At 34.7% G+C, this 144,179-nt stretch overlaps 6 protein-coding genes and 1 long non-coding RNA gene across 8 annotated transcripts; 3 read left to right on the forward strand and 4 right to left on the reverse strand.

Annotated features, from left to right (window-relative positions):
• Window positions 1-2,579: 2,579 nt before the first annotated feature.
• LOC130624133 (uncharacterized) lies at window positions 2,580-4,545 on the reverse strand. The gene is made up of 2 exons (XR_008981182.1): window positions 4,457-4,545; window positions 2,580-3,292 (listed from the first exon to the last, which is right to left on the reverse strand). It is a non-coding gene; the product is annotated as an uncharacterized LOC130624133 (long non-coding RNA).
• Window positions 4,546-8,117: 3,572 nt separating this feature from the next.
• LOC130624136 (uncharacterized) lies at window positions 8,118-10,539 on the reverse strand. The gene is made up of 2 exons (XM_057439703.1): window positions 9,850-10,539; window positions 8,118-8,819 (listed from the first exon to the last, which is right to left on the reverse strand). The coding sequence occupies exons 1-2, from the start codon at window positions 10,063-10,065 to the stop codon at window positions 8,658-8,660; spliced, it is 378 nt and encodes a 125-aa protein (XP_057295686.1). The 5' UTR covers window positions 10,066-10,539; the 3' UTR covers window positions 8,118-8,657.
• Window positions 10,540-10,669: 130 nt separating this feature from the next.
• LOC130624153 (MAM and LDL-receptor class A domain-containing protein 1-like) lies at window positions 10,670-21,393 on the forward strand. Its single transcript, XM_057439719.1, has 17 exons — window positions 10,670-11,210; window positions 11,943-12,042; window positions 12,414-12,533; window positions 12,617-12,894; window positions 13,139-13,232; window positions 13,893-13,955; window positions 16,569-16,622; window positions 18,060-18,179; window positions 18,331-18,617; window positions 18,881-18,942; window positions 19,031-19,037; window positions 19,281-19,526; window positions 19,955-20,001; window positions 20,445-20,487; window positions 20,607-20,610; window positions 20,731-20,783; window positions 21,370-21,393. Exons 1-17 carry the CDS (start codon window positions 10,776-10,778, stop codon window positions 21,391-21,393), a joined length of 2,037 nt encoding a protein of 678 aa, XP_057295702.1. The 5' UTR covers window positions 10,670-10,775.
• An 8,538-nt stretch (window positions 21,394-29,931) lies between these two features.
• LOC130623919 (adhesion G protein-coupled receptor B1-like) lies at window positions 29,932-30,824 on the forward strand. Its single transcript, XM_057439465.1, has 2 exons — window positions 29,932-30,261; window positions 30,348-30,824. Exons 1-2 carry the CDS (start codon window positions 30,225-30,227, stop codon window positions 30,557-30,559), a joined length of 249 nt encoding a protein of 82 aa, XP_057295448.1. The 5' UTR covers window positions 29,932-30,224; the 3' UTR covers window positions 30,560-30,824.
• A 23,618-nt stretch (window positions 30,825-54,442) lies between these two features.
• LOC130623679 (adhesion G protein-coupled receptor B1-like) lies at window positions 54,443-90,580 on the forward strand. 2 transcript variants are annotated; one of them, XM_057439187.1, is made up of 10 exons: window positions 54,443-54,492; window positions 56,262-56,394; window positions 73,442-73,615; window positions 73,695-73,868; window positions 75,242-75,415; window positions 78,469-78,636; window positions 82,660-82,833; window positions 82,909-83,085; window positions 88,371-88,475; window positions 89,653-90,577. In XM_057439187.1, exons 1-10 carry the CDS (start codon window positions 54,448-54,450, stop codon window positions 89,856-89,858), a joined length of 1,530 nt encoding a protein of 509 aa, XP_057295170.1. In that variant the 5' UTR covers window positions 54,443-54,447; the 3' UTR covers window positions 89,859-90,577. The 2 variants fall into 2 exon arrangements, with proteins under 2 accessions (XP_057295170.1, XP_057295171.1); XM_057439188.1 differs by lacking the exon at window positions 75,242-75,415 and having other exon boundaries at window positions 89,653-90,580.
• Window positions 90,581-96,727: 6,147 nt separating this feature from the next.
• Window positions 96,728-104,406, reverse strand: LOC130624010 (calpain-A-like). Its single transcript, XM_057439567.1, has 8 exons — window positions 104,163-104,406; window positions 103,669-104,000; window positions 103,030-103,279; window positions 102,350-102,426; window positions 101,913-101,990; window positions 101,148-101,336; window positions 97,526-97,646; window positions 96,728-97,056 (listed from the first exon to the last, which is right to left on the reverse strand). The coding sequence occupies exons 1-8, from the start codon at window positions 104,349-104,351 to the stop codon at window positions 96,841-96,843; spliced, it is 1,452 nt and encodes a 483-aa protein (XP_057295550.1). The 5' UTR covers window positions 104,352-104,406; the 3' UTR covers window positions 96,728-96,840.
• A 30,961-nt stretch (window positions 104,407-135,367) lies between these two features.
• LOC130624157 (uncharacterized) lies at window positions 135,368-138,637 on the reverse strand. The gene is made up of 2 exons (XM_057439722.1): window positions 135,822-138,637; window positions 135,368-135,740 (listed from the first exon to the last, which is right to left on the reverse strand). The coding sequence occupies exons 1-2, from the start codon at window positions 138,635-138,637 to the stop codon at window positions 135,368-135,370; spliced, it is 3,189 nt and encodes a 1,062-aa protein (XP_057295705.1).
• Window positions 138,638-144,179: the final 5,542 nt, after the last annotated feature.

A 144,179-nucleotide genomic window follows, 5' to 3' on the forward strand; every position in this document is an offset into this window, starting at 1 on the left:
AATGTATCAATTCAAATGAATATTATTGCTTGTGGTGCAAAAGTTTCTATGAATGGATTACAAGTTTCTGAAAGTATACATTAGCATTACTTTGGTTTTGCAAAAGGTATTTTTACCTAATTGTAAAAAAATATACCTTAACAACATGGATTTATTTTTGGGTTGGTTAATAATCGCGGTGTCTGACGGCAACGGACAATTCTTTCGCATTTAGATTAAGGCTTCGCGAGCGCAAAGTGTCAATTTTTTTTTCAAAACACTGAACGCAACGTCCAGGTCATTGACCGGGTGCAATAAAGTCTTAAATTTCCGAGCTTCCCTTCTTTATGCCAGCCAACGTAAGGCAAAGACGAAGTTAATCAACTCGCCGCAAATATTTAATTTGAAATCTATTACATGTTTTATGTACAAGAATATCAAAATTCTAACCAGGCTTGTTATTATTATTATTTCTCTGTTGTTTAAACAATAGACCTATTGTGCTTAATCAAAATCTCCAGCCTGGTATTCTTATAAAGCATGTTCTTATAACAGATAAAGCATGTAGGTGTACACTATTCTCACTTTATTTAAAACTTTTCTATCCAACCGTTTTCCGCGTTTTGCTAGTATTGTGTCCAAATGTTTTATAGTAACTGACCTGGGTCATTTAAGAAGATTCAAAACCTAGCATGGTTGTGGTCACAGGCCAAGTAGCATACACAACTTTGGTTTTCCCAAATGTAAATTAAACAACGTGTGAATCGTGAATGTATTGTAGTTGCACCCTTTTAATAGCGAGATAGTTTATGCAGCTTCTGCATCTTGTTTTTATTTCAAATTTAATAGAATTTATTTCAACAAACAGGTCGTAAATTTTACTGATCTATAACCCGTCGGCCTTGGCGGGTATGATGCTTAAATGAGTATTACCAACCTTGTTCCCAGGGGTTGTTACAAATAAAAAGGCCTTTTGGTTCTCAACTGCTCGGCTTTTTCACGAAAAGAGCTTTCAAAAGCATGCATGATACATAAATATCCAACAGAACCCTCATAATTCAGCAGTTTTAGCGTCGACAAATAACAGCCGTCGCAATTTTCGCACTATTAGAATACTGTGGCAGCAGAACTTTTTTAACGAAGATGAAGGTCGAATAAAAAGAAAAATAACAAGAAGCCCTGCGGCGTGAAGATTTCCGCCATTAGCAATAATCTGAAAAAGTACGGAACTTTAAAGAGGACTGAGAAGTATGGGGGAACAAAATCATTGAATATTCTAAAATTTTAAATTTAAATTTTTGATTATTATTGTAACTGTAAATCATAGCTAACTTAACTTACATAAACTTCATTTCTTTATAAAAACAATTTAAAAAAAAATAATAAACCTGAAAATTGATGAACAATAAAAACAAAATAAGAACAATGGCAAGGCTGAAAATTTATCTATTTTCTCTTTCTCTCTCAAAAACAACTTGGAAAATATCTTTAAAGGTGGCAGGAATTTTTTTTTTACATAATCAGTTACGAAAGGTTATTTTCATAAGACTACATATTCTTTTTTCTTTTGCAACACACTTGTCACGATTTTATAGCTATAATACATTATCTTTCACCAAAAATATTCAGTCTCAACAATTCCTCTTTAAATTAAAAATCGTGAATAATTAATTAGTTCTGCTGAATATAGCTTTAGTCCACGTGCTTGCAAAATTGTACAGGAAATGTCGTAATTATTAAAGGGAAACGTTAATAACATCAAAGATGGCGCGTTATAAGACGATCTTCATTATGCTACACTGCACAAGCGTTATCTTTCGATAGCATATAAAATTTAAAATAAAGTATTGTTCATTGGATAATAAAACAAGTTGTTGCACTGTTAGCATTCTTATTGGCTTAAAAGTCATTTTAGCCTCGCTAAACGTCCAGCCTAGCCGCGCTGTCTCTATCTATCTCTCTATCTCCTCAGCCGATTTTAAAGATTTCGCCTTCGCTGGCGGATATCAAAAGTCGACCGGCTTTAACAATTTCCGCCACACTCATAAGCTCTTGTGAGGTTTCCGTTTTTCCTAGGTCCGTCTGTTGGAGATACAGAAGTGGGTACGCAGGTTCCTCGTGCTTGCTTTTGTTGCTTTTAATACGGTCGTTCAAACCGCGATTTTAAGGAAAAAAAGTGTGCGCATGTGCCAAAAATTTTTTTTTAAAAAAAGCGCCTGCGGCATAACATTATGACGTCATCGATATTGACCTCACTCCCTATTATCTTGTTTTAGTGTCCCAATGAAAGACAATTTAACATTTTTTTATTTTAAAACTAAAGAAGGATGACCATAGACTACTATCTCGCCTTTGGTTTCTACCCGGGGCAGCCTAAACAGACGGCAAGGTGCACAAAACCCCGGATGGCTAGCTCACAATTTACCAGTACAGGAACATTCTGACGCAAAGTTTTGCCTAAAGCGTTCTATCGTATAAGTTAGTAGCTGCCACTTTTTTTACTACTAAAATTTTGAGCTTTTCTACACCATACATTTCACTTTCGTTTTCACAAAAAAAAAATGGTTGACAACTATTAGAAATGTAAAATGGACGTTAATAAACAAAGAACAACGATATTATACTTCAAAATTAAATTTTAAAAGGAAAATAATAATTCATCTGATCTGTAACCTTAGCTACCTCTAACGTTGGTCTTGATTAGTTTTCTAGAAGCCTGCTAAAACTAAACGTAAATGTGAGAAAGCTAGCTTCACTCAGACTCAGTGGACCCCAATGGAAATAATCCACTAACAATAGGTTTTTGTGATTTTCTGGGCTAGAAACACTTTAAATATTTATCATTATTGTTGTTGTTGTTGTTAGACTAGCAACTGATTGCAAATGAAAAAAAAATTGTACAGTTATATATATGTTAAACGAAAAAGATAACAATTTACACATTTTTAGACATTGCAGCCTAGACCAATCCCTAATCATGAGATTTTTTACCACGAAAGTCAATCTGAATTATATAAAAAAACACTTTAAAAATTAGGCTATTACAAGTATTTTTTATTTCAATTCATAATCTGTATTTAACGAATATATTCTTATTTCAAACGCATCCAACAAAAAGTGGTAATCGAGCAAATCAGCAAGCTCTTCTGTTTCATCATTGTTCCATCTTTTTTTTTAACCGCTTCTGTCAACAAATCTTCACATGCAAATCACGTTTGAAAGACGCTTGCAATTGTGAATTGTTGGGTCAAAATTAGTTCAATGAAATCGTGCCAACATGTTTTGTATCATAGAACAATTTGGGACTGGTTTCCTAAAATGTGAAAAAACAGAAAGTACAATAAAAGCTACCAGAATCACCCAGAACCACGAAGACGCATGTGTGTCCAATGTGTGGCAATCGATTTCAATCTTTTATAATTCAAAAATTTAACGGACCAGCCATCAACGTTCAATGGACCCAGGGTACAAACCTCGTACAGCCGACTTCCCGAAAAACGAAAAGTTTCTTTTTCAAGTCTCAATTATAAAATGTAATTTTTTGTACGAAAAAGTTTCATAATTCCCAACTTCTTACTAAATATAAAGTCTTCTACCTAACAGGAGTCTTTCCCCTTAAAGTCTATGGAATACACGTCCGATATCGGTTTAAGAGACAACAAATTTAAAGAACGCCTACTCTGCGAAAACGACATCACATTTGAAAAAGTACTATCCAACTGCAGAGCTAGTGCGGTATCAAAGTTGCAAACTAAGTCGATTCTCACAACAAGCCTGACTCAACTCAATCGTCATCAACTGCTAATTCTGATATCAATCAGATGATCCATCGTCAAAAAAGCAAAGAAGTCATGAAATGCAAATTCTGTGCCCAGCGAACGGCAAAATATGCAATACAATGATTACGTATAAAATAGACACTGGTGCTTGTGTAAACGTTCTATTGATCTCTGTCTTTCAACGTCTCAGCAAAAAAGCAATGAGTATGACATCCTACTCGTATATTTTATATACCACACAAAAACCTGCTTGAAAAGTTTCACTCTGAAATTATTCTTGAATTAATGTTGCATAGCCCTATTTTTATCTTTAATATATTATAAAAAAACATTTACACCTGTGAAAAACATGTCAATTTCCTATGTGCTCATGCAAGTTTTTGAAATTTGATATCTTAAGAACTGCCCTAGATTTTTAAATGCTTTTCGTTAAAGTTATGTGCAGGACTTTTGGGGTATGAGAGGCTTTATGTCGTACAGTTTTCCACTATGATGAAAGGCTCGTTGATAGACAAAGTAAAGTTGACATAAATTCTGTGTGCAAACAGTGGTGTTACCTGCACTTTTTACGGTATATGCAGCTTATTAGCACTCACATCACATTATTCTCTGGTTTCTGAAAGCTATGGCATGTCCACTTCTTAAGCTTGCTAAATTTAGTAATGTTTCAGAATTTGGGTATCAAAATATAATCTTACTGAAGCAGTCGACGACAATTTCTGCACACCAACAACAGAAGTACGATGGGTGTCTTATATATATATATATATATATATATATATATATATATATATATATATATATATATATATATATATATATATATATATATATATATATATATATATATATATATATATATATATATATATATATATATATATATATATATATATATATATATATATATATATATATATATATATATATATATATATATATATATATATATATATATATATATATATATATATATATATATATATATATATATATATATATATATATATATATATATATATATATATATATATATATATATATATATATATATATATATATATATATTTATGTATTTATATCGTATTCACAATATCAAATATATAGCTAGTTAGCAATAAATCAATTCAATCAGCAAACTGCTTTTCACCAACATGAAACTTTCTGGCTACCTAAATAAATTCCCTGGGTGGGAGGGAATTACCCTTTGTATATATATTTCTATTGATTTAAAACGCAATATAGCCTCGTTCTCAGAACTAAATGTGTCAAAACGAGAATTTAAGCTTTAGCCTGGATAAGTTTTATCTATCTATCTCTCTATCTCCCCAGGCGATTTTAAAGATTCCGCCCTCGCCGGCGGAAATCAATTATTTGAAAACTATATCTGGAGTCACATGAAGTTTTGACTGAAAGTGAATATATCATTAAATTTTTTTATGATAATCGTTCAGGCTAGTGTAACTTGTAAAAGGACCTCGGGATCCCTTTAAGATAAAAAAAACATCACATTTGTGTCTTTCAATCTCTTTCAACTTTGTTATAAATATCGTCGCCTCGGTTCTTTAAATTTCAATAAAGTTGTTATAATGTAAAAAATTCCATATTTTTATCTACTTTTCGCGATTCGCCACAAATATTATCATTCCGTCAAAAATTTTTCATTAACTTTATTTTTAACTAAAACTGCTATTTTTAACACATATTCACTGAGAAAATTCTAAGAAATTAGTTCTTTTTTTCAATCCATCAAATGAACTACCTGAGAAGTATTCAACAAAAATAGGTTCCAACTTTCTAAATATGTTTTCAATTTTGTGTTTACATATCTTAACTAGATGAAGCAACTCAAATTTACTTCTTCAAAGCAGTATTTCTGATTTTTTGTAGGGGAAATCACCCTTTGCGATTTTGAAGAAAATACCTGCGACTTTGTAGTAGGCGATCGTTGGTCCCGACACTATGGAAGAACACCTTCTTTAGGTACTGGACCAAATGTTGACGCAAGTGGTAGGTTGCCTATTTTATTGATATCAAGCTTTGTTTTCACTTACTAGATATATTTAAGTAAACGTAAATATAACTTACCAGAAAAACAAAACAAAAAAACTACCCGGGAAAACAGAATTAACCTTAACCTTAACTTTAAACTTAACAAAACTTGAAATTGTAGTTGCAATTGCGGCTTTTTAGGAAGTTCATCGAAGTACTACATTTATTATGAAGCATCCGGCGGAATTGCAAATTCCAGTGACTCAGTTTATATCTTCGTATCCAATTGTAACCTTCGTCGTGCTGGTTGCTTACAATTTTCATACCACATGTATGGTTCCCATATGGGCTCGCTTTTAGTAGCACTTTCAAATAGTTATCTAACACAAACTATATGGTTTCGTCATGGAGACGAAGGAAACCAATGGAACACAGCGTCAGTATCATTGGATCAATTTTTAAGTCGTTCTTTTTCATCGGTCTTTAGTGTAAGTATTTTAGAACACCTTCTTTTAATACAACGCCATCATATTATTTACATCATATTAATTATAATATTATAATATTGTCGTATGTTTTTGATGCTCCTATGTTTAAACCTATTCGGTCCGGGCGGCGGATTCCGCCCCACCCTAACGGTTTTTTTTAATAACTCCTTAACGCTATGCTTCATGGCTATGATACTTACTGAGCTTCAATATTTATCTATTAGACACCAGCGTGCCAAGTTTTTAGGTCCCATGCCTTGTAAAGGCTTTGATATTGGCTATTACTCAAAACTACCCCTAAAAATCTCTACGAAACCCTTATAATGGGGAAAATGTAATAACTCTTGTTAGGATTATCCTTAGAACTTGAAACTTACAACACAACTTTGTTTAATCAAGAAGGATAATAAAAAAACTCTTATGTACCTTTCAGAAACTTCAAATAGAATGTAAAAATTTGCTCTAGAACTAAAGTAATTGAATTTTAGGCAGATGGTGGCATTTTGAACAAATTTCAAGCGGATTCAGGCCCCCCGGTCATAATATGTTCGAAAAACCCCGGACCAAATTAATCACAGCTTTCATGATACTCCAGACATCGTGTGTGTATTTGCGTCACAGCAATTTGATACTTACGCACAAGTCAATTCTATAGAATACCGAAGATGACTCCACTCACTTAATTTTATTTCTCGAATAGCGTCCTAAGTCTTGAAGAGATTACGTAGACAATAAGGCTCTTACTTTCGGTTGAACAAAGTGAATAAGAAAATGTTATTTTTTTTTAATTCATTGCCTGAGAAATTTATTTTCATTTATTTTCTAGTAATATAAGTATTAATTTACATAGTTAAAATTTGTTGCTGTCAGAGGAAATGGTTATCAGAGTGACATTGCCTTGGATGATATTTCTATTACCTTTGGAAGCAGTTGCAGCTCTGGTAAGAACAAAATAGACAAAAAAGAATTATATTTTTTGTTTTACCCTCTTTCCGTGTACTATTTGTTAACCATTGTAAGAAATAAACTACAAATTGTCTAGCGATGAAGCGACATTTATTTTTTCCCTAGATAAGTGAGACGTGTATTTATGTTATTTTTGCAAAGGGCAATGATGGAATTATTGTATTGACATTGTGTGGGGATAGTTGCATTGTCATTTTATATTTACCTTTTAATATTGCGAAATCTCACTGGATAATAAAAGATGCATTTTTTTATTTTTGAAAAATAGTGCACTAAAAGAAACAAAAACAGTGCAAATAAAAGAATCGAATTAAAAAGGGTAGAATAGCAATCGAGCACTTTTTCAAGTTTTAGTAAAACAAACCAAAATATAAACATATTACAGAAACAACCAAAAAATGCAAACAAATGAAAAGCAGGTGTGATCAAAATTAAACGTTATGGCACGATTTTTAATGAAAAAAATATGATCGATCACTTTATCCGGTTCAGACAAAAGATTCATCAACCTTCAACATCAGCACGCAAATCTTTGTTAAAAAAATTTGAAGCAACACCAAGTTCAAAAATGCGATAACAGTAGCATTATTTTGTCATTTGTATTAAAAATGTTCCAAAAAAAACAATACACAACCAGCATGGATCCTTTCACTCGATCACCATTTGTTAAAAAATGCGACTTTTAAATTCTTTCCAAAGCCAAATGAAATTTCTAAAGCTCCCATTTTGCAATTTCAACAACTGCACCGGTTGTTTTAACTACACTAGAACAACTCAACATAATGCAGTTCTTTCTCCTGCTTCACCAAAACGAAAACGCGTACGCATTACCTTATCCAGTGAATCATCACAAGACCAACAAAAAACATTTTCATTATTATTTTAATAGTTGCAAATTTTGTAGTTACTCTTCACACTCATTTCATAACTGTTTGAAATGTTATTTTTCTCTTGTTAAAACCTTATCTCAAGAAGAAACTTCGAATTTTTTTCAAATATAAGACTTTTTTCCTATCCATTCATGGACTCTAACTATTCATGCACTCTTTCGTTGAACTAGACCCCACCAAGATGCCAAATTTCAAAGATTAAAGGTGACGATAAACTGGTTATAACATGGTTTCTTCGTGCAAAATGGCTAGTTTTTCTCATTCTTTTAAAGTGCAAAATAAATGCCTTATCGGCATCAACTACTACGTATTAACATTGTCGTGTTGCTATTGTATTATAACTACTGCTATTGTATTATTATATTGCCATATTTACTGCAGTTATGCCATAATTGGAAGTTTTGTGACAATTAACTCTTAGATTGTATTTTTTCTAAAAACAACTCGGATCAGTTGGTTTCTTTAGGACGCATCTGCGGTCTGTTTCCTACGGCATTTACGGCCATCTCCAAATAACTTCGTCAATGCAATTCAATCAATTAGAATGAAAGAGTATTTTAAAATTATATTTCAGGAAGTTTTTCTTGCGACTTTGAAATGGATAGTTGTGGAATTACTGGATTTAACTGGTACAGGCATTCTGGAAAGACTCCAAGCACAGATACTGGTCCAAGTGTTGATGCAAGTGGTAGGTTACCGTTTTTACCACTACATTCTTTGGTCTCCTGGTAAGACGAGAGAAGTAACGTTATAATTGAATTTAACGGAGAACTAACAATTGATAACGTGTTGTGCTTACAATGTTTATTTTATTGTAAATATTAACTGTGTGATTTTGTTAATTTTGTTTGGATATTTTTAAGGTCAAATGTTTGTCGCCATAGCCGTGTCGATAAGGTATTTTTGTTTTGGCGACTTACTAATTTGTGGGACGTAATTGTGCGAGGATGTAAACAGCTTCATTCCTAATTGTTTATTCAGAGGAAATGCTAAACGGATAAACTGTATGTCTCCTATGGTTGTCTGACATTCATCACAACGTGTTTTTATTTGATTTGCCTGTTTCGAAAACAAAATTTTAAATGATTATGCACAATAAAGTGTGTCGACTTCTAAAAAAAAGACAAACAATGGAAGTAATTCTGTGAAAAAAAAAAACAAAAAAAAAATAGCCTCAAAATTTTTAAAAGCTTTTTTTTTTTTTCCTACTATTTTGGCATTGTTATTGTTATTGTTCTACTTGAATCTAACTCTTACTCTTCATCGCTCGAATCTTCCAATAAACTGACTGTGTTAGTACTTTTTTAATGCCTTTTTCTCTATTCTGTTTTGTACGAAGCCGTGAACTCTTTACGCAAAAGTAAAAAATCACTCTAAGAATACGACGACGTACAGAGACGGATGCAAGCCTTATATAAGTCCAAATGTTCTTGTAGTAAGCATTGTTGAGGGTATTAAAATTATCCAGGGCATAAAATATATTTTGCACTAAATGAAGCTGTTATCTGTTTCCTCTTTTTAAGAATGCAAAATAAAAGAAAATACTCGTGTCTAGTTTATGTGGCAATATATTTCTTCGTATGTTTCAGTTAATGGCCAAATTTGGTGTAAACAAAACAGTCGAAGGGTAGCTTCATCTTAGGAAAATTAAAACTCTTGCTCACTGAGAGGTCTGGAAAAAACATAACCGGTATCGGCACACTTGTGTTAGCATAACTTTAAATTGCGCCTACAATATGTTTGCTCTCGACTAACCTTGAAATTAGAAATGTTAGTCATAACCCATCGACCAATCAGAATTGCTGTATCTGTCGTTTTGACCAACATAATGAGTAAAAAATAGCAGAATGCCATTCGCTTTTTGATGTACATCGGCAGAATCAGCAAGGTGAGGAGATATGTACCGGTTCTGACATACACTAGATCCGCACCCGATGTGAATGAAACTTCGTCTATCATCTTGCAAATCATGTTGATGTTCCGGCTGCAAAGACTCGTACGTCGGTAATACTAAACAAAAGTTATTCAAGCGAACACAAGAACATGCTTCCCGCCATGATTCGGCTATTAAAACACAAGATAATTGTCCCCTGTGTGAACATTAACAATATATTTTCTAACGATTTTGAGGTAGTAAAATTGAAATTGAACTTAGTGCTAGAGAATACACAAGTTATTGACACCTCGGATATTTGGAACATTCTTTTGTCCAAAGAGGCGTTTCATATAAAAGAAAAGAAACCCATTCTTAATGACGGCATTATGGCATCGAAGGAATTACAATTGTTTTAATTGTTTGTACAACTTCTTTTAATACTGCTCTTTTATTTCTTTCATCCTTTGTGTAACAAACAATTATCTTATATGTTTCAAATTGTATGTAACCTTTACTTTTAGACTTGTCATTTTACTGTCTTGATAATGATTTAGTAACAAATTGAAATATCGACTTTTATAAATTACATGTTATTATCTCTTGAGTTTGATTTTAAGTTTAAGAAGACATTTTCGGAATTGCTTTCATTTTACATATTTTGAATATATCGGCAGGAAAAGCATTTTGTATTAGCTTTTGTTCAATAATTACGGCACCCAATGTGTTTATCTCCTTTTGGGGACGAAATTTGGAAAAAATTAATAAAATTAAAAAATTTTATGTTCTTTTTTTTAAATATTTAAGAATGTTTTTACTGCAACGAAACATATATGTATTTTTTTTCATTTCATTCTTCTTCAAGCAAATAAAAAAATACCAACAAAAAACAATAGCAAAAACAGTTGATCAATCGGATGATAAAAGAAAACTTGATTGCAGTTGTGTTCTTATTATTTTAGGAAATTCATTGAATTATTACGCTTATTATGAAGCCACTGGCGGAACTTCAAATTCAGAAAACTCAATTTTTATTTATTTATCTCCTACCAGTAGCAGCATCGGTTGCTTGCAATTTTCATACCACATGCATGGAGCCGATATGGGCTCGCTTTTAGTAAATGTTTCAAGTGGATCTTACAGCGAACTCTTATGGTCTCGCTCTGGAAATGTAGGAAACAAATGGAAAATGGCGTCGGTATCTTTCAACAAGTTTTTAAGCCGTTATGAACCAAATTATGGTGTAAGTATTTAATACACATTGTTTTAAGTAACATTGTATATTTCATCTTGCGTCTTACTATGCTTATAAGTAAAATATGAATCAAAGGCTATAATATGCGTATAACATAATTTTGTTTTTGCGTACTTCTCTGCGCTAAGTCTTAGAAATTGCTGCTTTTACGGATCATCCGTGATTCCAGCCACTATAAAAACGGGACAAGGGAGATAATTTACTCGATTTAGTGGCATCCATATACATATTTATCCTAAGTAGTGCACTCTTGCGAGTTTAAATTGCAACAAAAAAGACAGACTCTGCTTTGTAACTTCTTAAGGCTTTGTTGACTTGTTAAAAACACCCAAAAGTGTTGTGGATAGATTGAAAGACCATAAATGACGTTTGAAAACAGCTGCTGATCGAAATACAGCTTTACAAACTCACAATAACCAAAAAAATATTTACTACTGCCGTATTATTGAAATATGGTGCCTTTTTAGAGCATTTTCAAGCTGGGCCCGATCGCTCTGGAAATTTGTGCAGACCTAATAATACTGCAAATGTGCCAATATTTCTAACTTCTTAATTACTTAATCACTCACTTACTTTTTCATTAAATCATAGTCAATACAAATACCATGCAATATATTTGATATGTACTTGTTTAACAAGATGTTCTATTTTTGCGACATTTATATTTATTATAAAACTCTCCGTGGGTACTTTATCATCATTCAATATCGTTTTTATTAGAATATCCTGTTCAAATTTGTTGCTGTCAGAGGAAATGGTTATCGGAGTGACATTGCTTTGGATGACATTTCTATTAGCTTTGGAAGCAATTGCAGCTCTGGTATGGACACATTAGTTAATAGAGTTTTATATACGTTATTTTATTTCATTTTCCTTGTATTGTCTATTTCAACTTTAATATTTTTCTCCTATTGAAAAAAATTAGAAGTTAGCAGGCTATGATTCAAAATAATTATTTCTACTGGTTTTGTGACTGTTACCGGAAATAATTTAAACTATTATTAACGGATTATGTTATCAGTTTTGTCTTCATTACTAATAGAACAGAGATTAATATTGGTCTTTATGAAGGTGAGTATGAGATTTTTTTTAACCCTTCCACTCAAAGCACAATATTTTTTTCTGCAAGGTAGAATTATTTTTCTAAAAGCGATATGTTGATAGTATTAAATAATTTTCAAAATTCTGTAGGAGAAAGTTTTAGCTTTTGCAACTTTGAAGTCGATACCTGTGGTTTTACTGGATCTAACTGGAACAGAGCTTCAGGGAGTACAACAAGCATATTTACTGGTCCAAGTGTTGATGCGAGTGGTACGAATTTCTTTGAACCTTTAAATGATATAATTAAGGATGTAAATAAATATGTGGTTGAGTTGAAATGCTATTCTCTTTAGGCAGATCTGATGGTTATTTTTATCGTTTAAATGCTAGTGCACCATTTGCTATCCAGTTTGCCTCGGTTCTAGTATCAAATCCGTTTAAATACAGTACAGGGTGTCTAAAATTTGCATATCATATTGTTGGGACAAATTATGAGAAACTCGCAGTCGGACTAATTTCCAGATATAATCAAACTACGGTATGGGAGAAAATTAGTCAAGGTAATCTGTGGAAAAGAGCGACGATACCACTGCAAGAGATTTTGAATCCTATTATCCCATCATTTTTTTTTGTAAGTAATTAAGACTTCAGCTTATAGAGTATTTTTGGGAGGTTCGTCATGCTTCTGACATATTGACACTGTTCTTGAATTTTGTACGTAGCTACATGTTAGAACTTAAACCTGTAATTTTTTTTGCTGTTTCGGATGTACTGAATATCAGTCTTCCTAATATCTTACTGCAGAGTTTTGCATTTATATTTCTTGACATGTATCAGTGTAGAAAAAATCGAAATAGAGTTTTTTTGTTTCAAAGCTAACATTTATGGCAACGAAAGGACGTAACAATCTCACTAACATAGCCATTGATGAAGTAGAAATATCATATGGGTCATATTGCACAACAAGCTGTAAGTAAACCTACTGTCATGAGTGCTGCAAAGCTACTGCTATAATAAAATGTTAACCGATTATACCGGAATGCACCACAAAATATCACCCAAGATCTAAATGCAGACCAAGGTTACAATGTGGACCATTGTCAAGGGGTGGTGGGAGGAGGCTAACTACTTTCGTTACTCTTAAGCTTAAAACTCTAAACAATTATGCCTGAAAGCAAGAATGTTCTGGTACAGAATTCGAAAGTCCCTATAGAATTTACCTAGGTAGCTAATCAAAACATTTTGATGATTCGAAGTTCGATACGTTTAAACAAGAAAATGTTTGAAGTTGAATGTGCAGTTAAAGTTTTGTTACAGAGAATATTAAATGAACTTTAAACTAAATAAAATAAAAAATGACACGGGTGTTGACCATTTTTATTTAAACTTGGCAACCAAAAGGCTAAAGGATTTCGACTGAAATGAAGAGAAATGTGGTTGTTATTGTTAGAGGAACTGGATCTAAAATTATTTACAGTGTCTCATAAATTTTGTTTTCCCTTGTTTACATTCAAAGTTATCATTCTTTGGACGACGGACAGCATCCTTTATTTAGTCAACATGGATTCTCCACTTGCAGTATACAGACGGTTAAAAACTAAAAATAATGATACTACATAAATTTTTCAGCCACAACTACAACAACTACAACTTCAACCACAACTACACCATTCATCACACATCATGCGACAGGTAAATCTTTATTTCCACGAACAAGTAATATAAGTTATGGCGATGTTTTTAACTGCAAGAACATTTTCCGAACATGAGCTAATGAGTATGGGCAGTTAACTAGCTATACCAACGAAACTTCTAGACATAACATTGAAGTTGATTATGGGAACTTCAACATTAATATGGTATATTGTTGTTGGTTCTTTCGTGTACAAAATATTTTATATGTGTATTATAGGAATTTAATATAAACTTAATTGCAGTACTTCATAAAATTTATTTTCCCTGCTTGTTTGCATTCTAAGCCATCATATTTGGACAGTCCATATTTGCTAGCAGCCAACAGCGCCAATCAGAATGTCTAAACAATTGTAATCTGTGCTTGCCAAATTTTAGACGGTTACCAATTAATAATAATAATAATACTTTCGTATTAATTTCTTACCTTAAATATTGTAGACAACAGGTATATCTTTCTTCTACGGACAAAAAAAATAAGTTATGACAATGTTTTCGACAGCAAGAATGTTTTTCTCACAAGGAAACGGACAGAAATTTAACAGAGAGTAACTTTTTTTGGTCATTTACACTTGGTTTTAATGTAAAGTTTCGTTGCAGAAACTTATGCAATAGGATGCCATTTCGGCGTATTAAACAGGTTTGATTAGCTAACAAATTTTATACATGTTACATGCACACAAGACGAACAGAAAACGAAACTTAACTATGGCAGAAACGAATTGAAAAGCACATTTATTAATCTAGTGGTGTAAATAATTCAAGCACCCATACTCAGTAATACATATTCTTTTGTTTTCCCTCTGTTTCGTTCCTGAAAAGAAAAACAACATGTGAACTTAAAAACAACTCATATTTTCCTTACTTTGTTGTGATTATCGTACTAATTTCTGTTATATAACCTTGTAGTAACTTTGTTGTGATGTTCGTACTAATTTCTGTTATATAACCTTGTAGTAACTTTGTTGTGATGTTCGTACTAATTTCTGTTATATAACATTGTAGTTACTTTGTTGTGATGTTCGTACTAATTTCTGTCTTATTACATTGTAGTTACTTGGTTGTGATTATCGTACTAATTTCTGTTATATAACCTTGTAGTAACTTTGTTGTGATGTTCGTACTAATTTCTGTTATATAACCTTGTAGTAACTTTGTTGTGATGTTCGTACTAATTTCTGTTATATAACCTTGTAGTAACTTTGTTGTGATGTTCGTACTAATTTCTGTGTTATATCATTGTAGTTACTTTGTTGTGATGTTCGTACTAATTTCTGTGTTATAACATTGTAGTTACTTTGTTGTGATGTTCGTACTAATTTCTGTCTTATTACATTGTAGTTACTTGGTTGTGATTATCGTACTAATTTCTGTTATATAACATTGTAGTTACTTGGTTGTGATTATCGTACTAATTTCTGTTATATAACATTGTAGTTACTTTGTTCTGATGTTCGTACTAATTTCTGTGTTGTAATATTTTAGTTATTTGATCGTAAAGTTCACACTAATTTCTGTCTTATTACATTGTAGTTACTTGGTTGTATTTTCGTACTAATTTCTGTTTTATAACATGGTATCTAACACAAGAACCACACACATGCCAGCTGCATTTATTTTACGACAAGTAACCTGTTTAAAGGGTTGTATGTAGCTATTATATGTGTATATGTAAATATGTTGTGGCATTTTGTATACTTGTGCATAAACAAGTATTAAAACTAAGTAAATGACGGCCTTAACTCTATTCGGTCACATTATGACCAGGGGGCGGATGAATGTAGACAATCTATCAATGAATAAATACTTCTTATAGTAATTTCCAAAAATAAATATATTCTCTTTCAGTATTCTTCTTTGGTGGTAAGATGCAGTCTGAAAATACAATAAATACATGTGAAAGCGAAAGTTTTGTTTTAATGAGAAAACACGACAACACGAGGGACTGTATTTGTTAAAAATGCTGTGCGAAATGGAAAAAAGTAGTTAATACCTCTAAAAAAAATTTAAAATCGTTGTTGCTTCAAATGGCTTTATGTGCAATAATTTCGTTGGTTTCTGTGCAAAATTTAGAAGGAACTTTATTTTGTTTAATGATTTTAAAGAAAATAGATTTAGCACAAGTTCTTGCACAAGCCTATGTTCACTGATAATAGTAGCCTTTACACATATTATTGCATCGCACAAGTGCTTGTATGTCACTAGTTATTAGAATTTTTTTTACTTGCAGCGTCCTTGAGGAAAAGTAACAATAATTCACCAGGCCGTTTTTCACTCCTGCCACATTTATCGCGTAAAGCAAAGGTCAAAACTCCGACAGAAGATTTTATCTCAGTAGCTCTCTCTTTGTTACGCACTCCTTACTCGAGCAATTAGTACAATTTGATGCAACTTTTACAAAAAAAATAACTTAATTGTCAAATTAATTTTCTATTTGTTGCTTTCGTACAGAACGACGAGAAAGGTGAACTCGATTTAATCAATTGGTGTAAACATTTAAAATACGCATACTCAGAAACGTTTCGATTCCTATCTATTCCAAAATTTTCTTAAAGTGAAAAACAACCCATAGACCTAATGTACTTGATTTATTTCTTATTTCTATCTTTGTAGCCAGCACCACAAGGACAACTAGCACAACGACAACTAGCACCAATATGACGCCAGGTAAACAATGTAATTAAGATAATTTTCATTTGCATTAGTTATCATTTATCTATTGCTTATTAAAGCACAAATAACTTGGAAACAGATGGCAGTGACCATCGTGTTATTTAGCGTATTTAACTAGGGTTCAATTAGGACCAAAAATAGTCAAAATAGCCAGACCTTCCCGTTCCGGAATCAGCACCTTGTTGTCGTCATCCATAACCTTCAAACATCAATACCTTGGTAATTGTTTATTAGAAGCACATGATCCTATGCATTATGGTGAAGCCTTTATAAGACAGCCACTCTAGGCATTTAACAAAAGGAAACTTTGAAACTTATGCAATCGCTCTAACCTCTAAGTTTTCCAAACTATAACACAAATGTTTCTTCCTGCCTCTAATTTGCCTTGAACGACTGGTAGCCTTGACTGACTGGTAGCATTGTGGTAGAGCGTTCGCTTCCAGTACGAAATGTCTTTAGTTAAAATCACGGCCGAGTCATTCAAGAGATGTGCTTAAATAACTCCACGATAGAAACGATGGCAAACAAATTTCTAGAATTTTTGTTTTTTCATGTAAACAGGCTGGTGACATTGCAAAAAATCTGTTAAACAATAATATCTTCTTAACGGTTCAAAGAAAACACATGATCCTAATTCCTTATGTTGATTCACGTTTATATCCACAAATATAATATATCCACACAATTTTTTGCTTAATCAAGTAGATTCTTTCATGGGTCATGCATTCTCTTATTCTAATACACTAATTCTAACTATTGTTGTTATTTAAAATGTTTTTATTATTTTCTCCTTTCTTGGGCATTTTATAAAGTTTTTGAAATTTGAAATATACACTCTGGTTACAACTACAATCCTGTTCAATTTTCTTGGAAAATCAGTTTTTTAAAACAGCGAAACAGCATCACCTGACAATTGCTCCGTATCCAAGATAGTGCGAGACTTTGACAGATGAGTAACGCGGGTGAGAAAAGTCAAAATCCGTAATTGCATTTTTCTGCAACGTCTACATTATGGAACATTCAACATGTCGACCCGCAAGCGTACAGGAAATTGAGAAAATAGGTGCTATGCTATGCTGACGTCGGCAAGAATTTCGGATCTAACAAAATAACCTAAGATCCTAAGTCCGTTGTAAATATTGCCAAGTTCAAAGTGTGCACGTCTAATCCAAAAAGGCCATAAGTCATTGCTTGTATGATTCTTGAAATAAAGTATTCATTCCAATAACCTTTTAAACATTATTAAAGTCAAATTTAGTACACATATCACAAAAATGCGCGAATTCGTTTATTTATTTGGCTTTTCGTATTAATTCCGCGAAATCGGTTGAGGTTTGAAATATTTTTAAAGGGCATTTGATGCTTATAAATAGTTTTTTACATATGCACATATTTGTGATTGGAGTTTAAAAAGCAAATGACATTTTTTAGGAACAATAAGCCTCTGCAATTTTGAAGAAAACACATGCGGATTTGTATTAAGCGAAAATTGGTTTCGAAATCGTGGAAGCACACATTCTTCGACAACCGGTCCAAATGTTGATGCAAGTGGTAGGTTTATTTCACCCGTATCGTGTTTTTTCCTTCACCTAGGAATTAGACGAAAAAATTGATTGTTTAAAAAAATTGAGCAATAAAACAAACAAAAAATGCAACATTTACCAGGAACTGGTAATTGTAGTTGTAACTGTTTTTACTTTAGGAAGTCCATCAAAGTACTACATTTATTATGAAGCAACAAGCGGAATTGCAAATTCAAACAACGCAATTTTTATCCTTTTATCCAATTGTTATCTCAGTACCACCGGTTGCTTACAATTTTCATACCACATGTATGGTGCCAATATGGGATCACTTTTGGTATTACTTTCGAACAGATATTTAAGACAAACTATATGGTCTCGCCATGGAGACAAAGGAAACCAATGGCATACGGCATCAGTACCATTGAATCAATTTTTAAGCAATTCTTCTTTATCTATTTTGAATGTGAGTGTTTTCATACACGTGCTTAATAAGCATTGTAAATTTTCCACTATGGCCTCAATATGCATATGACTTAAATTGGAATCTGGCGATACAGTATCTAACATTATGTACTCACATGTCAATGTGCTTAACACTATTCCTACTGGACCATTTAGCGGTTCTGCAAGGTTGTGTGCGAGGAACTGTTAAACACATAAAACTGTTTTATCCTCAGAATAAATAAATAGGCTTGTAAAATTTTTAAAAAAGTTGCATAATTTAAGATTGTAACTATGAACACAAAAAAACAACAACATGGGAGTCGTATTAGCAACCCACATCATAAGTAGAATCAATCTACTAGATTTTTTAAAACTTTGATAATAACTTTTAAAAATTAGTTAGCACACACTTGGTTTTTGCCTTATTTTTAGCCTTCAAGTATAGTCAGATATTAGTCCTTTTATTTTATACGTTTTATTTTATATTCTAAATTGTTGGCAACATGGCAACCATTTTTTCAGTTCAGTATAATCTTGCGATATCGTGTTTCTAAAAAAATGATCCCATCCTCTTCAGCATGGTGGAACCCCCCTAATAACCTATAGCAAAAATAAGGTTAAAAAACTATCCAGCTTATCTTCATTCAAGAAACAGTAATATATTATTGTTTAATTAATTTAGTTGACTTTTGTTGCTGTCAGAGGATATGGTTTTGAGAGTGACATTGCTTTGGACGACATCTCTGTTTCTTTTGGAAGTGATTGCATCTCTGGTAAGAACACAAGAGAAAAAATGTATATATTGTTACAATTTTTGCGATATCGCCAAACTCTATATCTTAAATATTTTATGATGCCTATTTTAAGTCCTAGAATAGGTGCGTGCAACAAACGTAATAGTTTTATACTTTCAGTTATCAGTGAAGAGGCATGTGACAAAAAGTGATTGTTTTCAGGAAATCTGTGAAGTAGATTATTCGAGTTCGATAACAGTAATATTCTTCATAATAGCTTAAGACATGGTAGGCTTTTTTGAAAAAAACAAAATAAACTGGTTGCCAGTGAAACCATTTTCCAAATAAGAAGGCTTTGATATTGGCAATTACTCAAAACTAGCCCTACAAATCTGTACGAAATCCTTTTAATGAAGAAAGAGTTATAACTCTTGTTAGAATTATCCTTAGATCTTGAAACTTATAGCACATCTTTGTTTTAGCAAGTAAAATCCTTTAGTTCTTAATTATTTTTTTTAAGATTTTACACAAAAATCAAGGAAAATCGTTTCTTCAGACAATTTGCAACATTTTATTCGAACTATGTAAAAATATGTTAACTTTATTAGTTAACTTTACTTAGCTTTTGGAAACTGTAAACAGAATGTTAAAACTTGCACTAGAACTGAAGTAGTTTAATTTTTAGCATATAGTGCTGTTTTTTGTGGTTTAAACAAATACATGTTTTTCGCTATAATTTGGATTAATTGTTAGCAAAAACCGCTCTTTGTGATTGGTCTGTTACGTGTGAGCGGCCAAGGCAAAGCCAATGTCTGAAATAAAGTGATACTAACAAGACATGATTTGAACCCATAGAATTGCAATGTGACCACTTCAATATCTCTGTTTGCGCTTGATTCTATCGTCCTTGACTAAGGAAATTATAAAACGATATAAAATTCTGGATCCAGGCTAAATGAATTTATTTCTGACCTCCACTACGACTTAATAAATGTATTGACCCTTCTTGAAGAGATCTATTTGGTGGTTCATCGAGTAAAATCCCAGACGATTGAGTAAAAGCAATGATTTAATCGTCGCATTTGAATCTGTAAATTTATTAACACACATAGATGTCCCACTTTTAATAAGCTTATCGTTAATATGCGTACAAAGGTAATAGTAATGTCAGATATACAGAATAGTTAAATTAAAGCTATTGTTACAATGATATATTTTATCAACATTGTCAGTACTATTGGCCCATTTTATAAATCTATTATATTGCCCATCAGTTAAGTAAGCACTTTAACATGAAAATGTATTGATTGGTGCTGTTTATACAATTATAAGAACTTGAAGTTAAAGGATAATGTGGAAGTGTACAAATTCAAGTTGATTTGTGTACTATATGCATAGAGATTTATAGTATATTGAAGGATCGAAATCGCAAAAAAATTCAATATATTTGGGTAAAAGATCTATTTTTTCGATGTGACAAATTGATGAGGTTTTAGTCTGTCTTGAGTTTAAAAAAAGGAACACTTCTTAATTTATACTTCAGATCCCTACATATCTCTTTAATAATGGCCGTTTTCTGTCTGTCTGTTCGTGCGCCTGTTTGTCTGTTTGTTACGGAAACACGAAATTCGATATATAAAGGACAGGCGAATCCGTGGACTTTTTCACGGCTTAACGGCTACTCTATATTATAATACCCGTATATGTCTGTCTGCTTATGCTGAAAAATAAAATTGCTGAGTATATATTTTTTTAACTGAACTTGATAACGACAGGCGGTTTCCTGATTTTTTTTAAACTGGAGTCGCAATAAAGTTTTTTTAAAAATGGTGTTACGCCTATACTCATGTGCGACACAGTCTACCTAGTACTAAGCGCTTAGTCCGGTGTAAACAACGGGCTGTTTCCTGTGTTTACCTATACTAAGCGCTCAGCTTAACATTTTTTTGAACTTTTTCCCGGAAACATACCCTGAAAAATAAAGAAGGCTGGCCAGCTGCTTTTGCTATGACGGGGTAACAATGAATTGTAATCTAGGTTGTCGAACAGGAAACACCATAAAGTTGTGTGCACTTCACTTGATTTTCTACACACTATATGGCTGTACTAAAGCGCTTTACCTGAATGTGTGGCACAGTTGACGGTTCTTATTAATCACTCAATCTGGTGTTTAATGCTGGGTAACAACTACTTGTGCCTTAACCCGGTGTTTCAACAGAGTGTATCCTGTGTTTTGTAAACCAAAGCTGCAATAGTTTTTTTGAATAGGGTCTTAAACCTAAACGCATGTGCCGCAGTTTACCTGTACTAAGCGCTCAGTCCAGTGTCACAATTCATTTGTTAACCTTTACGGAAACTTATTTCGCAAATTAAATAAAATTGACCAATTGTTTTTCCTATGACGGGGTAACAAATAGTTGTAAATTGTGGTTTTTTTTTGGCTAAAGTTGCAGTAGAGTTATATTTTCAAAAATACACTACAACCGAAACACTCTAGTGTTGTGTGCGCTTTACTCGATTAACGACATACTGCATACCTGTACTAAAGCGCTTCACCTGACTGTGTGGCACAGTTTACGGCTCTTATTAGGCGCTCCACATAGTGTTTAAAGGCGGGTCGCACCTTGACTTATGACTTACACCGGCCTTTCGACGCCGGGTTTCCCAACTAGTCTATATAATAATACCCTAAGTGTGTTTGTGTGTGTGACTTTGAGGCCAATTAAGCCCTAATACCTCTGCAACCGTTTGTCAAAAGTGCACCATCCTATACATTTTCTTGATCAGCGTTTCAAGATTTATACAATGAAGGTAGCAGGTATATAAATTTCTAAAAATAATTTTTATTCTTTATTCGGTACTTTGCTGACGCCAGGAAAATTTTTAAACCTTTTTATCTCATTAACCATTTATCAAAAGCACGTTATTACATACATTTTCTTGATCAGCGCTTTAAGCTCTACGCAATAGAGGTGCAACGTAATCAATATAGAAAGTGTTGCGGCAAGGTTGCCAAGGCAAAGGCATTAAGCATGGCAAGGATAGGGCGCCGCAAAGACAGGCAAGAAAACAGGAAGACGAATCAGCAAGGCAGGGGTAGGAAAGGCATGGGAGTTACAGGCAAGGGCATAGTAGGCAGGCACCAGAAAAGACATAGGGAAAAAATTGCTGCAATACCATTAAGGTAATTCAGCAAATATGTAAAAACAATTTAAAAAAAAGGTTAATACCGTTTAATTAAATTAATCGTAGCTATATTCGCTTTGTATCGTCTAATTAATCAATCACCTTCATTTTTTGTAAACGATTATATACATGTTTGTTTTATAAGAAACCAGTTTATAAGAAGCCCTGGGCTCTGAAAGACCAAATTTTTAGAAATCTCCAACATTAAAAAACTTTTATACATATAGCTAATGTACAACTGAAAAAATACGTACAAACATAGCTGGCAAATGTTGTTCATATATATCAAAACCATACTCCAAACGGTTAAGCTCGAGATTTGCCGACTCGAGTTTTTATTACCACAAGTGAGTCAGTCTGTGGACGTTAACATAACATATTTTTATGGCGACCCTAAGAGGTGTCAATAATCCTTCGAAGGCTTTGCATTAGCTAGGTAGAGGCCAAAAAGGGGTTCATTGCATGTAAAAAATAGTGAAATACTAGCTACTACATAGATAGTTAGCTAGCTAGGCTGTTAGCTAGATATTTAATACAATGAAAAATTCCCTTCAGCTTTCTTTATATAGCTAGCTAGCTACGCTGGACAAAGTTTCCATATATAACGAAAAAAAGTTAATAACGTAAGATAAAGTATATCTAAGGAGAATTAAATAAGGATATTACTACCTGAGATTGATAGATATAAAAGGTAAACTTTACCAGTAAAATTCTCGTGATCTGTCTCCAGTAAAATTCTCGTTGTCGCTCTCACACTGTCGCCATATTTAAATAACAACAAAAAACTCCCCCATTGCCGTTTTAAACATGTTTTCTCGCTTAATCAAAAATTTACGAACACAAAACCAAAATGGACGAAATGAAGCCGTGGGGAAGAGTGCTTGATAATTTTGATGTATAGGAGCGAGACGCGGACTTTATTTGGCTGATTTAATGAGGAAATGGGCTCCGCTACTCTCCACACAAACAAGGTTCTAATTATTTTTGCGGATGCTTATTTTTCAACTTTATCCTGCCTCAGTGGATTTTTCCACGGGCCTTATCGACTAGTATAGGTTGTTGACGTTAAAGTAGCGTTTTTGACGTTACGCCGTAACGTCAGAGAATTTAACACATTTGACATGTATTTTTCGGCAACATGAAAGGAAAATGAACACATCTACTTTGCCTGTTACAGAGACACAGACACACTCTCCGTATTACTATAAGAGATGGCCATTTATTGCAATAAAGAATGGACTTGTTTAGAAGTTTTGAACCAAACCATCCTATTGACTTAAAATTGAGAAAGCTATTTCTATCTAAGTTATGCCTTAGTCTTAACTTATCAGTGTTTATTTGCCAATGTCCATAATGGACTTAGGGTTTAGGATAAGATTATTTATTTATCTAAAGTCGACATATTTCAACAATGCTGTGAAATGCTTCATAATGCCTACAATTTTCAACGTTATTACTTTTCCTGTATCTATGCTATAGAACAGCTGGATGCTGTTTGGCCAATACGACTTCAACGAATTGTTTTCTCAAATATTTATAAAAAAAATTTATAAGTTTGAAGTTTCGTAAATATATATGTTTTTAAAAGTATCTTTCTTGATTTCAATAAAAGTGCAAGAATCAAGAAAGTAATTCACTGTCACTTTTGCTATAATGTGTTTAGCCCATGTTTACTGTTCCTCTTGATAATAAATTTCTTTTTTTTCCTTTTTATATTAACGTATTTGTTAATTTCGCTCAAAGAAACAAAAAAAGTTAATTGGCCGTCCATGTTAAATAATAAAGTTAGTGCATCTATATAGTTTCTTTTAAATACAGTATTCAGGGGGTGGATGCAGGATTTTTTTCACCTTTTTGTGGAAAGCGAAACATGAGCGTATTTTTCGTAGACCTTTCCTTCTTTTTTCTTTCATTTTCAAGTAATTCTGGATAAAAACGTTGTTAAATCACTAGTAAAAAATTGTACTCAGGCATTGTTGATTTAATGGTAACGGCGGCTGCGCAATAAATTGAGACTTGTGAAGATATTAAACTGTGGCTAATAATCATTGCACGTAATGAGTATTAAAAGGCTATCAAAATAACCCTTGGTCAGCGATGTCATTTGCGTAAACCAAGTTATGCTTAATCTATAGTTGACGTGATTTTCAAAAATTTTCTTTAGGGATATTACAACTTTTTTTGACCTATCAATTGCTTTCGAAAACCTCATCTAGATTTGGTAACGCATAAAGTTTATAGAAATCATCCCTCACACCCAAGAAAGTGACAAAAAAAGGAAAATTCAGCTGTTTGATAATACTTGACTAAAAACCAACATATAATCTATATTTTGACTTGACGAAATTCTGACTTGGGCTTCATGTTTATACTTCGCAGGATTGAGTTGGCATAATCTTACTCCTGAACCTGCTATTATTAATCTGAGTATTATAACCACTAGGAAATTCTTACCAATACATTAATACAATATAAACTGTTTTATCTATCTATACTGATAAATCTTACCCAATCAAAGGTATAGATCGACCCTGCGAAGTCGATACGTTGATCGATGGTAATATTTTTTGGAAAGGATAGATAAAGCAATTTATATTGTATTCATTAACTGACTAGCTGTTTCCCGTGGAAGAATCCACTGTTAATTCACGTAACAGATATACGCCCATCAAAAAAAAGAACAATACAGCAGTGCGAATCTTACAATCTGCATTACTTTATATATGTCCGACAAATCAAAGGTGTCTAACAACCGTTACGTAAAAAGCGAAATACGCTAAAACTATATATTTGCTTTGTCATTCCAGAAGTACACCAGGGAAAAAAACGATACCAAACATTAAAAAAATATCCAACATTTTTCGTTAAGTCATACAAAATAAGCTATTTGGTCTATTGGATACAGCAACCCTTCCAAAGTTATACTTAAAATATAAGAAATTATTAGTTGACAAAACATAAAAGAGAAAAATAAAAACTTAAATAATTTGATATATTGTATATTGTATATCTACCGAAATATTTCAATCCAAAATATTGAAAGAACAGTTTGCTTTAACAGACCCAACTTTATAATAAAGAAAATCACGCATAAAATCAAAGAAGATAACAATGCAGCGTTTTCGAATTTAAGAATCGAATATATTTCAAACGATCGTAACAGATGTAAAATTGATTTAAGTTTAGGTTTTTCATAACGACATTAACACTGAATCACACAGTCTGTAGTGTTAAAAACAGTTACAACGGAAAAATTACTTTTTACAGTTTATGGAAATTCTTCTCCGGAATATACACGCTGTTTTTATAAGAATAGTGTGTTTTAGTTTCAGCCTTGATGTTCTTAACTTTTTGACAAATGCTATCCTCCTTATTCTCAATGTGTTCGCATGACTATGGCCTGTAAATATATAATGCCTTAATAAAATAAAGCATGCTATAAGTTACTATAGCTAATGGCAATTTCTACTACATGTAGCGGCCAATTGCTTGGACGGAAAAAAGTTCAGTTCGTTTGATATACAATAAAAAAAGTAAAATTCTAATCAATTTGTGCGTTATGCAAATGTTCATATTTAAAACAACCTATCAAGCTTAGACATATTCTTAGGATATTCTAAACTTCTGACCCATTTTTCAGAGTATATTCTTACAAAATATGTACTTAAAGAAAATATTTTGTGGCTCAAGACACAACAACAAACTTAATATTTAGGGAAAAATTTAGCTCTGAAAGAAACGGCTAAAAAATCGTTATAAACCCAAATTTATTTCTCTATCAAATAATTTAAACAACACACCTTCTTTTTCTTTTGCCTTCTCAGTAGGATAAAAGTTGAATTAGATTTTTACTTCGATTACTAAATTTCGCTTCATCCCAACGAGAACGAATTGAAAATATATAGCTGCAATTGTCTGATGCATTTCCAATCAATTCTTTTTGTGATGTTTTATCATTGTACGTTTTTTTTCGTTTTAAAAAATATTTCTGAAAGCAACATTAACTTTGTTCCACAACAACAGTTTGTCTTTACATTTTAGATTCAAATTACATTGATATTCGAATGCAATACAACCTCGGTCCCAGAACACAAAAATAGAAAACATAGAAAAACATATGCTTTAAGCTAACCTCATGATGAGTAAACATTGGCATGCTTTGTTTAAAATAACATTTTTTTAAGGATTAATTTGAAAAACAGACAACCTTCTTCGCTTTGGTTTTCTTTTATCGGTTGATAAACAACTTGTTTCCGTGAGATACGGCGCGCACATGGTAAACCGGGGGTAAAATTAAATTATTCTATTTATACCGACCCCGTGGGGCTTTAAAAAAATATTTATAGAAAATAAACACGTTTAAAAATAAAAATAAAAATTTAGTGTTAATAAAAAAAAGAATTTTACTTTTTAAAATAATAAAAAAATAATTAAATGTTTAAATATAAACCCCCTGATTTGCGTTTTTTTAACTGAGTAAATTTTAGCTTAAAGCCAAGCTTTGGGGACACAATGTATGAGAAATAAGAAAGTGACCCGTAATTTGTGTGCCATGGCCTCACCGTGCGCACACACACATAAGGCGTATTAATATATAGACTAGCTGTTTCCCGTGGAAGAATCCACTGTATTCTCATTTAATTTATGTAGCAGATATACGTCCATCAAAAAAACAAACAATTCAGCAGTGCGCATCTTACATCTGCATTATTATAAAAATGACCAAAAAAATTAAAGGTGTCCAACAACTGCAGTATATATGTGACATTTAAAATCTAAATCTACTAAAATTACTGCTCTGACCATCTGACAAAATGCGAAAATTATTCGGAAAGAAGTTTTCAAAAGCATTTCAACATACATCTCACCCATCAAATTTAAATCGAGAAGGATCAGGCATTTCGGTATATTGCACAGAGTCCTCCCCGGTAAGAATTTTTACAAAATATAGAAAAACACAGCTTGCAAGGTGTAAAATTGAATTCTTCTTCTGTGTATATATGGTCCTTCCTCGCAAAATTAACATAAAATGTCAAAAAGGTTCAGATATAACATCTATTAACACAACAAAAATCAGTTCTATCAGTATATGTCATGCCATTGTGTTCCACAAAATGTTCCCCTTAAAGTTTCACAGACACAGCCTGTAAATTAAAAACAACTAAGATCAGGTATTTTGGTCTATTTCATACCATTCTGTTCCAAATTATTTATAAAATGTTAAAATTGAGTGGTAAAACAGAAATTTGCAAAATTTCATTTTTTTTATATGCATATATTGTATATTATATGCCTTCTCCAACAATAAGTTACTTCGCAAACCAAAAAAAGAACCAGGAAAATGTTTAAAATTTCCAGGGTGTATATAAATGGAAAGTCACCGCCTTCCCTGTACATTTGTAAATGTAAAAAACATGTAAATCCTTCCCCCGCCTCCCCCCAAAATAAATAAATAAATAAATAATCAAAAACCCATGTAAATACTGCAACAAAATCAAAAAATGTGAAAAAGCTACGTAAACTTTCCCCATAATGTTAAAAACCTCTATCAATTAAGAACTAAAAAAACACAGGTTTTTTCGGTGTTAGCATGTAGTAACTCTTCGGCATAAGGGTATATATATTTATATCGTCATTAGCAGCAGGTTATATATTTTCACCTTATGTGCGATTTCTATGAAGTACATGCCTAACTTTTTTAGTTAAATTTTAGCTTACATCCACGTCATAAGAAAGTGACCCGCGATTTCCGTGTCGTGGACTCACAGTTTTACTTACGCAAGGGAATTAATATATAAGATACCTATTTTTTTTTTGATTTGTCGAAACCAGGACTAATTTGTAAATATTTATTGTGAAAAGGGTGTAAAAACCAGGTTTTGATAAAGAAAAAAAAAAGTTTAATTTAATTTTTATTGTATCGATATTTCAAATACATGTACAAAAAAACCATTTGAATATACATAGACTATTTTTAAGGGTTTTTTGAACCAAAGTTTATTCTTCGTCAGAAGAAGAGTCTATCACACAAATTCGACGATGTTGTTGTTGTTGCTCATTGTGTGATGAATGCTGATATTAAAAACGCAGTGGATTTAAAATTATCAACATTCCTTGATGCTTTTCTGGCAGAGGGTTTCGAGGTTTTGGATTTACTGTAACTTGATTTTAGAGTTTGTATGTAGCTAGCTATGTTAGTAATTATCCGGTGAAGTTGTTTGTTTGTATTATTAGCAACCATTTTGGTTGCTATGAGATAAAAATTTATACCGCGCTGTATGATGCCCGTAGTGAAGGCTTTTTCGCCAATCAGCGCAGTGGATATATGTAGACCGGTTGAAAATAGCTATCAGTTACTAAGATGCTGTATTGCAGGTAGACTAGGAATAAGAAATACGGATCCAACAGAGTCACATCGTATCTCATTTACTTAGCCATCTATTAATGAAAATTTTTATGGGGGGGGGGACGAATATAACGAATTATTTAGTCTTTTTTTGTAAAATTAGAAATTTCTTGTATATTTTTGATCTCAATAGCGTCATTGAAATATTACGTTTACCATGAAAACAAATGTTTTTAAGTTCTTTCATACCGGAGATTTAAATCTGTATGCTCCAAGTGCTCCATTGCCAAAAAAACAGCACAGAATTGAATCCAGGTGATCCGACATTTTGATTTGGTTTAAAATTATAACTTATATTTTTTGCATAAATTTTGAATAATTACGAAATTGTAAACAAATATGTCTGTTTTAATAGTGAAAAAGAAAAGGAAAAAGATAAAAGACAAGAAAAGAATATAACTAACCTAATTTTACCATTGGGTGCTCCAATAGGTTCTACCGACAATTTTGATGCTGTTCCGATGACATATTTAAAAGCCATTTTAGATTGAGGAAAACATAAAGAAACTTAAAGTTTGGCAAATATGATCAGTTTCTAAAATTAAATAATGGTGGTCCGATAGTCAAGTTGTACAAACCAGGGTGTATTTTGTTGTGGTATTGTGCATCGAGGGAACCACTTCATAGTATTGCTGATCGATTTTCATTGAAAAGGAATGTGCCAGGTATCATAAATTAACCAAGTAACAACAAAATTTGAAATATTTAAAAGTGGAAGACGAAGATAGGTTACCAGCTCCAATTACTCTTAAGGAACGAATGAATGAGATATTGATTAAATGAATGAATGAATGAATAAATGAATGAACGTTGATATGCAGACAAACTACGAAAATAGTACAGTTCCCTTTCTTCTTTTTAATGAATTTTATGTGAAACAAAAAATAATTCCAGTAACTATAAAAAATTGACTTTTTTGTTGAGAATTGGCAAATATTTGATTACTTGAAATTTCTAGTAACTCATTTTTTACTGGATCTATCAGATTAACGCAAGAACACTCTTAAGCGGTCCAATGATTTCTCAGGTAACTATAGTTGGAAAGAAATGTATAACACAAAAAAAAAAAAGAAACACTAAACAAACAAAAAATAAGCAAACAAGAAATACCGTTATAGACGTTGACCTGAAAATTAACATTAAGGTTTATTTCCATTAAAATAAATTTTATTTAGCTCAATGGTCTAATTGGAGTGCTTATGATGAATGTAGCGAAACTTGTCAATCAAATGTTAATACAGCCCCAACTCAGGCAAGGAGACGAACTTGTAATGGAAGGACATGTCCTGGAAGCCCTGTAATGACAAGAAATTGCAGTGTCCATGTCACTTGTCCAGGTATTTTTACTGTAAAGACATAAATTCTTATGGCTTAATGTATATATTTGTAAAAGTTCCATACACATTCCAGTAACTTTATTTAGGAACACTTACGCAATGGTCGGCTTATGGTATATGTTCCTCTACATGTCACTCAGCTTCTCATGTTCCATTTCAACAAAGAACACGCAGTTGTGTAGGAGCCACGTTTGGAGGAAATTGTTTTGACGCGTTATTAAATGAAACCTTTTATTGTAATTTGAATGTAGCTTGTCCAGGTAAATATTTGTGTAAAACGTGTTGCTTTCCTCCATAATTATTTTTCATATAACCTTTGTCTTGACAAACGCAGGTGAGCTATCATCATGGAAGCAGTGGGCGACCTGCAGTGAAAGTTGTCAAAGCAATCTAAATGTTGCACCTACAAGATCTAGGACTAGACAATGTTTAGGTGTCACTTTTGGTGGAAACTGTGGTGGTGTAAGTCTTTCAATGACTGGAACATGTAATGTGGGAATTAGTTGTCAAGGTGATCTATGGTGATTTTTACAAAGATTTCAACTGATTATTTACGTTCACAACATTTGCATTTACTTTTGTCTGTGAATATTTTTATATAGGATTTTTTAATTTTATTTTGAATAAAATAACGCACAAAAATAAATAAAATATAAAGTTATTATAAATAGTTAAAAAAGACAACTAATTATATGGTCAATGTAAAAAACCTATTTGCAGGCACTAAATCATGAAATATCTAAATACTAGAAACTGAAAAATGAAGAAACTCAACAACCAAAATCACTAATAAAACTTTTGTATGATCGCCTTTCCATATCTACTTTTTAATTTTTTTCGGTTTTAAGGCAAGAAAACAATTTTTTTTTTGCTAAATTAAAATTTTATTTTTTACATGAGGGCACTTAAAATTGAATATGTAAGTAACATTCAAACAATGATTCTATAAAATATCCTCTCATATGTCAGACAACGCTTTTACCTTTTCTTTTTTATTGAATAGCTCCTTAGTGTTATTTTTTATTTTGATCTTAGAACTTTCTTTTTCGAAAGTCTCCTTCTCTTATTAACACTTCTATTTCTTCAAAATTGACTGTTTATTTCTTTGATATGTTTGGATAATCCTGATAAATTATCTTTGCCTCCTATCGCATCTTTCATGTGTTCTTTCAACCTGATTTCTAATTTTCTTTTTATTTCTCCGATGTATATTATATCGGAATCTATATACGCAGGTCTATATACAGCCCCAACTTTTTGTTTTGCTTCTGCAGCTTCGCAATTTTATTCTTAAATAATTTGTTAGGGATTAACCCTTTGTGTGCATAACTTTTACATTAAATTCCTCACCAATTCTTGTTGCTTTCCGAGAGACTCTCCTCATAGGGTAAATACAACCTAGTTGAGTTGTCGTCGTCATTATTTTTCTTCATTAATTTTAAGTGCCCTCATGTGAATAAATGAAATTTTAACGATATTATAGATATTGTAAGAAAACTTTTACTTAGTATATGATCTTATGATGCTTCAGTATAGACTGAAGAGATAATTTATCAAAAATAAATAAATTTGTTTTCTCGCCTTAAAGCCAAACAATTAGTACTAGTAGGTAAATTGGTAAGTAAAGTCATTAAGTTAATATCCCTTTTGATGAAAAGTTTGTAGTAAAACTTTTTAAAGGAAACAGACAGCCATTAAACCCTCTACTTTAAACAGTTGATAACACATTACTTACAAAGAATACAAATATATAAAGTTGATGTAATGTTCATTTATCTTTTTGAGTTATCCAGACAAAAATTACGGTTTAGCGTTATTCCGTTTTCAATAAATCACCCAGATTAAATCGTAAACGCGTTTTATGCCCAACTTACCGTAATGTCCATTTGTTCTGCTCCAGCAGAATGCCATTAAAGCGCTATAAGTCTTATAGAAATCCGTAATGATTTCAACACCCACGTCTGTTACAAAGTCGAAAAAAAATATCTATCTTAACACACAATGGTTAAAGTCAAGTTTTACTTAATTCGAATGTATAGGATAATTGAGGCTTTACTAAAAACTTGAATTAACATTATTTTAATAATTAGTTAGATGTGATGGTCGTGTAATTCATTATATAAGGGTTTAATAACGGTAAAAAATCTTAACACAAACAGAACACAACTAAATTGAAGTTCAGGGTTTATGTCCCACCCGATCTATCATCTTTGCAGCACTTGGGAATATAATATGCTTATACCAATATATCTCATATGCACTGTTGTTTCCCAACTACCAATTTATTATATCTAAACACATTCATAAACATGCTACGTAGGCAAGATATTCGATTCCATCCCTCTTAATCTGTTATAAAAAAATGTTTATATTCTAGATGGTAATAAAGATAGTCAAAAAGCTGAAAATGATGATAATGGAAAGAGTAATCAAATTATTATCCTTTTGGTTGGCATCTCGATCGCTATTATACTCATCCTCATTTTAATTGTACTTATAATTATAAAGTGCAGAGGTAACATTTTTGTTTGTTCCATTTTCTTTACCTTAACAACAAAGATGGAAAAGCAAATGTTTGAAAGTCGCAAATTTTAAAAAATACATGTTTTAATTTTCAATTAAAAAATTAAAAAGCCAGGAAATAAATTTTAAGCGAGAAAAACAATTTATGGATTTCTAAATCCTAAAATCTAAGTGATTATAAAAGAACAAGTAAACAACTATATTTCACGACTAAGTATCTATATAATCATACGCTTGTGTGAGTAACCATGTGAGTCCACGACACGCAATGTACGGGTCAATTTTTTATGACGTGGCGTTACGCTAAAATTTACCAAGTAAAAAAACGCAAATCAGGAGTTACTATTTAAATGTTTAATTCTCTTTTCCATTACCTTAAAAAATAAAACTCTTTTTCTTTATTTTATTAAAACTAATTTTTATTTTATTCTCAAACTAGTCTATAAAACCCGTGGAGAAATCCACTTAGGCAAAAGGTCAATAAAAAGAAAGTTTGCTTAGATGTTTTGCTGACGTCAGCACTGCAGTGCAGATAAAAAAATTAGCGAAATTTGTTTATTCTTTGTCTGTTATGTGTAGAGGTGGAAATGCTGGTTAAAATAATGTACAGGATAATATGTTCTCGACGAACACCTAAGGAGATATCAGGGATTAAAATTTTTGCTGATGTCAGCAAAGACCCGTCAAAACCTTAAAGAATTTTTTTAAAAATTTGTATACCTGTTGCCTTCATCGTATAGATCTTGAAACGCTGATCAAGAAAATGTTTAGGATCATGCGTCTTTGAAAAATGGTTGCAAAGATATTAGGGTTTGAAGTTTTTTTGATGACGTCATCAACCCGCCCGTTCCGAAACGGATTTGGGGACCTAGGTTGGGGAAAATTACCCAAATTGGTCCTAGGTGGTCCATAGTTACCCACGCGGTGAAAAATCATTGACGTCACCACCTCGTTTCCAAGTTAATTGGCCTCAAATTTTAAGTGCACTGTAATGGCTTCATTAATTTAATATAGGATATTGACGTTCAAGTAGCGTTATTGACGTCGCGCCGTAACGTCATAAAATTTCACATTTAAGACATAATTTTTTCGGCGACTTCAAAGAAAATTTCAGCGACATTAAAGGAAAATGAGGATATCCACTATGACTGTCACATACACTTCGTATTATTATAAGTGACTAGTCGATAAAGCCCGTGGAAAAATCCACTTAGGCAGGATAACAGAGAAAAACAACCGTCATTTAAATTTTGCTGATGTCAGCAGAGACCTGTCAAAACACAAAATTTTTTTTTTCAGAAATGTGTATGCCTGTTGCCTTCATCGTATAGATCTTGAAACGCTGATTAAGAAAAGGTATAGGATCGTGTGTTTTGACAAACGGATGCAGAGATATTAGGGTTTAAAAGTTTTTTGATTACGTCGTCATTTTCGGAATGGACGGGTGTCCATTCCGAAACGGATTCGGTGACTTAGGTTTGGAAAACTTACCCAAATTGGTTCCAGGTAGTCCCTAGTTACCCGCGTAGGAGATGACGTCAGTTATTTCCACCCGTTTCCAAGTTATTTAGCCCTAAATTTAAAAGTGCAATGCAATGGCTCCACTAATCTTAATATACTTTCCTTTGACGTCAATATTACTCTAACGTCAAAGTTTGCTAATTTACAGAACAAATTTATAGGCGATGTTTTATAGACTTTATCATAGAAATTTTATCCACTTTGCAAAAGTCACAGACAGACAGACAGACAGACAGACAGACAGACAGACAGACAGACAGACAGACAGACAGACAGACAGACAGACAGACAGACAGACAGACAGACAGACAGACAGACAGACAGACAGACAGACAGACAGACAGACAGACAGACAGACAGACAGACAGACAGACAGACAGACAGACAGACAGACAGACAGACAGACAGACAGACAGACAGACAGACAGACACACAGACAGACAGACAGACAGACAGACAGACAGACAGACAGACACACAGACAGACAGACAGACACACAGACAGACAGACACACACACAGACAGACACACACACAGACAGACACACAGACAGACAGACACACAGACAGACAGACACACACGCAGACAGACAGACACACAGACAGACAGACACACAGACACACAGACACACAGACACACAGACAGACACACAGACAGAAAGACACACAGACAGACAGACACACAGACAGACAGACACACAGACAGACAGACACACAGATAAAGCGAAGCTTAGTAATCGAAGTAAAAAACTTATTGGACTTTTATCCAGAGAACGCTAGCTAGCAGCCTACTGAGAAAGCGAAAGAAAACCAGGTGTGTTGTTTAGATTATCTGGTAGAGAAATGAATTTAGTTGAATAACGACATTTAAGCCGTTCACACTTTCAAAGCTAAACTTTCCCTTAAATATGAAGTGAAATATGTTTTGCGCCTGAACATATTCTTTTTTGTAAGAATATACCCAGGGTCAGTTAAGAATATCTTAAGAATATGTCCTACCTGGATTGTTTGTTATAAATATAAAAATAATTTTGCAATGGCTATAGCAAGCTTTATTTTATTAAGGCATTATATATTTTCAGGACATGGACATGCTAAGAACATATTCAGAATAATGAGGATAGTATTTGTCAAAAAGTTAAGAACATTAAGGCTGAAACGGAATAATTCTTTTAAAATACATGGTGCATATCATAGAGAAGAATTTACATAAACTGTAAATGTATTTTTTCCGTTGTTATTGTTTTTAATACTACAGACTGTGTAAATTCAGTGTTGATGTCGTTATAAAAAAACTAAACTTAAAACCTAAACTTAAATCAATGTTTACATCTGTTACGTTACGATCGTTTGAAATATATTCGATCTTAAATTCGAAAACGCTGCATTGTTATCTTCTTTGATTTTATGCGTGATTTTCTAGATAATAAGTTTGGGTCTGTTCTTTGAATATCTCGGTAGATATACAATATACCAAATGATTCAAGTTTTTATATTTCTCTTTTTCGTGTTTTAACTATTAATTTCTTATATTTTGAGTTCTGGAATGGCAAAGCAAGTATATAGTTTTAGCGTTTTTGGCTTTTTATAAACGGTTGTTAGACACCTTTGATTTTGTTGGACATTTTCCATTTTTGTTTTACAACTTTATTTATTTACTTATTTTTTTGATGCACATGCGTAGATTTTTAGACGTTTTGTTTCAGCGGTTATACACATATAATAATGCAGATTGCAAGCAACCTCGATCCCAATGCATTTTTTTATCTTTCTGCCATCCCGTTATAAAAGAGACAAAGAGCCTTGTGTCAAGGTTGAAATGTGAGTTTTGAAAATTCAAATAGCTGCGTTGTATGTTTTTGTTTGGTATCACTTACATGCATTTCATAGAGACATTCGGTGGATTCTTCCACGGGAATTCGGATAGTTTATATATGTATCCCTAACAACTTTTTTACAGCATTTTCGTGGCTGTTTGGGACAAAAATAAGCAGGTTTTGGATGTACTAGCAGGAAACAGCAAAAGTAAGACAACAACATACTACGAGCTTCGACAGATGAAGTTTGCTATGATAAGATGGCGCCAAATTTGAATAAATATACAGACCGAAAACATTCCACAACAAATCAAACGCGCAATATCGTGGCTTCATTTTTACTTTCTTATTTTCACCTGCAACGTAAATATCAATTTGTTCAACACGTTCAGTGGTATAAAATAATAAAAATATGTTCGTCACACATTGTTCAACATTTCCTATTTTAATTTTTAAGTTTTTCTTGTTACATTACCTTGTGCGTATTGACCAAAAATAAATTCCATTGTTTAACATAATTTAACTACCCGTTTAGCAAATGTGTAAAAATACTAAATTATAATTCACCAGTGACAAAGATGTAAATAATACTGGTATTTTTAACAATCTGTTTTATATTTTGGGTCTAGTGTGTTGTCGTTCTACAAAGTTTTAAGTGAAAACTTACTGTTTTTATGTGAAAAACATCAAGTTTTTATTTGCAAATTTTTTTACTATGTCTATGTTTCATGAATTTTTTATCATAATGGCTGTAATATGTAAGACGATTTATTATGGAGCAGATCAAGCGACTCGGTCCGGTCTTTAAAATCAATCACTGGTATCATGAACTTTTATGTAGCAGCCGTGCCGTGCGAAGTTCGCCTCTCCTTTAATATCTATATAATAATACGCTAAGTGTGTCTGTCTGTGTGTCTGTGACAGGCCAAGTGGATGTCTTCATTTTCCTTTGATGTTGCCGAAAAATGCATCTCTAATATGTCAAATTTTCTGACGTTACGGCGCGACGAAAATACTACTACTTTAACGTCAATATCCTATACTAGCTGTTTCCCGTGGAAAAATCCACTGTATTCCATTTAATTTATGTAGCAGATATATGTCCATCAAAAAACAAACAATACAGCAGTGCGCATCTTACATCTGCATTATTATATAAATGACCAAAAAAATTAAAGGTTTTCAACAACTGCAGTATTTATGTGACATTTAAAATCTAAATCTACTAAAATTACTTGCTCTGACCATCTGACAAATGCGAAAATTATTCGGAAAGAAGTTTCCAAAAGCATTTCAACATACATCTCACCCATAAAATTTAAATCACTTAAAACGCCACATATATACAAAAAAACTGATCAATGTCAAACACAAATCTCTCTCATTGTATATGTTAAAATCAGTTAGTTTATTGCAAACCCTGCCAAAGGTTGATACACAATGTTAAAAATAAACAATAAATTGTGCCTCTGACAGAATTTTTTATCTAAGGTGTAAAAAAAGGGATTTGCAAGGACAAATTATAATGCAATAAAACATTATTTGATATATTGCATACAGTCCCTCCTCACCAAACTTTAGACAAAATGCCAACAAAATAACGGTGTTTAAACCTAAAATTAATAAAGTCCTTTTAGCAATTTGCATGCTGTTTTACCATCAATAAAGTAAACAAAATTTCAAATCTCACATAGTATTCTGTCACAAATTTTCATAAAATATATATATAAGTCATAATGAGTCATGTTAAACAACAGCAATCAATCTGTATATGAGTTCATTTTATGTCAATTTTTGCACCAATTTTGCAACACAAAATACAAATTCTAAATAATACTAAAATCTCTTATTTTGGTCCTTCGCATACCGACGGTCTCCCACAAAAGTTTAATCAAAATGTAAAAAATGAGAGGTAACGACAAAATCAAAGTTTGCAAAATTTAACTATTTTAGTACATATATCTACTGCATATGCCCTCTAAAACAATATTTTAATCCAAAATGCCAAAGAAAAACAGTTTGCAACAAAAATCAGTTATTTCGATAATATTGCATACACTCTTTCCTCACAAAAGCTTCACAAACTGTAAAAAAAAGAATGGTTGTAGGGAGTGCTTCTGATTCAACAAAAAAAGTTTTTTTGACATATTGCATCTAGCCCTTACCCATTAAATCTTACACAAAATTTCCAAAACTATATACGATTTAGAACACATCAAATTTAAATCGAGAAGGATCAGTCATTTCGATATATTGCACGGAGTCCTCCCCAGTAAGAATTTATACAAAATATAGAAAAACAAAGCTTGAAAGGTGTAAAATTGAATTCTTCTTCTGTGTATATATATATATGGTCCTTCCTCGCAAAATTAACATAAAATGTCAAAAAGATTCAGATATAACATCTAACACAACAAAAATCAGTTCTATCAGTATATGTCATGCCATTGTCTTCCACCAAATGTTCCCCTTAAAGTTTCACAGACACAGCCTGTAAATTAAAAACAACTAAGATCAGGTATTTTGGTCTATTTCATACCATTCTGTTCCAAATAACTTATAAAATGTAAAAATTGAGTGGTAAAACAGAAATGTCAAAAAGAAGAAAAAAATAGCTTACAAAGAGTATAAAATTGAAATCAACAAAGTAGCTCTTTTGGTGTATTAAATATAAGCCATACGCACAAAAGTTTACACTAATTGTAAGAAAATGGTTGTGTTTAGTAATTCTAAATTAAGAAAAGTCAGTTCTTTTAGCATGCTGATTAAGGTTTTTGCCCACAATTTGAAACAAATTAAATTTACATTTTAAAAATAAGTAATTTCTGAACTTTATTTTCAGAATATTTGGAGGAAAAGAACTTCGCAAACCAAAAAAAACCCAGGAAAATGTTTAAAATTTTCAGGGTTAATAACGTTTGATGTGTTTTGTGGGAATATATATATACTGGGAATCTTTAGTTTAAAGCTAGCATTAGCTAGCTACAGCAGCTAATAGCTAGTCACTTAAATATAAACTGGAGACTTAGCTAGGTATAAAGAACATGGCTACATATATATATATATTCCTAGCTAGCTAGCTAGCTAGTTGTTGGTGGTGGTTGGCTTTTTATGATGCTAGCTATAAAACATGTCTGGCAACAATAATATAATCAAAACTGAAAATAAAACATGAAAAAACCTTACAGAACCTTGCTATGATTAATTTATAAAACCATGCTCTTCTTCAAATGTTTTTTTAAAGATTTATTTTGAATGAAAGATTAGAGAATACTCAAAAAGAACAGCCATCTTTTTTGTAAACACAATTTCCGTTTTATGCTAGGAACTTCATTTAACAGTCCGTATGCTTTGTGAATATCTAATACCGTTTCATATGTAGCGATACCTATATATATATGCTAACATAGAGTTTTTTGGCATAAGGGTATATATATTTATATCGTTATTAGCAGCGGGTTATATATTTACACCTTATGTGCGATTTCTATGCAGTACATCCCTAATTTTTTTAGTTAAATTTTAGCGTACGGCCACGTCATAAGAAAGTGACCCGTGATTTTCGTGTCGTGGACTCACAGTTTTAGTCACGCAAGGGAATTAATATATGAGATTAAATTAATGAAACCATTACAGTGCACCTAAAACTTTGAGGCCAAATAACTTGGAAACGAGGTAGTGACGTCAATGATTTTTCACCGCGTGGGTAACTAGGGACCACCTAGGATCAATTTGGGTAATTTTCCCAAACCCGGATCCCCGAATCCGTTTCGGAATGGACGGGTTGATGACGTCATCAAAAAACCTTTAAACCCTAATATTTCTGCAACCGTTTCTCAAAGGTACATCATCTTATACATTTTCTTGATCAGCGTTTCAAGATTTATGCGATGGAGGCAACAGGTATACTAATTTCTAAAAAAATATTTAGGGTTTTGACGGTTCTTTGCTGACGTAAGCAAAATTTTTAATCCCTGATATCTCATTAGGCGTTCGTCGAGAACATATGATTCTGTACGTTATTTTGACCAGTGTTTCAACCTCTACACATTACAGACAAAGAATAAACAAATTTCGCAATGTTTTTTTTATCTGCACTGCACTGCTGACGTCAGCAAAACATTTAAAACAACTTTCTTTTTATTGACCTTTTGCCTAAGTGGATTTATCCACGGGGTTTATACACTAGTCTATATAATAATAAGCTTGTGTGAGTAACCATGTGAGTCCACGACACGCAAAGTACGGGTCACTTTTTGAATATTTATTATAATATTTGAATATTTAATTCTCTTCTCTTATTACTTTAAAAAATAAATCTTTTTTCTTTATTTTATTAAAGCTAATTTTTATTTTATTTTTAAATGTTTTTATTTGTTTTTTTTGTTTTAAAAGCCCCCGTTGGTCGTTATAGATAGAATAATTTAATTCCCCCCCGGCTTACCATGTGCGCGCTGTATCTAACGGAAACAAGTTGTTTATCAACTTAAAAAAGAAAAGCGCAGCGAAGAAGGTTGTCTGTTTTTCAAGGTAATCCTGGAAAAAGTTATTTCAAACAATGTTTACTCATCATGAGGTTGGATTAGCTTATATTTGTTTTTTCTATATTTTCCATTTTGTGTTCTGGGACCGAGGTTGCTTCTTTTTATAGAAACTCTATCGGATTCGAATGTGAATGTAATTCGAACCTGAAATGTAAAAAATAAAAATGTTGTGTTGTTGTCGAACGAAGGTGTTGTTAGAAATATTTCTAACGTACGATGATTTAACATCACATAGAGAACTGATTGGAAATGTTTCAGGCAATTGTATGCATCTTCACTTCGTTCTCTTTGGGATGAAACGAAGTTTAGTATTCGAAGTAAAAAACTGATTGGAGTTTTATTAGGAGAACGATAGCAAGCTACCTACTGAAAGGTAAAAGCAAAACAGGTGCGTTGTTTAGATTATTTAGTAGAGAAAGGAATTTGGGTGTATAACGAGTTTCTAGCTGCTCCTTTCAGAGCTAAATTTTCCTTAAATATTAAGTTTGTTGTTGTGTCTTGAATTAGAAAACATTTTCTTTAAGCACTTATTTTGTAAGTACATACTCTGCAAAATGGGTCAGAAGTTTAGAATATCCTAAAAAAATGTCTAAGCTTAATAGCTTGGTTTAAATATGAACATTTGTATGACACACAAAATTGATTAGAAGTTTACTTTTTTTATTGTATACCAAACGAACTGAACTTTTTTCTGTCCAAACAATGGGCATTTAGTTACATGTAGTAGAATTGCCATTAGCTAGCTATAGTAACTTATAGCATGCTTTTTTCTTATTAAGTTATTATATGTTTTCAGGCCATAGTCATGCTAAGAACACATTGAGAATAAGGAGGATAGCATTAGTCAAAAAGTTAAGAACATCAACACTGAAACGAAAACACACTATTCCTTTAAAAACAACGTGTATATTCCGGAGAAGAATTTACATAAACTGTAAAAAGTAATTTTTCCGTTGCTACTGCTTTTAACACTACAGACTGTGTGATTCAGTGATCCAGTATAAAAAACCTAAACCTAAAACCTAAACTTAAATCAATGTTTACATCAGCTACGTTACGTTTGAAATATATTCGATTCTTAAATTCGAAAACGCTGCATTGTTATCTTCCTTGATTTTATACGTGATTTTCTTAATTATAAGTTTGGGTCTGTTAAAGCAAACTGTTTTTTAGTATTTTGGATTCAAATATTTCGGTAGATATACCAAATGATTCAAGTTTTTATATTTCTCTTTTATGTGTTTTTAACTGTTAATTTCTTTTATTTTGAGTATAACTTTGAAGGTTTGGAATAGACTAATAGCTGATTTTATATGAATTAACGAAAAATGTTGGATTTTTTTTAATCTTTGGTATCTTTTTTTCCCTGGTGTATTTCTGGAATGACGAAGATTTTTTTGAGCATTTTCCAATTTTATGTCATAATTTTTTTTATTATTTTTTTGTTCCGCATGCTTATATTTTTAGACATTTTGTAGCGGTTATAAATATAGAATAATGCAGATTGTGAGAAACCTTGATCCCAGGGATTTTTTTTGCCATCCCGGGGTCGAGGTTAAAATGTGATTCAGTGGATTCTTCCATGGGAATTCGGCTAGTAATAATATATTTCTCTCTGTCTGTGACAGGCAAAGCTGATCATACTGAAATCCTCTTTAATGGCGCCTAGAAAACATAATTAACTTTTACTGTTTTCTCAATGTAAAATAGTTAAAATGTGACTTAAAAAATCAAAGTAATACTAAATTAGTTATCTAAGCCGTGGAAAAACCCACTTATAGACACAGAAGTATTAAAAATCTATTTGTCAGTTTTAATAAAAGCCAGGAGTAAATTAGGTAACAAAACAAAACAATCCACCAAATTTAGATTTACTTTTTTCTCTCCGTTTCTTTAAAAAAGCGGGAATATTTAAAATTTAGTGCATATTTCATATCAACAGTTATACAATAAACAATAAACACTATCATCTTTTTGTTTTTAGGTAACACCTCTAGTTCTACAGGACAACAACAGCACACGGAAAATGATAATGGTAAGAATTTTTGATTGTCTTAAACGTAATTTTTGACGTAAATTTTTCAACATCTAATTGTGCACATTATTTAAAAAAATGTGAAAGTCGCAAGGGATCATACGACAGCCGGTTTAATGCGGTGGAGTTGTTACTTTTTGAGTCACAATCCATCGCGCCGCTAAAAAGAAGTTGTGAGAATTTATTGGATGTGTCCTGGCATGACTGGTCTTAACCTTATTCATGCTGGAATTTTTTGAAGGTCCTTTATCCGGGATGAGTAAAAACAACACGCTCTTTACAAATGCTTAAATTTTGCACAATGTTAAAACAACTTTTTTAAAAAAAAAATATATTTAGTCTACAAAGTCTTTTATGTTTGGAAACATCAACTAGAGACATGTAAGTACATGTACAAAAGTGGAATATGCTACAAAAACCTATTCAAGTCTAGATAAACACAATTATTAGAGCTGGCTGGTGTCTTGCATGAGGCAGGGGATTCAGACATAAGTCAAATAATATAGTTCATTGTTTCTCCATTGTTATGTGCCTGTTAACGGCGCTTTTGAAATGATCAATAATTGTTTTTAGAAATAAGAACATTAAAAGTATATAATAACAAACAAGGCTTTTCGAAAGTAAAAAGCTCTTAACTAAGAGTTTTTATTAACAAAATCTTTCTGAATTTATTATATACTAGTCGGTGCCCCGTGGATAAATCTACGAGTTTCCCCGTCCTTTATTTACCACATTTCGTGTTTCTCGCTTTTGCGGTTACCATTTAGAGTGACGGGTTTTTTAATATAGACTAGTCGGTAGCCCGTAGATAAATCTACGGGTTCACCCATCCTTTGTATATAGCATTCCGTGTTTATTTAACACGACCTTTTTCTCGCGCACAAACGGACAGACGGAATACGGTTATTACGAAAGAGATTTTTTAATGTTGTTATAGCATTTCCCTATGGCAAAGAAATCGGTTTTGAAAATATTAATTTTGTTCCACCACTTTCTATTATTAAAGTGCTTCAAATCAAATCTGTGAAAAGCCAAACATCTCGTTTATAAGAATTATGACCCTGACAGGTCGAATTCTTTATTGTGGCGAAACAGATCTGTTAATCATCTTTCTTACTTTCAAATTTTCGCCACAAATAAGTGACTCGCCCTAACTAAATATTTGTTTCAATTCATCTAAGCAATGATTTTGAAATCGAATTTTTTGACCTTCGTAACTTTAGAATTACAACACGAAAATTATTAGTACTTTTATTCACATAAAAATGTTCATTTTTTCAGTCACATCGGGGGGCTTCGCCTAAGGACACAGAATTTGTAGCCGGTCTGTACTTTTGGTATCGGGCATTGCATGGAACAACATAATGTTAAAGTTGGTCAGTAATTTGGCTTATCATATGCTTATGCAGTCATTATTTTGACGTCATTTTGATATATATGATAACATATTATTGTAAAAAACATGTCTTCTGACGGAAGACATGATTTCTACAATTTTACAAACGCAATATAAACGTTCTTATCAAGTTTTTTTTGAAATTTTTTAACATTGTTGTTTGGCTGTTTAACTGGTTGTGCTTGCTGCGAAATTTAACGAGCAATTGTTGTGTTTACGACAATAAAGCTTTGCTTGTGGATGAGACATGCTCTAACTTATAAATCTATTCGCTATGACAAATGATACGTCAAATTATAACTATTAGTTCACAACCAAGCCTTTCGGTAATCGCGTCAAAAAATTACACCACTTATAGTTATTTTCTTTACGTGACCAAAGCTACTTTTGCGGTTTATATCAAAGAATTCTTTGGACTAAAATGCCCGCTAACGATAATTTATTGTTCGCAGAACAACGATAAATTATCAAACTAATAAAGCAAAGTACATTTACATGCAAGTGTGCAGATATAAAAAAAAGCGTTACAAAAGTTTAACATTTAAAACATATTTTATTTACAAAAAGTGGATCATTTCTATGTTTATAGTAGATTAGCTGGTGGCCGATGGATAAATCCACGGGTTTGTCCGTCTTTTTTTATCGCATTTTGTGTGTCTGGTTAAAGCGGTTACTATTTTGAGTGACAGACAGACGTGTACGGTATTATAATGCAGATTAGCAATGAAATAATGCACCCCCTTTATGTCAACCGGTTAACAAGAACATTGTTGCATTTAGATCAACCTGTTCTTGCTACCAGACGACAACACCGCAGAGAATTTGATAACAGCAATAGCTACGATATTGTGGTAAGACCACCCATGCCTCAAGATGTACCACCAAACATTTACACTGAATTGACAGAAGTCCAAGAGGATTTTCAAAACTATAAAGATATTGATGCATATCAAAAGAAAATCCACATTACTGATAGTCGTCTCTAACTCTGTCAATATTTATTCTTTAATAATTCACTGTTTACGGACATTTGATACAGGAGGTATAAAAAACAAGGAGATTCTCATCTTCTATGGATGTTTAAATTTGGCCGCGGGAAATTACTTTCATCAAAGATGAAAAAAAACATCAAAGAGGGGCATAAGATAAGAGTTTTATATGGGTGCTAGGAAAATAATATAGACACAATTCAAAGAAAATATCGATCTAGACAGGTGGCGTAATTTAACGTCGTTTTACTTTTCACTTTGCACCGTACATCTATAAAGCCGCATTCTAAATACGTACCAAGTTCAAAGAAAAAAACATAAATATTTCAGAAAAAACGGATTTTCTTCCTTGGTCGTTAAAATAAAAAACGTTTGTACAAATATGACGTCATTTTTAGTTATAATAAGGTCATTAAAATTATTTTTCTTCGAGATAAGATAACATAAGATGAGATATATTTCGCTGGTAATGTGAATACAATTAACATGTTACTATAAGTTAAAAAAAAAAGCTTTGGCCGGAGCAGGTAGAATCTTATCATCAAGTCATGTTAATAGGTGAGCTGTTCAGTTAATGTATTTTGGTAAAACTGAAAAATTACAGATGAAACTAAGAATAAGTTATAAAACATTCGGTTACATTGAAATAATTTCTTTAAAATTTATCATTTTATATTCAGTGAATAAGTCTACCAAGAATTAAAACCATATCGTCAATAAAGCTTAAGAAATTCCAATTTACTGCTGAATTGGGGAAATGGCATATTTTAGGCACATGTGACATTTTTCTGTTCCCCATGACGTCATCAAATTAATTTTTCATCAGGAATGTTTGTATTAGACTTTCTACAAGCATGGGCAGTTTTATCACCTAAGCATAAATAGCTCCGCACGTATGGCCTGTGGGCAGTATTATTGCATTCCTTGTTTGCAAAGGACTTAGAAAAGCCTTTCTACCTTCAAATTAAACAAATTTACCTTATTCTCATATTTTCTCCGATGGTTATACACATTAATTTTAGATAAATCATACCTTTCTTTTTCTCAATTCTTTCTTGTGGTGGGAAATAAACTAAATTCTGGCTAACCGTACAAAAATTGAACAAACGAATCTCTCAGCGAGTTCAAACACTCACAATGGTTCTTGCCAGGGTTTTTACAAAACTGTGCAAGCAGGAATCGATCAACTTGAAATTTCGAGAGACGTTTGTTTTAAGATTCATTTGGCCAGAATTACAACGGCGCACATATGCAAGCTTTTTCAACACATATTTTTTATGTTTTTTTGGTGCTGTTCATGTTTACCTCTACACTAAAAATGATTGGCTGATGAAATTCAGAAGCCACTTAGACCTTAGTCCTCAGGAAATATGCATATGGAATTTTAAAGTGCAAACAAGCGCAAGTGTGCCGCAGATATGTGCACATCCAGTGAACTGCGCATCACGCATAGCTTTAAATGATATTAATTTGAATAGAATTTAAATGACTCCTTTGTCAGTTGTATCTCTTCTTCTTTTATGCCTCCATGAACACATGCTCGATAAAAAAAAACTAATTGCATATAAAATATATCAAGCCTCATTGCAACTAAAGCTAGGAGAGAAACGCTATTCGAAAAATGGCAAAGGTAAATCTAGCTTTCTCAATATTTCTTTATAACATAATCTTTAAAATATGGTAATTTAAAAAAAAATGTATAGTCTTTAATTCTTTCCTCGGCCTACGTGCAATAAATCGGATGAAGAAACTACTTTATACATATTTGAATTAAAAATTTTTTAAGTTACTTTGTTGGTGCTTCGTTGCTTTTAAGAGTACTAAGCCATACAGGCTATCTAAGCAAGAAATCAATAGTCAAATTCTTTTTCTTTTTTTGTCAACCTGTTGTGACATTTTTTGCTTCAATTTACTTAAAATAAGAAGAATTTTCTGATTAATTGGACTTTTCCTTTCCTGTTAATCTGTGTATTATATTTGTTCTTACTTTTACCTTAAATGTTCGCACAATACATTATTTTGCATGTGAATCATCCAAGCCGTTTTTATAAACGTTACGGTCTTGTCAAACTTATAACCTTGATTAAACCTTGATTCTACAGCAATCCTAAATGTTTGTTAGCAATTGGTGTGCTATTTTAACTCGGCAAGTAATTTTTTCTTGAGACTCGCCCATTCTGTGTTGTTTATAAAAAAGAGTATACGCGCACAATCTTTGATGATGGAGATCCAGGTTTAAAGAGATAAAAACCCTTAGTATTCTGCTGTTGCCTCTATTTTCTCTTAGTAATTGTATTATTTTTATAAATTTTTATCAATTACTTTCTTGCACATTTTGTATTTTTAAGTATGTATTCATATGGTAATTAAATTTGTTTTCGATTATTTTACAAAAAAATTTGTATTAAGGCAAACCCTGTAGTTTTGTAATTTTAAGCACGTTTTATAACATTTTACAATAGAGAATACAAATACACTAACGACCAAAATTATTTTTGATTTATTTTTACAGTCCCAATCTAAAAACTAATCGAGAAACTACAATACATTTTTCCCGAAGTAGTTTTCTTTGATGTACCGCTGCTATGTCTCAACTTTGTCAAACAAAATGAATGTGATTATTTAAATCTCACCTAAAAACTTCATAAAATGTGAAATCCTTAGATTTATACAGCAAAGAAACAACCTGTTAGAACAGTTTTTTTAAATTTTGTACTAATTGACCTCTGCCTAAAACAGAAGCTTATTAGTACAAATCAAAAGTGAAAAAGACTTTGACAGTTACATTAACATCACCAAAACAGCATTTTCGCATGTCTAATTAAGTCGAAAATTTATACACATACCAGTTCAATGATGCAGAATATGACCTTAAAGTCAAAATATCAAAATTCTAAAATTTTAAAAAACATGCAATTCGGGAAACGTGTATTTTAATACTTTTTCTTAATCGTTATTTAAAAAAAGGAAACGCATACCCGAATGTGTGTGTTTGTAATTAATGATCAAACTGCTCCATATGTGTAATTCAGCTATTGTTACAGCAACATAATTTTAATTTCAAATAAATAGTTATCGAATTAAATAATACAACCAGTTATTCCTCTAAAAACTACACTATATTTACTTAATGTTTTAAATTGTCGAGCTAGCTTCCTCCCACATGCTAAGACTGATTATCAAACTGTATTTAAACACAATGTATGTTTCATTCGCGGGCAGTGTAATACAGAAATGACAAAGTGAATTGATAGGTATATATCGATGTCTTTAACTCTTTACATGGCGTGTTTGGGTATTACTCTGTTTCAGAACAATATTTTGTCGCGCAGCACTGTTAAGATTATCAATATATTTTTATTTGTCTTAGATTACATTTACTGATCTATATGAGATTCGTAATTAACGCACGCGCTTAGAAAATAGATTTAAACATTATATTTATTTTATCGTATTAATAAATACCAAATCCCACGCAATCGTTACGCTCTCTCCTATATATATACACGTATTTGGAACATGTGAAGGTTTGTTTGTCCAGGACAAATTAAAATTTTTTGTTTACATCTATCCTAGTGTATCATTTTGCGCGCCCAACACACTTTGTGGTCGCATTTTGTAATCAAATCCCAATTTGTAACCCTCATTTTGTCGCATTTTGTAATCCTAAACCTATTGCAGTATCGGAATGGCTAATAATTATATTACAGACACATTATTGTCTCTGAAATGTTGTGTTTTTCATTTCCCCAAATTTTATTTATTGCATAAATCACGTATTTGTGAAACGAAATGCAAATATACTTTTAATTGATATTAATTTTAAAAGTATGGAAGAAAAACTAAAACCACTACGATCATGATTTTTTTTATATTTAAAAAGAAAACACTGTTGTTTTAATAGGAATATTTAGGAATTGTTGTTACACACGATGGTGCGTAACAAAAATTCTGACGTAGTGTTAGCGATGTTCATATGGTACTTCTTTTCCAAACGTAGCAACACAACGATTCACGAATCTTCATAAACAGAGAACTTTCTCGACAAAACTGTTAAAGATAATGGTCTCTCCAAAAGTTAGCATCATAAATTTTTAATTTTAATTTAAACTTTTGGATTTGCTTGCAATGTTCGTCGCATAAATTAGATAATCGCACGTAATCTTTGTTTACTTCTTTGTTGAATTTTATCGCCAACTCAGCTAAATGTATGTCTTCATCTTTGGCAATCGACTTCTCAATTGTAACTCTAATTGAGCCAGTCACAAAAAGAAAAGAAATCAGCAACTTAAACATTGTATCATATAAAACTGCAAAAAATTATCTTTACGTGCGGTTGTCGTGCAAATTTACATTTGTTTTTTCACTGCTGTATCAGAATTAAATTCCCAACATGAATAACTCCTAACTCTCCTTATATGATCGTTTGACAACATTATTATACTGTTAAGAATATTATTATGGTAATTGATGTGGTAAATTAAAGGAGATTGAAGCACAATTAATACAGGGTAATAAATTTAAAATACACAGGCTGAATGAAAACGATTTATTAAACCAGTATATTTGATATATTTTTAATTGGAATTGCAATTATATTCCCTTATTAGGTACCGTAATTCCTCTTTTTAGCCCCCTCTTTTTATTTAGCCCCCCTTCTAATAATCCCCTCCTCCAGCGGCTCAAAAAGTTATTTAGCCCCCCCCCCCCCTCCCCTCAAAAAAAATAAAATATAAAAAATAAAATAAAAAGTAAAAGTAGTCGAAGAAATTCGATATTATTCGTTGATTTAACGTCATAACAAAGATATTCATATGTTGGAGCTTTAATTTTTTCTCCCTAAGTTTCGTTTGCAAAATATCTATGGTTCTTTTTTTTTACAACAGGCTGTGTATGTTCCAGGCACTACATCATAGAACTTCTTCTGTTAGATGAAGATGATTATGAAACAGATGAAATTAACATTATGTAATAATTTGAAAAATAGATATTGTGTTTAAAATTCTATTATTTATTAAGCCCCCTTTCTTTATTTAGCCCCTCCTTCTATTAAGCCCCCCGTCTAAAACCTCCAAAATTAAATAAGCCCTCGGGGCTAAAAAGAGGAATTACCGTAAATGAATTGGCAGTAGGGCATTCTTAAAACATGTGAAAATTTTGACTACATAATGGAAGGGAAGTTATTATTGTTAAAGATATCATACAATTCTACTAACGCAGTATGTAATTTTAGAAATTTTAGCTTAATACTGCAGAAGGATATTTCCTAAGAACGCATTATTAAGGATAGTATAAACTTGGGAATCCCTGTGTTTATAAACTCTGGCAAATCCATCTACGTTCGTTGGGAATACATTTAACCATGTAGAGTTGTCCAACAAGCTAAAGAATTCTGGAGGTGAACACGCAGCCACTGTTTTAATACGAGAGTTTACCTAGTGTTAAGACCAGAGGAAAGCATTGACCGAAAGAGAGAACCTGTTGATCACTTCGAATGGCAACAAGGTGCAAAGCATCAATACGTGGCTTCAATACCCTAAAGCAGGCACTTCGCGGAGAAGTAAAGGAAGTGTACAAATCGGGTCTAAAATCTTAGAATGTGGAAAGGAGAACTTTGTAACTTCCTTATCACACAATGAAGATATAGTATTGTAAATTTTCGAGCCCGATCTGTATTAGCTAACCTTCTAGAGATCAAATTTTGTATAGCTGTCTATAGAATGAAAGAATGAGTAAGCAAAAACCTACGCAAGACATTAAGAAGAGAAAGAAAAGTCGCGTTGCAGCTAGTAAAACAAGGAAAACTTGAAGAACCACAGCGGAAGTAGTTTTCTAAGAAACTACGGGGCGTGGTCAGGTGGGGAACATGCGCACAGGATTAAAGATTATGTGCCTCTATGAGATAGGAGTCTAGCTGTACTCGCAATCAGTTAGGATGTCTCATACCAAACCGCGAGGTTGCCTGCCAAAACTGTGCAACGCTAAATGCCGCACTTGTGTGATGCGAGTGTATTTAAAGATGTTGACATTGACATTTGTCGCATGCCTCGAACGTAAAATAATATAGTAATTGTCTCGTCATGCGAAAAGAACACCTTTGGCAAAGCTTGATAAAAAAGAGGCAGTCCAGATGACAGAAATCTTTGCAGTTGAAATAGCTACATCAATTGTAAAAAAGGGTTGAATCCGTGTACGTAACGTACCAAAAGATTAAAGCGCGTACATCAAAGTTTTAACGTTTGACAGAAAAATATAGACAGGACCAAGATCACACATAAAACACACTAATTAGCTATAAGAAATATCATGGTTAAAGGGAATGGTTTATCAAATGCCTAAAAATCTTTCAATCTAACAGGCACTCTCATAGCATAAAGAGATCCACTTGTAAGCACCCCGTAGGGAGGGCTTTTTTCTAGCACGGTATGTACAAAATTCCGATTTAAGGAATATGGAGGTTAAAAAATATACCTTTTTGGTACCATAAGATCTAGAGGCAGGGAGGATGAAAGTAGCTCTATAGGGAAGCATAATAAGCGAAAGCTAGAATTGGTGCCGTTAGCTGTAGAAATCGTCACGTCCTAAAACGTAATAAGGAGATCCGTTCTGCAGAGTTACCTCGATAACACATAAAGGTCCTACGTAAACATAACGCATCTCAGTTTACCAAAGATGTCTTGGAAAAACTATGGTTCAGAATGATGAATGTTGCATATAGATACAAAGTATTGGTGTTGCTACAGAGCTAATCCTTCATGCTATCTCAGGGTATTGAGATAGCATGAAGTCGATAGATAGTTCTAACTTCAGATCGGATGTTACAAAGGCCTTTGAGAGAACAATATGCAGAATTAACGTTAACCAAGCAAAAGGACTTTTCAAGCGTCAAGATGCGCAAGAGTTCGCCACTGAATACGACAGAGCGACGTGGGTCATATGTTTATTCACTAGTGAAAATACTCTGAACTATTTTAAGTCAGAGATGGTCGACATAAAGCTACCAAAAGCTATAAAAGGACATGAAGTACCACTTACCAATAACGAGGCGTACTCAACGTCATAGTCCTTACCCAAAATTATTTTTGTCTTTACCAGTTACATCCTTGGGAAGAGAGAAAAAGAGACGAGCAACCGATGCATATTGGAGCAGGAAAACTTATAGACTAGAGCATATAACAGAACCCAATAGTCAAGCGCTCTACTAATTCTGTAAGGATATTTTCGAGCGTAGTAGAAGAATTGACGCAGATTCCTGAAGTTGTAAAGCTATATCCAGAGAATGTTGGAAAATCACCAATTTTTACCCTTAAAACAGTATTCTTTAGAAGAACATAAGAGGAAGGCATTTTTCTTTCCAGGTGCGAATAGGGTTAATCGGTTGTGTTTAAGACACTCTGAGAGGTTTCGCTGATTTTTAACTTTCAGTAAAAGAATATAAGAAATTAGTAAATGTATTTAAATGTTAATAGAACAATATAATATCCCTGAAATTTTCTTCCATTTTGTCCCAGTGTTTTAGTTTAGCGTTATAACCAGCATCGTTTTTTTATTCTCGTTATATACTCCTACAAAGAGTCCATTCAAGTAAAAGTTAGTTTTCCATCCGCACAAAACTACTACATAGATAGTGCTAACCAATTCTGTTAACAAAGTGGAGTGTTACAAACTGTGATAATCTACTAATTAGTCTGGGAAAAAAAATAATGCAATACAAAAATTTTCCAAATATAACAGAGAAGAGGGCAAGACAGCAAAAACAATGACTAACTAGTGTTGTAAATATCTGCACTTGATCAAGCTTTCAACCGCTCTTTTTTCATTCACACAGTCAAATAAGACAGGAAGAGTTATATAAGAATGGACATTTTTTCTTAAATCGAGCACTTTAAACATAGTTAACTTTTATGCTAATAATCAAGTATCATCGAGTTTCGTAATAAAACTTAGTGGATTTTGAGTGTGTATCCTCTTGATATATGTTTAAGGGGCTGTTCATATGGGAAATATTTCTCCGGTTAGCAGGGAAATATTTCAGCATGATATAATTTTCATTTTCTGTTCATATGGCATGAGCGAGAAAACTTTTCCTCGGGTGAGAAAATATCTTGTGATAAGTTTCTATTGTTTATTGAGATAAGAATCTATTGTTTATTTTTGAAAATTATGCCTAATCGACATAAATTTATCTCGCCTACCGAGGAACCTTTTCTTCATATGGGAAATACCCGCTTGCAAATGCATTACTCCCTAATATCAAATACCTGATGTCATGCATAATTAGCATAATTAGTGACACTTCTATAACCAAAATCTTAAGAACCGTTCAATACTTTTAAAGAACATTAAAAGACCTTTGGAGCTGGACGTGGAAGTAAGGAAAGACATATAACAATACATAAAAGAACTAGTCAGAGAACACGGTGTCACAATATTGGCGCACTATAAACATGTTTGCTGCATAAGTTTGAGTATATATATCGAACTAATTAGGAAAGAAATAACCAAAAATAATGAAAGGTAATATGTGACTATTAAATATTAAAACAACATATCTCAACTTTTTCCTATTGATTACTTATCTCATTTCGGCATTATGGCCTTCGTATTAACGTCGTGGATAAAAAAGAGGTGACATTATTTAATAATCAAAATATCTTTAACTATTCTTCATATACAAACTCCCAGGACCTCGACATAGCAACTTAGAAATTTAACTGCCGAACTGGATAGCGCAATAAATTGCATGTGTTTTTTGTTTATATCTGCGTAGGAAAATCGGTCATCCAACTCGCCGCACAATAGCATCTGTATACGTCTGTCTGTCAAGCAAAATGGTAACCTCAGTAGCGAGACACACGGAATGCTATATAAAAAGGACAGGCAAACCCGTGGATTTATCTACGGCCCACTGACTAGTATAAATAATTGACGTTGTACAGTCCATTCACAACAGGTAATCCTGTTGCCTGCGCCAGAGTCTTTATTGTCCTGAAGATAGAAGGGCCTGAAAATAAAGATTATCACATGTGATAAAGCTTCTTCGACGATCATCCAATATGATCGACATGCGTTTATCTTTACGATTGTTTTGGATACGCAACCTTTAAATCAAAACGTATTTCAAGGCATAACAAGATGCATATTTGCCATATTTGTGTGTTTGCATCTTTTTTTGAATTGCAAGCCTAATTAAAGTTTTAGCAGCCACATTCTTTTGATAAGTTAAATCATTTAAGCTTCTTAACAATATGTTTGATCGACAATTTATTTATTGTAGTCTACGGCCAATTAGAACTACGTCCGTGCTAAATTCTTTGGCTTTAGTTCCATTCTAATTCAATGCTGTTTAATTGGATATTATATATGAAGGATATAGCTTCTAACAGAACACAAATTGGAAAAGCTTCAGTGAGTATATTTCTTGTTTTGATTTTGCACTTAAACAGTTCGAGGAGCTGCTTTCTAACGGTAAATATCTTTTAAATACTTGAAGTGGTAGAGGTAAATTGTGGCAAAAAATATTGGCGTAAACAAACATTTAATTAAAAAGTAACTTCTTTATTAAAAAATATTTTTAAGGTGTGTAAAAATACGCAGTATTTAATGTACAAGTCCAGTATGTTGTCAGCCCATTTAGTGCCACTGACCGCTAATCGGCTTGTGTGGCGGGCAAGCCAGTTAGAGCAATGCTATACGTAGCCATTAAGGAAATGTAACACAGTTTCAGATAATTTTTGACTATTACGGAAACCTTGTTTTCCAAATTAGAGGAGGTTGGGTGGCTGTTTCAACTATGACGGAATAACAAAAGGGCTTTTATTTAAACTAAAGTTACCATTAACTTTAGGAGTATTGCGAAAACGTATTCTTTAAAATTGCGACAAGGTGTTCTGCAAATATGACAGGGTTGTGGCATTGTGCCGCGCTTTAAAATAAAACCGGCTCACTTTGTAATAAAGGTATATTTGAAGACTTCCCTGGTGAAATTGTTGTGTGCTCAAAATAGCTGTATGCTGCTTTGTTTTGCGCCCAGCAAAGAGTAAATAATATGTGCACATTTTCACAACCCAACGACTAGTCTTATATGATAATACCCTAACAGTGTCTGTGACTAGTAAAGTCAAATTTTAATTTACCAAAACGGCTGACAACCTTCCCCTTCAAGTTTTTTTATAGTTTTAATTGGCTAGATGAAATCAGGCGATAATGTAAAATGATTTCTTTAGCTGGCAATATAAATTTAACAGGACGGATTTCAAATCGCGGTGAAAAGAAATGCCTTCATATGAATTATTTTACAGTAGAAGCCATTTTTTATTGGTTTAAAACCGAGACTATTGGTAATGATTCTGTTGCTTAGGCACATTTAGCAAACACATGATTATTTTATTTTATATACCGGTTTTAGTTTTTAAAAAAAAGGATATTTCTGTTTGTGTTATATTAAAAAAAGTGGTGAAATATTCTCTGAATTCTACCCTGAGAAGTTAGGAGTGATTAGCTTCCATCGACCCTTTCTGTTGTTGTTAACCTATACCTTTAATGTTTAATCGTGTTTAAGAAAAATAAACAACAAGTGTTTTTCAAAAACAGCAATGAAATTGGCAATTTTTTTATTTGCTTTGTTTCATTTTTCAATGTGTACAAGCAGATTTTTTTACAGGACTGAATACTGCATTTGAATTACTAGCTAAATAAAACAAAAACATATTTTTGTTCTTCACATCTTAAAAAATGGTATTGCGTTGATGATTTGTACTTATAATGACCAAGTTAATTTTAAATTATATGAATCAAGATTTCTAGGTACTGACCTTTAGAGAGTTACACTTCCAATTGTGACAGGAATTTGAAAAGTTTAAGCAGTTTTTAGGTCAATCCAATGATAATAACAGCGTAAACAACACACCCGTCATTGCATAGCAATAACCTCACGTGCCAAAAGTTGCGCCTAAGACATTTTTAGCTCCGCATGTCCGTTAAGAAAAAAAGAGGTCCTGGGAGTAAGGTTCTGTTTGGCCATCTTATAGAGGATCGTGCATTTGCTTAACACACCTTTTTTCACTATTCCCTATTAGCGTAAAAATTTTGGTCAGTTTAACTTCATTTTGTTGTTGCAAAATTAACCTAGGTTAATCTAGTTCAACCAAATATTGTATAATTGATTTTATATATAGACTAAACCAACTGATGCGCAGACAATACAACGAATACACCAACATAACATTGCAATTTGTGGTACGATGATGAAGTTTATCCTCCAGTCTTTGATGTTGTGCGTAATATTTTTTACAACGCGAGCAACAGAAGGTAAAAGCGTACGAATTAAAAACAGTATTTATAGTCTGGTTTCACAGTTTGAGAGTGGCTACATAGTCTGGTGACTGCGCAAAATTGTTTTTCCTTCAGAATTTATTTAGGAGAAAAAATAAGCCAGGGAGGGTATATTAACGACAAGGTCATCAACAGACTTTGGCCTGCGTCTTAAGGATACATAAAACACCTGCTATCCATGTTAAGAATGCTGTCTATATTTCCTAATCTTAAAAATTAAGGGAAGTGAAGTATATATTTTCGCATCAATTAGGAATCTTTTTGTCATCAAGTAATAAGCTGGGCAGAAACAGAAATCTTTCGAAACCTAAAAGGTACTTAGGTACTGGAATTTGAACACCATGGAAATCTACTTCACTTGTGTACTAAAAATTTGCCCTTGTTTTGCATTTGAAGGTCTGGTTCTAACTTTTTAGCAAAGACTTGCTTTCCGTAATTCTTCGTTATACTTTTTTACACCGTCATATAACCTTGAAAATCCATATTTAAAACAAAGACGGACACCGTTAGAGTGCTACGTATTCCCCAAACATGAATGTTTTCGTTTCGCATTCGTATTCATACCTTTACCGTTAAGCCTAAAACGTAGAGGTGTACCGTGCAGAAATATCTTTTCAAGATACCAAGATTTAAACTTTTTAAAACAAAGACAAATTTAATTGAAAAAACTGAGAAAAAAAATTGTTGCTTTACATTTTCTCATTTCTTATTTAAGATAACACGAGATAAATCATTCTTAGAATTTGTTTAGATAGTGTGCTTATGTGGCACTTCTAAAAAACCTAGGTGGTTATCGATGTTATGATAGACAGGCTTTTGTCTACAGCCTTAGAGTTTTTCCATTTCTTTTCCTCATTACGAAGCTTGCACTGTCGCCTTGGATTTTACCCGGTTTTTGGACTTTAATTATCAAGAGATATACCAATTTCTGTAGTAATTAACTTCTAATGTGTCAATTCAGCACTAAAATTAAACCAGCAATAATTTCTCTTGACGGTGATTGGAAGCTGAATATTCCAATGTCAACGTTAAAAAAATCCTCTGTCTGTAGAACATATGAAGATTTTGGTCGGAAATCCTATTCACAACCCAGCTGACATATTGCAACCACAGGAAAAACTTAAATGTTTTTCTTGAATTTTGTCGTCATCAAAGTGGATATTTTACCAGCATCTTTGAATACCGATTTAAATCATTTCTTGTTTTCTTTTTAAATAAAGTTATAGGACATTTAACTCTAATTTAACTTTAATTAAAAATCTTTAGACCTGAACTGATTTATTTTAATTATGGAAATTACTTTTAATGTTTTCTGAACATGTATCTTTGTCAAAATTGATATACAATGTGCAAGATATGGTTTGTCTACGTTAAGTGGTTGCTAAGATAAGATGTCAAGGCATGTCGCCATTTATATGCATTAAATTTTACTACGCGCTGTAAAAGTGCATCGTCAGTAAATATAGTGTTAAAGCGAGGCTGCAGAAAAGTAATGTTTAAGGCATTTACATGTACTGAAATGTCAACAAAGTTTTACGGCACCTCATTCTGCAAAACAAAGGTCCTTCGGCTATGACAAGGCAACAATTGTTTTTTTCCGATACAGACCGGTATTTTATTGTTTAATGCAGCTACCAATCGATATGCTGTTTTTTTATAGTTAAACTCTTTGTGCAGGCTCTCGACATTGCCTTGTACAATGCTGTGTCGTATTTGTAATATTTTAAAGGGATCCGTTTTTTTGTTGACGTAGACATTCTTGTGAGGAAAAGCATTCATAATTTGATAAAGATGTATCAAGGTGAAAGAAGGTATTGTGCTCTTGTTCAAGAAAGGTGTGTAAACCTCCCACTGCCAGTTTTTGTAATATAACTTTTTTGCTACGTTGCATAGCAATGATACTTTGAATGTTACCATAGAAGAATGAAAGTTACAAAGTGCACGCACAATGATAAACTCGACCAGTTAAGTCTTAAAATTTTAAGTCTAGAGGTTTTGCTCCTCTAAAGAATATGCTTATATAAAGGAACATAATTCTTCCTTTTTCCAAGGAGATAATTGACACAAAAATTGAACAAACAAACACAGAGAGAGTAGGACAGGACTTCTGTATAGGTCACAAGGGTTTCGACTCATATTCCAGAACCAAGGTACTTAAAATGTCTAGCTGAGTCAACTCAAAAGAGGTATGCAATCAGTCTTTAGCAGGAACTAGACATTTCTTTCATCTATAACTTTTTATCTGTCCTACTCTTCACAATCTTGTGAGACTGGGATAAGAAGTGGAGTCGTCACTCTCCAAAGATAAGACCAGTGCAGTCAAACCCTCTTGCTGACATAAACGGGAAGTTGTAGTACTGACTGCAATTTACCTAAGCTCTTCAAGGAAAAGGATGTAAAGTTGTACACCATTTAGCCATCTTTTTTTTCAAGGGACCACTGCTCTGTCATGCACTTGGTTATAAGCTCTCCAAAAAGTTATCTACTGACGTTTGTTAAGTCAATGTCAAGGGCAGTTCAAAAAATTGACTTACTTGCTCAGAGGTGCTAATATTATTGCAAGCGTTGCAAGTAGTACAGATTTTCACACGAGTGTCGAATAATCTACCAAAGAAAGGAAAGGCTAAAGACAGTTCTGGTATGAGATACTCAAGAATCTCTAGGGCATCTTGCTGAGTAAACGGATTAAAAGCAGCGCTCCTTGCAATAGAAACATAGCCTTGTAATGCATTTAGAAATGGGAAAAGGTTCACTGGAACCTTGGAAAAGAATAATTTGCGTAGAATACTTACAAAAGTTCTACCCATCAAACCGGCGTCTCAAATATGTAGTTTTCATGCCTCAGAGAGTTTGGTACTGGCCATTACTCGCAACTACCCGTGAATTTTTATGAAGCCTTTATAAAAGGTATACAGCCATTTTCGTCAGAATTGTGTTTGGAAGTTGAAGCATACAACATAACTTATCTTCTTAAAAAATAGAATTCTGAAATGTTATGACACCTGATTTGGGAATATTTTCATGAGAAATGTTTTTTTCAGCCAATTTTTGGTACTTTTTCACACGGAGTGTAGAAATTCAAGTGTATGTTAAGTAAAATGGAGCATAAAGTGCCGTGGGCCATAAATCCGAAACTATTCCAGTGCGATAAATTTGACTTTCATAACTATTACCGACAATGCGACCTTTATTCTTGGTAGAAATATGCAAAAAATAGAACAAAAGTCATTTCATAGTAAAAAAAAGGCTTTTAATCACGTTATTAGGATAAAAATTACGTCATATTTGTAAGCAAGTCTCTTATCTTAACGATAAAGTAAAAAATATCTGTTTCCCGAAATATTGATGTTAGATTATGGCAGTTGTATATGTTCGAGCTACGGGAAACAATATTATGACATTATTAGGATCAGAAATGATGTCATTTCGGTGTAACCAGTTTTCTTTTGAATCTGGTCTGTATTTTAGTCCATGACCTATATATTTCCTTAACAACATCTTTGTAACAGCATAGCAACGGGCACACTTACATAAATAACACAACACCATACAATATACAACTTTTATACATGCAAGTCAGCAGATTTGAAATTTTACTACACATTTACCTCCTTAGAAAAATAGAAAATAGAGAGTATAAATGGGGGGTTCTGGTGCAAGCGCACGCGCACGCTATAAATGGATACCTTATATAGTAAAACCGTCGCTTATATAAGTACTCACGCAAAGAGTCAAAAGAGTCGTGCGCGTGCCATGGCAAAAAAACGCTCATCATAGACTAGCAACGCACACACACACACACACACACACACACACACACACACGAACATAAATGACGTCATCGAAATTTTCTCTAATTTTGGCAAAAAGGGAAATTCCCTGGGAAAAAGTTGCTAGTTGAGAGTTCGTTTGCGTATAATAAATGACTGCACTAGAAATGACCACTTCGAAAAAATTTCATATTCCTCATCTGTAATAAAGATGAACAATCATAACATACGCGAATTGAGAGCCATCGCAAAGAAGCGTGGCTTACGCAGGTATTATAAGCTTAAAAAGGCAGAGCTTGTTGCTTTATTAGATAATGCTCCAGTAAATAATTCTCCAGTCAGGCCTCCGAGGAGACCTGGACAAAGGAAGCCCCTTAGTAAAGTCACATTGCTCCCTAAGCCTGAAGACATGGATACTTTTGAGCTGCAAGAGATGGTGAAAACCCGATCAGTAGTGAGGAGCAAGCTCAACGAGTGGTACGACTGGCTCCTAGGTCAAGTTCCAAAATCAATCAAAGAGCTAGCAAGCAACGCTTTCTCTCGAGCAAAAATTAGGATTTTGGAGTTCTACAATAGTGCGAAGGAAAAGCTAGGAGCAGGTGAAAGTGTTGGATTCTGCTAAAGTTCAGATGCAACTGTGGGTGCTGTGGAAGAAAAAGATTGTGATGGCATTTGAACTTGATGCAGAAGATCTAAAGGAAGGTAAAGATTTAACTGGTAGCGATGATGAGTACATAAGATTTGACAAACCTTTTAACAGCAATCTGACAGAGATTTTTCAAGGCAGCGACGTCGCAGAGCTATTGCAGGGTATGTTTGCGCACCTCAAGACTCGACACTGCACGGAAAATTATATTTTCGGGCACCGAAAATACTTAGAAAACACCGCATTTTCTGACATTTTCTTTATATTTACCGATATTTTCGGAGCTAATCAGAAGAACTGTACGTATTGTAGCGTATCGGCTTTGCACATTATAAACGGTAGCTCCTTTTTGCATTGATTGTGGTCACTTGATTTTTGCTTTTTTTTATTTCTTAATTTTTTAGGTTTTTATATATGTAATAATATACACTGGATGGTGAAATGTTCGATGTGACATAACACGTGTAAGCCAGGTATATTATTAAACTGCTTCTGTACAGCAAACAACCAGAAAAAAAATAATATTTTACTGTATGCACACCTGATTAGCTTAACACTTAAGGTGGAAGGAGCTAAAGTATGCCTGTGAGAAGAGCAGTACGCATTTAGCGAATGAGTTTTGTGCGTTATGCAGTTGAATTCCCCTGATAAAAATACGTACACTTGGTTAGCTTGACACTTCAGGTGGAAGGAGCTAGTCAAAAGGACTGTGCGTTCTTTGTGCATGAGTCATGTACTTTAAGTGCAAGTTTTTTAAAAAAAAGAACCTCGTTTGGCTGCAGTGCTTTAAAGTATGCCTGTCTTATGCTTTTTATGTGGTCATTTACATAGATTTAGATTTAAACTGAGCAACATGTAAATAGCTTTTTTGTAAAAATTTATAAGTAATATATACATACAGTAGTCGTTACTCCTGGAAAATTCACATGTAGTAATTTTGTGCGATAATATATTCTGTCTATCTTCTTATAAAGCACTGACCTCGTCATGATTATTAGTGCTAAACTGCATGTTGGAGTTTGTCGCAATTCACTATCTTGGGAATCCCGCCAATATATATTTTTTTACCCCCCGCCCAATTAAATTTCCGCCAAAATTAATTTTTTCGTGTTTTTACAAGAGGTTATCAATGAAAATGCATTTCATTTTAGTATTGTCAACGAGTGACTTTTTATTTTATGTAAGTTTAATAAAGCTTTTCGTCCCCATCAAATTAAATCCCGCCTTTCAATAAATAAACGCACCAAGCAATCTTATGATATGAAATCTTCGTTGTTGACTGCTACAAAAGCTATAAATTTTGCAGGTTGAATAACTACATATGTCGTATATGTGGTAAATTTAAAGTAAGATCGTTCCACGCTAGATAACGGGAAGTTTATAAGAAGGAATACTCGCAAAGTAAATGAAAGCAACTTTTTTTTGACTTCAGCCTTGATGTTTCTTAACTTTAAAGAAGAAAAGTTTTACAGCCCAATACAATATATCTCTGAGTAGTGGGAAAAAAATTGTAGTTCAGCGTGATTGATCAAGCAAACTTCCAATAAACTGGAATTTGTTTATATATTGCGATAATTCTACCGTATGTGATAGTGCTACTATTTTTTCTAAAATTTCAACGTTTAATAAACAGAATGAGCGAGCTTGCGATATCTTACGCAAATATATTTGATGAAGTAGATACCCCGCAGAAGCGACGACAAATAAGGAAAAACCTATCGACAAACGTCAGGTTATGAAGGATGCTATACGCAAAGGCAAAGACATCTATTACCAAAAAAATGTACCGAAGGCTTCGTAGACAAGGCGCCAAACGATGCAATCGAAAAGGCATATTCAGAATATGTTTAACGTGAAATTCATTAGGAAGGAGAGAAGACAGCCAAGGCACTGTCTTCTCATGCAATTAGCATGTACGCCAATGTTGTAGGGAACGTTGTTCAACTCGATAGTGCTGAAAAGTTAAAGCAAGATATTGAGAAAGATCCAGTTATTAAGGATTCGATGGCCGATTTAAGGATCCTCGTGTACTCTACCTTTGGAAAATTTTTAGCGCCACTATTTGTTGTTGCACATACCATGAATCATGTTGAAGTTTTATCAAAACAAAACGAAACCGTCGAAGATCGATAAGAAAAAGAGTGAAAACATACGTCATTTTATAAGTCTCGCGACTTATAATAAATGAGTCAGAGCAAGCGAGTTCTTACTAGGAAAAATAAAGGCCGTGTTGTTGCTGACAAGAGATTTGTCGAATGGAATCGCAAGAACAAGGAAAACTTGCGCGAGAACTCAGGTGAAAGTTCTTCATTAAGTGGTCAGGAACCTTTATCAAGTGGTCAAGTCCCGCACAAGTCAAACGATATCTACATCTACGTTGTAGGAGCGCTTGCCGTACTTGCTTGCGTGACAGTTGGAGTCTATTACAATTTCCCACGTAAGCGTGAGCGTAAGCAGCAGCAGCCTGATAAATCCTCAGAGCATGCTGGAGTGGCACGCACCGCGCTAGCAAAATAGTTCAGCCTTCGCCTCCACAAATTGACAGTCTTAAAATGCATTGAACCTTTAATAAATTACAAACATATCGCCGCACGAAAAAGAAATAATCGACATGCTCTATGAAACTGTAGTAGATCTCGGTTTTACCTTTGGATATGCCTTTGAAGGTAAGGAACTTTTAGGAATTACACGACCCTCTGCCAAGATGGATACTAAAAATATGATGAAAATGACAGCATAATTTGCTGCGTGTAGGGCAAGTCGTGAGATGGCAGTCAAAAATGGCTGGATCCCCGCATCGATCGTCCCGAAAAAATAAATAATAAACAACAAACATGGCAACTATCGGTGTTCTTGTAGCAGGTGTTGCGATTATTGCATTAGCCTTCCCCGGCTGTAACTTTTTTTCTTTTATTCAGTAAGCTGTCGGCCATGGCGAATAAGGGCGCAAGCGGAATGATAAAGCAATCGAACAACTGCAAGCTGGTCAGGCCCAGTGGGTAAGATATAGGCAGGCAAAGATCGACTGGTAAAATATACAACGGGAGTTGAAAAGACAGAGAGGGGAGGATATCAAAGAGCTTGACGAAGGTATGCGTGAGTACTATATTGCTACTATCGATAAAGCACCAAAATTTTCTGATTTTTACACACCTTCCAAACCACACCAAGGTGGCGAACTCACGTTTATTGTTGGATCCCTGTCCCTTCTGAAGGTGGTCGCGTATAAATATTTATAAAAAACACACGTTTTTGATATGTATTAAACATGTCAAAACAACATATCCCTACAGATAAGAAAGCAGAAATATTAGGCAGTATTTATTACAACCAAGAACATCTTTGGATTGGACGAAAAGCCATCAAATTCTTCTCCTCAGAGAGTGGCCTACCCAAAAAGAAAGTCGTACACTGGCTGTCTCGGCAACTCTTATGGCTTAGACATATCCAGGGCCCAAAAAAGATTTATTACCCCCATTTTACCATTACGAAACCGAACAAAATGCACCAGTTTGTTCTACTTTATATGCCTCATGATAAACTGTATGGAAATACATACAAATATATTCTGACAGGAATCGATGTAGCCTCGAGATATAAAGTGGCAACACCATTGCGTACGAAAAAGGCTAGCGAGGTCGCGGACATGATTAAGGATATTTGCAAAGCAGGACCTTCACGCTATCGTAAAAATTTTCAAATTGATAACGGGTTGGAATTTAAAGCAGATGTGACAAAGCTGTTAGAAGACAAAGGGGTGGAGATTAAGCGTGCAACAACCAAATGTCATCATACCTTTATAACCTTTGTAGAAGTCTATTACAAAGTACTTGCGGAGAGATTATTCAAGCCTCAGAATGCACAAGAGTTGGTCACTGAGGAGACTAGTAGTACATAGGTGAAACATTTGTACTCCATAGTGAAGAATTTAAATAACACCAAGACTGCCATGATCGATATGAAGCCCTCGAAGGCTATGAAGTTGGATGATGTACCACTTGCGAAGGGGCAAGAATATCCCGATGAAGTCCCTTTGCCTGAGGATGGGTGGTACCTCTATCTTCTTCAACCGGGAGAAGAACATTGTGATCAAAAAAGACGCGCAACTGATGCTTTTTGGAGTAAGAAAACATATAGATTGCATAGAATGGTAGAAGAGCCAAGCCAGCGTGTGTTGTATTATTTGAAAGACGGGCCTGATCGAAGTTTCGTCGAGCATGTGATGAAGTGGTAATTTTTTAATTATTTTATGACTCGCAAGAGTCACAAAATTTGCATAAACTGTCGCAACGCGCAAAGCATGCTGGAGTGGCACGCACCGCGCTACCAAGAGTATCGTCCCTGAATCGGCACCAGGCATGAACAGCATTAGGATCATCACATTCTGGTTGCCTTGCAACCATAGAGGGGTACCTTGCTCGTAGAAGGTTTATTCTCATGCTGAGTTGCCTACGCTGGCATTGGATCATATAGTGCTAATGTCTGCCTTTTTTCCATGCTCATGAAGATCGTTTTTATCAACCACACATATCACGGTGTCAATTTGAAATCGGTGAGGGACATGTCTCCGCCGTAGTTCCGAGTTGTCTTGCTCAAGAACAGCAACCTGTCGATCCTTATCCTCAAGATCGTCCTCCAGCACCATAAGTTGCTTATCTCTGTCATCTTCAAGGATCGCAATAGCTACGTCTCTCTCTTCGATGGCCATATCTCGCTTCTTAAGTTCATCTTGTAATTTTTCAACACCTTTTTTTGCAAGCCATCTAGTAAGCTGTGCTGCCTTCGGTTTCCTAGAACGACGCAGAATTTCTAAAGCACCGTCGAATGTGACGAAGACATCGTGCCAATTTTGACCTTCCTTAAGGGGTGCGGCTGCCGCATCCCCACTAGGATATCACGACGAGGTATGGTTTTCACGTCTCTTTATGTTGCTTTTATATCACCGATCCTTAAGAATGTCCCGAGAACAGCACGCTTGAAATGAGGTTGCGAGTGCTCATCGAATAGAGTCTCGATGCCTTCAGCAGGTGCTCCTGCTGAGCCGCTAGGCGATACGGCGTTAAACAGGGTAAGTTAAGAAGACATCTTTTATCTTGTAATTTTTTGAAAACCGAAATTTTTTTCGTGGACAGCCAAGGACATGGAGACATCGTGAGGGTTTCTACCCTTTACAAGGGGGCCCATCCGATCTCTATTTCAGACCTGGTAGCTAGGAAGAGGTCGTCCATCCAAGGAGATCAGTAACAGCGTCGCCTAACCGCAACCACGTTGGTCAATTGACACCTATGAGCGTAGTTTTGTGGACCACATCGATCCATAAAACATCATTCACTCGAGAATTTTATAGCTCCTAGGATGCTCCAACCTCATATACAAGCATGCATATTTTGACTTTTCTAGTTGATCTTTTCTAGTTCTTGATCTCTTCCCAATTACTGATCATATTCGTTTCCTCGTCAATCAATTTCATATCTGACCTTTCGTGGGGGTACCAGAGGAAAAGCTGTTTCTTTTGTCGTCTCAAATTTTTCGATAAAGCGGTATAAGACTGTGTAAGGAGCCAGAGACTATGCCTTCGATGCCTACCTGAAATCGCTAATTCAAGCAAAGATTGAGTGAAAATGCTTTTTATATTCATTTTCGAGAAGGTCCAGCACACGTTGAGTTTTCCTGCAACTCGTTGGACCTGTAAAAATTAATGTGTTCGGTTCCTTGACAACGTTTAAGTTCATTTATTTAATATTCCACGCTGTGAAAACGGCCATCTAAGATATTCAGCTGAGCATCTTGAAGCAGATACACGTAACATTTAATATCCCCAGTATCATCCGCTTTCTTAGTCATTTGTAAAGTTATACCATTACTCAAGCGTTGAAGAGGTAGCCCGGCACCGTGCAGACTATGATCAGGAGATGCTCGATAATCAACGAATAGTGCGTATCTTTCAGTCGCGAAATGGCCAATCGTTACCTCCGAATCATGACTAGCAAAGAGGTTCACAATTTGCTCAAAATGATCTTTCCCGAGCATAGCATGCGAATACAACTCATTAGGCTCGCCTTCAACAGTGATCGAGATTTTCTCGATCTTTGGGTTGTAAAAGACCTCGTTATAACCGCTATACGCCTTAACCTTCGATGGGTCTACGAATACTAAGAGAACGCCTTTCAAATTTTTCGCAGGCGTATCAATTTGAAGATTATAGCTAGTATCTTCTTTTTTCATCGTAATCACTTTACTTCGAAGTACTTTTTCGAAAGGTAGCGCAAAACGGCTGTGCCAGGATGCCATAGCACTCACGAGACCCTCGTAATTAACCTTGTCAAATTTCAACGCAATGTTGGTTATGTTGTATGTAGAATCAGCAGGTTTTGCTGCCGTATATTCAACAGCCGATGTGCCTCCATCTTTGATGACATCGCCATACGTTGCAAAATGTATAACGAATTGCAGCCTGTCGTATAATCCTGCCTGGTAGAACGGCAAGTCTCTTGTCAATTCAAACATTTCTCCTAGAGTAATACAAAAGGTGTTACCATAGAATTCAACGATCGCTTTTTCCCCCTTTTAGTCCCGGCATGATCAGTCGCTTTTACCTGTAGGGCGCGGAGCGTGCCATCATGCGAGTTGATGCCTTCCAAAATCAAGTTGTTTTCACGTTCAAATTTCGATAGCCATAGATCTCTGTAGGCCGCGAGCACTCTGTAGTCGTTGATGCTTTGCGCCTCGTTCCCATTCAAGGTTATACGGAGATTTTGCACCAAATATTTACCTATACTGCTGACGATAGTGCGTTTCGTATTAGTGCCAGTTAGTTTAAGATCAAACAATAACTGAAGACGCCATGGAAAAATTACATCGTTCTGCCGACATTGGGAATATCACATAGAGGTCCTCATTCTGATTGATTATAGATGCGACATGGCTTACCTTTACACGCTGTTTCTTGGCCTTTATGGACATCATTGTTTTAACTTCCTCGTAAGGATCGAGTTTCTTTCCGAATATGTTAGTCATGCTTTATTATTAGCTGTTTTTCTTTTAAAATAAATGCTGATAAACCCAACATATAAACCAGACGATGCGTTTACAGAGAAAGGCGACATTGATGATAATGATACTGATGGCGGATTTAGTAGGCCTGCGGACCTTACCCAGCCGACCACCAGTTTAATATCTGAAGAACGACAGGGAGACACCATACCAAGTCAGAGAAAAAAGATAAAAAATCAAAGGTCGACGTTCTTTACGAACATATTGGTGAGGAGAGCTGGGGCAGCCAATTGCGAGATTTTACAACGAGTTTGAGACAGGAGGAAACCAACTTTTTTCATTAGTGTAGAGATCACAAAAAAGAATGGTGAATTAAGAAGCGTAGCTGAGATACAGAGGAGGTTAGGTACAAATCGTCTGCGAGCCATGAGTTTACCGACTATACTACACCTAACAAAGGCAGTAAGGCAATGGCTCAGAAACTCCTGGACGAGATTGTTCACGTCGAGGAGAATGCTGATGATATCGAAATGATGCCTTTACCGGAGAATGTCCTAGATGAAACGGAGAGCCTTATAGCAGAGACTTCCCTTGGTGGCCGTGAATTTACGGAGCGTGAAAGAAAAGGACTCAATCTCGAACTTCAAACTATTAGAAGAAATTTGAAACACTTGAAAAGCAAGATGATATTCTGCGATGGTGAGATCGCTAAAGCAGAAGCCAATGTGAAAAGGCTTGAGACGAAGAAAGCTGAACCTGGAGTATCCGAGGAACAGCAAACTATCTGGAACGAAGACATTGCAAAGGCTAAGGAAGATCTAGAACGATTCCAGGATCAAAAAGAGGCCGTACAAGCAGCGCATGGACTGTTATCATCCGACACTCAGAGCCAGTTGAAAGCGATTAAGGAAACGCTGATGAAAATCGCAGAAGGCGATAAATCTCTAGCTGAAAAGCTTAAGATCTTGTTTAAGGAGCAAATAACAATCGCGAGCATTGTTTCCGCCGTGGGTTTACTGATATTCACCATTGTGCTTGCAGTTACAGGGGGAGCTGGTGCTACAACGGGTGCTGCAGGAAAGGGCTTTATGCAAAAACAGCTGGAAAGACTTGGGAAATTTTTAAAATATTTAGCAGGAAAAGCAGGTGCAGCTCTTCCTGGCATCATAGGGACGGTTGTCTCCTTCTTTTTCAGAGTAGCAGCAAAAGTTGTCGAATATGTAGCCAAACACCTATACATCGCAATTGCTGCCGTTGTTGCGACAGCCTACGCTCTTGTTGTGACATATGTTGCGAAAAGAGGAAAAAGATCGGAATGCGCTAGCGCGGTGGTAAGCTGTCGCCCATGCTGAGCCTCAACTGTTGATTTTGTGAGTCTTTGACGACTTACAAAATTTTTTTACGGCTGGTGCTGTCATTTATTTTAACCAAATGTATAGTAAAATAACGCCTACTCCAGTTGTAATCAACGCAGCCTTAGTATCTGCATGTTGTTCCACTTCCCTGTGCCTCTCATGTTTAGGGGGTGTTGCTCTCTCTGGTGTATGGTTAGCCACATGTGCTAGCGCAGTGCGTAAGCTGACGCCCATGCCGAGCTGTAAGGCGATCTGCGACTCTGTTGTATGCTTTGGCAGCTTCGCGTTAATCTTCGGATTTATACCGATCGAAAAATATTCCTTGCTGATGAGAATATTATTCGTGAAATTAACAATATTTCCAACGTGAAGGTTCATGTCACTTGGTATCATATAGACGCCATGAGCAACACTAAAATTCACCTTGGACCGCTCAAATTTCAACACATTTTGGACTTGCTTACCCGTATCACTATCCTCGGTTACTAGATCCTCAAATGTTGTCAGATGCAAGCGTTGGGCATCAATTGCGCTGCCTTGATTCCCAATGATCCCAGATCATGCATTCGCCTGACTCTCCAGGATTAAGTAGGCATAAAATCTCACACTTTGTGATAACCGCTCAATACCGATGCGGGTGAGGCGTTGACTTTTTACAATAACCCACCTACTCCAAGAATCTTGATCGAAATAACTTGGCCCTGAGCCAGGATAGTTCTTACGATGAAGTTGTCAACTACTAAAAATAGTTTCATTTCTCCAATTCTGCTCCCTGCTGGACACTCCAAATTCATTCGCTAATTGCTGTAGTTTTTGTTGATTGAATGGGTTGTTTAAACGCTTAAATTTAACCAAACCAGGTACAGAAATTTCAAGCTCTTTTCAATTTTACGTATTTGGAAATAAGCGTGAAATCGATATACTGCACGAACCATGGGTAAATCAGCCTTTAGATGTTGCATGGAACCATTCCTTCACTAGTGGGCTTGTACCAGAATGAAATTCATATTCGACGAATATATTTGGAAATTTCACCTTGAACAAGGAACCTTGAACATCAATAACGATGATCTGCACGGAAAGGTCATCCCCCGTAAGACATTCCAGATATCTCTCATGGTTTGGTGCAAGAATAAACATGAAACAATTGTATATCACTGATATCGAGAGACCTACGATTTTTTTTGATTATTTTGGCCAGGATACGAGGATCGCTCTAAAATCGATCAGTATTCGTGCTACCTGGTTGAATATTTTTAGTAATAATGATTTCTGCCTCCATCACTTACTATTCGTCGCGATTTTTTAGCGAGATTTTGCAAATATTTTTCAAGATTTTTCTCGCATGCAATTTCAACACAAGGTTTGCAATAAGGTCCGTCTGTTTGCGTTGAAGCGTCCTTGTACTTAACTTTGCGGATTGCTTCAATAAGTTCGGCCTTACTCATCGTAGTGCAGTGATTTTGCTTCTTTTTTAAGTGCTTTCATGTTTGTTTATATGGTTGGGTCAACCATATAAATGCAGGTGATGCAACATACTACGACTCAGCTAAGCTCTCATCATCGGAGTCACAAAGATAGTGTGCGCCATACCTATCAACCTCTTTATATTTACACTCTTCCAAGTAGGTTTGTACATAAGAATTTCTTCCCTGTCTATAGATGCTTCCTAATTTTATGATGGCTGTACACTCACAACCTCCCTGCGGTATTTTTTCTTATGAAAATTGGTTCTAAACTCACCCTCCCATTCCTTGAGTTTAGGGTTGATGTAAAGATCTTTCTTTACACTGATGTTGGTGAAGCAATGCCCCTCTAAAGACTCCGCCTTGTTCAAGATCTCCTCGTATTTTTTTAATTATTCAGGATAGTCACCAAGATCAAACGACATCGTGAACGCAAAACCCTCACTGTATTGAGAGAGTAGATTTTTTTAGGGTTTTTTTATCAATAACGGTGATAGGTTGCCGTCTTGGTCTTGATATGAAATTACGAATCGGTCATCCTTGCCTTTGTTTGCTAGAATAAAATCACTCAGCACAAGGTTTTCAATTTTCACATCTTCGATATTTAGTGGTGTTGCGTTAGTGTAAAATTCCTTTGACTCAATGGTTTTGTCTCCAAATTTCAACATCTCTTTTTTTAAGTAGTTTAAAACCTTAACTAGCATCTGCTTTTGAGCTTCGCGTTTTACAACAGACCTAAATCATAACATACGCCTCCATTATATGTTATATATTCTTGATAACAATACCAACATAAAATTTTACCTTGCACCACAAGCCTCCGTCCACATTTGCATCTATCATACTCGTCAAGTATGCATTCACAGTCATCGCATCGTTGTTCCATTATTTTATCTTATGTTTTACACGAAATCATAAGATAGGTCATATAACTTACCTCCCATTTCCGCGTTCCATTGCTCCACAACAGTACAAGATCCTTTCTTTCGTCCTCTGGAAAGCACCAGTCTATAACTCTGTCTGGATGCCATGTTATCGGAAGCAGCTCGTTCTTAATTCTATCCTTCTCCGCTTTCCTCTGGTGATAGGCATCGAGCACTTCAGGCTCAATTACCCTACTACATATGTCCTGTGTAACGAACCAGTCCAGAACATACTTGATCATACGGGGATACTCTTCAACGGCTCTGGTGCACATTTTCTGTGTCTTGAATTGATCTGGAAAATAAGCAAGGAGAGTGAGATCCGCTTCAACGGCTCTGGTGCACCTTTCCTGAGTCATGAGTTCATCTGGAACATCTTGAGGAACCAGGGATCCACTTCAAAAGCTCTCGTGCACATGTCCTGCGTCTTGAATCGATCCGGAAGATCCATGAGCAGATTGAGAGCCTCTTCCATCGCCCAATTGCACATTTCCTGCGTCTTGAATCGATCTGGAACATTTTGAAACCAATTTATTTATTTCAGATTTTGGACTTTCGGATTTTTCCTGAAGTGGACAGAACTTTGAATAAGGAACTTCCCTTTCTACTCAAATTGAGCATATTGAATTGTTCTTTCATCGTTTTATCTTATGTCTATTCTTCACCAACCTCAGCCTTTAGTTTTTCATTTTCTATTACAAGGCCCGCGACCATTATTAGCATATAGACCTTAATAGAGCTCGCAGCGCTACTAAAAAATATTTCAACCATATCTTTAAAGATTTTGGTATTTATTTATTATATACAAATTTATTTATCAATTTTTGAATAAGGAGACATCCTTGATTCAATCACGATTACTCCCACAATTTTGAGATCTCTTGCTTCTTTTCCTCCGACATAAACCAATCCCAATATCGATCTGGATGCCAAGCTACACGGATTAGCTCACCATGTATTACAGTCTTAAATTTCCGCTTGTGATTTATCTTAGGGTAGCTTTGAAATAGCTCTTAAGATAGGTTGTCATAATATTCCGCTTTATGCATCGATAAATTATCGTCATTGGTGTACATGTCAAACAATTTTTCTTCATATAGCCGGCTGAACCTATGAACAATCCTCATCATCCTCTTTAACCCCTTCGGGCGTTGCTCATCGAAATAGATCGGTGTGTTTGTCATTTTTACAAATTTTATTGTCAATATTTTTTTAAAATGGACAGAAATTTTGAATTAGGGGATTTCCCTTTTTATCAAAATTAGAGAAAATTTCGATGATGTCATTTATGTTCGTGTGTGTGTGTGTTTGCGTGTGTGCATTGTTAGTCTATGATGAGCGTTTTTTACAATTGCACGCGCACGACTCTTTTGACTCTTTGCGTAGGTACTTATGTAAGCGACGGTTTTACTATATAAGGTATCTATTCATAGCGTGCGCGTGCGCTTGCACCAGGACCCCCCACTTATATTCTCTAAAACTTATTAATGCATTGCAGATGTCAATGTATAAATGTACATTTTGAAGAAGCTGAAAGTCTGAACTCTCTTTCTTCTCAATTTAAAGCATTATCAGGTCTCATCGGTAATTGCAGTTTTTGTGTGCAGAGATCTTGTGATTATTTGTTTATTATATATTTTAACCAGTGTGGCTAGTCGTCATCTCCTATGAAGTCCTATCTAAGATTTCATACGAGTGACAACAATCTTCATTTTTTGTATATATTTGATTAACGTTATCTGATCTTGTGTTATCGTTCCTTATCTTATCTTATCTTAACTTATCTTATTTGCATCCTGCTTGTTATATTAGGTCGTTACAAGGGTTGTTATATTAATTATTTTCGGTAAAGTCCCTTTTTTAAATTCAGGTCAGTGGTCTAACTGGGGCCCATATGGTACTTGCAGTGAAACTTGCCAATCAAATATTAAGACAGACCCTACTCAATCCAGAACCAGAACATGTAATGGTGGAACTTTTGGGACAACATGTCCTGGAAGTGGCGTAGACATACGTAACTGTAATGTTGGAGTTGGTTGTCAAGGTATAACTTTAAATCTTTTATTCGCATTTTTTAATATCTATCCTAATGTGAATCTTCGCTCATTCTAAACCTTATTCAGGAAGTCTTACACAATGGTCTGCATATGGTGCATGCTCTGCTACATGTCAGACAGGAATTCAACCTCCAACTCAACAAAGAAGACGCACTTGTGAAAGAGCTACATTCGGAGGAAATTGTAATGGTGCTGTGTTAGTTCAAATTACTGACTGTAATGTAGAAGTAGCTTGCACAGGTAACTGTCTTTTATTTATGCTCCCTGTACCCCTTAAAATTAGCATTTCCTAATTATTTCCATTGATAAAGTCTCTCTGACGGAATGGACACAGTAGGGTGTATGCAGTGAAAATTGTCAAAGCAATCCAAATGTTGCACCTACAAGATAAAGAACTAGACAATGTGTAGGTGCCAGTTTTGGTGGCAACAGTGGTGGTACAAGTCTTACAATGACTGGAACATGCAATGTTGGAGTTGGGTGTCCCGGTATATGTGATTTAATTTATTTTTCCTGCAACTTATCTTTTCAATTTTTTTGCGCTGTGTTTGCTTTCTGCTTTTCATACATTTATCATGATTAATTCGGGAAAGAGAATAGGAGTAAGTACACCGCAATGCAGATAAAACTATCCTTTCAAGACATAGATGTTAATGAAAAAAAGGAGGTTTCTCTCCAAAGAATAAGAAGCCACTGAAGAACTTCTGTATTCTCACCTTTACAGGGATGATCGAAAAGCTAATAGATTTCGGCTGTACTGAAACAAACACCTATGAATGTGGAAACTATAGGATAGGTGAAATTCACTCATGCTTAGAAAGGTAGATTTGGAACCCAGCGGCAGCAACACAGAAAACTATTACATATCGTCTCGAACTTAAAACAAGTAATTCACTTCACCACCCAGTCAACTTTTATGCTTCGAAATCTGCCAAGCTCCATTCTTTGGAAGGAGTTATCATTTGTCTCGAGATTAAAGTTGAAGACCCATCCTAACCAATGAAGAACACACACCCTTCAGTCACCAAAAACAAAAAGCCTTCACGATCTATGGTCTTTCCCACCGTCAGTGGTCTTTTCCACAGTCACTAGTCTTTCCCAGTGACCACCAGGCTTTCCTGGCAGTCAACTGGATCTGTGTAAGAAACAGGAAAAGAGAATAGAAGTAACTACATTATGAATCCTTAATGAAGGTTAATAACCTTTACTCCGACAATTAAAATAATTGTCTATCATGAGATGGTGATTCTCTGTTCATTGATTCCAATCTTTTCATGATTTTCCCTTGCCAACCACTATCAAATCCTTACTAAAGAGTTTCAATCTGGAACAGTTGCAATAAGAGGAACAAAACAGTATCAAATATTTTGTCCTTGCGGTAGATGCGAAAATACTTAAAATTTTTAGAACGAGACATGATAAAATGTGCAAAGGTAATTTCGTCAATTGAAATAATTTTTTTTACATTTTGGATTTCTTACACGTCTTGGATTTTCTGTAGAGATACGCTACTGTTATGTTAGATTTGCGTGTCCCGGTATAACTTTTTCCTTTGTTCACATATCCTTTTAATATCTATTCGCTATTAATTTTTATTTAAAAACATTATTCAGGAAATCTTACACAATGGTCGAAATACGGTGCATGCTCTGGAACCTGTCATACAGACCTTCAACCAATAACCCAACAGAGAACACGTATTTGTGTTGGAGCTACGTTCGGAGGAAATTGTAATAATGCTATTTTAGTTGAAACTACTAATTGTGACGTTGACGCACCTTGTGCTGGTAAATATTTATTATAAATATATCCAGCCTACTCATAAATATCAGTGTATTCACTGATTTTTTCTGTTGCTAAATTCAGGCACACCGACACAATGGTCGCAATGGGATGCATGCAGTAAACACTGTCGAAACAATCTAAACTAGCTGTTTCCCGTGAAAGAATCCACTGTATTCCATTTAATTTATGTGGCAGATATATGTCCATCAAAAAACAAACAATACAGCAGTGCGCATCTTACATCTGCATTATTATATAAATGACCAAAAAAATTAAAGATTTTCAACCACTGCAGTATATATGTGACATTTAAAATCTAAATCTACTAAAATTACTTGCTCTGACCATCTGACAAATGCGAAAATTATTCGGAAAAAAGTTTTTAAAAGCATTTCAACATACATCTCACCCATAAAATTTAAACCACTCAAAACGCCACATATATACAAAAAAGCTGATCAATGTCAAACACAAATCTCTCTCATTGTATATGTTAAAATCAGTTAGTTTATTGCAAACCCTGCCAAAGGTTGACACAAAATGCGAAAAATAAACAATAAATTTTGCCTAAGTAGAAATTTTTATCTAAGGTGTTACAAAGGGATTGCAAGGTTAAATTATATTGCAATAAAACGTTTTTTGATATAATGCATATGGTCCTTCCTCACCAAACTTTAGACAAAATGCCAACAAAAAACGGTGTTTAAATCTAAAATTAATAAAGTCCTTTTAGCAATTTGCATGCTGTTTTACCATCAATAAAGCAAACAAAATTTCAAATCTCACATAGTATTCTGTCACAAATTTTCATAAAATATATATATAAGTCATAATGAGTCATGTTAAACAACAGCAATCAATCTGTATATAAGTTCATTTTATGTCAATTTTTGCACTAATTTTGCAACACAAAATACAAATTCTAAATAATACTAAAATCTCTTATTTTGGTCCTTCGCATACCGACGGTCTCCCACAAAAGTTTAATCAAAATGTAAAAAATGAGAGGTAACGACAAAATCAAAGTTTGCAAAATTCAATTATTTCGGTACATATATCTACTGCATATGCCCTCTAAAACAATATTTTAAGCTAAAATGCCTAAGAAAGACAGTTTGCAACAAAAATCAGTTATTTCGATAATATTGCATACACTCTTTCCTCACAAAAGCTTCACAAACTGTAAAAAAAAGAATGGTTGTAGGGAGTGCTTCTGATTCAACAAAAAAAGTTTTTTTGACATATTGCATCTAGCCCTTACCCATTAAATCTTACACAAAATTTCCAAAACTATATACGATTTAGAACACATCAAATTTAAATCGAGAAGGATCAGTCATTTCGATATATTGCACCGAGTCCTCCCCAGTAAGAATTTATACAAAATATAGAAAAACAAAGCTTGCAAGGTGAAAAATTGAATTCTTCTTCTGTGTATATATATATAGTCCTTTCTCGCAAAATTAACATAAAATGTCAAAAAGGTTCAGATATAACATCTAACACAACAAAAATCAGTTCTATCAGTATATGTCATGCCATTGTCTTCCACCAAATGTTCCCCTTAAAGTTTCACAGACACAGCCTGTAAATTAAAAACAACTAAGATCAGGTATTTTGGTCTATTTTATACCATTCTGTTCCAAATAACTTATAAAATGTAAAAATTGAGTGGTAAAACAGAAATTTGCAAAATTCCATTTTTTTATATGCATGTATATTATATGCCTTCTACAGCAATAAGTTAATTCAAAATGTCAAAAAGAAGAAAAAAATAGCTTACAAAGAGTATAAAATTGAAATCAACAAAGTAGCTCTTTTGGTGTATTAAATATAAGCCATACGCACAAAAGTTTACACTAAATGTAAGAAAATGGTTGTGTTTAGTAATTCTAAATTAAGAAAAGTCAGTTCTTTTAGCATGCTGATTAAGGTTTTTGCCCACAAATTCTTACATGAAAATGTCAAAACCACAATTTGAAACAAATTAAATTTACATTTTAAAAATAAGTAATTTCTGAACTTTATTTTCAGAATATTAGGCTAGGTATAAAGAACATGGCTATATATATATATATATATATATATATATATATATATATATATATATATATATATATATATATATATATATATATATATATATATATATATATATATATATATATATATATATATATATATATATATATATATATATATATATATATATATATATATATATATATATATATATATATATATATATATATATATATATATATATATATATATATATATATATATATATATATATATATATATATTTCTAGCTAGCTAGCTAGTTGTTGGTGGTGGTTGGCTTTTTATGATGCTAGCTATAAAACATGTCTGGCAACAATAATATAATCAAAACTAAAAATAAAACATGAAAAAACCTTACAGAACATTGCTATGATTAATTTATAAAACCATGCTCTTCTTCAAATGTTTTTTTAAAGATTTATTTTGAATGAAAGAGTGGAGAATACTCAAAAAGAACAGCCATTTTTTTCGTAAACACAACTTCCGTTTTATGCTGGGAACTTCATTTAACAGTCCGTATGCTTTGTGAATATCTAATACCGTTTCATATGTAGCGATACCTATATATATATGCTAACATAGAGTTTTTTGGCATAAGGGTATATATATTTATATCGTTATTAGCAGCGGGTTATATATTTACAGCTTATGTGCGATTTCTATGAAGTACATCCCTAATCTTTTTAGTTAAATTTTAGCGTACAACCACGTCATAAGAAAGTGACCCGTGATTTCCGTGTCGTGGACTCACAGTTTTACTCACGCAAGGGAATTAATATATAAGATGTCGCGCCTACAACATCTAAGACTAGCAATGTATAGAATCCATTGATTCGTTCCAGAAAGTTATAGATACAAGTTTAGAACAAAACAATGGCAATAATTTCTGCTTGCTTTGAATCTGAAATATCAAAAGCTTCAAAATTTCGGAGCGTGACATTATAAAATGTTGAAAAAAAAAATTATTATGCAGATTGCAATTACATTTCAGGTCAATGGTTTAAATGGGGTGCGTATGATACTTGTAGTACGACGTGCCAATCAAATATCAATGTTCCCCCTACTCGATCCAGAACAAGAACATGCAATGGTGGAAGAACAACATGTTCTGGAAGTTCCGTTGAGACGCAGTTCTGCAATGTTAGAGTTGCGTGTCAAGGTATAAAATTCTCCTTTATTCACACATATTATTTCGTTTGGAGGAAATTGTAATGGTACTGTATTGGTTCAAAATACTGATTGTAATGTAGAAATAGCTTGCCCTGGTAAGCATTTTTTTAAAATGTATTTATCGCACTTTTAAAGAAGTGTACTTACTAACTGTTGTTGAACATCAGCTATTTTACTGGCACAATGGAACGCATTTAGTAAAATCTGTCAAATCAATCATATTGTTAAGCCTACAATATCAAGGACTATAAAACGTGCATATGGCTTTTCTAGTGAAAACCGTACAAGCAATGTCTTTTAGCAGTGTCGAAGTGGTGCGCTTAAAGTCATATCAATGTGCCTATTTAAGGGTTAAATTGTTTTTTACAATAATTACTTTTGGTTAGGCAGTAACAACAGGGCCAATGGGATTTATGTATTAACAGATCAATTAAATAAATTAAAGTTCACGTTATAACATGTAATTTTGCATTATGATAATGTAATACTGCGGCATAATGGAAGCATCGCTATCCCCAACCTGACCAATGTCAGATATAAAAAGGGGAATAATTGAATGATTACACAATTCAGCTCTTTTGATCATCCATTTTGCATTATATGACCGGAAGTTTCTAAAAGATATGTTAAAACACGTGTTTTATTGCATTAGAAGCTTGTATCTTTAATCTTACCTGATTAAGGAGGGAGGTCATAATGTGTATTTTATTTTAGTCACTTATTATGTCTTGTATGTATACTCTATTTTTCAATTCTAATGTAAGGTTGTAGTTATAGTTTTTAAATAGTATTTAATTTTTGTCAAAGTGTTGAAGGTCAAAGATAAACTTTCGTTGTCTATCGATGTGTGGTACTTTCAAAATGATGACTAAGTTTTCCAACCCTGTCCGATAGTTTAGTTAACATTTCGGAAGCAGTACCCATCGATAGACAACAGTATATAATTTAATTGGCACATTTTTAAAGTAAATATGGAGTATAATATTTAACAAAAGGAATGTCAATAAAATGTTTGACGTTGTCTGGTAGGGCGAAACGGAAGTCTCTACCATACATCAAATATTATTATCGCATATAACAACAGTCCGGAAATGAATGTTTTTAAACAAAGAGTGGGTACTACAGTCACAGAAAGGCAGAGGTCTTGATCTTGTACTTTGTACCAGAACAAAATCCTTACAGCTATGACGATACTGCCTATAATAGATGCAAAAGTAAATTACGAAAATTATGCCTATGGTAAAAATTCCATATCAAAATGAGTCAAAATGCACAAAATGACAAATTAGGTTCGAACCACCAAGTTTACTCTTTTGGAAAAAGAAGGAAAAGGCAGCTGCTAACTTGTCTTCTTATCGGAACAATCAGTCAGTTTGAAGAATGATGAAATGCAATCCCAAAATTTGCAAGGCATCGCAGCAAATTTCAACAAAAATGAAAAATTATGTTCAGGCAGCACTAAGGTTATCAATATAGCTTCTAAAGTCTGTTTTCTCCGTTTTGTTTTGGTCTGAGCCCCGCTTGTAAGCTATGTCTGCCATATTGTGCACGTTGAATAATGTGCTTTCTTTGATGATTTATATTCCAAACAGACCTTTAATAAAATAGATTTTAGTCATTACAGCAATGTATAAAGCAGGCAACTTTACAGGTCTAAAAATTTAGGACATGTGTAACGTGTACTCAAAAGGAGAGGGATAGTGTAGTCAAAAGGAGGCATGCATTTGAAGTATTCTTTTTTCAAGTATTGATAAGAAACTCCACTTGATGTGAAACTGCCTTAAAATATGTGTTAAGCATAATCTTTCGCCAAAAAAAAACAAAAATCGGAAATGTTTTTGCCCGGGAATAAACAATATAATTCTAAGATACTCATTTTCAATCAGTAATCAATCAGTATTTCTCGGTTAATTACAGCTTTTTGATTTGCTATTTATTTGCTGTTTTATGGAACAAACATGGTTTAATTTTGCACAATCTTTTCTGTTCAAAGGTAAACGTCAAATGCAACATTTTGTTCGGATAGAACGATTTTTGGAAATATCAAAAACGTGTATCGGCACTCCAATTATTGCGAATGGGCAAAGAAATAACGTTATTTGCAATGATGACAGTTAATAAGTGCAGTAATAACACAACATTGTCCCAAGAGCTAATCCGTTTTTTTTTCGTATTGGTAAAGTTGGTCACTCTCATAAGAGTGAGATTCGGACTTATCAACGCTCTTACCTTTTTTAATCTTAGCCTTATTTGCTTATTGGCCGGCCGCTTATTTGCTAAACTGTTTTATTTCTAAATTCTTAAAATCCGAGCCATAAGAGGTTTATCGCACAGACTTCTAGCTATTTTTTAAAAGACAAAAAAAGACGTCTTCAGGATATTCTATTTAAATAGGTTTGTAGCATTTTTTTTTTTGATAAAAATAAATAAATATGATCTTTCTGGTCTTACAGAGACCAAATAATGTCTTTGAGACGTTCATTCCGAACGAGTTTTACTGGTCCTACAGAAATCAAATAAAGACGTCTTTATGGCGTTCAATTCAAACGACGTTTTACTGGTCTTACAGAGGCAAATAAAGACGTCTTTAAGACTTGTTTTCTAGTCGAAACACGTCCAGAGGAGATAGGGACGAGAAAATCTGTCTTTAAGACGTTTTTGTGTTTACTGGATATGTCTTAGGCTAAGCTTGCTTAACTTGGTTAGGTGATGTATAAAATCTTGACTTATTGAGAAACCTTCTCATACATTACATCCTGAAACACTGTGCATTGTGAGGTCACGTGACGATTTTATGCTCTTCTCACCGTTAAAAAAAGAAGTTGGGTAGAAGTAGGCTACGTGTCTGTGGAAAAGTGAAGCACCATTACATTCGCCTTTGTCCTTAGAAAATCATATACATCACTTTAGACATCCTTCTCAATAAACAGATTGTATCAATTGGAATTATGGAGGTAGTGAAAGATAATTAGAATTGAGATCATAAAATGCCACCAACATAGGTAATTACTGAAAAAGGCTACCAAAATGAAGCCCCTGTGATATTATAAAAAAATAGAGAATAGAAATTTCTTTTTTAGAAGTATAACATAACTTTGTGTATTAATAATTAAGGGACGGTTACGAATTGTCTTTGTCAGGATCAAATGTTTACATTACGTTGAGGAAGTAAGAAAACACCATCGGGTGTCAAACAGTTACACAAAGCTCATGAAGAACGGATTACACATCTTCAAGGGAAATTAAGGAGTAATAATAAAAAGAGTGTTAGTAAAGAAAAAAAACACAGAACTATTTTAATTGTCTTAACAGACCATTCCGATAGGATAAAACCAAATAGGTAGGAATGGCCACCAAAACAAGTTACAAGTTTTAAAAACATAATAATTACAAATTTTAGATACTCATAAATAATGATCGATTTATACAACAATAAGAGGCTTAAATGTTATGACTACTATATAAAGGAAAGAATTAAAACTTGGTTAAATACTTTAGATAACCCAACGACAGCGAAGACTCCTGGAGATGATCGATTGATACTGAATAGAATTATTCTCAAATGCAACCGTTGTACTCTAATTAAACGTATCGAGTCAGGTTTAGCGCGACTATTTGGTCGATTGCAAGCATTGAATTCAATTTTAAAAGTATTTAGAAGAGTAGGAGGTAGTTTGATATTGATTAGGCGATGAAGAAAAATAATGTTGCACATCTAAACAAAATTAAAAAAAAAAGAATTATAAGATAAAAAACAGAGGAGCAGAATGAGAATTAAAGTCGAGTAAGGTTATTATGCGCAGAGATTTTTCTGTAGATTTAAAACTCGTTGGGTTTTATAAGATGAGTTCTGACCCCAGACTTGACAAGCGTAAGACATATGTGAGAGAAATTAGGCGAAGTATAACTTAACCAGTATAGACCGAGGAAAATAATGCCTAATACATAATTAAAAGTAACTAAATTTTTATTCCTTCAAGAAAATAATTAACGTTCTTATAACTTCATTTAGGAAATGTTACGTCATGGTCTGATTACAGTGCATGTTCTTCTACATGTCAGCCAGTTTTTAATACTCCAACTCAACGCAGAACTCGTACTTGTGTGGGAGCCACGTTCGGAGGAGATTGCAATGGTGCTTCACTAAACGAAAGTATTTATTGTAATTTAAACGTAGCTTGTCCAGGTAATTCTTTTCTGTTATATATCTTACAGTATCTATTTAGTTGCTTTTATCTTATATTCATGTGCTTAAATGCAGGTAAGCTCTCACCTTGGGAACAATGGGGTGCATGCAGTGAAAGTTGTCAGGGTAATTCAAATGTTGCTCCTACAAAATCAAGAGCAAGAAATTGCTCAGAAGCAACTTTTTATGGAAACTGTAGAGGTGCCAGTCTCACAGAAAGCAAGACTTGTAATGCAGGAGTTGACTGTCAAGGTAAACTGTTTTAATTATTTTCTTTGCGGAGATGTTGAAAGTAATTGTCTATATACTTTGCTTATACTTATACAGGGTGTCCCGTAGACCTTAAAAAAACCAAACGAAAACTCTGAAAAGTCACGATATTACTTTGTCAACAGCCCTGAATGACCCTAAATTTGATCTGATAAATTCGCTGGACAACCGATATCTGACCATATTTTTCTTAAAATATATAAGGACTACCTGACATTATTCGTTGATTTTGTTTTGCGGTATTCTTGATATGTATGCGGGCGTATAGTATTGTTATACTATGTGCCTAGTGTTAGTATTAGTAATACTAATGTACTTTTACAATCTTGCGTTTTCTTGTTTTCGTCGTACGTAGCTGTTCTACACTGCTTTAAGAAAAAGAAAGAAATACAAATGTAAAATATTGTTTTCTAAAATCATCGCTTCCTAAAAAATTACACCAACGCTCTAATTTCCTGGCAATATAATTTTTTTTTTTTACAAAACTTAATACTTGTCCGCCAACTCATGTGCAGGACCAAACAAAATTTATAAAAAATAAAAATATAAAAAGTAGTTGAACAAAATAGACTGCCAATTGACGAAACATCTCGTGTAGTTTTACATGAAAACAAAATCACAGACTATCAAAACAACACCCCTTCTCAAATTAGACAATATCAGATGTTTTCCGTACCAACGTTTTTTACCAATTCAGCAGCTTTTACGTTATATCGCCTGTATGCATGTTTTCCAAGCAGAATGCAAATCACGATGGGTAACGTGCCCACTAAACTTGTTAGGTATCTATGCTCCAACGTAAACAACTGATAAATAGTTCTAAAAAACGTAATTAATAAATATTTCAATAGGATCTATGTCAACTTAGATATGAATTGTTGAAGCCATCTGGATTTGGCTAGCCATACTTTTTAATTGGAGCCTAGATAGCCTCCACCCCAGCTACAGTAGAATAAAAATTAGTTGGTGAAGATAACACACAAAAGAATAAATAGTTATTATCACAAACTAGATAATAAAAAACTTAAAACAATGGCAATAAATAGGCCAAGCTGCAAGCTGGCGTTAGTATAATTGCTCAAGATAAATATTTGTAGTCAAAATCTTAAAATTGGTTTGTTTAAGATTTTTATTTGGGTATAATATATTTATTTTAACATGCAGAAACATATACCTTACTTGTATTTGGATTGGAGTCGTACTATTTTTCACTCAGTTTTAAATTCGCGCGACTTAAATTCGCGCATCCTAAAATGTCTACTCTCGTTAAAAACTCTGCATATTGTTGTTGATGGTCGAAATGTCTTTCAATTGAAATTTATTCGTCAAACTAAAGCAAACATTGCAAATCAAAGGAGATTTTAAAAGCTATTAATTACAGTACAGTTTGGTAGATCTTTTCTTTTTCTTCAAACAGTTCTTTTCAACAGCATAAAAAATAATGCAAAAATTATTCGAAAGGGTCCTCTTTGTGAACTTGCTCTCTAAGTGCATCGATGATTCCCGATCTGCGCCAACCGTTTATTATGATTTCTTTTCTTGTACGAATATGATCATAGTATTTGGTGACCCATTTAGCATGTAGAGGCTTGAGAATGCTGATTTTCAAGTCGACAGAAACATTTTCTGGTGCAATTCCATTAGCGATCTGGGCTTGCACTTGTTCAGCATACCACGTCTGTGCTTGGTCACGTAAAAATGATTTACATGATCGATTGACAGTAAGGTCAAGTGGTTGGAAGTAATTTGTCATATTATGAGGAACTGGAACCATCTTTCCATGATGTTTTTCGACTAGATCTTTGACCTTGTCAGTCCATTGTGCTTTGAATACATCTGCAATCAATAGCCATTTCTTTGATGAACGAAAACCAAGCTCTTTTTTCTTCTTTTGGACGTAAGGTACGAGAACCTTGTTGATGAGCTCAATTGATTTTTCTTCGTTTGACCAATGATTAATGCTATGTGTAATATTGAACTCTTCGGGAAAGTCGAATGTAGGATGGCAGCGGGCTGTTTTACCCTGGTCGATTATTTGCATCGGTAGAAAAACTCCAGAGAGACTGATTGAGAAAGTCCCTGTTACTTGACGATAATCAGCAGAGTTAGCTATCGGTACTAGCTTTTCGTTTTTCTTATCCATTGTATACTTGCTGAGTAAAATAAATGGCAATGGTGTCTGGTCAATGTTTATCACTAGATCGTCAGGCATATCGTGAGCATCGACGAGTTCTTTAATAGAACGATGAAAAGAAAATCCCATCTCTTTCAAAAAACCGGGAGACACAGGCTGTTTTGCTGTTGTTGCACGTCGCTTTGTAAAACCAATCCGTCGGAAAATTGATTGACACCAAGAAAAATCCAAGTTTATTTGACCTCCATTTTCCTTCAACAGCGAACGGTCATTTGCCAAGACAATTCCTTTTCCAATGGCTATAGCAATATTGTAATTCACTGCGCATCCAGCTTTTCTCATGTTTTTGATCATCTCAAGAACTTTTTCATCGATTTCGGCTGGAAGAAGGGGTTTAGCACCACGATGCTTTCTTGGCAGTTCTCTCAATTCCCCTTGATCTGTTTTGGCTTCTTTGTAGCTTTTGACGATACCTCGAACCGTAGATTCAGGGACTCCAAACTTTCTTGCAGCAGGTCGTATGCCATAAACTATAGCCCATTTCCCAATCTCTGCACGCTGCAGCTTGTCATAATTGCCATATTTTTGCCTTTTCTTTTTTGGTTGGGGCTCGCTGATCATCTGCAACTGTTTTTGAACCTCATTTTGTTCAGAATCTCCTAGACCACTAGCTTGTGCGCTCTCTGAGACAGTATCTTCAATTTTCTTAAAATACTTAAAAAGTGCCATGATTACGTTTTCAACGGAGATCTGTTTTAGAAAGACAAAACCATAACACAAACATATCAATGCAATGACATCTTACGTTCGAAAAGAAATTTTCGTTCGATTTTGCAATGCAATTGCATCCTCGGATGAAAACAATCACGTTGCATTTTGACAAGTGATTTTAAAAATGGCTGAGGGAAACTGCGTCGGTTGTCAAGCTATGACAAAATATCTCTGCTTAAAGTGTGGTGACTTTGCCTGTAACAAAAGTTTAAATTGTTCTGTGCCAACATCTGAAAGTTACCCTGGGTGGACAGAATGCAAAGTCGCACTGTGCATGAAATGCGAGAAAGAAGAACATGCCTCTTTTTATCAGGATCACCATCTTAAAGATGGAAAAGATTACAATAAAAGCGAGGCTCAAGACCAAAGTGAAGTTGAAGGAGCACAGGAACTCGAAGACTTACATTTGACTTCAGATGATCATGATCTTGTTATCGAGAAACTTTCAATTGTAGGGCATCTTCCACGAGAAATTTCCCGCTTTTGCAAATTCTACCTTGAATACAACGGTGTGATCAATGCAACAGTACGAATGACAAAGTTCCGCAGAAGTCCTTTACCTCAAGGGGGCTTGGAAATACCAATTAAATTATGTGTTGGAAAAGGAGATTCAAGTAACGAAGTCTTCCGAAAAATGAAAGGGTTCATGCTCGAAAATTACCTTGAGCCAGAGAAAATCCCGCTGGAGATAAAGGTCGAGGAGGAAGACGAAGACGAAGAAGAAGAGGTTTCATTGTAATTTTAATTTTATTTAAAACAGAAAAGAAGTCACTATACCAGCTGAAAACTATCTCAAATTTTTACTTACAAAAACTGTTACTAAATTACATATCAATTTAGGGTTTCTCAAGCGACTTCCAAGTTTGTGATGGGAAAGCTATTCGCGCGGATTATTTTTCGCTCAGTCTTAATTTCGCACACCTTAGGTCTGCGCGAATTCTAGTACAGCGCGAATTTTAATACAAGTAAGGTAAAAAACAAATGTAACAAAACTCCAAAGCTTTTAAAAAACAAAATTTTAACTCCAAACATCCTTCACAATGACCACCGCTCCATAAGATCGTCCACCAGGCATCGATAGAATTTCGCGTTGTACTCAGAAAGAGATAACAAAGCTTACAGAGGTGCGTATTTAAAATAGCGTAGTCGAATTTTAGCTTTTAATTAAATGGAACCCCGCTTGTTCATTAACTGTGCGGCAAGATCAAAGCCATTGCCGCTCCAGTACCACTATGCGTACAAACAGGCAGACTAAAAGCTTACATCCCACTTAAAAAAAGTAATAAAAAATAAATCAAAGTATTGTACTAATTACAAAAACGATAGTTTTAATTTGCATGAAAAATATACGTCGTTAAAGTTGCAAAATATTAGCTAGGAAAGAAGCTTCGTTGTCAGAAACTTGTTTCTTGAATGTAAAAAATTCCTTAGCAGGAGCGCTTGTGACGTTAACTGCCGGATGATAATTTTGCCCACTTAGCCTCGCCTAGGATTTTGTATATACAAAGTGGTTTTAATATATAACCAAGCGGTTTTTGATACAGGTACAGGTACTAAAGATAAAGTAAAAAAGAAAGTCCGAATAAGTTCATTTTATTTAATCTCGTTCGCTAAATCATAAATAAAACAAAATTTTAGTAGGTGTAGTAGAAACAGAGAATGACAAATACAATACTACCGACAAATTTGCAACAAGAAACTTAGCTTATGGCAAAGCGCCGGCAAAGTACAAGTATAAATAACAATAAGGGAAAAACTAAAAAGGTAAAAAGTTACAATCGAATACCTACTAAACGAGATATGTGACCACCATAAACATACTTGTGTAAATAAAAACTTGGCACCAAGCAAAAATTCTCTAACACAAGAACTTTTTTTAGCGAACTTCCTGTAAAACAAAATTTCCAATATGATTAGACGTCTATTTTTACAAACTTAAATATTTCCGAGGATAGCCAGAAGTGTGCATGCTTATACGCACGCGCGGGAAATCAAATAACATGCATACGCAAAACTGAATAGATCTATTGTTATAGAAATGATATAAAAAGAACTGAAGACTTTGAATTTTTAGAACCTCCTTAAGCAGAAATCGAGTGCAATTACATGATGAATGAAGAAAATATTTTTAAGTTCAACTGTTTGTGCAACACAAAAATAAATTTTTTTGTAGATGATAAACTACAATTAAAAATAGCGATTTGCAAAAAGACCTTTCGACATTATTTGTAGTCAATTTTCACACATCATGACTGTTTAATGAGGACAGCATACTGATTGTGATATGAAATTTGTTCAATAACACATTAACCTAACGTTTTTTATTACCAAGAATGTAAGGATTTTCTCCTTTATACTTTAGATGGTGATCAGGATAAAAATAAAACTATCATCATTGTGGCTAGTGCTTCGATCGTCTCCACATTGATTCTCATTCTAATTATATTTTTAATTGTGAAGTTTAAAGGTGAGTTTTGTTATTTTTTCAGCGGAGATGAAATGTTGGTACCGCATTCGGCTTGTAATCGTAAGGTTTCAAGTTCAAGTTCCCACTTCATGGCATTTTAAATTTAGTATTGTCAGCCCATTTGGTAACATCTACTAACTGCTAACCGGCTGGTGTGGCAAGCAAGCAAGTTATACGTATCTCTGGCGGTAATGTAACATAGTTACAGTCGGAGGGGAGGAAGAACAAGCCGTTAGAGTAGATTCCCCAAGCACATTAAAACTTCCCGTTACTTACTTAATTACTTTCACCATTAATTTCTATGTATTACCTCCTCAGTGTGCTACGTTCACCACGCGACCTTGCTCCTTATGTTACAGTTATTTTATTTAATTATTACTTTATTCACATTTCCTATGATTTGTTCTTGATTTGGTTGTTAGCAAAGCACACTATAGAAGAATAAAAAAAAACAGACAAAAATTTAATACTTAAATATTCTTTTCCTGACCACAAGTGTTATTTTACTCGACGCGTGTGTGACTTTTCACAACTTTCTTTAACAACGTCTGTTAGGCATCACCTATAAACTTTTTCTGTCATCGGTAACGTCACAATCATAAAGGAGCAAAAGTGCTATTGAAGTCAAATCGGCGGCTTCACAATTTTGACGCCGTAGGTACAATATCCTTCGCTTTAAATAATTCCGATTTTTTGTGTAGAGTTTTGACTTTGAGTGTTTTTTGCAGTAGAATGCTATTTTTGCTCTATTTTTATTTCGCCAAATGACAGGTGTCATTTTGTAAAATTTCGATCAGTTAAAGAAGCTGTGTAATTTAGGAATAAGAAGCGATTTGTGGCAGCACAAACTTCCTAAACGTTACATTGTGCGTAGTAACCGATAAGCATGGCAACAAGCAAATTAAATCTTATTATCAATTTGCTGTACCATCGTAAAGCATAGTATAATAATCAGAAATATCTGGGAAAAAAGTATAGCAAAGTTGTCCTACGTGTGTGCGTATGCGTGTTGGGGCGAAGGGGGAAGGGGGATTACATCAATGGCGTTTTCTTTTGTTCTTCTGTACATAAGTTTCTTTAACGGGATTGGCAACCAGTGTTTATAACAGATTAATGATAAATTCCCACATTTATGGCAACAACCCAACAAGCTAATTTCAAATTTTGTTCTATTTAGCTAAAATCACTTGTGGAACCAAATCACAAAATAGCAATAAAAATGAAGGCGCAAATGATAAGTACGATGACGTTGCAGAAACAAACTCACCATCAGCCGTACCACCAAAAGTCTATGCCGAGCTGACACCGATCTCTGAGAACTTCGATGACTACCAAGAAATTAACTTATATCAAAACAGCGTTCAAGCGAATACTGGTGTCTAACTCCCTAATTTTTTTTTGACTAACTTATGATTTGAAAAATGCGGCGCATATTTCTTGAATTCAAACTAAGCGTTTTTTGACATGTCCAAATATTTACTTCCCAATTTTCGGTGAATCATGGTGTGCGGAAGCCAGTGAAAGTTAATATAAAAATATTTGACTTGTCAAAAAAAGCCTAGTTTGAACCTCCAATTTATCGTTTTCCTACATAAAATTGTATTATTATTAACAGTAATCAATGCATAGGAAATGGCTCACGTGCCCTCAATAAAGCTTTCTGGTGCGAATATATTTAAAATCACAATCCTACTACAAAATAAACTTTTCAACCCTATTTACAAGCTCGTGAGCTTGTATTAAAACGCAAATTTGTCCTACAAGAATGGAAATTTTTGCCTCTCTGAGCACCGACACGGGAGTAGTCGTGTGTTCGAATCTCATCTTGGTCACTATTTTTACTTTTTTTTTTCTTTTCACTATCTTGCCTGCGAGGGTGTGTTTCCAACTCGTAACTAACTAACCAAATGGTCAATCGCAACGTCACAGATTTAAACTTCGTAACTAAACTCTCTAAGTACTTGGTCTAAGTACTTTTTAGCCATTCTGAACATTCTTCAAAGCTATAATTGCTAACATCCTTTGTATTGTCCATGTTTATAAACTTTAATAATCGATATCATAAATAAACTATATACTTTTGCAATATACAACGTTTTTCTTCCATTTATTATTATTTATCTAGCCAAGTACATCGAAACAATCGCCGCCATTATGATTTTTTTCCCTACAAGTGAATTCAGACGAACTTGACCGCGCCGTATGAATTTGGCTAATTCATTTAAATGACATTTCAGGCCAAAATTGGTATTATTTTCGACAAAATTTGGCACAGTTAACAAAAAAATTATGATTGTGACATCATAATTTGGATTTTTTTCACCTAACTGTCATTTTAGGCCAAAATTTGTCTGAAAATTAAAACTACTTTATTTTCAACAAAGTTAAAAAAAAAGTATGCCGAACATGATGGTGCCATCAAAGTTTTGCTTAATGTCATTTTAGGCCAAAGTTGGTCCGAAAATTAAAACTGCTTTATTTTCGACAAAATATAGCACAGTTGACAAAAAAGTATGCTGAACATGATAGTGACATCAAAATTTTGATTTTTATCACCTAAATGTCATTATAGGCCAAAATTGGTCCAAAAATTAAAATTACTTTATTTTCAACAAAATTTGGCACAGTTAACAAAAAAAGTATGCTGAACATGATAGTGACATCAAAATGTTAATTTTTTGTCAACTAAATGCCGTTTAAGACCATAAACGTTTCAATCGCGCAACTTTCAACCATGAATGATAGGCTGTATTTTTTGTTAGCAGAAATTGTAGAATTGGGTTGCATTTTCGATGTTTCATAGTTGTGCATTTTTAATAGCGAGATTGCTTAAGCACCTCCTGCATCTTGTTGTAATTAGAATTGCGCATCCCCTGTTAATTTTTGTTGTCATTCATGCTAGGTAAGTTTTTTTCGATATAGGAGAAATACTTAGTCCTAAGAAATTTTTATCAAACATATATGCATTTATATGGTAGTGCATATATATCACACATATTAATAAGAACTGCAATGGGGAAGGGAGATGTGTTTTTATTTAAACTCACAGTGAATTTTACAAATTTCATAACAACCACCAAAATTTATTTCGCAAAGTGAAATGGTTGAATGATTGTTTTAGCTGGACGGAGGTTGTCTACGGACTGTCTTCTGTATTTTTACTTAAATCGAAGTTTTAATAAATTTTTATTAACAAGGCATTACATCTATAAGGCGTAGTGATATAAGCACCGTACGCAAGAATGTGTGGGACACGTATATCAGTTTACCTGTACTAAACATTCATTGCGGTGTTACGAATAATTTTAGATAACAAACTTCCACCCGATTTCTTGATGTTGTATTTAAGGCTTCAATGTAGCTGGGTTAGCTGTGCCTTCCAGTGTCAATACAACAGCCTCCTTGTTTGATGTTTAGATGTGGTATTCACATGTATTTTTAATCACGATTAGTTTTTAAAAGCTTATATTGCAAAAAAAATGTTGCTCAATTTTGCTAGTGCACAATATCGACAGGCTGTCGTATTAACTGTTGCAGAAGAAAAGATTTTTTTTAGACTTAAAGTTATTAAGGCAAAATATCGAATGCCTAGCAACGCTAATATATGCGACATGACTTACCATACTAAGCACTCACATAGTTTTTGCTACTAGTTTATCCTTTAACTTTCACAGTATCTGTTATCTGCAAATTAGAAAAGGCTGGATGACTTTTTACTATCACAGGGTCTGCTCCGCCTTTTTATTAAATGAAACACTAATTTTGTAACTTTTTACGAGAACTTATTCTGCGGAATTTAAGTTTAAGGATAACTTTTAAGTAGTTACATGGGATGACAGGCTTGTGTTTGTAGTTTGAGTGAAGTTACGCTTCCTTTCCGGACTTTTCTGAAAAACAGAAATTGTGCGGTGTCCTCTTGTTGATAAGGTCTACAGTTATAAGAAGATGTTGCCGGTATGCCTAGCTACAGGTTCCAGTCAAAAATATATATCGTACATAAATTTCCATTGACCCTAGAGAAATACAAAAAATTCGAAATTTTTACCTTCGTAGTTGATGGCTTATTGATGACATAAGCTCTTCATACTGTTCTTCAGAGAACCAAAACTTGTTTTGCAGCGGGATATACATTATTGGTATGTACTATTAGTCATAACACATAAGCCTGACTCCTACGTCGGGTATTTTTCGTAAGGATAAAAAGCTCTGGAAGTTGTCGCATTTTGTTGCATTTTGTCAAGTTTCTGTGAAGGACGTCTAATACTATCACCTTTTCTATCTTATGATTGGTTTAAAAGCCAAAATGTTTGAAAAGTTTTACATGATTTGCAAGAGGCCTATTGTCTTTTGGTCTTACCAAATCAACCAACCGCGACTAAAAAAGAAGGAGCTATATTGATACGCAAAAATTTTTTATGTAGGTTTCCTGATATACTGACAGAGTTAAATTCAGCGATTTCATTAAACGATGCCATTTTTTTTAATTAATAATGTCTAAGAATAAATCCTTTAGATACATAATACGCAATAATAGCTGAACTTTACGTCGGCTATTATCAGACGCAAGTTTTTTCGACTCTCACAAAATGTTATTATTTGGAAAACAGCTTGAAAAGCAATTTTAAATCTCCAGTAAGTATTAATATTTTTTATAAAATTTCTTTTCAACAAGAAGTATAAAGTTTGATTGTGTTCCTAGGCATTTCCTGAAAATGCAAGCACTAATTTCTCCCTTATCTGTAAAACGAGTTTGCAAAAAATAAAAGCACGCGAAAAAATTAGTCACTGTTATATTTTAGTCAATCAGTGCCCACTAATTTCCAAATCAAAAAAATTTAAGTTTTTAAGCCTTTTTCTTTTGGTGGAAATTCCAACAAAAAGACGATATAAATCAGTCAATTTTGATAATTCTCTTTCTTCATTTAAACATTTTCTTTGCTTCAGTCATCAACGTCTGTTCTGTACTTTTCTTCTTGGATTTGTTTTTCGTCCACAACGCTTATTTGAAACGTAATTCAGAAAGAGTATATATATAGAGAGTGGTGCAAAACTGTTTTTTTTCCCTTTATTACAATCATCTTAATGTATGTGTTGCGAGACACTGTACTGGAGTTGCTTGTTATTACGGAACTAATGTGCAATTCTCAGTGTTTTAAAAGAGAAAACGAAATGTGACGAATTACATATTGTATTTCACGGTAAAATCAAAAATGAATTTTTTTAGAAATACATATAACTAGTCGTAGCCCCTCATTTTTTCCACCGAATATTGCCATGTTAAATCAAAAGCAACCTATGGACGTACGACCTGCACTACTGTGTTACATCCGTCGATGAAAATTAGCCATCACCATCGGAAGCTCGTGTTCACGTAGCAAGTGACTGATATAATCATCTCAAACATACATGTGCGAGTAAATAAAAATGATCTTCCTCATCCAAGGGGTACCGTTTGTTTCATCTCGCAAAAACAATGCATAAAAAGGCATCGAATTTGCGCACCAAAATTAAACTCTACGCAAAAAAACCGAATAATTTTGAGGAAAATATTGCGCCTTAACCAACTGATGATGGACAGCCCTCAGGCGCTCGACAATTGTTGTTTCACTGAAAAGTGGAAAAATATATGTTTATCATAAGTAATTTGAAAGTTATCATTCAAAGCACGACTTAATAATTTTTTTTGCATTGGGTGAAGCGCCTAGTAAAAAAAGTATTATGGCATACAACGTTTCGCTATTGGTTTATCAGTTTTGCGCAAAAAGTCTCAGCATAAGTTCAAAATCAAAATCATAAGTTCAAAAATACGCTTTACATCTGGGTAAACGCTTAATCCGGTGTGCCAATTAAGGCGTTATGTCATCTGCAAAACTACTTTCTTGCAACTTCAATTTTGATAAAAGCACAGAAAAAATCCTGTCGTTACTACACCCTGCCAAAACAATCACTATTACCTTATTTTTTTTTATATTATCAGGCTAAGGTTTCTAGAACTGCAGAAAAATAATAAAATGACAAGCGTGGTTAAAATTTCGATATTCTTATGAAAAAGGGGTCTAAGTTTCCGTGAATGTTTAGATGAAAGAACGACTTACATTCTGTCTTCTATTGTGAGTAAACAATAAAACTCTGTAAGTTTCTATATTTTGTTCAAAATGGTTGCGCGCTTCTTTATTTCTGCAAATTCCTGCAAAACCCAATTTTTACAGAGTTTGTTCTGTTTACACGCAGCTTAATTTCGAAATCACTGCAGAATCTAAAAAAAGCTCCAGAAGGCTATTTTGGTTTGGAAGGGATGGTGTCAGGTTCTTAGGTCATACATTTTTCTATAAATACTTTATACCTATAGAAATATTTATGTTCTGGATGTTTTTACATGTTAGGATGAATATGTTATCACATTTTCTAACGATGTATAAACCTTTAACGAACGATTTTTAAGATATAGCTACGAACGTAGATTTCAAAGCAACATCCTGCTAAAGCGAGCTAGCTAGCTATAACTGACCTTTTTTTTCGTACTATTTTATTGTTTTTAATCAGTTTGGTATGTCATTATAAAATTTTAATGCAGTTTGGGTACAATATAATTCTTAATCAATAATTCTTATGCTAAATGTATTAGGTATGTTCTTATACATCCAGGAAATCTTCGATTGCGCGTAAGGTAATGGTGCATGTAAACTCACACGACGCAAAAAATATAGTTTGTAGAGCTACACCTTTTTATTATTGTCATTAAAACTTATTCCGCAAAATAATATTACTGAGTAGTTTTTTTAGCCTAACGGCGTAACGAAGGGGTATTTCCTGTATACTAAAGGAGAACTAAGGAAATAAAGACATATTTGTTTTATGCAATAAAAGCATCCATACAGATCCCGAAAACAACATGGCATAAATTTTTTTTAAATTTCGCATTTTATTATAAATTTTTTTATTCTTACAAAGATACTCATTTCAAATATGATATGAAATATGAACGTATTTGTTTACATCGCCGCGGACTTACGTCACACAAGTTAGTATTTTACCAAACAAAAAGTCTTAACCGACACTGTTATGGCGCCAACAACCACTGTTCACAAATATAAAAAATTCACAGTTTCTATTCACATTATAATGAAAATTCTAAGCACAACTTGTTATCAATCGTTAGTTCTCCTTTAATTAAACGAGGTTGTGATAAAGTTTTTTTGAAAATGGTATTACAACTATGCTGATGTGTGACATGGTTTACCTGTAATAAGCGTTCATGATAACAAGTAAACTTGGTGTCATGTTAAATTTTTTTTAACGACAATTTATTCCGCAAAATAAAATAATATTGACCGATTGTTTTTGCTATAAAAAGGAAAAAACGGGTTGTAAACTTGAAGGAAAGTTATTTGTTACAAAATATATGTTAACCAAAACACTATAATGCTTAATGCGCCTCACTCGGATCACACAGTGACTTTACAATAGGCAAGACGTTTGGTGAATTGTGCACAAAATTATAATACAGACATGGTTTCCTTCGCAACGGCATTAGGTGAGAATGAATATTGGAAAACGTTGTTGTAGACAACTATCTTTGGCTACTTGCACTTTTTAACTAGCATAACTCAAACGACGTATTAAAGCGTAATCGGCAGTTAATGCTACTAAAGCATGTCTGAGAGAACATGCGAACAAAGGAAAAATTATGCTCTGGGTGATGGAGTTTTTCTCCAACGAAATAAATACACAATAATAGTTGCTTAAAAATGATAGAGTGTAATTTCTTTTACATTTTTTTTCGGCGCTTAATTACGACGGGGTCTTAAAAGATACCGGGCGCTTATTTGTGTCATCAGAATGTGCTTTTTTGTTTATTCCGTCAATTATTGTAAAACTAGCTGAGTGACAAAACTTTAAGGTTAATTGCTCAAGTGACGGTGATCCGCGCCTCAAATTCTAGTAGACTTTAGTATAGATATGGAGTGGATCGCTCATATTGTAAGGCGCTCGCAACCGATGTAGAGTCTCGGACATACTGTATTTTTTTTAAAAAAACTTTCGCGACTGCACTTAAAAAAAACAGATGGGAGGGAGAATTATCCACTTTTTTGTAAACACTCTTTTTTAAGGGCTTAGGGTAGCTGTAAGTACCTGTAGAACTTATGGTACATGTAAGGGCTTAAATTACCTGTAAGGGTTTAAGGTACCCTTAAAGGCTTTAGGTATTTGTAACGGTGCTTAAGACTTTATCAGAATTAAACAAACACGGATAAAAAGGATAATTATATTTTTACAAAAAATTTCTTACAAAAAGCACCAAGTTATGGTGGTACCGTGCGTTATTTTGCATTAGCAAAACTTGCTTTATGGAATTCATTCAGCGTTATCTAAAAAATATTCGCAAAAGGAATTCTCCTTCTTCCCCGCTTTTATACGTAGAAGGTACTACTAGATACTCTCCGGCTGATAGCGAAAATGTTGAAACGCATTCTCTCTTATTAGTAAATTTATCCGATTTACAGCACCATTTGTGTCCTGCGAAGAATTCTTTGTTGAAACGTTCATTATCCAAAAAATCCTTGTTCGTTTCTGTTGGTATCTACGATCAAGGGAAATTAGAAAGTTTATTTTATGCGAATAGCATCTGCTTTAATCACAAAAAATTGAAAACTTTTCTAGGACTGTGTCTTACTTTTCCAGGACAAACCTGTTTTAAATTCCAAGAGAATTCCAAATGAAAACAAACTAACATGCCAAATTTTACGGAGTTACAGGGCTTAAATAACAACTTTTTTTAGTAGTAGTGTTTGGAAGGTTTGCAAAACATTAAGGAAAAAAATTATGGTAAGAACAGAATTTGAAGGAGAAAGAAATAAATAATTTTGGATGGAATTTAGGGAACGTTAATTTTTTCTTCTTTTTAATCTAGCAAACAGCTTTACTTTTTTACAATAAAAACCATAAACTTCTAAAATTAACTACTTTTCATGGAATTTCAATCTTCTTATATCCACATTGTGTATTGTGGTTTTGCTATTTCAAAAAAAGAATAATCAGTATAAATATACCTTGTAAATAACAAAACCAATGTGTCGATCAGAAAGACTTTTTATCTTTCTTCTGTTCTTCTGCATCAAACCCACTACAACAGTGCATTCGTCTGAACAATTACGCCCAGATACTTTTATTCTAAATGCAACAAAAAGTACACTTGCACAGAGAACTAATAGAGAATTAAAAATGTTTTGACAATGGGTTAGAGCTACTAAGCCTCAGCACATTGATTTTAATGATATATAATTCAGCTTTTCACGTTTTTTAGAAGGGTTTGTAATCCGATGTATTTGAGAACCGAGTTAGGGTTAAGCAACATACCATGCTGTCTGTATGTTACCTTAAGAAAATAAATTTTTGCAAGAATTATATTTCGCCATTTTCAGAATAAAAGTTTTAAATTTTTATAGCTTTCGCGGATCGATAATTTCAAAAGATTTCGCGGAAATTTATTTATCTGATTGACCAAATTTAATTGTATAATGTGCATGTTTTTTTCCCAGTACAAGTTTACGACTTCATCACATAGTTGAAATGCGTTTCGTCCTTCATTAACCATAAAGCCAATATTCCAATCCGATTTATCAGAGAATTCGTCATCTCTGCCCCTAAGGTAAGCAGGGACAAATTTCTTTTTGTTGTTAAAATAAAAGAGTAAGATCAGAAGATCACAAAAGCATATTTTTATCACTCATGTTGAAACTTTAATAGTCATGACGTCATAGTTGCGTTGCGCTTCACGCATTATACTCATAATAGATAGAACAACATAATGTGTGATATCCAAAGTGCTGACGCGCCTGGTTATTTTAATTACTCGCTCGATTCTAAAGAACATTTGACTGGTGAGCTAACTTGCTGTTGTCATTGTGAGCCAACATACACATGAGAAATTGGGAGATAAAAAATCAGGTGATGACCTACACTCAAGCCGCTTAAAAAGTTTACATTGGTGTTTATGTGTTTATCTGAAAGGTGACAAAGGAGCAAGCTGTAATCATAAACTTGTGGCTATGTAAATGTTCGACTCTGTTACAAGGAATGGTCAAAATATAAAATAAGACAAGATGAGGTACAAAAAAACACACGGAAACATGAAAACACAAAAAACGCTAATTAAGTGTGCGCATTCCTCATGCAAAAAAGAACTTTAAAATACGTCTATAAATAATATTGTGCAGCCTGAGTACATATATGGTGTTATGCAAGTTCATTAAAACAAATATAGGTATTCGCAAGTATTACGTTATGAACTCAAAAATGGAAACTTTTGCTCAATAAAGATTATTTTTTGAAAATCCTTTTTGTTATATCAACTTGTTGTTCAATTTCGCGAATGACGGAATGGACGAAAATTAAACGAAAATTTAGGCTTGTTTAATTTTACAAGCCTAAATTGTGACAGTGACAATTATAGCATATCCCTTAAAGAAGTTGAATTCGCGAAATGACGAAATTTAATTGTCGCGAAAATTGATTTATAAAGGTACAGTGGAATCCCGTTAAAGCGGACACCCTCTAAAGCGGACAGCCCGGTAAAGCGGACACTAGCACTTGGAACGGACTGATTTTAAGTCAAACTCTTATAAAAAACTCTCTATAAAGCGGACAGTCATAAAGCGGACACCCGTTAAAGCGGACAATTTATTTTGCACCAAATGAATATTTTCCCTATAAAGACTCCCTGTAAAGCGGACAGTACAAAACAAAAAATGGAAACAAAGATTTTGCAACGAAATTTTTATTCTTCTTTCAGACATTTTCTAACTTTTTTATCAACAGAGTCTAAAATCTTTTTAATACACCTTTCTGTAAAAGACACAGCTTTGTCAGGCTCAATGAGTGCGTAATGCACTGGAATTTCGAGACCATAACCTGCCACACGGTTCACGCGTTTCCCAGTGACTTTGCATCTGATCGTACAGCTTGGGATTTTAAGAAATTTATTGAACAATTTGCTTAAATTCATTGGAACATGTCCAACGACTTTTCCTTCCGGCAAAACAGCAACTGCAAAGCTATCATGTTCATTGTCGCTTTTTGGTTTCAAACAGAGATTTTCATCGTCGACTTTCGGTGTCCAAATGTCCATATAAGCATGGTATCCTCGAACGAAAGATTCAAAACAATACTCTATACTTGTACTCTATACAAAACAATAATACAATAGATTGCAATAAAAGAGCAACTAAAGAGCAGTGAATTTGACAATTTCAAAGCTTCTGATGGCTGGCTAGATCGCTGGAAATCCACCTTCTCAATCAAAGAACGTCGCATTGTCGGCGAGGCTGGAGATGTATCTACAGAAACCGTTTGTTGAGTTGACGAACCCTTTATTATCTGGAAAAGTAAATCACCACGCTGTTTCCTTCATGCCCTGCTGATGTTCATTACTTTTCTAATCCTAAGTCTTGGATGACATCGGATGTCATGGAAACCGTATCGACACGTTTTAACAGAAAGCTGGTACTCGAAGATAGAAAAGTGATCCTTTTTCTCGACAATGCTCCCTGTCATCCAATTCTCGCAGATCAAGATCGTCTTTTTACCGAAAAATACAACTTCGAGGTTGCAACCACTAGATGCAGGCATCATTCAAAATTTCAAGGTCAAATATAGAAAAAAACTTGTTAAATACGTATTGGCAAGAATCTAGGAGAACACATCAGCAACTGAAATTGTCAAGGCTATCAATGTGCTTGTTGCTATTCGCTGGATACAAGATGCGTGGAAGGAAGTATCCAGTTCGACAATCAAAAATTGTTTTCAGAAATGTGGCATCAAAAGAGATAGCGAGGAGATAGAAGAAAATGACGGAGATGATGATTTGGAGTTTGAGGCACTTGTAAAGGAATTTACTACAGACTTATCCGCAGCAGAATATGTCAACTTCGACGCAAACAATCCAGCATCAGAAACCATGATTAACGAATTAGAAATCGATTGGCGACAGAAGGTCAGAGATGATAGTATCGATGCAATCTGCAATCGAGAAAAGCCAGATGATTAGATTCAGGAAATTTCTGACGACGACCAAGATGACGAGGATAATGACGACTATGGGCCAGAACAAGAAGAGCAGATGAGCTGCAAAGAAATCATCACAACGTTGGACAAAATGCGCCGTTGTACCGTCTTCGATGAAGAAAGTCAAAAAATGCTGACGGCAGTTACAAAAAAGATTGAGGATCTACAAATTAAATGCAAGAAGCAAGCCTCTATCAAACACTTTTTCTTGTAAAGTTTGATTATTGTTTCTGAATATAGCTTATATACCCTCAAATCCTAGCCTCTTAACTTCTTACTTTAAGCCCAGTAAAGGATAAATCACCTTTTTCGGTCAAAATCCCATCTAAAATAAAATTTGACACAAACTCTCTATAAAGCGGACATCCCGTTAAAGCGGACAGTTTTTTGTGTGTCCCAATGGTGTCCGCTTTAACGGGATTCCACTGTATATGTATTTGAGTAGTCAAAAACAGTTGGAGATAAAAATATTTAAGGCGTAGGCGTTGTTTAATTGCAAGGAAAATAACAGCAAAAAGGACTGGTAAAATGGTGTTAATATTTCCTTGTGTATACTGTAAGGCCATTTTCTTTATTTTATCAAACACTTTTTAAAATCATAAATTCTACCTGAACTGGGGGTTTAAAAAGAAGGTGTCCTTAAATGTTGGACAGCCACCCGCCGATACACCACGCTGCCAAGTTCCATGGTGTTTTAATAAAGTCCAAGTATTTGATTCAGTTCCGGATGTAGGTGCTGGTTGAAGCATACATATGTCAATGCATGAGAAATTTGATATCACATCATTTATTGGAATCCTAATTGAAAAAAAAACATTACTTTTTAATTCTGCGTTTTACATCAGGTACAAATTGATGAAAATCTTTGAAAAGCAATTATGAAAGAAAAAAAAATAATTTATACAAGCCTACAGCTTGTTACACTTGCATATATATATATATATATATATATATATATATATATATATATATATATATATATATATATATATATATATATATATATATATATATATATATATATATATATATATATATATATATATATATATATATATATATATATATATATATATATATATATATATATATATATATATATATATATATATATATATATATATATATATATATATATATATATATATATATATATATATATATATATATATATATATATATGCAATTTTTTTATTTGCACAAAAGAAAGGAAAACAGTTTACATTAAGAGAGAGCAGCGTTATTGATCGATGCGACTACACGTGTCTAAGTAGAAAACAGACCTTCTTTTTCAAGATAATGGGGCCAGAACGGTGAAAAAATAGTTTAAACCTTCCTCAGGGGAAAGTATAATAACTGAGGTAAAGTCCTTACCAAAATTCACCATCATCATCAAATGTAAGTCCAATTTCCATCCTTTCTTCCGGCGATATTAACGACCACTCGGGGGATCTGAAACAAATAAATAAAACATAAACATAAAATTCTGCGGTTAAAATGTTTGTCCAATTCCTTTTAGGGATGACCAAGAAACTCAAAACATTTGAATAGCAATATTTAAATACTTTTTTGTAGTCACCATCTCGCTTCGTAAAGAGTGAAAAAGGTATGTTTTCAATAATCTTGAGCATATTAGCCCAGACTCGATTATCCTAGATAAACTTCGTGCGTGATAATGACTTTGTGCGAAAGTCTCAGATCAGAAAGTGTAAAAACTGAATTGTAAAAAGTTATACAAAGGAGCAGAAACAACATGTCTATGCGTAAAAAACGAAATCTTCGAACTGTTTAAGGAGACAAGTGATTCCTACCGATCAGAAAAAGCTCCTTTCCACATATATTCATTACCCCAGGGATTTCGCATACGCACTAATACCACCGAGGCCACCTGAAGATAGAATGTAAATGTAAAAAGTACCTAAAAAATACAGTTGTGATCTGATTCTAATTCTAAATGTAAGCTGTATCAAATGAAATAGAGCTTTAAACGTTTCGGAGCAAATGTGATGACTCATACAAGTATGTTTAGTAATTTTTAATAAATACTAGTTATCGCATGGCACAGATTACATTATGGCATAATATTTTCGCGTAATGATATTTTTGTTTGGTTATTTCCAGAGCCTTAAGCGAAAAAAAAAATCACAATGAATAAAAAAGCAATTGAACTAAACAATAAAAGTTTTTTAACGTTGATAATAACGTAATGAAATTAATTGCGTGCTTCTTTTACAAATTCAGTTTTATAAAATACGGAACGTCTTTGTGCAGATATTTAATAGCCGTCGTCGTAGAAGATTTAGAATTTATATTTCGCGAAGAAACGCAGAGGAAATAAACACATTTTTACAATATTACAAAGGAGAGCTCATAGCATTCGAAAGTACCTGAAATTCTATTATTTTTTTGATTTGAAAATCAACTTATCATGAAAATGGTAATATTACAGAATGCCCATATAGATACAACAATCATAATCGAAATGACTTACCCGTCTACAATCACTTATTGTATAAGAGTGACCCACGATGAGTCCGTTAGGTAATTCTGCTTCACGTATATTTGGGTCAGGATCAATAGAACAACACACAAGTGAACCGCAAGACAGGGCATTTGACAAAGCAGTATATAAATCTTGAGGTGAAATGTCCATATTGTACGACTGTGTTATGCCAGCAGTAAAATCTTCCATTGCCTCACATGCGTTGCCACCATTGAGTGCTTCGTATGAGCCATATAACCTAGAAATACATTTTCTCTTTTGAAAAATACAAAAAGCAAAGTACATTATGTTGAAATAACTACAACTCAGGCTTGGCAAGATTATCTCTTTGCATACTAATAATTTTAAGAGTACTACTGCTGATTGATTTTAGAAAACAGATTTGATGCTGCCAAGGTACTCGAAAGCATTTAAATATCTATAACATAAGGAAGTTAGGGATGATGCAGTTAAACTTCAAGTTTAGAAAGAAGGAAAATTATAAAGCGCAAGCACCATGATAAACTCAACCAGTTAAGTTTTAGATTTAAAGTTTGGAGGCTTAGTTCCTCTGGAGTTAATTATCACACACAAACAATAATTCGGCAAACAAACAAAAAATAGAAATATTCACTAAAATTATCTTACTTGGCATACGCTTTCTCTAGCAAAGCTGCCCAGAATTCGGAACGTTCACACGAATGTAAAAAAAGAAGACGACCATTCGAAGTTGGTAAACGGTCATCGATCACAACCTCAACCCATTTACCAAATTGCCAAAATCGAAAAACAACAAGTCCACAGTATTGTTTATCGAGAATATCCAATGTTTGATTTATTGGAACAATCCTCACAAATAATTTTGGATGGACCGTCAGCGCTACAATTGACGCAAGAAACCAGCAATTTCCAAGGACTCCTTGTTTTACATCATCTCTGCCTGCACCACATATAAACATTTGCGGTTCAGCACAAAGTTCCTAGAAGTTAATGAGATACACCTCGGTATATTGTTTTCTATAGCTAAGCATAACCTTTCCAAGAAAAGTTTTAAAACATTTTCATTTATACATCACTTTGTCCCGCTAAATTTTTTTATTATTTTAAATGCAAATAACAAGCAGTGAATCCATCATACTCACATGGGGTCGTTTCCACTCTATATCCATATCTGGTATGTGTGAAAAGAACATCGATGAATACAACGGTGGAAATTCTGCATCTTCGTAAAGTTTACCCTGTTGTATACAAGACCTTTTGATTTCTTCTGTTTCTATTCCATTAAGCGGTATATACTTTGGCGAATTCTTGAATTTAGTGCATGATTCCATAATTTTTTTTTATACTAAATCAAAACAAGACAAAATAAAATAAAATAAAACAACGACAACGACAAAAAAAAAAAAAACAATGACAGCAGCGAGAACAAAGTACACATGTACATAATAAGATATGCCTATACACTACAGCTTCATTATGTTATGTACATAAACATGTAATATTCTAGTTAAACATACTTATGAACTAATTATACAAAATATCAGTTGATAAATCCATAAATTACATAGCTTAACTGTTATTGTATGATAAGTCAAAATTGAAAGACAATTGCAATTAGATTACCACAGAGAATTTATAGCTAATTACTTAATGTAAAAAAGCGGTTTGTATGAGGTTAAAAACAAGAATTTGTCAATTGCAAAACGATTACTTTATTGTCAGAATTTTTTTCGAAAGTATATTTTGTGGATTATACATGACTTTATTTTCACAAATAATCAAAAATAATTTTTTAAAAGCAACGTTGCTATTACGTTGCTTTTAAGTTGCGAAGTCGGCTAACCAAAAAGTAATGACTACCACATCGCGTTGCTGCAACGTTGATTTTCGGTAGATTTTGCAACGTAATATCACGACCCAAATATAAACTTCCCATCTTAGTATTTTCCTCATGTGCTCGGTAAAGGCATCGAGGTGTATGATTGAACATTTTAAAAGGGTCAAGATTTATAATGAGGTAATCACGCCGGTAGCAATGGTTGTTAAAGACAATAGGTAGTCGGGCATGTGAACAAATAGTAAATCAGAATACAAATATTTTTTGTAATGGTAGTATAAGGTACGTTAACGACATGCGAAGCTGTGTGAAAGGGGCATGTTTGACAATATGGACTACAATTACGTTACCCGTCTTCCTCAAAAAAAGGCATAAATGATTATTAACCATAAATACATAGAAATAGATTTTTTCGCGAAAAAAATACTTTGTCTTTTATTTTTCCGTTGAATATATCTTCGGATTGCATTGATCACCAAGATTGTTTGCAACATTTTATCCTAGATTCAAGCCGGCAACCAAGATGGCGGAAGGCACGATTCTTAACAGAGAAATTTACGAACGAAATGATAAAATAAAATTGTCATTTAGCGGCAGAGAGCTGTGTGAAGGTTTGTTGGAAGATATAAACAATACTCTAAATGTAACAGTGGACGATTTTAAGTCACCAAGCATCATATCAACGAAAAAAATATTTGTAAAGAGACCCAACATAGAGAAAAGATTGATACGACTGGTGAAGACGAAATATTTAAAGATCCTGGAATTGCAAATTTTCAATCTGCGTTTATATCCCATCTACTATCGGAGATTGAATTTATGAGACAACAGCTAACGGAGAAAGATAGAGTAATCGAACATCTAATTGGGAAGCAGAATTTCCATGGAGAATCTCAAAAAAAAAAAAAAATTTGAAAGAGAAACATCTCTCATACATTTCAACGTAACCATGGCAACGAACAAAAACTTACAAAAAACTTCGAATCAAATTCGGTTAATTCTCAAGACAATAGACCACTTCAAACGCATAACAAAGGTAATCATACAAGTGACAATAAAATTAATAATTACAACAAAAATAAAACTAAAACTGTTACTGTCAATAATGATCAACGTAAAATGGAGAATTCCCCAGTAATTGAAAAAAAACGAGTGGTAGTAATAGGCGATTCCATTATTAAAGATTTGGCACCGAGAGGGATATCACAAACTGATACGGTTGAGGTTAGATGTCATTCTGGCGCTACTACGGAAGATATTATCGATCACGTAAAACCAACAGTGCGAAAAAAACCAAATGTTGTGATTCTCCACGAACAATATAAATACCAAAAAAAACTGAAAGCAGTAGTAAATACAATACGTGAAATTGATGTAAATCACGAAATTCAACTCAAATCATAGCGAGCTTATTAACAAAAGGAATGAATGGTTGGAAAATTACTGTGGTAACACAGGTATGATATTTATTAATAACTCTAACATTGATGAAAGAGGGTTAAACTTAAGTAAACTTCATTTAAACAAAACTGGGTCATCAATTTTAGCAAATAATATTATAAAAGGTTTAAATCAATTATGATTAGAAAGTTTTAATGATACTGCTAACCGTCTTGAATCTGCAGAGCTGAGCACTGCTAATTCAAGCCAAAATGTTTTCAAAGTCTTGAAGGGTAGGCGTCTTAAGAATCACAAGAATATTATTTTCTCTTATTTGAACATAAATTCTATCCGTAATAAATTTCAAGGTTATAGTGACATGGTTAGTGGTAATGTTGACATTGTGTGCATAGCGGAAACGAAAATAGATGAGTCTTTCCCGACAGCTCAGTTTTTAATGAACGGATATCACAAACAATATCGTCTTGATATTAGTAATAGAAGTGGTGGGCTTCTAGTATATCTGAAGTCTTCTTTACTAAACCGCCTTTTAACTACATTTACTATACCAGCTGATTTTCAAGCAATATCTTTTGAACTGAATCTTAGAAAGGAAATGTGGCTTGTAATAAGTATTTATAAATATCCGAATCAAGACAATGAATTATTTTTAGATAATCTTTCAAGTATGATAGATCACTATTCTGTGACCTATGATAATTATCTAGTGATGGGGGATTTTAACCTTGAGACTAAAAAAGATAAAATGGTTGATTTTATGAACTCTCACAATTTGGTTAATCTCATTAAGGGCAACACAAGTTTTAAGGGTTCGGGTTCTTGCATTTATTTACTCCTCACAAATCGCAAATTCTGCTTTAAATTTACAAATTCCTACAAAACAGGTTTCAGTGATTGTCATCACATGATATATACTATTCTTAAATCTACCTTCGAAAAGGAGGAACCAAAAATTATTAATTAAGCGATGAAAATGAAACTGCTTTTAAAAAGCAAAGAAATAAATGTGTCAAACTAGTACAAAAAAGTAAAGAAACCTACTATAACAATTTAGAGATTAAAAGTGTTACAGATAATAAAAAAATCTGGAACACAGTTAAACCTTGCTTTACTGAGAAAGTCAAAAACAAAGAGCCGATAACATTAGTCGAAAATGGAAAAACTATCACTGATGACCCTGAAATAGCATCGATTTTCAATGATTATTTTTGCAACCTTGTTCCCAATCTTAGAATCAAGCTAAATGAAAATCCACAAAATGATAATATTTTTAATGATAAATCTATTGAGACCTCGTAATCGAAATTTGCTAATCATCCAAGTGTTGGCAAAATCAAACAGTTTTATGGCGAGTCTGGTAAAAAGCTTTCTTTTAGACGAGTCAGCCTATCTGATGTTACAAAAAAAATTAAAGATTTGGATAAAAATAAAACTACACAGCAGTCTGACATTCCAACGAAAATAATACAGGAAAATTCTGACATTTTTGGAAATGTTTTGTGCAATAGCATAAATTATAACATCGACCAATCCAATTTTCCAAAACGCCTTAAGAACGCAGACGTCATTCCAGTTTTCAAAAAGGAGGACCGTACGGACAAGTGTAACTACCGCCCGGTCAGTATACTGCCTAATATCTCTAAGATATTCGAAAAATGCTTATACGAACAAATTGAAGCTTTTTTTCAACCTATTTTTAACAAGCAGCAGTGTGGTTTTCGGAGAGGTTTTAGTACGCAGCAATGCCTTATAGCAATGATCGAAAAATGTAAAAAAAGCCTAGATAATAAAGGATCTTACGCAGCGTTATTGACAGACTTGTCTAAAGCTTTTGACTGTATAAATCACGATTTACTTATTGCTAAATTGCACGCTTATGGGTTTGACAAGGATGCTTTGAGATTAATACATAGCTATTTAACTGGCCGGAAACAAAGAGTTAAAATAAACAACTCATTTAGTACGTTACTGGACATCTTATTTGGTGTGCCACAAGGGTCTATTTTAGGCCCACTACTCTTCAACGTTTTCCTGATAGATTTATTTCTGATAAAGATTGAAACTGATATAGCTAGCTACGCAGATGACAACACCCCATATACGTATGGGTCTGATAAAAATCAAGTTGTAGAAGACCTTGAAAAAACAGCAAAAAGAATGTTTATATGGTTTGCTGAAAACGGTATGAAAGCCAATGAAGCAAAGAGCCATCTTCTTTCTAGCTTACCACTTGATACAAAAGCTGTCGTTGGAGACACGTACATTGAAAACAGTGACCAACAGAAACTGTTAGGGATAAAAATTGATCGGAAATTAAAATTTGATTTGCATGTAACGGATTTATGTCAAAAAACCAGCCAGAAACTACATGCGTTAGCGCGTGTTGCACCTTACATGGATACTCAAAAAAGAAGAGTTATTATGAAGGCTTTTGTTACCTCTCAATTCAGTTACTGTCCTTTGATATGGATGTTCCACAATAGAACACTGAATAACAGAATTAATAATCTGCATGTAAGAGCACTTCGAATAATCTATTGTGACCATACATCAACATTTAAGGAACTGTTACATAGAGATAAATCAAAAACGATACACGAAAAAAATCTTGAAACACTAGCTATAGAAATATATAAAGCTAAAAACAAACTCTCACATGATATAATTAGTGATTTTTTTCTGTTCCGTAGTAGCACTTATAATTTGAGAAATGAAAGAGAACTTTGCTATCGCACAGCAAAAACGTCCACTTATGGCACTGAAACTATCTCAAATTTCGCGCCAAAATTGTGGCAGATGATACCATCAAATATAAAAACATCTGAAACGTTACAAGAGTTTAAGTCAAAAATTAAGAAATGGAATCCAGAAAGTTTCCCTTGTAGGTTGTGCAAACCGTATATTAATGGATTAGGTTTTATTTGACAGGCAGACTTTTATTTAGTATTTATAGCATTTTGCGGTTTGTTTTTGTTGTTTTTTTTGTTTTTTTTCCCGAATTTTCTGGCATACCACTTCCTTGCAATATATAGGATCCCAAAAATAAAAGCTATAGTCTAACCATCCTTTATTTCAGGATGATGGTATGCAAAGCAAAGAAGTCAAATTAACTAAATTAATTGCCTTCTTCATTGACTTTAATTAGCGACTTTTCCCGAGAAGCTAGAATTTTTTAATTTTTTTTTACACGTCAATGTAAAAGAAATTGTTAATAATAATAATAATAATAATAAGCTGGAAACAGCAGCAATATTATTTTAATTGAACAAGGAAACATAATGACTAAATCAAATGATATTGCAAAAACATTTAATTGTTACTTTGGAAATATTGTAAGTTCTTTAAATTTATACAACTGGCCGGGTGAAAACTTTGAAGATGACCTTGACATAATAGATAACATAATTAACAAATTTAAATTTCATCCAAGCGTCCTGGCCATTAAACAAAATACAATAATTAATAGTAAGTAAGTAAGTAAGTTATATTTGCCATCATTATAAAATCGTTAAAAATATTTACAGAGAAAAAGAAATTGAAAACAAATAAATAAAATAATAAACTATATATAATATTAAAATGTATCATAAAAAATATAAAATAAAATTGAATGCAATTTTCCTGAGTGTTGATATGTTTGATGGCTGGATAACACAAAACAAGCCAAGGCGAGATTTCCATTGTGGTCCATTTCTACCCTTATAGAAAAAAAGATAAGCAAAACGAAAACGAAAGGATTATCAAAAGATCATATGAATTTAATTCACAAAATCATCTGAGTCCCTTCTCGTTATAACATCAAAATAGTGCTTTTTTAGGTTGTGTTTAAAACTGTTTGTAGTACTAGATCTTTTAAGACCCTCAGGAAGAGTATTCCATAAGGAGGGTCCAAGGTAGGAAAGACACTGTTGACCTTGGGATGTTTTTACACAAGATTGTTCAAGCCTCTGGAATGATGAACGAGTCGAAGCTGTTCTATGACTTGATGGAATAAATACATCAGACATGTACAGAGGACATTTTTTCTGAAAAAATTTATATGCATGATTGTTTACGCATACTTTAAACCTTTCGCCAACTGGTAGCCAATTTATTTCCTTAAAATCCGTAGCACCTACATGTGATCTGCTACTTTTTTGTAAACAGAAGCGAACACATTTGTTTTGAGCAACCTGGAGCTTCTTTTTTAAAACTTTTGTCAGGTTTGGATACCACACAGTACTGGCATAGTCAAAATGTGGTTGAATTAAAGAGTTACAAAGAAGTCGTCGCAGATCCTTGTTCAAAAATGAGCTTTGACAATAAAGAAATTTAATTTTACCATTATTTTTGTTAATCACATGTAAGGCCATTGACTCACCAGACAACGATTGGTCAAAGATGCAACCAAGATATTCAACTTTCGTATGCTGCTTGATTTCTACTCCATTGCAGGAAATATTAAGTTTTTCTGCTTTCTTAATTTTTCCCCTGGAGGCAAAAAGAATAGACTTGTTTTATCTTCACCAAAGTGTATGCTGAGTTTGTTGTCCACAAACCAATCACATAAATTACTGAAGTCTGTATTAAGAGCATTTTCCATCTCAGTTATGTCTTTGTGTTGAAATAAGAGACATGAATCATCTGCGTAGAGAAAAAGATCACATTGTACTAAAGCTTGTGGCATATCGTTTACATAAAGTAAGAACAGAAGTGGACCCAAGATAGAACCTTGGGGAACACCACATTCCAGTTTACCTGGATTAGATGATAAGTTATCTATTGACACACAAAATGTTCTGTTTGCAAGGTAAGACCTGAACCAAAGAATTACTTCATTTGAAAATCCAAGAGTTCCTAATCTTTCCAAAAATATGGAGTGGTTGATAGTATCGAAAGCTTTTTGTAGGTCAATGAGGATCATACCAGACAGCAAGCCTGCATCAAAACCTTTTGAAATTTTGTCATGTATATATGATAGACAAAAATCTGTTGAATGACAGCTTCTAAAGCCAGACTGAAATTTAAATAATATATTGTTTTCGTCTAAGAAAGCTTGTGTTTGGTTATGGACCACTCTTTCAATAATTTTAGAAAAAAGAGGAAGCAAAGATATAGGGCGGTAATTCTTTGGATCAGTTCTTGATCCCTTCTTATATAGTGGCTTAAGTTCAGCTATCTTACATTCACTAGGGAAAGATGACAGTGAGATAGAAAGATTACATAATTGAGTTATTGGTCTGCAGAGAACATCAGCACCATCCTTCAAGAAAATTCCAGATATAGTATCAAGTCCTGGTGCTTTTGTTGTACTAGTATCATTCAGCAAATTCAGCACATCTTCTTCTAAGACTTGCTGAAAATTGAATATCTTGTTTCCAATGTTTAGCGATTTGTAATATGAGATGACAGCATTTATCCCAAATCTATTTGAGGGCTTAGGAAGATTTTGAAGCAGCCCATCTGCTAGACCAGAGAAAAAGTTCTTAAATATCTCTAGTTTTGATTTTGTATCAAAATGTAAGGCATCCTCATCCTTTAGACAGTAGTTCGGATCTGACTTCTTTGAGTTGTCAAGTCCCATAGACTTTAGAGTCTTCCATAGTTCCTTAGGCTTGCCTGTGTTTTCTGTTATTTTGTTTTTATAGTATTCTTTTTTCTTTTTATTGATCAAATTTTGCACATTACTTTTTGCTTCATTCCAGAGGTCAGAATCAATTTGTAATTTTGACTTCTTAAACTTTTTAAAAAGTTTATCTCTAGTAGCAATCTTGTCTGCAATCTCACCATCAAACCATTCCTGGGAGTTGCATTTAATTCTGGCCTCTTTAGTAGGTGCTAAAGTATCTATTACTGACATTAGTTTTTCAAAAAATCAGAGTAGGCCAGATCAATGTCCGTGAACTCATTATAATTTGGAATGTTTGTATCCCTTAGGAGACCCTGATACTGTTCCTTTGTGTAGTTTTTAAAAGATCGAAATTTGATATGTTTGTGGGTATTAAACTTGACTTTTTTGACTTTTCTGGTGCAGAAAATCATTTGGTGATCTGATAGTCCAACATTTAAAACTCCACTTTGAGAAACTTTACCAACACAATTTGTTAAAAAGTGGTCAATAACTGTTGCAGTAGCACAAGTTACCCTTGTAGGCTCAACAATCAATTGTTTAAGGCCATAAAGCGAACAAAATTCTACATATTGCTTTTGCAATCCAGAGACATGATCACTCTTAAGTGCTGTCTTATTCATTTTAAAAATACTTCTACCATTACAAAGAGTATTGATATTAAAGTCTCCCAAGAGATAGAATTCTTTCTCATCAAAATCTAATGTAGTAAATTCATCTGAAATATTATTGACAAAATTATTTTGATCTGGTGGTCTGTAAAACACTCCAACAGTGAAAGGCTTTGTTTTAGGAAATAAAACATCAAACATGACACATTCCAAATTTTCTGAAAGTCGCTTATGAGAATTGTAACAAATATTATTTCTAATAAAGCAAGCAACACCTCCTCCATGCCTGTTTCTGTCACATCTAAGGAGGTTATAGCCTTCAATAGATACCTCAGAATCTGTTACAGTATTATCTAGTTTAGATTCTGTTATACCAATAATAGCTATTTTAGTTGAGAACGCTATTGCCCTAAGTTCATCAATTTTAGGTAAAAGCGAATTAATGTTGACATGAGCCATATGAAACCCTCGCTTCTTGAACACGTTCCAGTCCTCATTCACAGTTGTCATATCCACAGGAGAGCCAGGGTTTAGACTTATGTCACCAGAAAGAAGAATCAATGAACAAAGATAGTTTGTCTGGTTTTTCCTGCTTAAAACAAGAAAAGACAACATATAGTACTTGATGTTAGTTTCTAAGTTCTTATAAGTAATTTCGTTACAAAGAGCTACAGATTCAGGCACGAAGAAAGATGATTTGTTACAACGCTCAAGTTTGGAGTATTTACAAACTTCATTGTGATAACTATGTACAACAAGTGTAACTATGGCAATTTGAAAGAAACAACCAGCTGATGCAAGCAATAAGTTTCTCTTTCTACAGCTCATAACTTTAAGAAAGTTAACTATGATGAAGACGAAAAATATAAAAATATTTTCAGGAATGTAGATGTTTGCATAGTTATAGGCCAGTTTTTTCTGCAGGTTAATACCGTTTTTTTTCTCCTTTCAAACCGTCAAAGGTTTGATTATAAATATAAAAAGGTGAGAATAATAATTTATGAACAGGTAAAACTGTCTTACTATTTAATATAGCGCTATTTACAAATTCAGGCTTAATATTTTCAAAAATTGAAATTGAACAGTTAATAAAAAACAAACAGAAAATTATGTTAAAAAATAAATGAAAATTAAAAATTTTGGTTTGCGTTTTCCATTTACCTTGTGTTAATTTATCACGAAACAAGTTGTTAAGTTCCGTATTACTTGTCGTTGTTGGTACCTTTTTACGAGTAGGTTCACTAGTTTTTCGTTTCACAGTTTTTAGTTTTACTGTTTTTTCGCGTTTCTTTTTCAGCCTTTTTTCGTATCTAATAGGAATTTCAGTTTGTGCACTTACTGGAGGTTGATGAACATAATCACATTCATAAAATATAAATGGTATTTTGGTTGTATTGTTCATCTTTTTACAGTTATGTTCACTAGTGCAAACATTTATCCTACTAGCGTTTATCTTGATGGCCGAAGTAATAGGATAAGGCCAACTTTTCATTACCTTTCTTGACTAGATGTAAGCAATCCCCATAGTACAGAGACATATTTAGAGTATTGTCTCTACATACCCAATCCGTTTCTGGCATTAAAAACTCAAGGTTTTTCTTTGTACAAACTTTACTCAAAGAACAGTTGACATCATCTATTTTTCTCCATAAGTTAGAAATATGGAAATCACGAGATAGAATTCCACACACAATAATCCTCAAGTTTGCTTTTTTCTTACGAAGCGCGATACCTATAGATGTTACACCATCCGCAATGTCTTTAGGTACACTGTTATGTAGGTTGTTGGTACCACAAAGAATGACTACAGTCTTACAGGATGATGGAAGGTTGATATTTAAAGCTCGCCATAATACATTTTCTACCTTGTCCCCACCAATACCAAGGTTGGTGGTATTGAGTGGTGTGAAGTAGTTGTCCCATACAGCATTGTACCTTGACAAATTAGACACAAGGGAGTCACCAATTAAAATTACTTCGGGTTTACGACTCTTCAAAATTTCATTCAGCTTTACGTGAGTTTTATACCAGGTTGGTCTATTTTCTCGTCGAGCTGGTATTTCACATTTAGATTTGAAAGCAGACATAGTTTAAGGACAAAGCTCACCAATTCAACTCTAACCAAAACTTCACAGCAAATGTTAATAAGCTGGTAGGGCTGATTACCGGTTACAGCCTTTCCGGTTATAATTTCTCACTTTCACAGCAAGTGTTAAACTGGTAGGGCTGGTTTACCGGATTGGTACAGCCTTCACCGTGCTGTCTTATATACCTTTTGACTCTCTTTGTTAGTTATACTTTTCCCTTAAACTTAAACTCAGGGACCTAGAAATAGTGTGAGTTTTTTTATCTGGATTAATGGAATCTTTACTTTTAAAAAAGTAACATTAGATGACATTATACTTACCTACAAACAAAGCTTCTAGTGGGGAAATTCCCGTTAAAATTCTTAAAGAAAGTGAGGGTGCTTTTAAACAACTACTCAATTGCATCAACAAATCGTTTGATAATAATGAATTCCCAGAGGAAAGAGGCTGATGTATCACCTGTACATAAGAAAGGTGACACCACGGATAAAAAAAATTACCGACCTATAAGTGTTTTACCATTACTATCTAAGGTATTCGAAAAATTAATCTATGAACAACTTAATACGTACATACAACAGTATCTACACAAATTACTATGCGGATTCAGGAAATCACATTCAACTCAACACGCTTTATATAGATTAATTCAAGCATGGCAAAAAGAACTTGACAATGGTGGTTTTGTAGGGTCAGTACTAATGGACCTTTCTAAAGCTTATGACTGCCTATCACACGATCTCCTGATTGCAAAGCTTGCTGCTTACGGTATCAGCACAAATAGTCTAAAATTACTTTTAAATTATCTCACGTCCCGTAAACAAAGAGTTAAAATAGGCTCATCATTTAGTGAATGGCTTGAGATTATTTGTGGTGTCCCCCAAGGTTCCATTTTAGGACCACTCCTATTTAACATCTTTATTAATGACTTGTTTTTTGTTATTGTAGAATCAGAGGTATGTAATTTTGCCGACGACAATACATTGTATGCATGTGGTTTGAAGTTGGCTACTGTACTAAATTCATTAACTGTTGATACACAAAATATGCTACATTGGTTTAAAATCAACTCACTAAAAGCCAACCCAACCAAATTTCAATTTATAATACTAGGTAAAAAAACAAGACATAAAATCACTCTACCACTTGAATCAGTTACTTTAAATGAGTCTGACCACGTTACACTCCTAGGTATTCAAATTGACAATAAATTAAACTTCAATCAACATATAAACAACTTGTACTCGAAGGCAAATTTTAAACTTCATGCATTACGAAGACTACGACCTTATTTATCGCAACCCAAAGCAAAAATACTCAGCTCAAGCTTTATACAGAGTCAATTTAACTATGCACCCCTTATTTCGATGCTCTGGAGTAAAACTGCATATAGTAAAATAGAGCGAGTACATTATAAAACATTGAAGGTTGTATACGATATAGTGAAAGCTGACTATATTGACATTTTAGAAAAATACAAGGACAAATCCATCCACCAACGCCACTTAAAAACTTTAGCAATAGAGGTGTTTAAAAGCATTAAGAATCTGAACCCTAAATTCATGTGGTGCCTATTCAGTTAATCAAAGTTGTTGGATATGGAATAATCTTCCCCGTGAAATTAAAAATAGTTCAACCATTGAAGAGTTCACGGTTAAATTAGCCTGCCAGGATTCTATTTTATGTAATTGTAAAATATGTAAAAAAAATTGATGAAAAAAAAAAGTGTAAAATATGAATTGTAAACTTTAATTTATATTCGCCCAGAATGTTATTTTTCATTATTATTATTATTATTATTATTATTTGTTACGTTAGTTGGTTTTTATTAGCGAAAGCTATCTTGTAAATTTGACCAACGTTAAATAAAGAAACATACATACATACATAGATTGCTTCGACGGGGTCGCGGAAGTCCCTAGAGTGTCAAGGTGATCAGCCGCGGTCGCGCTGTTGCCCTTAATCTGGCCGGCAAGTTTGTTGATCCTGGCCCTGAGCAGTGAATAGGCAATCTTTGTTGTTAAATGATTGACGATATCGATGCTGGATATCGAGGAAAGAGTTCTTGTTGCCGGTGATGTCGTAAGCCGAGCGGGTTAATTTCTCTCACTGCCGTTCTCCTGTTCTCTATGAATATCCGGCTATCTTGAGCATGAAAATTCCATGACATTGAAAAACGATTCGCTGAATAATACTCCTATTCATAAATTCGATTGCGTAATAACTGTTCGGCGTAAAATCGAGGCTAAGGCTTCATAAACAAACAAGATGGCGGACGATAACCTAAAGAAAAAGGCGAAAAAAATGTTTTGGTCGTGAATGTGCTGCTTATGGCTGCTCAACTCGCAAATATCGAGAAAGACAGCGAAATAATGTTAGTTTTTTTAATTTTCCTCGTGATACTTTTGCAAAGAGATCGTGATGCAATTTAGTTAAATGACATGACGTTCTTGATGGTTTTAACAATACAAACAGCACTCGTATATGTGAGAGGCACTTTGACATCGGTTTGATTTATAAACCACCAGGAAGAACACTTAAAAGACTGCTGGATGGAGCAAAGTCAATATTACATGCATGGGATGATTTTGGAAAATATTATAAAACACGAAAAAATCCAATGTCCATTGGAAGTCAATTTTTTTAATAAAGAACTTGGACACCAGAGATATCTAAATTGGATGAAACAACAGAAGAACTGCAAAATTTTAAAAATTTTAACGTTTTTTTAAAAGGTGAAAAAATAAATTTAGAAGCTAAGTGTGAACAACTTGAACAAACAGTAAATAGTTTACGTCAGGAAATAAAATATGTATCATCAGTTATACGGATCTTTGTTGCACATTGCCTAAGCAGTGATAGTATCTGCAACTACTAAACAGGATTTCCTACTTTAACCTCATTTCGCTCAGTCTTGATACATCTAGATGCATGAGAGATTGGGGGAAACGTAATTCTTTTAAACAATGAAGAAATAAAAGGGGATTTAAATCGTGGACGTAAACGTATTTTTTCACCACTAGAAAGTTACCTGATCACATTAGAAAGTAACGAAAATTTTTTCCCGTAAAGCATCTTTTACACCTTTTTGATTCTTCTGAAGGGACAGAAAGCAACACAGTGATCACGTGGTAAATTTTGGGTATCTGAATTGGGGATCAATGTGCATCTACCCAGACAAAAAAATACAAATGCTAATGCCGAGTTCATGAAGAAAAAATTTCCAACTAAAAGATGTATTATTGATTGTGTGGAATTTGAAGTTGAAGCTCCCTCATCCCGTTATCTTCATAAAATGTTTTATCCAAATTACAAGACACACCGCAGTGAGAGTATTAGTTGGAATAGCTCCTGGAGGTGGCTTAATTTTTATTTCTTCAGCGTATCTTGGAAGTATTTCAGATAAAAGAAAATAATTTACAAAGAGGTGGCTAGCCACCGCAATGATGAACTCAACCTGTTAGGTCTTTGGAAACAAGCTAGAAGTTATACTCCTCTAGAGAAAATGCCTTTAAAAGCACAATTATCTCTTTTTTCAAGGAATTAATTAAAAAAATAAAAAAAATAAAAAGGACACAACACATTTGAAAAGATGAACAGAACTTTAACCAAGGGCAGGCAGATTTCGACCCATATTTCTGAACCTAAGTACCCTGGATGTCTAGCTAGGTCACCTCCGCGGACGGTCATCAGCAGAAACTAGACATCCCTATCTTCCTAAAGTATACTTTGGAGACGTTCTGTTCAACTGTGCTATTCTTTGTTTTCAAATCAGGTAATAAGTGGACTCGTTACTCTCCAAAGACAAGATCATGTGTGATCAACCCCCCCTGCTAATTTTTTTTTTTTTTTTTGACTGGGGTAATAAGTGGAGTCGTCACTCTCCAAAAACAAGACCTAGTATGATCAAACCCCCTTGCTAACTTAATATTTATTTGGTCATCAGGAGGCCCTGGAATCCTCTTCTGTCATCAAATGTTCTTTAATCCGTGCAATCCCTATTGGCATCAACATGCCTGATCTAGTTAATGTCAAAGAATTGCAAAGATTCCTTGGAATGATTACATACGTCGGAAAATCCATTCCTCGACTATCGGATGAAACTGCACCACTCCACACACATCGCGAAAAAAACGTAATTTGGACATTTGACAAATCTTAACGGGAAGCTGTTAAACAACTAGATTGGACGGAAAAAATATCACCAGCATGCGAGATGACCTGGCCAGGAGTCGAAAAAGTCAAGAAATGGGTTTATCATCGGCAACTATTGTGGACTGGGAAACTTTTTGCTAGAAAATCAGAAAAATTTGGAAAACGGAAGTACGACTACGGTCAAAAAGTGAAAGGACAATGGGTCTTTGGAGGGATAGAATCTAAAACAAGAAGAAATTTTATGATTTCTGTTGAAAATCAAGATTAAAAAACTTGATCTGCCACGCAAATCCTTGAGACAAGAAGCTTACCGCTGAAAAATAAACAAATGACGTCACGCTGGGATTTATCTACTTTACAGGTAACAGGCATGTATAATGTGCAGTAGAAATATATATATATATATTTCTGTCTTTGAAAAACAAAAAACAATCCATTAAACTTCTCACAATCTTTGACTTTGCTTTAACTTAACTGGTGGAAAAGTGAGAATAAGATAAAAAACTTTATTATGTAAACTTAAAAATAATCGAAATTGCTCTCAAGGGTTTGTGTGATTGAGCGCGTGAGTCAAAAGTAATTGGAGACTTGCACTAAAAATATCATAAAATTTATTACATGTTGAACTCAAAACTGTATAACTATAGGACAATGGATTTAAACAACAGAACTCATCTATACATAGGTTAAAGAGAAATTTTAGGAATGCCATCATGGTAATACATAGCACGCGTTGGTCACATTGGTCGCGTAGGTAATTTCTATAGGAATTCTTATTTATTGCAGGGGGTATTCTAAAGTCGCTCTGATTTATACCATAGTCACAAGAAAAAAAGATCTGGAGCCGGTGGGCCGTTTATTAGCTTCAATATTGTCTTGCGCGCGCAAGGCTGAGAAAAGTTCGACGACCCGCTGAAAGTACAAAACTTCATCAAAATGGCTACCCTTTCAGAGAGTTTTATTGCAGGAGAAGAACTTGATGATTTGTATTACTTGCTAGGTGGTTTTCTTGATGCAGATGATGAAGATTTTAAATGAAGAAATTAATAACCCCTGTTTCCGAGGTAACATTGGATGAATGATTTCAATGCGAACATTGTGAAAAAAGATGCAAGTCCAGACGTGGCCTATCTAGGCACATCAACAGTAAGCATGTGACACGACCCTTAACAGACCTAGTGATTTCTTCTGTAGATGAAATATCTTTGAAAAAACTGCAGCCACTTGAACTGAAGATGATTGTGAAAAAATGTGCTGAAAAATTTGTCTCAGACTGCTGTTTCCCAGAAGAGCTAAGAAATAAATTCTCACCAGAGAATTTTTCTTTTTCTATAGATGAAGCACATGAACTTTGGTGCAAAATAAGGTCTGTTATCGATGAATTTAATGGTGATGCTGAGAAATTCTATGCAAAATATTATTCGTTGCTTGTTGAAAATTTAGTTGTTGGATAAGTTTAAAGATAAAACTGTTAGTAACACTTTACTTGCTGAAGTAGCTAATGATGTTTTACTCCACCTTTCTGGTTCAAAAGTTGGTGATGCTAAAACCTTAACTAAAATTGCATCTTTACCTGATAAGGAAAAAAGAGTTTGCAATATCTGCTTGGTTATATATTGCATAAACTGCATTCAAAGTTTCGCTTTTCAAAGAAGTGGCATAGTTCTGAAGTTTATAAACAGTATGTATCACTACTACTAAATTAGTTCAATAAACTCTTTGGAAAAACCGATTTGGTTGAGTTTCCTCATTGTAGTTTCATATTGAACAGTATCAAAGGCTTTCGAAAAGTCAGCTAATACTACAAGACTGATTTCGTTTTTACTCATTGCTTCTTTGATATCCGTTCTAAGTTTCATCAACAAAGTAGTCGAGGAGTGTCCTTTTCGGTACCCGGACATCGTTTCGGAATATAAAGATTTCTCATCGATAAAGATTATCATTTGTGTAAGGATAAGACGTTCAAATACTTTGGATAAAATAGGAAGGATGGAGATCGGTCGTAGTTCTTTTATTGATGTAGGAACATTCACTTTTGGAATAGGTGCGACTCTTGCCACTTTCCATTGACACGGGAAGCATTTTTTCTCAATGCACGTATTTATAATATGTGTTAGAACAGAAGAAATTTCATTTGCTAGTAATTTAACATATTTCACTGGTATATCATCAAACCCAGTTGATATATCGTTACGTAGTCCTTTAAGTTCTTTAAGTACCTCCTCATACTTAACATGTCTGAGTTAAAACATTTTGGAAGTCGATGGTGGTAATGTTTGGAGTACTTCCCTTAAATCAATTTCAGATTTTGGAATTGATCCAGTAACTCGCTCAGCTGTTCCGGCAAAAAAAGTGTTTACACTATCAGCGTCAAAATGAAGAGGCTTCGAAGGAGGATGTAAAATTCGATTGATAGTGTTCCACACTTCTTTCGAGTTTTTAGAACTAAGTGCTTTTCTATAAAAGGAGACTTTAGCTTTCTTGATCTTTTTCTTAACAGAGTTTTTAAGTTGTCGAAATTCGTTCCATATCATTTGATCGTTAGTTTCATGAGCAAGTTTTCGAAGTTTATTTCGCTTCGTTTGGTCACTTTTTATGTTTAAAGTATGAATCCATGGAGATGGTGGTCTTGTTATTTTTGTTCTTCTTAACGGGGCATGTCTATCAATGCAATCTTGCATGAACTTGTGAAGTATCTCCACTTTTTCTTCTGGATCATCTATAGCGTATATAACTGATGTCGGTAGGTTCGAGAAATCCGACACAAAAGATTCCCTATCAAACTGCCTTTCATCTCTTATCATTTTATATCGAGGTTTAAACTTATCGTATTTAATGTTGATGATAGCGTAAGGTCCATCATGGTCACTAATAGTTTCGCATGGTAATATCAGTATGTGCGATTTTGGTATTATTGTTAATTATCATATGATCGATCAATGTTGCGCTTAAAGGAGTCGTCCTGGTTGGCTTTGATACTATCTGTTTAAGGTTGAATGCAGATAAAATATTGTTGTACTGTCTTACTTGGCAACATTCTGGTTTGAGAAGATTTATGTTTATGTCCCCTGTTATAAGTAGCAGGCCATCCCATGTTGTTTGGATATAAGTTATCAAATCTTCAAATTTAGTTAACCAGTCAGAAAAGGAGATGATTCTTTCCGAGCGGTATATGACCCCAAGAAGTAGTTTACTATGCTTGTTTCGGCCATCTACCTCGATCCATATATGCTCTAAATTTTCGTACATATCATTAATATCCTTTCGAATGCGATATTTGATCAAACTGTTCACATAAATTCCAACACCCCCTCCTCGAATTTGGTCTCTATTCACATATTCCATTGAGTAACCAGGTATACGGACGTATTCCAATAAATTAGCATTATTTTTTAGCCATGTTTCGGATAAGCAAACAATGTCGAATGGGTGGTCATCCAATAATACCAGTAAATCGTTAAAATTAGATGTCATCGATTGTGTTTTTATGTGCAGTACTCTCAATTTTTGATAATGTTCATGCAATGCGTGTTGATGACTGCTGTATGTTGCACCTGAAATAGTTGATGAAATAGTTGAATTTAAATCATTCTCTCGCGCAAACGGCATTAATAAGTGTGTACAGTCAGTACATGTCCACTTTACCGGAATACAATTCATTATGGAATGTGTCAAGTTGGTATCGGCACATTTTGCATGAGTTCGATTAAAACACATTTCACAGGCGAGCTGCTTTTGATTTCGTCTGATAGTTGCTCTACATTTAATGCACTTAGTTGCTTGGGGTTTGGGCCCTGGGTTGGTTTCCACGTCGCCACTTTGCAAAATAATATTAAATGTAGCACACGTATTGTTGTAATAGGAGACTCTTGCTTTACCTCTTTTAATAACGTAACTATAGCTTCTGTCACCTTTTACAATCGTTCCATTTATTTCAATGGTCTCAATGCTATCGTTAAAATCAATACATAAAGTAATTAGTGATGTTATTAATATTACGGCATAAGACATTGTGGTTACCATGGTGATATAGAGTGTTGATAAGAAGTTTTGCAAATTGTTGCAATTTGCCGGGACGTGTAATACCCAAAAACGTTTAAATTTTCTGCATATAAACCAACTAATCCAAAACAATCTTTGTATAAGCAATAAAATTACTTCGGAATGTATAAGAGTCGCAATTTTCGTCGATAGCCACAAATAGAGTACGACCTCCCCAAAATCTCTTATATGGCATACGTAAATCCAAAAAAACTTTTAAATTCTTTCCATATAAACCTTTAGAGGCCTAGTTTTATTTAATGCCTTAACCAAAACTATTAAAAACAAGTCATGACGGTAGGTGTATCTACCCTGCGTAAGGGAGGTCCTACATGCACCCAATATGTGAGAGACATTTGAGGATGGTTTCTTGCACAGAATGCAACTTTTGTCTTTCTCAATTTCCCATCTCACAAGATTGGTTGGAGAGGGAGGGGGGTCGTAGGTTGCCCCTTACAAAAGGAAGTTAGACATTGTGGCAGTGAAAGAATTGTTCTCCAAGATAAATCATTTTTCACATAAGAGCACCATTTTGTCCAATTGCCTTGCAAATGCAACTGTACAGCTCTGGCATGGTAAATATCTTCTTCATATTCTTCAATGCTATTGGAAACAAGCTTTCGATAAGCATAAGTGCCTTTTGGTGGTATATTTTTGTGGTCTAAGACCCATAAGCCAGCTCGACCAGTCTGATTAGAGAGTTATATAGTTGAAAAAGGTTTACAATACAGCAAGCTGCACTGAAGTATCTTGTCTACAGGGACGGTGGATGTAAATAAAATTGGGATTAGGCTCCCAGAAGAAGGTGCTGAATACACTTTCTTGCTTATTACAAGCATGAGTACTGTCCAACTTGGACCTATAACTATTCACTGAGAAAATCTTAAAGAGAAAAAACAATCCTTCAATCACAAACAATACGACACAAGACAGATCTAACAACATAAACGGACTGGTTACAGAACAAACACAAATGGAAAAAATGTATATGTCAAAAATATATAATATAAAAAAAGAATTATATAAAACCCTCCTGTGCGCCAGAACTTGTGACTCTGGCTGTAGCTTTCCACATGTGTTACAGGGCCCCAACACTCAGCCTTACACAGGAGGTTGTCATGACTGGACCAGCCTGTACATATTTTGACTAAGGACAGCAGGGTTGTCAAGCCTGAAGACCAAGTTAGTAAACTTGGGCACCTTACTGAACTGGGGTAAAAAGTGGGGTCGTTACACCCAAAGACAAGCTGAAAGCAAACCCCCTTGCTAAGCTTCTTTTAAGTTACCAGAGAAGAGTGAGCTGAACTCTTTACCCTCTGGGTATTGACGGCAAACTGGTTCGAATGAACTAGCTGGGGTAATATAAAACCGCTCGGATTTACATTTTCCTCCCCCATGACCCTGGAAGTACAGGTTTTATAAACGTAATGATAAATGTATAAGAAAGAAAGAAAAAGCGGATCAACAGCGAACGTAACAAAGAATATAACATGAATTGTTGTTGAGAATAGGTGGAGAGCATTTGCAAACCGCTCTATCATTGCAGTGGTACCAAGAATTTGTGGCAGGATCCTTAACATAAGCCCAATAATGACCTGCGGTTAATGTACAGGAGTGATTAATTGTTGCTAACAATGAGTAGTTCTGATTAAACATTGTGTCCGTATCACTGACGAGAGGTAGTTGCAGGAGAGAGTCACGTAAAGAAACACATTCAACAACTCTGTTGTCTTTTACCAGATGTTCACCATGTTTTAAAAACCTTTTAAGATGCAGGAATAAGATTTCACTACTCCTGCTGATTTGCGTTTCTCTAGTACTCTCTCTATGTGCAAAGCATTGCGAAAACCACTTGTTTCCATCAGTTAGAATTTCCGGTTCTAAAAATTTGCTGACACAAGATTGGATTTTAGATGTCATTGGCAGTGTTAAAATGTCCTGCATTTCGACATTTACCGAGGTGCACAGGCAGGTGTTACAGCTTACGGACATTGAGATTTCAGTTGAGATTTTATCTGCAGCAATCGGGGAAAATCCCTTAAGGGCGTCCAAAACCACAAACAAAATCTCTGCTACATCTTGCTGAGTATTAAATTGGAAGTCCAGTTTCCCATCAGAGTGCATTTGACGTTCAAGGGCCCAGAGAAAATTTGAAGGGTCAACAGGTGACAATGATTGCTTCAGCTTCGCCATGTTAAGCGAAATAGACCTCGCAATAGGTGATAAATGAAACGATTCTGACCCACTCTGGCACCAGAGTGTTGGAATGGTACTTAATACTTGCAAAATGGCGTTGGCGTAACAAGTGTTGCCTTTGTTTAAAAAACCGATGTTTTTATAGACACTAATTGGTTGGGTGTCATTTTTATTTTGGCTAACCTTTTTAGATGGCCCCTTTCGGCGAGATGAAACACCCTTGGTCTCCACAATGGGCAAAGCCTGCTTGGATTTGGGTAATTGCATTAAGGAGTCAGTTGACCAAACATTGGATTCACGTGCCAGCCAAATACAAAAAGAAGACCTCATACTGATTTTACCGAGATCATTTGCAGTGGAATAAGCAAGTTTGTTGGTGAAACCCATTCTTTTTAAACAGGCAGTGGTGGTTCTTGCACAATATCCTCTTGCTCCTACTTCCACTGCGAAGAAATCAACTTGCCAGCCATTAACCATAATCACATTCATTAAACAGGAATATTTGGCAACTTTTGTGGAGTGCCAAGCATTCATGTTTTCCTCACATGGGCAAGTGAGTTCTACAATAATAACGCGCTTAAGGTCATTTGAATATAACACAAGGTCCGGTTTAAGCTCAGAAATGGCAATATGGCTAGGAAACACATAGTTCGAGTGTGTGTCAGCAACAATCTTCCAATCTTTGGTAAGGTGCAGTATACCTGACACTTTAGATTTTGTATGTGCCTTTGACCCGGCTCTCAGAAAGGTTATTTTTTGACAATTTTTAGGAGGTTCAGAAGGAAGCTCAAAAATGAACTTTTTCAAAGTTTCTACCAAATGGGTAAGTACAGAATCGTGTCTAAAGGTATATCTACCCTGGGAAAGAGCAGTTTTACAAGCACCAAGAATGTGAGCAGAAGTGCAAATTTCTTTGTGACATAGGAAACATGATGGTTCTGTATTTATTTTCCACCTCCTTAGGTTACTTGGTGATGGCAGAACATCGTAAGTGGATTGCAGGCAGAAAGATAAGAGATTAGGAGGAGTTGCTAGGATGTTCTTCCATGAAAGATCAAACTTTACGTAGTTCTCCCATCTTGTCCATTGGCCCTGCACCTGAAGTTGCAGTGCCTTAGATAGATAGCTTTCCTCGTCAATCTCAGCCGATGTTTTTGCGATTAACTTTCTGTACTTGTGAGTGGTTTTTGGTGGTATTACTTCCACTTTACAAATGCCAAGACCGGTTCGTCCACGCTGTACAGGACCCCTTATGGTCTTGTACTTTAATTCACCCTCAGCTATGTTAACTGCATCGCTCACCTTCCAAGAACCTGCCTTTAAAGATGGATCGAGTGTTGACAGAATCGGATCTTTGGAGTGACGCAAAAGTAGGTGGCCGCTAATCTTTGCGGATTTTAAAATAGAAGTGAGGCTCTTAATGGGCAGAGGGCAAGGAGAGGAGTCAGCATATAGGGAAATGTTTGTGATGGAACGGTGTAAGTTCAGCCATTTTCGTATGAACACTGAAACCTTTTGCTCTAGGCGCCCAGCAACAGACATCGAGACCTCGTATATTAACAGTGGCCACTGAATTCGCGGGATCAAAAGATGTTGCAAGATCCAAAGTTTTTGCGCTCCAGTGTATAAGGACTTATTAATGACACCAAGCCCTTCTATCAGCTTTTCCTCCAATTCGTTGATGGACTTCCTGTCTGAGATAGAACAATCAATAATCCGGCCTAAAAATCGCACTGGCGAGGCATGAATAGATGGGATATACTGTGAGAAATCAATGTCGTTTTCAGGGCTACTTACACTAAAAGGGGTGCTATTGATAGATCTTCCCTTGATGATCACAAAACTACGGGATTTTTCAGCGCGAAATGTCATATTGGCCCAACTTAGAGCTGTGGTGCACCTGTTAAGGAGTACTTGTGTTCCAGCAACAGAAGAAGACATGATGTTTATGTCGTCCATAAAAGCCCTTATTAAAGGTAAGGATACTCTGTTAGAGGTGATGTAGCATGACACAGATGTTGCCAGCGTATACTCCAAAATAACATTTATGCCTGATAAAAACAAGACGATAGACAGGGTGCAGCCAGCGAAGATGCCCCTGAAGTGCTGGTGCCAATTGCTTGGAGCAGATTTGGAGAATGATTTGCTGTACAGCCCAGAATAGTAACCCTTTACAATGGCAATCCAACTAGGAGATATACCATACCTTTCCAAAGCAAAAAAGATTAATCTGTGCGGTATTGAGGGATACGCACTTGCGATATCCAACCAAATGGTGGCAAGATCAGTTCTTGCAGAGCGTGCATCTTTTAAAGCTGCCCAGATTGACGACATGTGTTCCCAACAGCCAGGAACATTCGCCATGCACCCCTTTTGAACAGACGTGTTAATAAACTTATTGTTATGGATGACATGTGTTTCTAGTCGCCTTATACTAAAAAATAATTTTCCTTCGACATTTAGGAGGGCTATAGGTCGAAAATCTTTTAGGTTAGATGGTACAGGAGTTTTGGATTTGGGAATGTAAATTTCTTTGGCATGACGCCATTGAAGAGGCACAACACAATTTTTTAAACAACACTTAAATACATTAAACAAGAAGGATGAAATTTTCGTACATTTTTTGTACACTTTGTAAGATATGCCATTTAGCCCAGGAGCTGAGGCGTTCCTACGCGTATATAAAACACTTGCGAAATCAGAAAATTTGAAAGATGTGGCTGAGAAAGCTTTCTTGATCTGCGGAGGTGGTGGAAGACCTGGAAGAAGGGGAAGAGAAGAGTCGTGAAAATTATCAGATAAGCTAGATAATTTATGGTTGTCCAGAACGGACTGTTCAACACAAAGACGAATATCTGATTTAGGGTTAAGCAGGTCCTTTCCTGCTTTGTAGGGATCATTCCTAAAAACCTTTTGGGCGTTCTTAAAGCTCCACTTTCTTCTTCTTCGTTTCTCACCTCGACGCATCACCCTTATTTTTATTCGAACTTGTTGCAACAGTTCTTGCAAGGCAGTTAGTTCCTCCTTGATGGTTGATGAGGCAATCTGCGCTAACAGAACATTTTTCTCCTTAACCAGATTAATGGAACGTATTGTACGCCTGTTAATACTGGCAATGTTTTTTGTTTTATTTGAGGAGCGGCAACCAAATATTTTTGAAGCCTCTTCGTAAATTAAAGTTTCGAGTGTTTTAACTTTCTCAGAAATGGATAGATTGGTACAAGCCTTTAGCTTGCTATGCACAGCACTGTCTAAGTCACTCCAACGCTTATCATTCATCTTACCCCATAGAATGGGGGCTTTCTCATCGAGGTTCTGAAGTTTGTTTTTTTCCGTGTGACACAATTTACTTTTGTGGGATGAAACCGAAGTAGAGATTGTGATCTTAAGCTTTTCAGCACCACTGAGAGAACAAACATCCTCCAAAACAACTTTACAGCTTTTCATCAAGTGCTTTTGGAGTACTGTATCATTTTGTTTATTGCAATGATTCTTTTCGAAGTTGGGTATAAAAGAAGTCATAACTATAGGGGTTGATTATGCACAGGATAAGATTGTCAGCCCTGCGTTGCCTGGCGCACAGGGTAAGGCTATAGTTTTCACAGCGGCACCAAGACTGTGAGGATTCGCTAGCGACTAATTAACCCATTAGCCATTCATCCGTTGACGCGTACCGTGGATTAGGGTCCGGTTATAATAAAATCAAAATCAGTATACACAATTGAGTCCTTTAAAACGGTCATGTCGATCCAGTTGCAAACAGTTTACCGGTCTTTCCCAGTGTCACTAGTCTCTCCCAGTGTCCCTAGTCTTTCCCAGTGTCACTAGTCTTTCCCAGTGTCAGGTTGAAACCATTGCGGTCAACAATAAGATGAAAAAGGTTTACAATACAGCAAGCTGCACTGAAGTATCTTGTCTACAGGGACGGTGGATGTAAATAAAATTGGGATTAGGCTTCCAGAAGAAGGTGCTGAATACACTAACATGTATTATATTTCCTTTCTTGTATTCTAGATCAAACATTACGAATATCTATATATACTAAGTAAATGGTGAACGTGCCTATCTATGTTTGATCTTTATTGAATTGATATCGCTTGGTTGTTCAACAGGATGCCTGCTGTCGAATGCCCAATTGAGTCTTGTGACTACGTCACACCTGACCTGGATGCCACAATTGTTGCCGCCCTCATCACAGCACATGCTACTGTCCATACCAGCTCACCAGATAAACAAGGTGCTGCTAAAGTGGAACGAGTCAAGAGGCCATCAATATCATCCGCCGGTACCAGCGAAGAATGGCAATATTTCACGACCAGATGGGCCGAATATGTTGCAGCAACCAAAGTTACTGGAAAAGAGAGAGTCCTCCAGCTGCTAAAATGCTGTGATGATGAACTTCGCAAAGACCTTACCAGGTCCACAGTAGGACCCCTTTCTGATAAATCTGAAACAGTTGTGCTAGCTGCTATAAAGTCATTGGCAGTAAGAGATGAGAACACTATGATTGCCAGAGTCACCCTGAATAATTCCCACCAAGATCGAGATGAACCAATACGGTCCTTCTGCGCCCGTCTGAGAGGACAAGCAAATGTTTGCAAGTACGTTATAGATTGTCCAAACTGTGACCATGAGGTCAACTACACTGAGCAAATCCTCCGAGATGTCATTTGCAGAGGCCTAGAAGACTCAGACATTCAACTTGACTTGCTTGGACAAACGAACCAGGACATGACCCTTGACGAGGTATTACACTTCATAGAAGCAAGAGAAACTGGTAAGCGCTCTGCATCCAAACTTCTCCAACAACACGAAAACAACGCGATCCGCAGCAGTTACAAAAACGCCGGATCAACCGATTCAACTCCATGCACATACTGTGGAAAGAAGGGCCATGGTGCCAAAGCTATTGCCAAACAAAGAAAGACTACATGCCCAGCATACAACCACATATGTAGTCACTGCAATCATCCACATCACTACGAGAGCGTGTGTAGAAGCAAAGACAAACAAAAACGAAACAAGATGGAACCAGAGAATCAAGGTGCTGTTTTCGACCAAGAATCTACATTCAATAAGCTCTGCGCTATTCAACAACCAAGGAAGCCGACGAGCCACCACATCTACAACAAGTCTTCAAAGAGTTGGGAGAAACGCAGATCCAGCTCTCAACCATACCTCGACCTCAACGTCTCAGTCAATGACGAGAGTTACAGCCAACTTGGATACCAAGCCATCAGAAACCACCCAGAGAAGACCATCACCATCCCTGCAATGGCTGATACCGGTTGTCAAAGTTGTTTGATTGGATTCAAGTGCGTACAGAAACTTGGACTGACCAAAGCAGATCTTCTTCCCGTATCAATGGAGATGCGAGCAGCTAACGGCAATCCCATCAAAGTACTTGGTGCCATCATCCTGAAAATCAACAGTCCAACTAACTCGAACAACGCCCAGGAAACACGACAACTTGTGTATGTCACCAACGAAACCAACCAATTCTTCATCAGCAAAGGTGCTTGCATTGACTTGGGTATCATCCCCTCCAGCTTCCCAGCCATCGCCAACAAATATCATCAAGTTGCATCAGCTGACATTCTCAAAACAGCGACAGATCACCTCAATCATCCCGAACAATCTTCAACACCAACAACAATTGGCTGCGACTGCCCAAAACGTGAACCTCCACCAGCACTTCCTACTGGTCTTCCATGTGCCGCAACAGACGAGAATCGGCAGAAACTACAGGACTTCCTACTAAATCACTACAAGTCCAGTGCCTTCAATACGTGTGAGCACCAACCGCTGCCGATGATGACTGGACCCCCACTGTCCCTTCAGATCGACGAATCCGCAGAACCTACAGCTCATCACACTCCAATCCCTGTTCCGTTTCACTGGCAAGAGAAAGTCAAAGCTGATCTGGACCGCGATGTTCTGCTTGGAGTGCTCGAAAAAGTGCCAATAGGAGAACCTGTGACCTGGTGTCATCGCATGGTAGTATGCGCCAAGAAAAATGGAGAACCTCGTCGTACCGTAGACTTCCAAGCCCTGAACGCCTGTGCAACGAGAGAAACTCATCATACTCAGTCTCCATTCCATCAAGTACGTTCGGTGCCCCACAACGTCAAGAAGACTGTCACAGATGCCTGGAATGGATACCACAGTGTCCCCCTCTGTGAAGAAGACAAGCACCTCACAACCTTCATCACCCCTTGGGGTCGTTACCGGTATCGCACTGCACCACAAGGCTACATTTCATCTGGTGACGGCTACACAAGACGATTTGATGAAATAGCCTGTGACTTCCCAAACAAAATCAAAGTCGTAGATGATTCTCTGCTATGGGCCGATACCTTGGAGGAGAGCTTTCATCAAACTGCACAGTGGCTTGACCTTTGCGCTCGTAATGGTATCATCGTGAACCCTGATAAATTTGAATTTGGTGCCGACACCGTCAAGTTTGCTGGCTTCGAGATCACGCCTACATCCGTCCGTCCTAACGAGAAGATCATCAGAGCAATCATGGACTTTCCGACACCAAAGAATCTCACAGACGTACGTTCATGGTTTGGTCTTGTGAATCAAGTCACATACACTTTCAGCATGACATCGTTCATGGAACCGTTCCGCTCACTACTGAAGCCCACGATGAAGTTCCAATGGAATGAGGAATTGCAAGCAATCTTCGACAAATCAAAACGTCAAATTGCGGCAGAGATTGAGAATGGCGTCCGTATATTCGACAAACAGAAACCAACGTGCCTCGCCACCGATTGGTCGAAATCTGGCATTGGTTACTGGCTGTTCCAGAAACATTGCAACTGCCCTGACATCAAACCTTTCTGCTGCAACACTGGTTGGAAGGTGGTACTTGTTGGTAGTCGGTTCACTCATGCTGCTGAATCACGTTACGCTCCCATCGAAGGTGAAGCCCTCGCGGTAGCCGATGCACTTGACAAGGCCAGACACTTTGTATTGGGCTGCGACGATCTTATCGTTGCAGTGGACCACAAGCCCTTGCTTGGTATCTTCTCCGATCGCTCACTCGATAGGATCTCCAATGGCCGCCTACGAAACCTGAAAGAGAAGACTCTTCGATACCGTTTCAAGATATGCTACATCCCAGGCCGAAAGAATTGCGTCTCAGACACCATGTCTAGACATCCAAGTGGACCCAAGTCTCCTGACAAGATGCACCTACCCGATGACGTGTGCTCTATCGACTCTACTGAGCTGTTACCACCGAAAGCCCATCAAGTTCTTCCGTCGAAAGTATTCAATCAGACAACTTCAACAGTCGCAGACGAAGAGGGACTCCTGAACCAATCCGTTGCTGCTATCACCACTGCATGCAATTCAGTGACATGGGATATGATAAAGGAAGCCACTTCCAGCGACAACAACATGGTCCAACTCACAGAACTCATCGAGTCTGGGTTCATTCAGCCTTTAGATGAACTCCCAGAAGCGCTCCGCCCATATCACCAACATCGATCTGACTTATCAACACTGGATGGTGTCGTTATCTTCAAAGACAGGATCGTCGTCCCACCCAGCCTTCGAAGCATTGTCCTTGATAACCTTCACGCGGCACATCAAGGCACCAATTCAATGATTGCTCATGCTGAATCTGCGGTGTTCTGGCCTGGTATCACAAAGTCGATCAAAGAACGAAGATCTAGATGTCGCCAGTGTGACATAATGGCACCTTCTCAGCCAAGCATGCCCCCAACTACACCAGCAACACCAGAATACCCATTCCAATACCTGTGTTCCGACTTCTTCTACTACATGGGGAAGTACTACCTTGTATCCGTTGACCGATACTCTAATTGGCCAATCGTGGACCATGCTAAAGATGGAAGCGCTGGATTTATCAACAGTTTACGTCGCTCATTCGTCACATATGGCATCCCTGAGGAGCTTGCGTCAGATGGTGGCCCTGAATTCACCTCCAGGTCAACAGAATCTTTCCTGAAATCATGGCGAGTCCGTCAACGTATATCTTCAACAGCCTTCCCTCACAGCAACAGCCGTGCTGAAATTGGTGTCAAGACTGTCAAACGCATGATCGTTGGCAATACAGATGCTAGTGGGAACCTCGACACTGATGCATTCCAAAAGGCTATGCTTGTCTACAGAAATACACCACAACCAGACACGCACATATCACCTGCTATGTGCATCTTTGGCCATCCCATCCGATCACCAGTACCAATCCTACCTGGAAAATATTGCCCACACCCCACCTGGCAAGGCACACTCCAGAAGCGCGAAGAAGCCCTACGACTACGTCACCTCAAGACTGCTGAACGACTTGCCATCGGGACCCGTCCCCTACCACCACTGAAGGTCGGAGATCATGTACGTATCCAGAATCAAGTTGGTCAAAATCCGCGCAAATGGGACAGGACTGGAACAATCATTGAAGTAAGACAGTTCGACCAATATGCTGTCAGAGTGGATGGATCAGGGAGAGTTACTCTTCGCAACAGGAAGTTCCTGAGACGCTTCACCCCTGTCATGCCTCAGAACTCTTCCTTCCAACTCCCATCACCCCTCACTTCACAACCATCCATAACCCATACTCATACTTCACATCCCACACTTACATATCCATCACAAATACGTCCTGTCCCCCCAAACCACCCCTCATATTCGGGACTGGACGAACCTGCTGTCCCTGTGGCAGTGAAGAACGATGACCTCCCAACATTAACTATACCACCGATGAATGTTACAACACCAAGTACCCAACAGATTGACGCACAACGATCTGACGTCCAACCATCACCATCGGTCATCCAACAATCAGCAGAGCGCACTCAATCAACACCATTACCGTCTAATGGTTCACCTTCAGGAGTTACAACGTACAATACTCCTCCACGCTCTGGTCAACATGCCCAATGCTCAACGCAACAACCCAGAAGATCTCAACGCATTAAAAGAGTCCCTGGGCACTTGAGTGACTATGTGCTGAAATAAGTACTTGAATCACAGGGTACACAATCACAGGGCGAACTGTTAAGACACCCTGCTCGTTATCTTCTACACAAATTGCGTCATCGCAGGGCGAACTGAGATACCCTAACTTTGCATAAACTTGTATATGTATATATTTTTCGATACACGCCCTATAACCTTTTGTTGTTGGACTTTCAGGGGGGAGGGAGATAGAGAGTTATATATATTTAGTAGGTGTAACATGTATTATATTTCCTTTCTTGTATTCTAGATCAAACATTACGAATATCTATATATACTAACTAAATGGTGAACGTGCCTATCTACTGATGCAAACCTATAATCCTTTTAAAATTGAGCTGACTATCTGCCGAAAGAACTGCCTCACTAACTTTCCAATTTCCAGCTTTTAAATCTGGTACGCACTTAGACACACAAGGGTCGACAGAATCTTCTAGTAACAGATGTCCACTGATTTTGGCAGATTTGAGAACAGATGCAAGACTTTTCAGGGGAAGATGTATGATGAATGATGTCGTTTTAACCATTTCCTAATGAAAACAGAAAATCTTTGTTCTAGTTTTGTGATAGTAAATAGAGAAACTTCATAAATAAGAAAATAATTTACAGAGGTGGCAAGCCACCGCAATGATGAACTCAACCTGTTAGGTCTTTGGAAACAAGCTAGAGGTTGTACTCCTCTAGAGAATATGCCTCTAAAAGTTTAAGAGGCATATTCTCTAAAACTTTTAGAGAATATGCCTCTAAAACTTTCTCTAAAATTTTTCTTATATATTGTAGTTTGAACACGTCATTACAAGCATCAGAGTGTGAGCGAAACTTTTTTTTTGGTTAGCCCTACAATGTATAAATCTCAAGACTGCGTTAAAATTCTACCTTCCGTTGACAGAGTGTATTTTATCGTTCCTCCTTTTTTAAATATATAAAAATTAAATATGAAGGATGGAATTGGGTGAGTATATAAAGCCTGCAGGGACAACGGAGTGCGTTCTTGGAGCTGACAAGCGGAGTTAGAAGTTAAAGCCCTGTTTTGCTACACGATTTTGTCAAACCATTCATTTGTCCAGGTTTGGCGCTCAAGGCAAGATTATCGTAATGCATGGACTCACGGATAGATAGATAGATAGATATTTTATTTATCAATAGCAGTTATATATATACAATTAAAATTAAAAGAAAATAAATATAAAGAAAAAGAAAATAAATATCATAATTAGTCAGGGTAACAAAATTAAAATATATAATGCTATTGAAGGGAGACCATACCTAATAGCATAAAGCTAAGGCAAAGGGTATGGCCACCCTTGGACAATTACAGTAAACGATACGAGACGCACAAAACAACACACACATAAAAGTGGGTCAAATGATAAACAACCATGCGGGAAACAAATGGCCAAGTCTGACAATTCAGGAAGGATTAGTAAGAGGAAACAAAGTACTTTTTCAGATCACTTCTAAGATTAAAATAATCAAGGGAGACAAATTTTCTAGTCATTAAAGACTGCAATTTATTCCAGGAATTAATGGCATTAAATCTAATTGAGTTTTTACCAAAAGAAATAGTATTAAAGGTAGGGAGATTGATCAAACCAATTTTCTCTGCCCGAGTGCCTTGAGCATGGGTGAAGTCAACCGCAAATGTATTAAGGATAGAAGCAGGCAATTTTTCATGAAATAGTTTATGTAAAAATAGAATATTGTGACATTTGACAATATCAGAGAATTTGAGGAGCTCAAGATTACCATACAGGTGACTGGATGATGCTCTTCGAGATTCAAAAGACATGAGTCTAATAGCAAAATTTTGCAAAACAGTAATACGATTAACATCAAGACTGTTTGGCTGACCCCAAATTTGATTACAATATTGCAAGTGTGAATGAAAAATGGCATAGTAAACTAGAATAAGAACATTTAAAGGCACAAAGTGACGAAGTTTAGCTAAAGCTCCATTGGCCCTCTTGAGCTTGGCAACAGTATCATTGATCTGAGACTTCCAGCTTAAATCAGAATCTAATAGAACACCAAGATATTTAATACAATTACTAGGTATAAGCCTTTTACCATTGATAAAAAGCCTAAAATCGTAATTAAGAGGTTTCCGTGTATGTTTAAAAACAATGTACTCAGTCTTACTAGCATTAAGAGAAATTTTATTGGCATTGAGCCAATGGCAAAGAAGCTTGAGGTCAAAATTCATTTGTTTGGCCAGTTGTTTCAAAGATTTACTGAAGTTTAAGAGATTGGTGTCATCAGCAAAGTGATGCACCAAAGAAAAATTAATTGAACAATGCAGGTCGTTAATATAAATTAAAAATAAAAGAGGTCCTAAAACAGAGCCCTGAGGGACACCATGCCTGATAAGATTACTAGTTGATATATTTCCATTGATGGATACAAACTGTTGACGTCCTGTTAAGTAAGACTTAAATAGTGAGAGTGGGGTACCACGAATTCCATAGTGAAAAAGCTTTTTAAGCAAAATTTCATGATCAACCGTATCAAAAGCCTTTTGAAGATCAATGAACACTCCACATGCATAATTTCCTTTATCAAGAGCATCCATAATTTTTTGAGAGATGTTCAGAAGTGTTTGAGAAGTCGAGTAATTTTTCCTAAAGCCAAATTGATGCTTGTAGAGGGCGTTGTTTGCTTCGAGAAAACCATACACTCGTTTGTATATGATTTTTTCATATATTTTATCAATATTTGAGAGTAAGGATATAGGTCGGTAATTTGTTAATTCTAATTTGGACCCTTTTTTATAAATAGGGATGGTCTTGGCAGTTTTTAGGTTTGTAGGAAAAATACCAGTTGTGAAAGACAAATTAATAAGTTTTGAAAGTGGTATAGATAATTCAGATTTAACAAGAGTTAAAATATGGGCAGGAATACTGAATGGCCCAGAAGATTTACCAGGGTCAAGGGAAGAAATGCAATGCAGAACTTCTAAATCATCAGTTGGTGAAAGAAACATCGAATTAGAAGTAGAATTTTTTAGAAAAGAGGAGAAATGTTTTCGAGTGAACGGGATATTCATTCTGATGTTATCTGCAATTGAAGCAAAGTAATCATTAAAAGAATTAGCAATTGTCACTGGATCAGTTACAACAGAGTTATTAATGTTCATACAGGTGGGAGAAGCAGAAACAGAAGAACGAACAGAAATAATATTTTTAACCCCTTTCCAAATATTGCCAATATTTTTTTGGTTATTGCTAAAATATTTATTGAGGAAATTACTCTTACTCATTCTACATAGAGATACAATTTTGTTGCGGTACTTTTTAAAACTCTCTAGCAAGGAAGACTTTAAAAGTGGATCTTTCTCTCTTAAAAAGCATTTATGCAGATGGTCTCTTTTGATTATTGAGGTAAGGATACCATTAGTAATCCAAGGATTGGATTTTTTTTTTCTTTTTTTGTTGCATGTTTTTTTTAGAGGAGCATGATTGACCAATAGACTGTTGATACAATTGTAAAAATTGTTAAACGATAAGTTGGGATCATCTACATTCAATTGTAGGATATCATCCCAATTTTTATTGTGAAGTTCGGTGAGAAAGTCATTGTGATGAAATTTCTTCCAATCATGAACAAATATATCATCAGAGGTGTGCAAAGGATTGATTGCAGACAAGTTTTTTAAGACTAAGAACTGAGGGAAATGGTCAGATATTGAACTTATAATATTACCAGACACAGTGTCCCACTTGGCTGAACTAAAATAAATATTATCAATAATCGTGCTAGAAACTTCAGTAACTCTTGTGGGAAGAATTATATGCGGGAGTAAGTTAAATTGCGAAGTAATATCGATGTAATCGGACACTTCTTTGACTGTTTCAGACTTTAGAAGGTCAATATTAAAGTCTCCAAGGAGGAAGATAGACTTGTTATCTGAAGACGCTTTCTCAAGAAGAGGCAATAAAAAATGATTGTTGAACTCATCAACAGACATCGAGGGATGTCTGTAGATGCATCCAACAATCATGTTTCTATCTTTGGCCCGTATAATTTCAATGAATTTAGATTCAAGCTCCTTGCTTTTATATGCAAGAGTATCCAGGTCGGGACGTTCAATAAATTGCAAGTGATTAGGGATGTACAAAAGAGCACCACCCTTTTCACCTTCAGTAGGTGTGTGCGTGAAGGAATAACCCGATAGATCGCAGTTAATAGGTGGGATTTTAGTCTGGAATTTGGTCTCAGTGATACCAATAACACTGAAGTCATGCCCAAGTTGACCTAACAGAATCTTTAGTTCATCAATATGTTTAGACAGAGAGGCGATATTCATATGAAAAAGGGAGAATTTATCAGAATTAACTTGAAGGGCAGAGAATTCAATTGGATCGTAATATTTGCAGTTGACACCACCCATGGTTTCAGGATGGGGGACCTCGTTGATTTCAATAGAGTTGAGCTGGGAGAGAAACCTTTTCATTTCCATAGAGGAAAGACTCTTGTCATAAACTAAGGGGGGAGTTGTTGAGCCAAAGGGGAGAATTTTGTTGATACATTTACAACAGAACCAAAGTTCATCAGAGTTTTGGAGAGATATATAATCATCAGCATTGAGACCATTGCATTTAATATGAATCCAGAATTTACAAATATCACACTGAATAGCCTTATGATTTGAATTAACAGACTTTCCACAGACACCACACGGAAAATTTATCATTTTTAAGTGAACACACAGAACATAAAAATATCACACAAAAATTATCAACAAGCCTATAGAAACAAGATAATCACGTATGAGAGCAGACGAAAACAAGCAGGAAATGACACAACACACAAAATGACAATGGGATGTGTCAAAAGATGTGTTTAGCGTTTCAAAAGCTAGACAAGATGATAAACTACAGGGGAGTGAAAATTGATATTTATGACCGATTCAGCAAGCAAGCGCGCAAAAATAAATAAATAAATAAATTATTAAATCGAGTGAACGAAAAAAAAAAAAAAAAAAAAAACGCCTTTTTTTGGCGCGAAAAAGACACGTTTAAAAATTTACCTTATTCCAAGGAAACATCGTCATAATAATAATCTAAGTCGCTTACGTGAAAAATTTTAAAAGGTTCATCTGTTATATTTGGTTTAATAAAAACATTACCCTTCCAAGACCAAGATGATGCAATTCTACCTTCGTGATATAATTGACTGCTCATTCCCAACAGGGCTTTATAAGCTGGGCAAAGATTATCTGAAATAACAACTTTACGATGATTTACACTGTCTTTCAACTTTTTACGGTTTTCGAGCGCTTTTTCAGCCTTTTTCCTGTTGACGAACCTAACTATAGTGCGCTTTGGAAATTTCGAGTCTCTTTCCCTCTTTGACTTTGGTAGGCGATGACAAGCCTCAATTTCGTTACAATCACAGTTAACACCGATTTCCTGAAGAATGCTTATTACCTTTGCTTCGAGATTTCGATCAGCGATATCATCTGATATGCCAATGATTTCCAGATTATTTCTTCTGGAGTATTGGTCCTGGGCGTTAATCTTCATTTCAAGGTTAATTTGAGATTCGTAAATTTCGTCGTTTTCCTTTTCAAGTAATCTAATTCTTTTTTTCATATTTTTGTTGTCGTCGAGAATTCGTTTAAGAACATTATTTTTGATTTCATCTACGCTGTCTTTTATTTCTTTCAGCCCAACCTTTTCTTTCACTTCATCCTGAACTTTTATCAAAAATTGAACCAAATCTGGCTTTGTGAATTTATCAATTTGTGATTTAGATTTTCCCACAATGTCACTTAAGTTGGCAAGTGTAAAAGACGAAGCCATTATATCTTTATTTGAAATTAACTATTTATTTATTTAAGTTTATTATTCTAATCACTCCCCGTTGTAGATAGAGAAGTTTTACACGGTCCCGATATTTACTTGCGCACGCATCTAAGTGATTACGCCATGCCCGATGCGCGCGCAGAAATGGAGGTAAAAATGTTAGCAAACTAAGCGGAAAAGTTATGAAATGAAACTACTCTTATTTTATTTCAATTCCCAAAATCCCAAACTTTAAATATTGGCAAAATAAATATTGATGATCGTGAACATCAAATCAGAAAGTTTGACCCCGATATAAATCTTGTTAGCAGGTGCACAAAGTGCCGACGCTTGACCATTTAACGTCACTATGTAAGAAACAAAGCAGATGTGCCCGATGTTCGTCAGAAAACTGCGAAGGTACCTGCACAAACGGCGAAAGAAAATGTGCAAACTGCAATGGCCCTCATAGCGCAGCTTACAAGGGCTGCCCTGAATATCAGCGGAGGTTAAAATCAAAAAAAGAATTCGAAAAAATAAAATCCTACGCAGACGTAATAAAAAATACAAAAATTAAATTAAGAGAGGAACTACAAAAACAAGAAAAAAGTGTGGTGGAAGAAATCAAAATTATAAAAAAAAACCAAGAAGAACAAAGAAATATCATCTGTATAACTCCACTCAATCTGGCAGCTATTATAACAGATAGTATCACGAGATCTAAAACTGTACATACTGCTTTGGAGGTCCTTGAAACGGTAACTAAAGTAATTAACCGCTACTATAAGCTTGACCTCCCTCCCACCGACATTTCAAAAAAACTTTCACGTACACCCACCAAAACACCACAACCCACCAAACAAACTTTTCAATATCCAAATGAATGATCACCTCAAAATTTCCCACGTAAATGTGAGAGGACGCTTATCTAAACAGGGAGAAATCGAGACTTTCCTGTACGAAAATCACATTGACATTCTCGCCATCAATGAAATCCTACTCCAACCACATAAAAATATTAGGATAAAGAACTATGATATAGTGCGGAAAGACAGGGGAAAAGCCGGTGGTGGTGTTGCCATATTAGTAAGAAAAGGTATAGTCCACGAAATAGTTACTCTAAAACATACTCAAACCTCAGACAACGAGTCAACGTCAATCTAAATAACATTCCAAAATAAACTGATACAAGTGACGTCTTTTTATGCTCCTACCGGAAACATAAATGCTGATTACTTTGACAACATATGCAAAGAAAACCCCTCCCATATAATCCTAGGAGACTTCAACAGTAAGCATTGCGAATTCGGTAGCTCGAAGACAAATGTCAAGGGAAAACGTCTTTTCCAACTTATCGAAAAACACGATTTATTCGTTTGCAACTCCAAAGTTCCGACACATACTGATGACAAAACCCTTGCGAGTAATGTAATCGACCTAGCAATCATCTCAAACGATTTACTGTGTCATCTAAATTCTTTTAGCGTCAACGAAGACGTCGGCTCTGATCACTTACCAATCAGCATTGAACTAGGTTCAAAAAGAAAAAAGACACAACAATACAAAGAAATAAAGTTATTTCACAAAGTTGACTGGGAAAAAATAAATAAATCTCAAATGAGAGATATAAACACGTACAAAAGAAATATAATTGTAAAAAAAATATTGATGACAATATCAAGAACGTAAACTCTATGTTATTGAATATATACGAGAGTATTCCAACAAAGAATGTAAACGTTTCCTCGACCCCCTTACCCCAAGAAATACGACAAAAAATAAAGGAAAAAAGAAAAATGCGAAGAAAATACATGAAAACTCGAAACAGAGACGATAAAAATGCTTACAACCGTCTGCAAAAGGAAATAAAAAACAGTATAGCAAAAATAAAAAATAAAAATTGGAAAAAACTATGCTGCTCAATAAACCCTTTTGCAGACAAAAACTTCTTTAAAAAATTGCAAAACCTTTTCGATCGAAATAAAAATGAAAAGAAAACAACACCAACTTTAAAACATGAAAACAAAAAATACCAAACAAACGATGAAAAATGTAAGATCTTTACTTCCCTCCTAAAAGACACCCTCTGCAACGAGAAGCTCGATTCACCTACATACAGAGCGGACGTAAAAAAAGTTATCGAAGATGAACTGAAAAACGATAAATCTGATCCCTCTGACTACCCAAACTGTGAAGAAAACATTTCCCGCGAGGATATAGTAACCATCATAAATGACATTGACCCTAAAAAAGCAAGTGGCCCAGATAAAATCAGAAACAAACTAATAAAATCCCTCAAATACAGTCTCCCAGATATCCTCCTTCCTATTTTTAATGGCTGTCTCAGCCAAGGTTATCATCCAAAAATATGGAAATCCGCATTAGTGACAATGATTCCAAAGGTGGAAAAAGACCATAGGCTAGCAAAGAACTACAGACCTATCAACCTCCTAAGTAACTTAGGAAAATTATTAGAAAAAATTATGGCAAAAAAATTTCAAGAATGGGCAGAAACAAACAATTTGCTGAACGAAAATCAGAGTGGGTTCCGGAAACATCATTCCACTCAAGATCACATATTCAGACTTAGTCAATATGTAACACAAGGTTTTAATAGAAACAGAACCTCCACTGCCATCTTTTTGGATGTAGAGAAAGCCTTTGATAGAGTGTGGCATAGCGGACTTATATGGAAACTTCAAAAAATGAATATCAACAAGAAAACTCTGTTTTGGATAAAAAGTTTCCTAACAAATAGAGAGATCAGGGTAGTAGTTGATGGGGTAGAAGGAATAGCATTTCATCCCAACTTTGGAGTTCCCCAAGGACGCCCTTTGAGCCCTATCCTATATATATTATTTGTTAATGACCTCCCTATCCCAACAAGCCAAGTGATCCAAACACAATTTGCGGATGACATTGCAATCTGGTTTTCCCATAAAAACACATCCCAGACTCAACTGGATAAAATAGACGAATGGTGCAATATATGGAGAGTGGGTTTAAATACTACCAAGTCAACCCAAATAAACTTTAGGAAAAAAAGACAGAATGCATGTATGAGTTTGAAAACAAAAAATGAAAATATAGAAAAAAGATCGGAAGCCAAATTTCTTGGCGTCATCTTCGACGAATACTTCAACTTCACCGCACACATAAACAATACAATAAAAGCCATAAAACACAAAACCAGAAGATTGCACCAACTAAATTTCCTTTATCAAGCTCTTTTCTGATGTTATCTGTAAATAACGTTGCTGATTGCCACTACTTTTCTGCAATTTTCCTTCCTTGTTTGTGTACTGTCTGGTTGCAGTTGTTTTAACAGTTATGACATCTGGTCTGTGTAAAAGCCAGCTTGCACTCCTCACAACGCTTCACACTGTTCGGGAAGCCACTTTTATCCATTTATGTACCAATGTATACATTTTTGATTGCACTCGCGTTGGATCAAATATATCAATAGTAGATAACATTTTTTTTGCTTGCCACTGGCGTCATTTTTCTTTAATTTCAGCGGAGTCTTCTTTAAACCAATGTCAGATGGCTTAGTATACTTGTCATACGAAGAAGGGATGAACGCCATTAATGCATCGAAATGCTGTTTTCGCCTAGTTGAGCCCCAACGAAGCCATGTTGTCAGTTCAACATAAAAATGCTGGCATCTGAGTGCCTGTCTATACTTCCCTTGTCCATACAAGGCCTTTTCTACTTCGCCCAAGTAGTTTTCTTTAACCTACTTCGTCAGATTTTTACTCACACATTTATCATCGGTGGTGCTTTATAGGTCGCTAAGTTTTTTTCTCAACAGCCTATGCTTTAGTTCTAACCTGTTGCTGTAAAACCGTCCATCAATTTGAAGTTTTTCTCGTGCAGACATAACTAAATATTGCCTAAATATATATATTCTGTGTTTTTAAAACCACAAGTGAAAACCAGGCATTATGACGTCCCAAATAGATTTCAAACTTGTCAACTCAATGTCAAAATATGCTTCATCGTTGGCATCTTTGCATTCTAGAGTGTTTATTTGCATACCATATATATCTGCCATTATTCTTCCAACAATTTTTTGATTGATTCCCATACTTTTCAATTTTGTTGTATCTGCTTGTTGGAGGTGTTTTGTGCACGTTGGCGATTGCGTGATCCAAACCATGTCCTACTTTCTTTATGTTGACGAGCTTTGGTTCTGCAATCACAATCTCACCAACGAAACTTCGATAGGAATTTTGATTCTTTTTGAATTGCCACTGACTCGGGCCTAAAAACAATATTTTATTATCATCATTAAAATAAAATAAAATATAAAGTACATAGTAGGAGTTGACTTGGCAGTAGAATTTTTTTAACACAATAAATGTTGAAAAATGTACCTGGGAATGTTGGATGTTTGCCACTGTCATCAATCAGTGTCTCATTGTGTATGATGAATCAGTGAGCCACAAA

The sequence above is a fragment of the Hydractinia symbiolongicarpus genome, chromosome 13 (genome assembly GCF_029227915.1).
Source record: "Hydractinia symbiolongicarpus strain clone_291-10 chromosome 13, HSymV2.1, whole genome shotgun sequence".
Lineage (NCBI taxonomy): Eukaryota > Metazoa > Cnidaria > Hydrozoa > Anthoathecata > Hydractiniidae > Hydractinia > Hydractinia symbiolongicarpus.

Excerpts from the sequence above, each read along its gene's own strand:
- LOC130624136 (XM_057439703.1), bottom strand. The coding sequence starts at position 10,065 with ATGATTTGCAAGATGATAGACGAAGTTTCATTCACATCGGGTGCGGAT. Across the intron at positions 8,820-9,849 it reads CTAACATTTCTAATTTCAAG|GAGACCAAAGAATGTAGTGG; the intron begins GTTAGTCGAGAG and ends TCGTCTTACCAG.
- LOC130624153 (XM_057439719.1), top strand. The coding sequence starts at position 10,776 with ATGTTTTTACTGCAACGAAACATATATGTATTTTTTTTCATTTCATTC. Across the intron at positions 13,233-13,892 it reads GTCATATTGCACAACAAGCT|CCACAACTACAACAACTACA; the intron begins GTAAGTAAACCT and ends TAAATTTTTCAG. Across the intron at positions 19,527-19,954 it reads TTTCAGTTATCAGTGAAGAG|CTTTTGGAAACTGTAAACAG; the intron begins GCATGTGACAAA and ends AACTTTACTTAG.
- LOC130623919 (XM_057439465.1), top strand. The coding sequence starts at position 30,225 with ATGACAAGAAATTGCAGTGTCCATGTCACTTGTCCAG. Across the intron at positions 30,262-30,347 it reads TGTCCATGTCACTTGTCCAG|GAACACTTACGCAATGGTCG; the intron begins GTATTTTTACTG and ends AACTTTATTTAG.
- LOC130623679 (XM_057439187.1), top strand. The coding sequence starts at position 54,448 with ATGAAGGATATAGCTTCTAACAGAACACAAATTGGAAAAGCTTCA. Across the intron at positions 56,395-73,441 it reads TACAACGCGAGCAACAGAAG|GTCAGTGGTCTAACTGGGGC; the intron begins GTAAAAGCGTAC and ends TTTTAAATTCAG. Across the intron at positions 73,869-75,241 it reads TGTAGAAGTAGCTTGCACAG|GAAATCTTACACAATGGTCG; the intron begins GTAACTGTCTTT and ends AACATTATTCAG.
- LOC130624010 (XM_057439567.1), bottom strand. The coding sequence starts at position 104,351 with ATGGAATCATGCACTAAATTCAAGAATTCGCCAAAGTATATACCGCTT. Across the intron at positions 104,001-104,162 it reads TAGAGTGGAAACGACCCCAT|GAACTTTGTGCTGAACCGCA; the intron begins GTGAGTATGATG and ends ATTAACTTCTAG. Across the intron at positions 97,647-101,147 it reads TTTTTAAACCCCCAGTTCAG|AATAAAAGTATCTGGGCGTA; the intron begins GTAGAATTTATG and ends TGTTGCATTTAG.
- LOC130624157 (XM_057439722.1), bottom strand. The coding sequence starts at position 138,637 with ATGATAAATTTTCCGTGTGGTGTCTGTGGAAAGTCTGTTAATTCAAAT. Across the intron at positions 135,741-135,821 it reads GCCATTTTTCATTCACACTT|ACTCATGTCTTTTGAATCTC; the intron begins GCAATATTGTAA and ends TTTTGCTATTAG.